At 38.4% G+C, this 131,955-nt stretch overlaps 3 protein-coding genes across 11 annotated transcripts; 2 read left to right on the plus strand and 1 right to left on the minus strand.

The window, feature by feature from the left end:
- The first annotated feature begins 751 nt into the window (after positions 1-751).
- Positions 752-67,132, plus strand: LOC132516874 (general transcription factor IIH subunit 2). 4 transcript variants are annotated; one of them, XM_060143081.1, is made up of 29 exons: positions 752-803; positions 3,395-3,482; positions 4,107-4,184; positions 4,508-4,544; positions 4,769-4,855; positions 5,888-5,938; positions 6,256-6,310; positions 9,926-10,031; positions 11,266-11,356; positions 11,522-11,609; positions 12,114-12,221; positions 13,998-14,061; positions 15,763-15,866; positions 16,435-16,537; positions 18,726-18,765; positions 33,140-33,713; positions 35,450-35,549; positions 39,888-39,969; positions 41,072-41,123; positions 42,898-43,017; positions 44,866-44,965; positions 51,126-51,207; positions 52,410-52,464; positions 52,763-54,871; positions 59,085-59,252; positions 60,397-60,549; positions 60,901-60,987; positions 62,471-62,635; positions 64,598-67,132. In XM_060143081.1, the coding sequence occupies exons 2-29, from the start codon at positions 3,427-3,429 to the stop codon at positions 64,960-64,962; spliced, it is 5,280 nt and encodes a 1,759-aa protein (XP_059999064.1). In that variant the 5' UTR covers positions 752-803; positions 3,395-3,426; the 3' UTR covers positions 64,963-67,132. The 4 variants fall into 4 exon arrangements, with proteins under 4 accessions (XP_059999064.1, XP_059999065.1, XP_059999066.1 ...); XM_060143082.1 differs by lacking the exons at positions 59,085-59,252; positions 60,397-60,549; positions 60,901-60,987; positions 62,471-62,635; XM_060143083.1 differs by lacking the exons at positions 35,450-35,549; positions 39,888-39,969; positions 41,072-41,123; ... (8 more) ...; positions 62,471-62,635; positions 64,598-67,132 and adding an exon at positions 34,334-34,486.
- A 3,250-nt stretch (positions 67,133-70,382) lies between these two features.
- On the minus strand, positions 70,383-116,087 carry LOC132516875 (survival motor neuron protein). 6 transcript variants are annotated; one of them, XR_009539492.1, is made up of 11 exons: positions 115,965-116,087; positions 101,854-101,925; positions 100,032-100,151; positions 98,977-99,177; positions 98,672-98,827; positions 97,111-97,188; positions 95,916-96,026; positions 84,142-84,192; positions 80,889-80,932; positions 76,325-76,350; positions 70,383-70,729 (listed from the first exon to the last, which is right to left on the minus strand). XR_009539492.1 is itself a non-coding variant. In XM_060143086.1 (10 exons), exons 1-8 carry the CDS (start codon positions 116,049-116,051, stop codon positions 84,145-84,147), a joined length of 873 nt encoding a protein of 290 aa, XP_059999069.1. In that variant the 5' UTR covers positions 116,052-116,087; the 3' UTR covers positions 70,383-70,729; positions 76,325-76,350; positions 84,142-84,144. The 6 variants fall into 6 exon arrangements, 4 of the variants coding, with proteins under 4 accessions (XP_059999069.1, XP_059999072.1, XP_059999071.1 ...); XR_009539491.1 differs by lacking the exon at positions 76,325-76,350 and having other exon boundaries at positions 70,383-70,751; positions 80,885-80,932; XM_060143086.1 differs by lacking the exon at positions 80,889-80,932.
- A 6,547-nt stretch (positions 116,088-122,634) lies between these two features.
- LOC132518101 (high mobility group protein B2-like) lies at positions 122,635-123,069 on the plus strand. Its single transcript, XM_060146113.1, has one exon. The coding sequence runs from the start codon at positions 122,644-122,646 to the stop codon at positions 123,067-123,069; it is 426 nt and encodes a 141-aa protein (XP_060002096.1). The 5' UTR covers positions 122,635-122,643.
- The last annotated feature ends 8,886 nt before the right edge of the window (positions 123,070-131,955 follow it).

Raw genomic sequence — 131,955 nt, forward strand, 5'->3', positions numbered from 1 at the left:
TGTGCTTCCACCCCAGGGGCCTTTGTACTTGCAGCTCCCTTTCCCTGGAGAAATCTTTCCCTAAGTATCAGCACGGTTAACTCCCTCCCTCATTCTGGTCATGGTTCGACTGTCTTCTTGGCATGCGGGATCTTATTTCCCCCACCAGGGGTCGAACCTGTGAACCCTGCAGTGAAAGTCTTAACCACCGGACCACCAGGGAAGTCCCCTGACCACCTATTTTAAACCACACACTTTCCCCCTTCCATGCTTAATTTTTCTCTATGGCACAATCACCATTTGATACAGTATGTTTTTCTTCATAACTGTCATGAGGGCAAGGATTTTTGTCAGTTTTTCATCTCTATTTCCTCAGTGCTTAGAAATGTACCAGGCCCCAAATAGGTGCTCAATAAATATTTGTGTCATTTAGCAGGAGCAGCAGAGCAGTCCGGGAAAACCGCTGCACAGCAAGCTGGCTCAGCTGAGGCTACTGATGTGGTCAGAGTCCTTCACGCTAACCTTTTGTAAATAATAAAATCAATTCTCAGATGCCGGATGGACGGCTACCAGGCCTCCAACTTTTCAAGAGCGAATGGCCACCACTCTTCCCGCCTCCTTGCGAAGAACTGGAAGGAAGCAGGACGTCCCTCCCCGCGAAGTCAACAAGGTTGCTCCGGCCTGCGAGCGCCGCGCTCCGGCCACCACCGCTCCCAGCAGCCGGAACGTTTGCGCGTCGCCACCGTGCGCGGCGGAAGGACTTCGGCGGCGCCCTCAGAGCAAATTGTGCAGAGCTTCCGGCAGAGCGGCCCTCAGCAGGACAGGTGAGGCCGCGGTAAAGGTTTGCATGGAGCCGAGGCGTGGATCCGAGGCCTGGGAAGTGTGGCAGCGGGAGGGGCTGCGCGGCTGGAAGCGGGGATTGAATGGCCCAGAACCGCCTCGCAGGGAATGAGGATGTGTGGGAGGGGGAGGAGGGCGAATTCCGTCTAGGGAGCTGCATAGAAGCATCTGGGGCAGCAGTGTGGAGAGTGGCTCTCCTGCCCTAAGGCAGGGCGCGAGTTTGGGGACTTGTGGTCCTGGGTTCTAGCTCGTCACCAGCCTCCAGCTGTGTGGCCTCAATAGAGTTACCAGCCTCTGACCCTTGAGTTCCACACCTGAAAAGCAGGACAGTTATCACCCTTGCCTGTCGCACAGCGCTTGGCAGGGTTAGGTGTGAGGGAAAGCTTCATAAATTGCGATGTGTGGTGCAGATCTCATTTGTTTACGTGTAGCTTTCTGAGCTCATGTGAAGGAATCATACCACCAGGCTTCCCCAGGGGGAAGTGGCTTTCCTGGGGTTGGATTCCCAGCGATATTTGTAAGAAGATGGAATATTGGGCAGTCATAGGCAGTTGGAGATGCTGACCTAAGAGGTTACCAAGTACATTTTCCTCCAGGTTGCATAAATCCCTTCTCTATTAACTGCATGCATTGTAAACATCCAGCTTCCCTTTGAACATCTGCAGTTATGGGGATCTTAATATCTCTGTCCTATCCCTGTAATTTCCCATTGCAGACAGTTCGAATTCAGAAGTCCTTGTATGCAGTGAGCCAGAGGTGGTCCTGCTTGCAGCTTCTGCTCAAGAGAGAATTAAAAGTAATAAAATAAAAATAAAATACAGTTTAAATATTGATGTGATGGATGGCAGTAGCCACCTCTTTAAGAATTTAAGCTTTTGATTTTTGACATTCATGATAAATACAAAAACACCTCCATGGAAGATCAAAATGTTCAATTTAGTCACTGTATGCTGTGTTACTACACTCATCATTAAACCTACAAGGCACCAACATGGTGTGTTGAAATAACACTCATGTCAGAATTAATGCCCTTCTTGTTATTTCAGGATACTAAAGTGGATCACCTGATATCCTGAAACAAATGAATCTCTTCCAGCGCCAGGGAGTGGCTTGTTAATTCAGTGAGAGACACACAGAACTTTAGCAAATAATATGATTGTAGCAGGTGCCAGAGAAAGCGGTGATGCCATAAAAGCAGTCTTAAACTTGTCAATAGGTTTTAATTCCAGAAGTCCATTTATAAAAATCGATATATATTTAGATTTTTAAGTATATTTTTCTATAGGAAAAATGAAATAAATGAGGTTGAGGTCTTGGTTATTGTCCTCATCACAAAAATTAATCTTTGCCCCTGCCAATGATGGGATTTGTTTTGTCCTTAATGTCTTGGCACTTAGGATTCCTTTGATCTTTCATCTATGGTAGAAGGAAGTTGAAAGTGAGACTGTAGAATGGGGAGGGAGATTCCATTGGGGAGGGTGGAGGTGTGGATGTGACGGGGGTGTTTATTACTTGGTTATGGTTAATAGAGTACTCCCAACACCAATTTTATTCCTGATTATTATTTTTTCAAATCCTATGATCTTTTTTTCTAAAATAACATGTGAAATCCAGACAAAACAAAATGCAAATGTTTTACATTTTTAACTTTGAAATAATTTTAGATTTACAGAAAAGTTGCAAAAACAGAAAAGTACAGAGTTTCCATTATAGCCTCCCTCTTGAGACAGCCTGAGCTAATGTATAAAGTTCCTTTCCAAACGCTTACCAAAATTATTTAAATAATAATGAAATTATTAAATAATTAAATAAAATTTAAAATAAATTAGTTGAGATCAAAATCAAGGTGGGGTATCCCTGATTATTAAAGAAATACATGTTCATATTGAAAATATGAAAATACAGAAAAGAATAAAGAAGCAAAAAACCAATCATCCTTAATCGTAACATCCATCAAAACCATTTGTCCTATTTATTGAATTACTAAATATTTCCTTTTTCTTTTAATAGTTGGGGTTATAGTGTAGGTTTAATATTGTATTTTTTTAAAAAATTATGAGCCATAAGCATTTATCATTTATGAATAATAATAAATTTCATTTAAAAACTTGATTATGAGAAAATTCACACAAACCCAAAGGTAGAAGGGTAGTACAGTGAATCGCCATGTATTCAGCACTCAGCTATAATAAGCAGCAGTTGTGGCTCATGTTTCATCTACACCTGTACCCACTTCTCATAATTCTATGGTTCTGTCCTATGACACATCTTTAATACATTTTTGGTTTTTTTTTAATTGTAAAGAGATGCTTATTTGTGGTGGTGCCAAATTTGTGCATAATTATTCGTATTCTTTCTTGGAGATGGGAAAAGAGTTCCATGAAGATTTCAAAGTATTTTTCAGTCAGCTACAATTATTGAATAAATTGCAAAAAATAAGATGATTTTGCATTCTGAGTTTTTTTTTTTACTTTGTATGTTTACTTCCCGCTCTTTACTTTTCAGATTTAATTGTTTGCATTTGGTGACAAACATCTTTAATCAATTCAGAATCTAATGATTTTTTTTTTTACAGAATATTGAATAATACAATACAGTAAGAAAAAAATGGATGAAGAGCCTGAAAGAACTAAGCGATGGGAAGGAGGCTATGAAAGAACATGGTAAGTAGGGCATTATTACTTTCCCTTCCCTTTTAGATGTTGTTTTGGGTTTTGTCTTTGTTTTTACAACTTTTTTGAAGTATATTTTACACATGTTAACATTCACCTGTTTCTTATGTATAATTCAATGATTTTTAGAAAATTTACTGGATTGTGCAATCATCAACATAAATCAGTTTTAGAACATTTTTACCACCCCAGTAATATCCCTCATGTCCATTTACAATTAATTCCATGTCCACCTCCAGTCCTAGGCAACTACTGTGTGCTTTCTGTTTCTCTAGATTTGCCCTTTCTGGACAATGTAATCATATAATATGTGGTCAGTTGTGTCTGACTTCTTTAACTGAACATACTGTTTTCAAGTTCATCCATGTTGTTGCATGAATCAGTAATTCATTCCTTTTTATTGCTGAATAGTATTCTGTTAATATGTTTATGCCATGTTTTTATTCATCCTTTCACCATTTGATGGACATTTAGATTGTTTATAATTTTTGGCTGTTATGAATAATGCAGCTGTGAACATTCAGGTGCAAATCTTCGTGTGGACATATGTTTTCATTTCTCTTGGGTTGATAAAATTTTAGCTTATCTTTTAAAACAAGTAATTATTGCTTACAGGGAGATTCTTAAAGAAGATGAATCAGGATCACTTAAAGCTACAATAGAAGACATTCTCTTCAAAGCAAAGAGAAAAAGGTAGGTAAACTTTGTGTGTGTTACAAAAGGTAAAATATATTCCTTTAGGTGTTTCTGTCCACTTATGGCCACTCCTTGGTACTTCATTTGAGCTGTGTTTCAGGGAAACTGACTTGTAGCCTTCTAAATAGGGGGAAGGAGCCAGCAACCTAGAGTCTCATCAGGGAAATTGATCTTCAGGGACTGTTCAAAATGCCCATAATTATATGCATCCATAAGTTAATAATTTATTTCACTAAAAAAATGCAGGTTAGTTGAAAAGTTGTAATGATTTTTCAGGTAGTAGATGGTATTCCATTAAAATGTTTGCATAATTTTAACAGGGTATTTGAGCACCATGGACAAGTTCGACTTGGAATGGTATGTTATTCTTTTTTCCTTTTCTGGTACAGGACTAGTTTGAGTTAGAGAAACATTCTGGCTTAATAGAATAAACAACAGTAAAACAAATTTTTAAGGGAATATATTAAAAATATATGTGTAGGATATGTGAATACTAAATGACATTTTTAGTTCTTGATTAAAAATGTATTTGAAAATTGTTCTTATTTGTGTGTTTTGTTTTGGGGGATTTTTTTTGGTAGATGCGCCATCTTTATGTGGTAGTAGATGGATCAAGAACAATGGAAGACCAGGATTTAAAGCCAAATAGACTGACATGTACTTTAAAGGTATACTAAAATTATTCTGATTTATACTACATGTGAGGAAGGATGCTGAATTCTGTAAAAGAAATGGTTTTAAAGAAAGCAATTTTTTTTTTTGAGCTAATACAAACTATAGCTAAGTAGAAGTGCTACCCGATCATTTACAGAAATGGTATACCAAAATAGCTAATTATTTATGCCCTTAATTCCACTCCGTGTTAGGATCTTGCTTTGTCAGTTATCCCTTTCTTTATTGAATCTTCATTCTCCTTTGACTTACTTGAATCAATCTTCTCAGCTTATAAACACATTCAGATTATTCCTAATTTATTAAAACCCATGCTCAATTTTGCTCATTCTCCTGTTTGTCTTTATTGGATCTTTTCCTTGTTTAGATTGTTTCTGTCTTATATGTCCAAATGGTTCCATCTTTTAAGGCCTAGCTCAAACCTATCTCATCACTTACCGTTTCAAATTCAGGTTTATTTAATATTTTAATTTTTATTTATTTAATATTTCAAAAGTTATTATTTTTTATTTATTTAATATTTTTACTTCTGAACATTTTTTGAAAATCTATAAACTTAAAAATCATTAGAAACAATGCTTCATAAATAGATTTCACAGGGACTTCCCTGGTGGTGCAGTGGTTAAGAATCCACCTGCCAATGCAGGGGACACAGGTTCAGTCCCTGGTCCAGGAAGATCCCACATGCTGTGGAGCAACAAAATTTGTGCGCCACAACTACTGAAGCCTGCACTCTAGAGCCTGCGAGCCACAACTACTGAAGCTCGCGTGCCACAACTACTGAAGCCCACGTGCCTAGCGCCTGTGCTCCACAACAAGAGAAGCCATCACAGTGAGAAGCCTGTGCACCGCAACAAAGAGTAGCCCCTGCTCGCTGCAACTAGAGAAACCCCACGTGCAGCAATGAAGACCCAACGCAGCCAAAAACAAATAAATTAATTAAAAAAAAAAAAGATTGCACAAAACCTGTTTTCTGTGGTTGTTGTTTTGCCCTTATCTAGTATTTCCTTTTTGTTTTCTTTGAACAGTTGTTGGAATACTTCGTAGAGGAATATTTTGATCAAAATCCTATTAGTCAGGTATGTAGATAAGTGATATAATTCAGAATTAGCATCCTGATATTATTGCCAAATATAATTTATTTTTTAAAACATTGTACATATATTCTGTTGGTGATTAAGTGCTTCAGATCGTGTATAAGTTTCTGGGACACTTAGCAATGAAAAGCAAGATAACTCTAGAAGTTAATGTACAGTGAACACATAGCTCAGTTTATATCAGAAGTTTCTCATGTTACTTATTCCTTTTGTAATTAGTCATTTATTTTAGTTACGTACATTCTTATCAAGAAGAAATAATTTGTTAAATTAATAATCATTTTTGTTTTTATTTTGAGATTGGAATAATTGTAACAAAGAGTAAAAGAGCTGAAAAACTGACTGAACTCTCAGGTATGCATAAAATTACCTTTATAGCACTCAAGGACTTGGCTTTATTTACCCAACCTTGTAACACTGTTTGTAAGGTTGCCTAATAAGTAAAATGAAACCTTTCTGCAGGCTCTTTAGGTAAAACACTTAAAAAACCCTCTATTAAACTCTTGGTCTCTAAAATGACCTGTTTTTTTGTTTTGTTTTGTTTTGTTGCCCACGCGGCATGAGGGATCTTAGTTCCCCAACCAGGGATCAAACCCGTGTCCCCTGCAATGGACACACAGTCCAGTCTTAACCACTGGACTGCCAGGGAAGTCCCTAAAATGACCTGTTTTAAATTCAATTCTGTTTTTTCATTTTTTTTTTTTAATTGAGTTCTGCACAGTCGTGAATAGTATTATAATGAATGTAAATGTGTTTATTCTTATCCTGAAAGCATTAAGATAAAATTATTTTAACCATTCAGAATTAATCTTAAAATTAATTTTTTAAAGGTAAACCTCTAAAGAACAAAGAGTATAAAAATTGAATTGTAGTCGTTAGTGATTAGATTTTCTGCTTGCATGACATGCCTAACTGAATTTTATTCTCTTAAGAGATAATAATGGCAGATTTTATTTGCTTTGGTATATGTGCCATTGCAAACTTACATCACTAATTCTATTTTATTTTCTGTAAAATACACTGTCCCTTAAATGTGGTTCTCAACCTTTCATCCTCACCAATACACATAAAATTGACACACTTCCATCATTAGTAATTTTTCATTATGGCAGTAAGTAGTAAAGTGTATGTTAGCCTGGGGTCATCCAGGAAACTCAGTTGGAAGTAATCCAGAAAATCACAAACTAGCTTAAGGGCAGAGGGGAAATTACTGGCTCATGTTGAAAGGTGGGCTGACTTCACATATAGTTGTTTCTGTCTGGCTTCATTCTCTGATAGGTTTTCTGAGAGGTGAAAAGATGTCTATTAATAGCCCAAGTCTACATGACCCTCCTAGTCCGTAGCCTCAGCACAGGTTCCAAAGAGGACTCTTATTGACTCTGATTATGATCTGCACATCCATGAGCCGTCAAAGTAGCCAAGGGAATGAAGTATTTTGTTGGTAGGCCTGGATTACATGTCTGTGTCTGGAGTAGGTTAGAAGCAGGGTAAGTTCCATTTGAACCACGTAGTCTAAACTGGATTCTTATACAGTGAAGGAAGGATGGTTCCCCTAAGAAAAGGATGTAGGGCCGACCCTCTTGCATGCCCCCTACCCCAAGTTAATAGTAATATTCTATGGGTACACAGAGATGAAAAATCCTCTGGTGATTCTTATAGGCCTCTTGAAAGTACCCTCTCTTCCTCTGAACAGAATCACTGCTATAAACCACACTGATAGTAACGTAAGTATGCTTTTTTCTATACTCATAACACAGTAGGAGATAAAAAATTTTTTTGTATGTTATGGTAGAAAGAAAAGTGGATAGAGAGCCAGAAGATTTTGAGTGTTGGTCCTGCCACTGGGTAGGCATATGTCTTTGGGCAAATCACTTAACTTATTAGATTTGTTTCTTAGTTATGAAATGAAGGAATTAGACTTAGGTACTTTTCATTTCTAAAATTTTATGATTCCAAGAATAAATACTTGCAGTATATAGCTGACCCTTGAACAACTTGAGAATTAGGAATGCTGACCCTCTGCACAGTTGAAAATCTGCATATAACTTTACAGTCGGTGCTCTGTTTCAGTGGTTCCACCTCCGTGAGTTCAACCAACTGCAGATCATGTAGTACTGTAGCACATACTTAGTGAAAAAAAATCTGCATATAAGTAGACCCACATAATTCAAACACTTACTGTTCAAGGGTCCACTGTATATTAACTATGGCAAATGGTTAATATTTTAAAGCTTATTCAAATAAATAAGAACACCAAGAAGCTCCAAGTAGATGTATGGGCAAAGAAGATAAACAGTGCATGCCAGAAAAAAAGAGGAATTAAATAACTATTAAAAAAGAAAGTTTAGCCAAACTAGTGTTAAAAAAAAAAAAAAGCCCACTCAACAACATTTTACATATTTTAAATGACCAAAATGAAGTTTCAAAAGCAATATATGGCTTGCTGAACCATGGAGAAACTGGTACTTATAATGCTGATAGTCTGGTTAATTTGTTTAACATTTTCTGGAAAAGAGCCATAAAAATGTTCCTTGGAGGACTTCCTTGGTGGTCCTGTGGTTAGGACTCCGCACTTTCATTGCTGAGGGCACGGGTTCAATCCCTGGTCAGGGAACTAAGATCCCGCAAGCCGTGTGGCACGGCCAAGAGGGAAAAAAAAAGGTATTAAAAAAAATATTCCTTGGAGTATACTTAGGAAATGTTATGAAAGAAGAAAAAGCCTCACTCTACAAATATACTGTCTGCAGTGGTATGTGTTGGGTTGGCCAGAAAGTTCGTTCGGGGTTTTCCGATGATGTTACAGAAAAACCTGAACGAACTCTGGCCAACTCACTGTAATAGTGACAAATTGGAAATTAAATGTTCAGTGGTATGAAGGGAGTTTGCTATATGATAAACTCGATGTTTCATTGTTGTTAATTAATATGAAGACAATGTTGAAATAGGAGGAAATGTCTGAAGAATACCATATTTTATTGAATCTCAGATTCTGTCATTTGTAAGATCCCTTTATTTTATGAGCCATCAAGAAGGAAACACTCTAGCAATTAACCTTTGATACAATGTCAAATGATATGTGAATTGTTCATACCAGCTTCTTGGTGGTTTGACATGCCTGTCAAGTATTCTAAAGAATTTGGCAGTTTTTCTTCCCTTCATTTGTATTGCTTAGCATGAGACAGACAGTCTTTTCAGATGTTATTTCAATAACAACGTAACACAGTTTTGTCTCTTTGTGGAAATCCTCTTTCTTGGGTCTTATAAAGTGCTTGTTTTTTACCCCTGAAGAAAAAAATGGAATTGCAGGCATTCTTCTATCAATGAGTTTTTGCTTCACCAATAACAAATTTACACCTCACTGTTCTGTTCCATGCCTTTCTACATAAAAATATAACCGTCTGTATTAGCCTTTCTAAAAACACTTTAAATCGCAGTTAAACTCAACGTGAACAACACAAACAATGCACATGATACAGTTGAAGCAGCAACACATCAACAGCATTCATAGGTTCGCACATGAGCAGGCAGTGACAGCTGTGTCACAAACGCTGCCTGGCTGCCAGTGATTGTAAGACACATCGTGATTTCAGAGATGTTAAAATGTGAACATATATTAGTATTGAAAATGATGAAATAGGAAATATTAAGAGTAAAAATATATGCACTCTAGGTTAATATTATTAAAATGTGTGCTAATAGACAGATTATTTGTATTCTGTTTTTTCAGTACGAGTGAGACTATGTAACAAAACATTTCTGATGAAAGTGCAACTTGCTGATAAGAACCTGCTATATAAAAAATAAATAAAGTAAAATTCAAAAATTCAAAAAAAATTGCAACTTGCTAAAAATGTAAATCAAAGGGATTCTGTTGTTTAACATCATAGATATGTAAATTTGGGAGAAAGGTAAATTTATGTATATATAGATTATTTTTATTAAAAGTAGATTATTCCATTTCTATTTTAGGAAACTCAAGGAAACACATAATATCTTTGAAGAAAGCTGTAGATATGACTTGCCATGGAGAGCCATCTCTTTATAACTCCTTAAGCATGGCTATGCAGACTCTAAAGTTAGTATTTTACACTTATTGTTTATAATTTATTTCAAAGTTTTTTGAATGAGTTAAGTTGAAATGATAATATGTTAATATGCGTCTCCATAAACCCAGCTGTAATGAAATCATTATTGAAAGAAATATGTAATGTCATTTATAATGTTTAGTATGGTGTTGGTAAGTAATTTTTATTTTACATTTTAGTTGCTGAGGTATATCCTTAAAGGTTTTAGAAAAATATAATTAAAGCTGTAGTAATATTAGTAGTACAAAAGAAATATAAAAAATATTTTATTGAAAATTGATTGTATGTGGAATTTAATGTGGTATAATAACTGAGTTTGTTGTACATTGTTTTTTATTAACTTATTTTGTAATACATCTATAAATTAATAGCACTTTTCTAGCAAGTTTAACTATGTGGAATATAGTTAAAGCCCCAAAGAAAGTATTCAATATATTTAAAGCTTATATATTTTATCCCTGGATAGTCTGTCCTGACTCAGATTTTTATACCTTTATATGATACTTTTTTAGTTTTGAAGTAGATGAGAAGGAGGTAACACACATAGTGAAGGTAGGCACAACAGCAGCATCCACAAGTGAAAGCTGAGCCTAACAATGAAAATATAAGCAGGAAAGCTATAAATAATTGATAAAGTTGCTCCAAAAAGCATAGAAATTTCTATTTGGTATAGAGGAGAACAGTTCATCACATCTTAAAATCCCATAAACCATCATTGAATTAAATGGTACACAAACATTACTGTTTATGAATATTATGACTGAATCAACATGAGATTAAATTGTCTTTAAAAAAGAAGTATGTTACTATTTTCAAGCCACACATATGCACCTTAAAGTTGATTCCTATGGTATTGTCACACTTTCCAATGTACACTTTAGACTTTGTATGAAACAAATCTATTAGAATGTAAGCTTCATGATGTCAGGAACCTTGTTGGTCTTGTTTATCACTTTATCCCCAGAACTTAAAAGAGTATTCAAGAAATGTTTATTGAATGAATAAGTGAATCAATGAATTTTTTTTAAGTGTGTAGCTAATTTTAGAAAAATTGGCATTAAGGTTTTTAGAGTATACTCACAATTCATTCCTTTGTAATGTTGAAATAAATGGGGTTATTCTGCAGTCTAAGTGTGTAAACCATGGGTACTATTGTTTCTGAGTTAAGTTTTTTATTAGTGTAATTTGTTATACCTAATTGGAGTGGTTTTTATCTTTCTTTAGACACATGCCCGGACATACAAGTAGAGAAGTCCTAATCATCTTTAGCAGTCTCACAACCTGTGATCCATCTAATATCTATGATCTAATCAAGGTAGAACCAATAATTTCTTCATAATCAAAATCAAAGTTACAACTCTAAAGAGAATTCTATAGTGAATTTATTACTAGTTTTCAGAACATTCTATTTTTCAAACACATTAATTATTCAATTTTTTTTCTTCCCTCAAAACTCACCATTTACTTGGATTTTACGAAGACCCTAAAGGCAGCTAAAATTAGAGTGTCTGTTATTGGATTGTCTGCAGAGGTTCGGGTTTGCACTGTGCTTGCTCGTGAAACTGGTGGTATATATCTAGAATCTTCAGTATTTACTCATAATTACTATGTAAAGTAACAATCTATTAATTAGGATGTTTTTATATGTTTTTTTAAGCTGTTAAACTTAAATCAGTTCATGTGCTGAAGTCCAAAATATGGGTAGTTACATTAAATATATTACCAATTCTATAAGATATCATCTCAGAATGCGAGGAATTTTCAGTAGTTATGTCAGTGTTCAGAGGAAGCATTATAACTCTTGAAAAGCTAGAAATTTTACTATATTAATACTTAGTGAAGAACTTGTAACTTGGCTTTAATTAAATTGTAATTACAGTTATTCCTAGAGAAGTCAATTTAGAGATGTTATTTAAATAAAGTTTTTGAAAAATGATAATTTAACTTAAGAACTTACTTTGAAAATGAACATTTTCAGATGGTAAAACTTTTACAGAATTATATAGAAATTACAGTTCATTCTTATGTCTGGAAAGCTGTTGTTTCTTCTCTTTTACTTCTCGTCTTGTTAGGCACATACCATGTTATTTTAGATGAAAGCCATTACAAAGAATTGCTGACACATCATGTTAGTCCTCCTCCTGCTAGCTCAAGCTCTGAATGCTCACTTATTCGTATGGGTAAGTATTTATTTTGTGTTATTTAATTAATTAATTTTTATTTTTAATTTTCTTTTTGGCCACACCACTTGCAGGATCTTAAATAGTTCCCCAACCTGGGGTTGAACCCGGGCCACTGCAGTGAAAGTGCCAAGTCCTAACCACTGGACCGCCAGGGAATTCCCTGTTTTGTGTTATTTTAAAATAGACATTTAAAAAAATATATTTTGACTCAAGCTAGACTTTCTATCTCATTTGTACAAGTTATTTTAACGTTTAAGAATTTCTTGTATTTAACTTAAATGTTTTATAATTAGAGAAAATTATGCTGTTGAAGCAATTTTGGGAAATACAGAGAAGTAAAAAGAAAATTAAACTCACTTGTAGTCCTGTCACTCAGGGAACACTACTGTTTTTTTTTTTTAATTGTTAAGGTTAGAAAGGTATAAAGACACTGTGTTTATAGAGAAATTCTTGTATTAAGAAATCAAAAAAGCTATAAAATCTGCTGTACTGTTTTATCAAAGCTGTGTTATACAATTATTATTTTATAGTAAACATTTATTTGTAAATTGAAATTGAAAAAGCCCAACTATTTTGTAATTTGTAATTGAAAAAGCCCAGCTTTTTCAATACAAAAAGAGACTCCTGGGGCTTCCTTGGTGGTGCAGTGGTTGAGAGTCCGCCTGCCGATGCACGGGACACGGGTTCGTGCCCCGATCCGGGAAGATCTCACATGCCGCGGAGCGGCTGGGCCCGTGAGCCATGGCTGCTGGGCCTGCGCGTCCCGAGCCTGTGCTCCGCAGCGGGAGAGGCCACAGCAGTGAGAGGCCCGCGTACCAGGAAAAAAAAAAAAAAAAAAAAAAAGAGACTCCTTGTTTAATATGCATTTTTAAACTGTCAGTGAGATGGAATGCTTTTCTGCCTTGTTTTTGGCTATTTATAGTACTGTTCAACCTCTCTTTCCTGTTTCCTCATCTCACGTGATATTAGTATCTGTTTCATTGTGTGTTGCAAGGATTGAGTTAATACAGACCAAGTATTTAGAGTAATGCTTGATATAAACACTCAGTACATTTTAGATATTATGTTGGCTAATCTTTTCGATTTACTGATACATTTCCTTAGCCTATCTTAAAGTTATTTTTAAATTTATAATAATTCTCCAAATTGATTTATTAGAACCATTTAGGAATATCAACCCATTTTCAGTCACCTGATGCAAATGTTTTTTCAGTTGGTCATTTTCCTTTACTTTTATTTGTTTTGAAATGTAGATAGGTTTAAAATTTTTATATAGAATGAAATTTCTTTTTTTATGGTTTCTGCTTTTCTTAGACTTGTTTTCAGAATTTAAAAATATATATGGAAAATAGACTGCATGGATTTGGACATTCCAAAATTTTAAACTAGAAGTATGTTCTTATATAAAATGAAAGTAGACTATATTATAGACCCCTCTGTTATATCAGAAAGTATTTAAAAATTACACACATTTTCTTTTTAAAAAGCAGTGTGTGTTAAGCGTTGTTAAATTAGAAAATATGGATATGAACTTTAGAATCTGAGGCCATATGTATGGACAGATCTTTCCCCCATTTCCTCTACTATTAATTCTTTTTTAAACTGGGAATTACTGTCAGCTTGACCGTGCTATAATAAACATATCTAAAAGGCAGGAAAGAGAACTTTTGCACAACTTAGTGGGCTTTCTGGTAGGAACATTTTTAGGTTTCTATTACTAGAATTTTTCTGTTTCCTTGAGGAAAAAAAAGTAATACATTTTCTTCTGTGAAGGATTTCCTCAGCATACCATTGCTTCTCTGTCTGATCAGGATGCAAAACCCTCTTTCAGTATGGCGTAAGTAAAAACCTTGAAATTGTCCGTGATAATGTTTTTACATTGTTAAGTCCTTCCTGTAAGTTATAAATTTAAAAGATGGACTTGAAATGTAATGGCTTTTGTAGAAGATTACTTTCTATGTATCTGTAAAAAGGAGTGAAAACTATATATACTCCTGTAATATTACTAAGTAAAACAGTAAGGTAGAGAAAAGTGTATAGTGTGCTACCGATCATCTAAGAAGAGGGTGGAGGTTTGAGTAGATACACATACTTGTTTATATTAATAATAAAAATAGTAATGAAACCAAAAAGTAAAAGCTAAAAAAATGTTTACTAATGCAATGTGTGGAGAAAGGCAAAGAGATAGATCCTAGACTTTTCTGCATATAACTTGTTTTAACTTTGGAGCTTTACATTTTACATAATTATAAAATAAAAGTAAATTTAAGAAAGTAATTCTTAAAACTCATAAATAAGACTACTGTCTTTAGCTATAAAAGTGTAATAGGGACTAGATTTACACTTCTGTCTCCTTGCAGAAAACCAAACAAAATATACAAAACTGTGTTTTTCGTACATTGGACAACAGGCAGTGCAGATAATGATCCCTGCAAGACGAGAAACAAATGAGGTGGGCCCTATGATTGCAGCTTACTGCCTAGAGAGGATTTCCAGGCTGCTGTGCAGGGAGGGAAGACCCACACAGAACCAGGAGGTTTTGCTCCGTTCAGAAACAAAGTTCAGAGTTTGGGGGGCGGGGGGTGGAAGCAGCTACCATTTTGCAGGGCAGAGTACTCGAGAGTAAAGAGCTGCACAGAGAGCTCTGGAGAGCTTCCTCTGAAGCTCCCCGTGAGTCATTAAATGAGTGTTGATCTGTACATTCCTGCCGGGAATCTCCTGGAGGCCAGGGAAAGAACTGGAGAGGAGCAGCAGAACAATCCCTAGAGCTCACATGGGGCAGGGAGTAGTTCATGTTACCACCAGTCAGTGTGGAAAGGCCTCTTAACACCGCAGGCATTGAATAGAGTCCACAGTAATGAAACCAAGTTAACTCTAGACTAGCAGCTGTTCTGGACAGCCTAACAAACTTAAAAGCAAGTCTTGGCATCATACTATTTCACAGTTACTTAAGTATATTCCAGAAAAAGCCACAGTGTATTTAAGGCAATGCAAAAAAAAATCCAGCACCCAAAACAGAGCAAAATTCACAATATCTGGCAACCAATCAAAAATTGCCAGTCATGCAAAGAAGTAGGAAAGTATGACCCATAACAAGGAGAAAAATCGTAGAATGGAAACATATCCAGAAATAACACAGTTGATAGAAGTAATAGGTTTGGTGTTAAAATAATTATTGTAAATATACTTCATATGCTCAGGAAAGTTGAGGAGTACATGAGTATGATAGGAGATATGGAAGATAGAAAAAGGACCCCAATCAAATTTCTAGAGATGAAGAATACAGTGTTTTAGATGAAAAATAAGATGGATTAGGATTAACAGCAGATTAGTCACTGAAGAAGAGAAGGTGAGTGAATTCAAAGACATTAATGGAAACTATTCAAAACAAAATGCAGAGAGGAAAAAAAAGACAAAAATGAACAGAGTGTAAGTGAGCAGTGAAACAACTTGAAGGTTTTAAAATCAGAGTGGCTTTTGCTCTAACGGCTCACATCTTTATATATCACTTTTTAAAAAGTAATGTTTCCCCCCACAGGCATCTGGATAGCAACACTGAGCCAGGACTTACATTAGGAGGCTATTTCTGCCCACAGTGTCGGGCAAAATACTGTGAGCTTCCTGTTGAATGTAAAATCTGTGGTAAGAAACCAACTGTTCATGATCCAGTAAATTAATCTTGACTAATTTCTTACCTATATTGCTATTAAAATAAATATAAATATTAAGCTCTGCCTATGTTTCTGGATTTAATCTGTGAAAAAAGACATAGATTACTTTTTTTCATTGTGTGCTTAGTACTCCATTTTTAAAAATAAACATGGCATTCTAAAAGAGTTTCCTAATTCTCTTTCTGAAAAAAATTATGTTCTTTAAAGGCAGTGCAGTAGATCTAGTAGATGTTTTTGCAGCTCTTCATAAAATAAATATATATAAGGAGAATGAGAAGTTAAAGTAACAGAATTGTAGAATTTTATTTAATTTATAAGTAAGGAAATATGCCAAGAGAGGTCACATACTTAGTGACAGAACTAAGACTCCATCCTGGAGTCTCCTTTTATGGCCACAGGTAAACTAAAGAAATGAATGCCTGCAATCCTAAAAAAAAAGAACTTGAAAATATTTAGTCTAAGTTATATCATTTGACATGTCAGCCATCATCTTTATGAGGTTTGGGTTATTAAATATGTCTTTCTGCTTTATGTGTTAGGTCTTACTTTGGTGTCTGCTCCCCACTTGGCACGGTCTTACCATCACTTATTTCCTTTGGATGCTTTTCAAGATATTCCCCTGGAAGAACATAATGGAGAAAGGTATATGAGTTTTGAGTAATTTGTATCTGTTACAAGTGGTAATGTTTGAATATATTGTTACTACATTAAAAAGAGTCATATTCACTTGGTCACGATTACTGCTAATATAGAAAATGAGATGTAGAATGCCTTGTTTATGACTGAAATGATTCTTTAAACAGATCTGGATCTCCGGAGATCTGTTAATTTCCCTAAACCCATCTATGTGTAGTAAGAGTGGTGGTATGTTGGTAAATCAGCTCTCCAAAAAGAAAAAAAAAAAAGCCCCGATTTGTAGCATTTGCTGATTTCCATGGTGTAAAACTGGAAGATTTATCCAGAAGGCCTAATATCAAAATAATATAAAAAATAAAGAAAAGATCAAATGAAGAGTATGAAAGAAATATTCAAGGATATTTTCTGCTGTCGGAGGAAAAAAATTTCTAGATAGAAAGGGACTGTCAAGTGCCTGACATATTGAAGGCAGACCTGCACTAAAGTGTATCATTGTGAAATTTCAGAATACACAGCAAAATACTAACCCTAAACATTTCTGGAGAGGGAGAATTGGGTCACATGACCTGGAATTAAAATTGTTTGGCTTCTTGTGAGCAACACTGGATGCTGACAGGGAGCAATTTCCTTCAAAATTTGGAATGAGAATTATTACCAACCTGAATTATATACCTAGCCAAGGTATTTAAATGTAGGTAGAATAGGAACTTCCCTGGCAGTCCAGTGGTTAAGACTCCGTGCTTCCAATGCAGGGGGTGTGGGTTTGATCTCTGGTCAGGGAACTAAGTTCCTACATGACGCGCAGTGCAGCCAAAAAAAAATATGCAGGTACAATAAAGATATTTTCAGACTTGTAAGGTCTCAAGAGACTTTCTTGGGAAGCTGTGGAAGAGATGATTCAAAAGAATTGAGAAAGAGAATGAATGAAAGAGAATAGGAATATTTACCTAATTCAAAAGTGGCTAAAGAAAGCTGTAGGATGACGTCCTAGAATGACACTTGTATGTCAGATATGGAGAACAGTCAGTCTAGTTTGGAGAAGGTCAGAATGCTCCAGGAGAGATGTCACCAGAGGATGGAAACTATAGAATTCCTGATGTAGCTGAACATAACAAGAGGATATTCAGACTTCTCAGGGATCGGTTGGGGCTGAGTTAGTGGTAATTAGAAAAGTTAAGCTTATGAATAACAATACAGTTATTAACTCCAGGAGAAAGTGTTTTACAGAGAGGAAAATTTGTATGGCATGGCTCAGATGAATATGTCTATGTAGTCATAATAAACTAAACATTTAATATTGTTCTATCCAAAATGACTTAACAAATGTCATTCTCAATTCTTTCTATGTAGTTATGTGTACCCATTGCTATTGGTTCAAGATAGTTGAAAGAGAATTAAAATCTCATCTTCTGTAGTGGCAGGATCATAGCCAATGGCCTATGGAAAAAAACCAAGAGGTAGCACTATGAGCATTTGCTCTGGAAATGAAGTGGGAGTGGGTAGGGACAGAACTGCTCTCTTTTGTAATAAATTTTGAGAACTTTTAATTCTTTAAACCATTCCTTGAAAATTAAGCCCTTAGGCATCCATTTTTATGATAAATTAACTTCTATCCATCTAGACTTGTACCAGCTGTCTGCTGTCTTTGGGAAAGTTGAAAAATAATCATGCAAATCATTTTCTGTAGGTCTTAATTCCCTTGCAGAATACAAGCTGAGAAATCATACTCATATTTAACCTTGATGAAAATAAAATAAAATTTGTTTAAGGAAGATTTTAAGCTGTCAGATGACCTTGGGATTTACTGTGGAATTTTCTTAAATTACTGGGATTCTTAATTCTTTCTCCTAAAAATCATATGTAAAGATAATTACAGTTGACCCTTGAACAACACGGATTTGAACTGCAAGGGTCCACATACTTGTAGATTTTTTCCATAAATACATACTACAGTACATGATCCACAGTTGGTTGAATCCTCGGATGTGGAACTGCTGATATGGAGGGTCAGAGAGCCAGAGGGCCAACTGTAAAGTTATACTCAGATTTTTGACCTCGGGGATTGGTACCCCTAGCCTGCGTGTTGTTCAAGGGTCAACTGTACTTATTAATAAGAGAATTCTTGTTGAAATTTTCCTGAGCTATTTTAATGAGTGAGTCCTTAACAAAATGATTCTTAAACTTTCTTTTTCAGATTTTGTTATGCCTGTCAGGGGGAATTGAAAGACCAACATGTAAGTTCATGTGCTTTGTAAATATTAAGTATTGTACAATAAATATTGAGGAAATAGTATTATAAGTTTTCAATAGATTGTTATAGACCAGGCTCATATCAGGTTATTCCTTAGAAGTATAACAGTAGGTAGAGATAAAATGGGAGCTATTACAAACAGTTGTTTTGTAATTCTGCATTCTAATTTTGCTATAAAGATATTTTAGTACTTTTTTTCAGTTTGTAAGCTAAACTGAAATACTGAAATATTAGTTTGGAAATACTAAAAGTTTTTTTCTCCATGTTGTACTTTAGGCACTCCTAACTTATTTTGAAGTTACCATTTAAGGTGACCGCAGACCAAAGGTTATTCCCCCATGTGCCACTGAGAAAATATTTTTAAAAATTTCGATGGGGCCAATTGGAACATATAAACTTATATAAAGTTGCAAATAAGATAGATCACTGTCTAGTTTTAATTTTTTGTTAATTTAGTTACATGTCCATATTTAAAACTATACTTTATAAACTATATAAAATATTAGTTGAAAGGATGGCTTGTTTTATTCTACTCTCACATTTCATAAAACAGTTGTATCGGAGTTTCCTGGTGGTCTAGTGATTAGGATTCGGTGCTTTCACTGCCGTGGCCCAGGTTCAATCCCTGGTTGGGGAACTGAGATCCCACAAGCCTTGAGGCATGCCAAAAAAACCCCCCAAAAAACCCAAATATATATATAAAAAAACAATTAAAAAAACAATTTTATTAAGTTTTACATGCCTCTTTGACATCAGTAGCTGCATCCTCACTAGAACCACTATTTGACTCATTTGAAAGTTTTTAAGAAGACACCATCTATTTTAAATAAATTTATCTTATTTTTATTTATTTTTGGCTGCATTGGGTCTTTGCTGCTGTGCGTGGGCTTTCTCTAGTTGTGATGAGTGGGGGCTGTTCTTTGTTGCAGTGCGAGGGCTTCTCATTGCGGTGTCTTCTCTTGTTGTAGAGCACGGGCTCTAGGCGTGCGGACTTCAGTCGTTGTGGTGCACGGGCTCAGTAGTTGTGGTTCGCGGGCTCTAGAGCGCAGGCTCAGTGGTTGTGGCACACGGGCTTAGTTGCTCTGCGGCATGTGGGATCTTCCCAGACCAGGGCTTGAACCAGTGTCCCCTGCACTGGCAGGCAGATTCTTAACCACTGCGCCACCAGGGAAGTCCCCAGGGGACTTTAAGGACTCAAAAACGAAGTTATTCCCTCATTTCTTTTTTTTTCTTTTATAAATTTATTTATCTCATTTATTTATTTTTGGCTGCATTGGGTCTTTGTTGCTGTGTGCAGGCTTTCTCTAGTTGCAACGAGCAGGGGCTACTCTTCGTTGCGGTGCACGGGCTTCTCATTGCGGTGTCTTCTCTTGTTGCAGAGCACGGGTTCTAGGCGCATGGGCTTCAGTAGTTGTGTCTCGTGGGCTCCAGAGTGCAGGCTCAGTAACTGTGGCACACGGGCTTAGTTGCTCGCAGCATGTGGGATCTTCCATGGACCAGGGATTGAACCCATGCCCCCTGCATTGGCAGGCGGATTCTTAACCACTGAGCCACCAGAGAAGCCCCTTCCCTCATTTCTAAGGAGTACTTTTTTGGAAGAAATTAATTGCCTTCTATTTGAGAATATATAGTACATTGGAACTAATAAAGTTGGTAGGTGAGTAGGGAAAAAGTGATAGAGATATAAAAGAGCAAAGCAACTTGAATGTCTTCTAACTATGCTGTACCTAACTTTTGGAAACTACTTTTTAAATTTAGTTTTCTTCTTTTCACTGCAGGTCTATGTTTGCACTGTGTGCCAAAATGTTTTTTGTGTGGACTGTGATATTTTTGTTCATGACTCTCTCCATTGTTGTCCTGGCTGTATTCATAAGATTCCAGCTCCTTCAGCTATTTGATTCCAGCATATAATACACATTGAATGTGTTAAAAAGACATTTGCGACTGTAAATAAAATGATTCTTTAGAAGAAACTCCAGTGAAGAACAGTTCGAAAGGAAAGTCTAAGAAACCTATTACTTTAAAGCTTCCTCTGTAATGATTGGTAAAGTATTTACTTAATGGTGTATATCTAATACCACCATTTTGGTGGTTTGTTATCTGAGACTGGCTTACCTTTTATAGTTCAGGTTAATGAACTATCCTTGTTAGCCTCACTCGGGTTCATACCCAGGGACTGTTTAACTTAATCCCCCTCAACTTTCCTACCCTGGGTCATCAGAAAAATGTAGGTGAGAATGTATGATGAGGTCCATGTTTCAGGTTCAATGAAGATATACTGTTATAGGCAGGACTCTCTCTAGGATATACCCTTCTGAGAGTGAATCAGGTTTCCATAGCAAAGGTATGTTTATTTTAAATCTATGAACTTTAGTCACTCTAGATTGAGTTTAACTATGATATTCATGATTTTATAAATAACAATTCTTAGTGAAGAATGTTATCAGTAAAGAAAATGTAATCCCACCCTGGAGAGTCTATTCAATAAATCTTGGAGGAAGCCCAGGAATATGCATTATTTTCAGTTATATATATATATATATATATATATATATATATATATATATATATATACATATTCTTTTTCAGATTATTTTCCCTTATAGGTTATTAGAAAGAATTATGTATTTTTAGCAACACATGTGTGCACACACACACTAAGACATAATTTGACCAAAGTACAGATCTTTCTCCCAAGAGTCATACTCTTTGCGCCTAGACCCAAATGGTTCTTTACAAGTAAACAGACTTCGGCTCTAGGTAACCAAATTAACTGCTGTCTTCTTTCCTTTTGCTCTGTCCACAAGAGGTATCAGTGGCTTGAAGGGGATGCCTTTAACATAATCAGAATATTTTATCTCCCCCTACTTGAAGTAAAAGAAAGGCCATGAGTAGGCACCTCTTGAAGAGTTACTTAGAAATATATTAGACACACACTCACTGTATACTGTATATAAAAGGGACATTGAGTGCCTTTTTGGGGGCTGCTTTATCTCTTTCTACAATTTTGGGGTTTATTTGTATACTTGATAAGGTTAAGGTGAATATTTTAGTTAGACATAAGGAGGAATTTCTAGTCTCAAAATTATAGAGAGGGCTTCTCTGGTGGCACAGTAGTTAAGAATCTGCCTGCCAATGCAGGGGACACAGGTTTGAGCCCTGGTCCGGGAAGATCCCACATGCCGCGGAGCAACTAAGCCTGTGAACCACAGCTACTGAGCCTGCGCTCTAGAACCCACGAGCCACAACTGCTGAGTCCGTGTGCCGCAACTACTGAAACCCATATGCCTAGGGCCTGTGCTCCGCAACAAGAGAAGCCACCACAATGAGAAGCCGGCACACTGCAACAAAGAGTAGCCCCCCACCACCACCACAACTAGAGAAAACCCGCGTGCAGCAACGAAGACCCAATGAAGCCAAAAATAAATTAATTAATTAAAAAAAATTATAGAGAAAATCCTGGTTTGTTTTAGATTATAGAAATAAAAATGGTGATCTAATAATACTGTAAGTTCTGGCCTTAGTTTCCCTCATGGAACTCCACAGTATACTACAATAATGAAGGAAACTTTTTAACATTAGGAACCTTTCTGAATAGTATGTCTTTCTGAGTTCTGTTTGATTAGAAAACTCCTTAAAGCTTAAAATTCATTATGAAAATTAGATTCATTTTAAATACTTTTGAATGTATACATTTCACTTCATATTCTTTTTTATTTTCCTGAAAGTCGTTTTGTTTTAACTGAAGCATTTAGTCCATTTATATTTAATGTGCCTACTGATACATTTTGGTTTAAATCTACCATCTTACTTTGTGCTATTTGTTTCAACTACTCCATCTTCATTTTTCTCTTCTTTCTTGCCTTATTTTTTTTTTTTTTAATTTATTTTATTTATTTTGGGCTGCGTTGGGTCTTGGTTGCTGCGTGTGGGCTTTCTCTAGTTGCGGTAAGTGGGGGCTAGTCTTTATTGCGGTGCGCAGGCTTCTCATTGCGGTTGCTTCTCGTTGTGGAGCATGGGCTCGAGGCGCATAGACTTCAGTAGTTGTGGCACACGGGCTCTAGAGTGCAGGCTTAGTAGTTGTGGCACACGGGCTTAGTTGCTCTGTGGCATGTGGAATCTTCCTGGACCAGGGATCAAACCTGTGTCCCCTGCATTGGCAGGAGGATTCTTAACCACTGTGCCACCAGGGAAGTCCCTCTTGCCCTTTTTTGGATTGCTTGTTTCCCACCATTCTTTGTTTTCCTAAACTAGTCTGGAAATTTTATACTCTATTTTTATTCTTTTAGAGGTTATTCTAGAAATTACAGTACACGTAATTCCGTAACTTGGGTCCTCTAGAAAGTAGAACCTCAGGCAAAGGTGAAAGTATTGTTGCTTTATTTGGGAGATGCAGATCTAGGGAAGTATGGTTAAGGAAAAAAAGGGAAAGTGAGACAAGGAGAAACAATATGTTATCACAGTGGCCAGGCTTGATAACAAACTGTGAAGAGTCATAGGAGTCTCCCAGCAAGTGTGTTCACTTAGAGTTTGGGACTTCTCCAGAAGGTTTATAAAGAGAAGCTGCCCCTCTGCACAGTCTGTCGAAGGGAGGAGGGGAGGGTAATGCAATTTCCTAACTTCTTCCATTTCCCACTAGCCAAGGCTTGCCACACAGGGCTGTGTCATCTGGTCCTTTGGTAACTGCTAAGGGAGCCAGCTGTCAGGCTCAGTGGTGTGGCGTTGCAGCCAACTCTGGAAGGTCAGATAGGCTTGGTGTAGTTCAGTTTGGACTCCAGCCCGCTCAGGAAGCTGGGCAAAGGCAGCAGCAGTGCAGAGGAGGAGGCGGGCAGCATCTTGGAAAGAAGGGCGTGGCCAAGAGAATCTGAGGAAGCGCTGCTTCCAGTACTCCTTCATAACATCAAAACCTAAAGTTAACTTGTACCTTTACCCTCCCCACGGATAACACATTTAACCTCACTTTCCTCCTTCCTCACTTATTTATTATTATTGTTGTACATTTAATTCTTTTGGTGTTTCACTAGACATTTATATTTGTTTTAATCAGTTAGTATTTATTAAGATTTAATCACATATTTACCACTTTCATGGCTCTTGATTTATTCTTACATCTCAGATCTGTTGAGGATCATTTTCCTTCAACCTGAAGTACATTCTTCAGAATATACTAGTGTTCAGAATATATAGTATGCTACCTGTTATGTAAGGAAGAAGGAAAAATAAGAATATATATTTGTCTTAGCAAAAAGAAACAGTGGAAAACAATAGAGAAAGTCTGTGAAACCAGAAGTTGGTTCAACCAATTGACAAATATTTTGCTAAGTTGACCAAGAGAAAAAAAAAGAAGACTCAAATTACTAAGATCGAGTGGAAGAGGAGACATCACTATGGACCTTACAAAAATAAAGATTGTAGGGGAATACTACAAACAGCTGGGGAAAAGAGTGAATTTTAATGGGTATAGAGTTTCTTCTTCGAGTGATGAAAATGTTCTAAGATTGATTGTGGTGATGGCTGTTCAACTCTGTGAACATACTAAAAACCACTGAATTATGCACTTTGAATAAGTTACGTTACATGTACGTGAAGTATATCTCAAGAAAGCTGTCTTTTAAAAAAATGAGGGAATTCTCTAGCGGTCCAGTGGTTAAAACTCTGCGCTTCCATTGCAGGGGGTACGGGTTCGATCCCTGGTCGGGGAACTAAGATCCCACAAGCCGCACCACGTGGCTGAAAAAAAAAATTTTTTTTTTAAATAAAAAGAAACACTGGAAGAATACATAGGGAACTAATAAAAATGGTTGCCTGGGGTGGTGGTGTAGCACAGCGGAGAGTAAGAATTATTTTTAAATATTTTTATATAGTTAACAATTTTAAGCCCTGTAAATGAATTAAGTATTCAAAAATAATAAAACTTATGGAATCCTGGGAAGTTGTGGTGAGGGAGATGAAAGTAAGGTAACTAAATGTTAGCTGTTAGTTGAGGGCCTGAAAGCAATCATGTTCATCAAATAAGGTAATAGGTATGGAACTGGAGGTTGGAGGGGAACTGTAATAAAATTTCTTTTTCATTTATTTGGGTCATAGTGCAAACAATACATTTCCACCTATATGTGGCAATATGTGCACTGTTTCTGTTTGTTGTGACCTTGTTTGCCCTTGAGAATAATTGCAAGGTGAAGATTGCAGTAGTATTTGGAGGCTGAAGAAGAGAGATAAGTAGATTAAAAGCATGTAAGTCCTGTATTTAAGAAGCACCGGTAACCCACTGTATATCTGAGTACATGCCATAATCAAACACTAACGTATGGTGAAACAGTGCGGGAACAACAGGGCTTCTGCTGCTCGGAATGGCAGTAGGGAAGAACTGTAAACATTTTGTAAGATTTCTCAATACTTTGTGAAATTCCTCATGTTTGTGGTCCTGTGTTCAGCTGTCTGTATCTCTGTAGTGATCGGCAAATTTATAACATGAAATAATTTCTTGAGTGGTGAGAAGGAAAGGGTACAACCAGCCCTTGGGAAGTGGGGTGGTGGAATCCCATGATCTTTAGTAGGTGATAGAGTTTAGGTGAAAGGGCAAGAAGTTTGAGTCCCTGAGGCCTATAGTAAGGAAGAAAAGGGCACAGGAGATTGTCATGTTTCTGGGAAGTAGCCTCGGGAGTGTCCTAATACCCCTTTTGGGTCCAGTTCTGCGGAGCACAGGCTCCGGACGCGCAGGTTCAGCGGCCATGGCTCACGGGCCCAGCCGCTCCGCGGCATGTGGGATCTTACCGGACCAGGGCATGAACCCGTGTCCCCTGCATCGGCAGGCGGACTCTCAACCACTGCGCTACCAGGGAAGCCCTCTTTCCACATTTTGTAATTCTCTTCTTGGGAGACTGATGGGGTTCTTATGGGATTTAAATTCTTGATTTCATGTGACTAAATTGTTATTTGAGTCACACCTCAGGCCAGAGCCCTGGAAGTAATGCACAGTTTGTTCATTTATTCATTAATTCACTCAACAAGCCTTGTACACCTGCTGTCTGTCTGATGAGACCCTAGCCGTCAGGATATAGACACCAAGAAGAAGACACAAACCCTAACCTGTGGCTCTGTGACCCTCCCAGTCTAAGAGGCAGACCTTTAAAGACGTCAGCGTGGGGACTTCCCTGGCAGTCCAGTGGTTAAGACTCTGCACTTCCACTGCAGGGGCCATGGGTTCGATTCCTGGTTGGGGCACTAAGATCCCACATGCCGCGTGGCGTGGCTAAAAAATAAAAATAAAAAATTAATTAATTAAAAACAAGTGTGAAAGTGCTAATGCTAAACCAAGTGCCTGGGAATGCAGAAGAGGGGCTGTAAAATGGGCTCAGAAGCAAATTCAGGTGCCTGAGGGGACCAGGCACATAATGCAAATATTTGAAAAGGGGCCAGGTAAATGCAAAGTGGTAGCATCTGGAAAGCACTGGTTCCATGTAAAGGAGGCAGCCTCTAGATGCTGGGCTCGGGTAGAAGAGAGATGTCGATTTCACCGTACACCTTTCTTTGTACCTTTTGAATTTTATACATGTGCATTTGTGTACATGTGCACATGTGCATTTGTTACCTAGTCCAAAAGAAAAACGTTTTTTTCAAAGGAGGTAACTATTACTCAGCCACAGCCTATTTTTTCTTTCTGGGAATGTAGTTTCCCTCGGGCAGTATATTTTGATATTTAAACAGAAACTGAAAAACTGGATTTTTAAGTGAATTCTCCTAAGTTTTAAATGTTGACGTCTAATTTTTTAAAACCACACGGGCTAAATAAAACTTGCTTGCAGGCCGCCAGTTAACGCACTTTGGCCTGGCCAGTCTCTTCTCTGTCCCTTATTAGGGCAGAATCTTTTAACTTTTAGGTGTCAGGCTTTTCTGGGATATACCCGTTTTAGGGGATAATTCAATTTGGATTTTAGGTATTTAGAATCGAGTCTTTAGAGGAAGAGGGAACTTTTAAGGATCTCTGGAATCGGTGATTCTAAGGGTGGTGTCTGGATCAGTAGCAGCAGCAGCAGCATCGGGAACCTCTTAGAAATGCATATTCTTGGGCCCCATCACAGGCCTATTGAATCAGAGACTCTGGGAGTAGGCTTAGCAATCTGTGTTTTAACAAGTCCTCCAGGTGACTGTAATAAATGCTAAAGTAGGAGAAGCACTGCCTCTAATCATATTACAGAGGTACATAGATAACTTAAAAAACAGGTTCCTGGTCATAGAATTCTTCTGAACTTAAAAAAAAAATTAACTCAGGTAGCTTTACAGAAACCAAATCCCAAACCTGGAATTGATTTTTCATTTCTTTAGATTCTCCTTAAGAAGTTATTTGTATTAGAATTTTCTTTTTATTTTTATTTTTTCAGTACGCGGGCCTCTCACTGTTGTGGCCTCTCCCGTTGCGGAGCACAGGCTCCGGACGCGCAGGCTCAGCGGCCATGGCTCACGGGCCCAGCCGCTCCGCGGCATGTGGGATCCTCCCGGACCGGGGCACGAACCCGTGTCCCCTGCATCGGCAGGCAGACTCGCAACCACTGCGCCACCAGGGAAGCCCCTCAAAATATTCAGATAATATAAATATCTACTTAGAAAATTCAAGAGGATTTACAATCATATATTAAAAGTAGACCAGGGACTTCCCTGGTGGTGCAGTGATTGAGAATCCCCTGCCAATGTAGGGGACACGGGTTTGAGCCCTGCCAGGAGGATCCCACGTGCCGCACAGCAACTGAGCCCACGCACCACAACTACTGAGCCCGCGTGCCTAGAGCCTGTGCTCTGCAACAACAGAAGCCACCGCAATGAGAAGCACGTGCACCACAACACAGAGTAGGAGCTGCTCGTCACAACTAGAGAAAGCCCGTATGCAGCAACGAAGACACAATGCAGCCAAAAATAAATAAAATACATTTATATTTTAAAAAGTAGATCAGAAAGAGTCCTATACATCATCAATAAACATTTAGAAAATAGAATAGTAAAAAAAAAAAATTTCACAACGGCAACAAAATCTACAGGGTGCTACAGTAACTGTAATGTGCATTGGACACAGATGTACATAACATTATAGATGAAAAGTAAGGTTGATTGGGCAAAATTTTACAGGCAGAACAATCAGCAGTGCAGAGAGGTTCCCTTGACCTCTAAACTTCCTGTAAAAAGAATTGCTGGTCTAGGAGCAGCTGGATGTACCGGGGAAAGTATTTCAAAAAAACACTGTCCTTGTTATATGTGTTAATACAAAAGTTAGGAAGGGTCAGCTATTTAACAATGGTTGCTTCTTGGCTGGGTAAAAGGCCCTGTTGGACCAGAGCTTGGCTAGAGGAGTTCACATGCCGATGAGGCTGGTAACAGCTTGAAGACTTGGTAACTCAGCAATTGGCTAAACTACCAAAATGGAGAGAGCATGAGCTTTCTGGGACACCTGGGTTTGCCTTTCCTTAATATCTAGCTTTTATAGCAGCCAAACACAGTGGTTAAAAGTGCAGACTCTGTTGCCAGACTGTCTGGTTAATCTGAACCCCTTTGTGCCTGGGTTTTCTCATCTGTAAATTGTAGGTAATAAAAATAGCTACTTCATTTGGACTGTTAAAGGGATTAAATGGACATATCTAAGGTTTTTAGAACTGTGCCTGGCAAGTAGTAGGCTCTAAGCAAATTTTAGTTATTATTGGTAATAATTACACAATATTATTGAAATGATTTTTAAAACTATAAACCCAGAAAAATTAAGAAAGCAGGAGGGGACCATCAGCATACAGAATATTTTAACAAATTTTTGGAAGGTGGAAACTCAAATGGAATGGTAGTAACCAGTGAAACAGACCAAAGGAGCCCACAGCCTGAATACACATGTAACCCCTGGGAGACTCTGTACCTTGTACAGAACCCTGGAGCAGCTGGGGGCCCAGAATGCCAGGTTGAAGGCGGACAGGAATGATGGGAAGGGCTGAAAATCAAGAGACTAAATTAAAGTCTCTGCATGAGACAGTTGACTCCATCCACCCCACCATCAGACTATTTAATATGCAGGTGTTATTAACACTGAGGCAAAAAATTAGTGGACTCTTCTCTTCTAAAAAAATGGAATAAACTGTTTCAGCTGACTTAGAGGAGCTAGGGTGGGCCCTGGGCATCCCAAAATGAAGAATACTTCAAGAACTGGCCATTCTGTGCTCAAGGAACACACCAAGTGAGCTTTCAGCTACTAGCTCTGACTTTACAGCTAACTTGAAATCATTTTCTGAGGTGTTTCTCTGACATTGAGGGCTTCTCCAGGGTAAATCTTGGCTCCCCAATCTGTTCTCCATAAAGTAAAGGGCTTAGGTTCAGGTCACACTCATGTGGCTTTTCATCAGAATTTTTGGCCATAATTTTGATCAGTCAGCCTTGAAATCGCCTAATTTTCAAACATGAATTGAAAACCAAGGATCAGTATACATTTGAGGAAAGCTGGTAATGTGAAAAATGAACAAAAAGGTAAATGGTAATTAGCCTTGGAGGAAACAGATCATTCAGGAGGCAGGTGAACTTTATTTGTATTAGTACTGATAAAGATAATTTGTATATCCGGACCCACAAAATGGGGGCTGCCTCAGTGGCCCAACCCAAGTCACAAATCTAAACCCAAGTCAGCCTGCACTTAGAGGAAACACCTGTCAAGGAAACCTAATATAAACCAATCTCAATCCCCCAACTCAGCTTTACCTAGTTTGCCTGACCTGCTAGACGTATAATGAATCCCTGACCTCTTAGCCAATCATGCCTCTTCTCTATAAAACCCACTCTTTCCCCCCATCCCTCTGGAGCAGCACTGTGAGACACTGTGCTCCCCCCAGTCTATGGATTGCTTTCCCTTGACTGAAGGACAACAAACTCATTATTAAGTTGTTTTAATTTTGTCATTTGACAGCATAGGAGAGGTTCATAAAAGATTGCATTGGCTAAAAAAATCAGATTGTGTGAAAATAAGAAACAGACAACAAGAAAGAGCTGTGGGAAATTGAAAATATAATTGCCGAACTTAATAATTACTGTTGGTGGGACTTCCCTGGTGGTCCGGTAGTTAAGACTCCGCGCTCCCAATGCAGGGTGTCCAGGTTCCATCCATGGTCAGGAAACTAGATCCTGCATGCCGCAACTAAGATCCCACGTGCCCCAATGGAAAGATCCCGCGTGCCGCAACTAAGACCCGGTGCAGCCAAATAAATAAATATTAAAAAAAGAATTTTGATTGTAAAGTTGGAAGATAATGAAGAGGAAACCTCCCAGAAAGTAAAGCCAAAGCACGAAAGAATATGTGAGCAAAAAAAAAAAGATACGAACTTCAGTGATAAATTCCCATCTGAATAATGGGAATACCAGAAAGAGGGAAAAGAGGATAGTAGGCAGTAGGGAATTACCAAAGAAATTATAGAAGATAATTTCCCAGGGCTGATGGGAGGCCCACACGTTCAGCTTGAAACAAGTCCACTGGGTCCAATGAATGTAGAAAGACCCACACTGAGGCACAATAACTTTGAAATTTTATAACCCACAGATAAAAGAGAAAACCCTAAAAGATACCAGAAAGATGGAAACTGCCGTCAAAGAAATAAGACTTATACTAGCACCAGAAACGTTAACCAATCTTAAATTATTTAGAATAAAACACTTCCGCTGTGGGACTTGGTAGGTTTTGTGAGACCTTTTGGTTCCTGACTAAGCCCTGCTGACTCACCACCCTAGACCATTTACTGGTGATTTCTCAGAAAACTGCAACTTGTTTTGAGTTTCAGTTCCTCAAATATGTTCTCACTGCTTCCCACTAAAAGACAAAGACAGCCTTCGTATTTACACTATGCATTCTCCTTCCATTTGACCGGGGCTCTGGATAAACCTCTAGGTAAGTAAATTACCATCTCTGGCAAAAGTGCTTTTCTTCCACACCTAAACTTATGACCCTCTTATTTCTCTTACTCTTGTTTCTCTCTTTGGAGGCAAGAGGACAGGCACTGGAGTCATACAGGTGTGGATTTAAATCCTTTGCACGACACAGCAGCATCACTGGCACTCATAGCACTTGTAATTAATGAGCATGAAACCTGGAGAGGGCATTGGAGATCTTCTCTCCTCCTGGAAATGGCCTGGATACCAGCAAAACTGACCACTGAACTTTGCTGTAGAAGTGCAGGATTGATTCCAGCTGGTTTGTTGCCACCCTGTGCTTATTTACCTCCAGGGAGGCCTGGAGCCATGGTGTTGTCTGTTGGCCAAACCTAAATGAAACATACTAACTAGCGATGAATGTAGCCCTGTGCTAGGATCTGAGAGACCGGGGGCAGCCCGTACCAGCTTGTTTGAGACTGGTCAGGCAGCCTACTTCGGGCCACGTGACTGGAGTGGCATAAAAGACCCCTCCTCAGGTGACAGTGTGGTTTCCCTGAGACCAAGGTACCTTGCACATATCTAGGTGGTTCATTACCTAAAATGAAGCATGTCCTGAACAACGGAGAAAGGGTCCTAGAAACTGGGGCTGGAGTCTGAGACCTCTCTGATGTTTGCCTGTATTTTTGTACCTTATCCTCTACCTTTATTAAATTCTGAAGTAAGTATACTGTGTAGGGGCTTGTGAGTTTTTTCAGTTATCTGACCCTGTGTACTTGCTGAAGTTGGCAGTGTGAATGGGATAATGGGAACAATTTTTTTTAATTTATTTATTATTTATTTACTTATTTTGGCTGTACCGGGTCTTAGTTGCAGCATGCGGGATCCTTTTTTTTTTTTTTTTAGTTGTGGCATGCGGACTTAGTTGGAGCATGCATGAGGGATCTAGTTCCCCGAACAGGGATGGAACCTGGGCCCCCTGCATTGGGAGCGTGGAGTCTCACCCACTGGACTACCAGGGAAGTCCTGGGAACAGTTTTTGACTTAATTTAAATGCTGGCTCCGGCTTTGTTTAGGAGAAAAAAAGATGAAAAGTGGGAGAAAGACGTAGAACCACTGATGCCAGGTTGGCTGCTGAGGCCATCCTGGTTTGAATTTGCCCTAGTACTATAATTATTCATGGGAAGAAAAGCACAGCAATGGAATATTTTTTTTTGCTATTTTTTAAAAATTTATTGAAGTATAGTTGATTCACAATGTTTCAGGTGTACAGCACAGTGATTCACTTATATATATATATATCTTTTTTTAAGATCCTTTCCTATTATAGGTTATTACAAGATATTGAATATAGTTTCCTGTGCTATATAGTAGATCCTTGTTGTTTATCTATTTTATATGTAGTAATGGGTATCTGTTAATCCCAAATTCCCAATTTATCCCTCCCCCGCCCCCAGCAATGGAATTTAAAGGTGATAGACCCAGAGCCAGAAGAACCAGCTAAATAGGTTGAAACAGAAATAAGGACAGAGGGAAAGTCAGCCAAGAATAGTGAGGCAAATAAGGAAGGCCTCAGCAGCCAGCCTGGCATCCCTGGTTCTAAATCTCTTTCCCACTTTTCATGGTTTGGGCTGTTTTGGCAAAAATGAAAGTACTAAGAAAGAGCCCTAGGCTGCCAAGTCCACCAAGCTTTGGCCAGTTCCTTCTGTAAAGGGAAGGAACATGATACCAGAGGGAGAATTGGGCAGATATTTCTTTTGTTTGGAATGTGACCCTCATCTGATATCCACTAAAGGGACTCTATGGGAGAGGGCATGAAGAGACAACTGAAATGAAGGAGCTCTTCAGTCAAAAAGCCAAGTAACCTTGTGGACCGATAGAGCTTCCTGAGGAACCATTGCTGAAATGTACTGAACATATTAGTGACAAAGGAGCTCTTTTCCTTGCATTAGGTACTGCCAAATGAAGGGCATGCTTGGGCTTAATCAAGATCTTCAATTAGCTGCAACTGTTGCAGAAATGTGGGTAGATGGGCAAATTCTAAATCAGCTGAGCTGGATTAAGGCCGGGCACATAGAGCAAAGCTGGTAGAGTGGAAATATTCAACTCCACCTATAGGTATTAAGTGGAATACCTTGTTGATTCTTGAAATGTTGAGAATGCAAGCACACATCTTTGAAGTTGTTATATGATGATATGGGTATCCCCTATTTTATGCCTTTAACTTAAGTGACAATTGAGGCTCTGATAAGGGGGCCTCCAACTGTTTGGACTCCATAGGTGACCTTACTGTTGAGGGCAGGATAAAGGTCTGCTGTCACAGACCTACTTGCATATTTGCTCTGAATTGGGCTAAATGATGAGCAGAAGATCAGTGTTATTCAGAAGAAAAAACAGAAAGAATAAAGGGTTGAAACAAACCTCAGGACTAGTAAACCAGGTGGCGATGTTCACGAACATTTTCTTCCCCTTTTCAGAAAATGGCCGCCCAGGAGAAAGCCCCTGACGAGAGGATTTCCCAGTTTGATTATGCTTTGCTCCCGGAGCTGTCTGGTCTTCTAGGCATAGATATGCTTCAATATGTAAAGGAAATAGAAAAAGAGGAGCAGAAAGAACGAGAAAAAATGCAAAAAGGCTTTAATTCTCAAATGCGTAGTGAAGCAAAAAGGTTAAAGACTTTTGTGACCTATGACGACTACAGTGCATGGACACCCCAGGAGATGGCAGCGGCTGGGTTTTATTTCACTGACATAAAATCTGGGGTTCAGTGCTTCTGCTGTAGCTTAATCCTCTTTGGTACCAGCCTCCAGAGACTCCCCATGGAAGACCATAAGAAGTTCCATCCAGATTGTGAGTTCCTTTTGGGCAAAGATGTTGGTAACATTGCCAAATATGATATAAGAGTAAAGAATCCAGAGAACAAGTTGAGGAGGGATGACAAAGCAAGATACCAAGAAGAGAAGGCCAGACTCAAGTCCTACCAGAAATGGCCATTTTATGCCCAAGGGACAGCCCCAAGGGAGCTCTCAGCTGCTGGCTTTGTCTTTACAGGTAGTTTGAAGTCATTTTCTGAAATATTTTGCTGGAATTAAGTTTAGGTTCCATGTTTCAGTTGCAATATTGTAAATCTTTCCTCACTTGGTCAATGTGTTATATTAGGTATAAGGTCTCTTTTATTAAAATTCAACTTCAGTAATTTGACTTTAGCTTTATTTTATGTGTAGTACATGTCAATTTACCAAAAATATATAAAAAATAAGATAGTGACTTTTACTAAAACTTTGGACCTTAGACAATACTTGACTGGATTTCTAAGGCCCTGAAAATAAGCTGTGAGGTCAGCCTGACCCCAGTCTCCTTCTCACCCATCCTCCTTTTGCTGCTCTGAAATGATCTTTCTTTGATTCTTTTAATTGCAGCAGTATTGTAGGGTTTTTGTTTTTGTTTTTGTTTTAACCTTAAAGCTAACTCTAACATATAGGGCAAGTTGCATTTCAGAAAATGATACTTTGTTTGAATTATCCTAGCCATGCCATAAATGTTATGACGGCTCTGAGTGAGAATTGTGATAACAAAAACAGCTATCATTTACTGAGTACCTACTTGATGCTAGGCATGGATTAAGCAATAATACTAATCTGACAAACTTGCCCTTTCCCCCCATTTCACAGTTGACTTCATTGAGGCTCAAAGAGTTTAAGAAATGTGCCTAAGGATAACCAACATGGACCTACTGTATAGCACAGGGAACTCTGCTCAATGTTATGTGGCAGGCTGGATGGGAGGGGAGTTTGGGGGACAAAGGATACATGCATATGTATGGCTGAGTAGCTTTACTGTGCACCTGAAACTATCAAACATTGTTAATCGGCTGTACTCCAATATAAAATAAAAAGTTAAAAAAAAAAGAGACAAAATATTTCAATTCATCTCAGGTACACTGCATAGTGCTTGGCACACAGTGTATGTTGGATATATCAAATGTTAATTGTTACTCTTGTTAATTAATTAATAGCAGAAGCTGAAGAAATTCACCTTGATGGTGTTACCCAAGTTGGACCCAAGAAGAAAATTTAAGAGATTTCTGGTATAGAATTCCCCAGATGTCACAGTGTGCTTATCACTTATTTCTTCAAGATGTTACAGTTAATGTCCTAATTGACATAGAGACTGAAGCAGAGTAAAAAGCAGAAAAAACGGATCTTTCTGTCATGTTCAAAAAAGTTGGAGTCTGTAGTTTGATTGTAATTTGCCTACCAGTTTGTGTACCATTTACATCTCAAAATGCCTTAAACCTCAAGTAAGTTTTCTTCTTAGTTTTGAAAGCTAGTGTGTTGATCCCTTTGTAGTTCCCCTAAAAACAGTTGTCAGAAAAGAAAAATATACTTGTCAAATACAAATGTCAAATGTGAAGAAAAAAAAAGAAATGTGCCTAAGTTTCCACTGAAATTTCATAGCAAAGCTACAGTTTAGGTCTTCTAACCGCGCTTTACTTAATGAGTGCGGGGGATTCCTCTGCTTCCCCACTACTTCAGTGAGCATACTGAGTCCAACAGCTTAGAGTTCTGTGTGTGCCTCATCTGAGAGGTGGGGTCCGAGGCTTCGGAAATGGTCACTTAGGGCAGTGGGGCTGTGGATGAGGATTCAGCCAGGTGAGAGTGTGAGTGGGCAGATGGGATGGAGCGTGTCTCATTCATGCACAGAGCAGTCAACTTCTGGAGACACCCCTTCTGGACCATTTCATGGTGCTGTTGCCGGGCAATCTAAGTGTCTTCCTTCATATGCAGGTAAACGTGACACTGTACAGTGCTTTTCCTGTGGTGGCTGTTTAGGAAATTGGGAAGATGATGATGACCCCTGGAAGGAACATGCCAAGTGGTTCCCCAAGTAAGTAGATAAATATTTTTTGCTTGTAATTTTTTTTTAAGACAAAACAAAACTAAAGGCAAGAGTCACCTTCCCAGAGTAGAACCTTCAGTTTTGATCTTTCTCTCTCCTAAATTGGAACACTCCAAGATTTATTCAAGCAAGAAAGCCCTGATGATATCGTGAAAATTTTTAATTATATAATTTCAAAATAGTTTCTTACTGTTTTATTATCCAAAATACTAAGATATGTTTTGCCAAGTATAAGTTTCAGGATCTGCCTTAATAAACAGGAATAATTTGCATAGGGATGATGTAAAATGGTACATAAAGGAAGTTGGAAAGTAAGACAGTGTTTAAAACATTATTACAAATGGTTTCATGCACTGCTGAATATATACCAAATGAAAACATTGTATTTCAAAAACTCAGTAAGAGTTTTGATTATTACAATGGTCTTGAGTTCTCTGCTTAGAAAATGAAGTGCTTTTAAAAATTATTTCTAATGTTGTGTTTACTAGTATTTTCTACATGGCTCTGTATCTACCAAATACAGATTCATTCCCTTAACAATTTTTAAAACTTTCATCTTGGAAAATTTCATATACAAGTAGAGAGAACACTTATCGACACATGGCCAAATCATATGTTATCCATCTCTCACCCACTCCTTCCCCAGAAATAAAAATAACCAAATTATTTTAAAGCAAATCCCAGACATCATATAATGTCACTTGTTGGTATTTTAGTATATAACTCTAAAATATAAAAATATTTTAAAGAAACATAACCACAGTATCATTCTGTCTTCTAAAGAGGATTAACAGTAATTCCTCAATAACATCAAATATCTGAGACAGTGTTCAAATGTCCACATCCCCCCACCTCACTTTCTCTTTGCCATTGGTTGATTTGAATCAGGATCCAAACAAGGTCCATACATTACATTTAGTTGATATATCTCAAGATTTTTAATTTACAGATTTCCTCCTCCCTGACTTTTTCTTGTCACTTACTCATGAAAGGAGCCCCATAGTCTGTCCTGTAAAATTGCCTACACTCTGTGTTTGGCTGAATGTTTCTGTGGTGTCATTTAACATGTTTCTCTACTTCCTGTATTTCCTATAATCTAATAATTGGATCTAGCAGTGTGCTTCGGCTCATAGTTTATTTCTTTAACATATTTGTCATACACCTACCACATGCAAAGAAGTTTCTGGTTGGATCGTAGGTCCAACCAGACCTACAATAAGTCATCTTTCACATGGACAGCCATGCTCACAAAAATGGAAGTATGTCTGATAAGTGAAAAAAGCAGTATGCAAAATAATGTGTAGTATAAGCCTTTAAAACCATTCAGCCTATATATGGACTTGTTTGAAATATATATAGAAAAAGTTAAGAAAATATACAGACCAAACAATCGAACTCTTGAGGTTCGGGTTTGTCAGGAGATGAGGTGGAGAGGGATTTTCATATTTTACTTTGTTCACTTCTATCTTGTTTAAATTCTGGGAAACAAATGTGTATTTCTTTTATGGTTGAAAAGAAAGTGAGGGGGTGGGAGGGAGGAAGGGAACAAAGGAGAGAAGGAAGAGGGGAAGAGAGGGAGATGGAGAGGGAGATTGGAAAGGGAGGGGAGCTCTTCCTGACAAGCAGATGAGACAGTTATAGGGATACAGGAAGCCAGATGGTTAAATACTTTGAATGTCATTCTGGTTCCTTGACCAGTCAAGAATAGACACCCAGCCAATCATACTGAGTGTTGGCAGTGAACCACATGGGTGTGTACCGAGTGAATATCAGCCCTGGCTCTTGGGCACCTGTCGTAGCTGTAGCCTCAGCCAATGCTTCACTTAGTCTCGTGGCCACAATGCTTAGTGTCACTGGGTTATACACTGGACAACTCCCAGCAGCACCATTCACATCAACCATCATGTGATGGTCTAACACCAACAAGAGTTGCACATCCTGTCTTGGGTGGCCCTGGTCCACCTTCTCTGACGTAGGACTGAGGGAAAGGTGAGAAGCATAGGGAGAAGATGTGAGTCCAGCACTCAGCTCCAGAGGTGGAAGGAGCTAAGGTCTGCTGCTATCAATACAAAGGGCAGGGCAGAGTGCAGAGGCTCGCAGGTACACAGAGCCGGCCACTTGTGACCCCCATTACTGACCCTCTGAGTCTCGTGTGTAAAAATGAAAATGATAATCCACAGCTTGTAGGGTTGTTACAAGGGTGATGAGTAAAGTATATGGCGCAAATGCCTTGTAAAAACTCCTGTGTATTCCATGACCATTTGACCTTCCACCTATTTGTCGTCATGAGCATATGCTTAACCACTACATTTCAGAGCTGGAATTAGAACTAAGAATTCCCCAGTTTCTTGTTGGTTGTGCTCTAACCTTAGCAGTTTGGGCATCAATTTTGGCTTTGTTTGCTGCTTTTATAAACTACGGACACAATGTCTGAGTCTACTCCTACTCATTAAAACGTAGTACTCAGTGTACTAAATAATTGTAAATCAATAAAATAAGCTGATCTTTATTGTATTTTTTTAAACATTATATATATATTTGTAATTTATTTGTTATTTATTTTATTTTTGGCTGTGTTGGGTCTTTGTTGTGGTGCACGGGCTTCTCATTGCAGTGACTTCTCTTGCTGCGGAGCACGGGCTCTAGAGCACAGACTCATTAGTTGTAGCTCGCGGGCTCTAGAGCACAGGCTTTAGTAGTTGTGGCACATGGGCTCAGTAGTCGTGGCTTCCGGGCTTAGTTGCTCCACGGCATGTGGGATCTTCGCGGATCAGGGCTCGAACCCGTGTCCCCTGCATTGGTAGGCGGATTCTTAACCACTGCGCCACCAGGGAAGCCCTTTGTTGTCTTTTTTTAAAGAAGTAGTGTCTATCGAGCACCTTCTCAATCCACACTAAGCATGTGGGGAGGGCCCTGTCCGTCATGTGCTATGTGGATTGTGTACAAATTTGGGTTGCGTACAGGTTTGGGGCACTCCTCGGAAAGATCTGTACATCTAAAACCTGGGGACCTTAGCTACCCGGAGTGGTGGCCCTAAAACAATATATGACTCACCTAGTGGAGTTCACTTTCTCATGTCTGTATAAGAGAACAGTGGCAAGATTGATCACTTCCCGTTAGTGGCAGAACTGGGACTAACATTCTGGCCTCCTGACTCTCAGCCCTCATGTTACTATAAAATCACTAGAAAGGAACCTTAAATTTGAATGAGAGAGATTTTTTTAAAGTTAACTTAAAAATTGCTTCTGGGGCTTCCCTGGTGGTGCAGTGGTTGAGAATCTGCCTGCCGATGCAGGGGACACGGGTTCGTGTCCTGGTCCAGGAAGATCCCACATGCTGCGGAGCGGCTGGGCCTGTGAGCCATGGCCACTGAGCCTGCGCCTCCGGAGCCTGTGCTCGGCAACGGGAGAGGCCACAACAGTGAGAGGCCCGCGTACCGCAAAAAAAAAAAAAAAAAAAAAAAATTGCTTCTGTTTTGTGGAAAGGAATGTTTTATTTTGTTTTTTTAAATTTATTTATTTATTTTTGCCGTGTTGGGTCTTCGTTTCTGTGCGAGGGCTTTCTCTAGTTGTGGCAAGCCGGGGCCACTCTTCATCGCGGTGCGCAGGCCTCTCACTATCGCAGGCTCTCTTGTTGCGGAGCACATGCTCCAGACACGCAGGCTCAGTAGTTGTGGCTCACGGGCCTAGTTGCTCCGTGGCATGTGGGATCCTCCCAGACCAGGGCTCGAACCTGTGTCCCCTGCTCCCCTGCATTAGCAGGCAGATTCTCAACCACTGCACCACCAGGGAAGCCCAGGAATGTGTTTTCAAAATGTATTCCATATACTCTTTTTAAAAAATTCAATTTATTAATTTCCATTGTATTTTTTTTACAGAGTAGTGATATGTTTTTCAGTGGATGAAATTTATTGTTGTTTGTTATCCTTGCTGCCAGTAACTTTTATTTAACCACAGGAACTAGATATAGTCACCATAGTTTAATTTAACAAAGAAAACCCCCTCCAGTCTATATATTACTGTAAATCTGTCTCTTTGATTGAATTATATTTTGTTTCAAGAGAGAAGATAATCTGAAGATTTAGTTTTAAATTATCACACATGTTGTTAATGGAAATAATAATTATATGAGAATAATGATAATTGTCATAAGTTTTGGGGTAAATTTTTTGACAGTTTTATCAAAGTAAAATAAAATTGAGCAATTTAAAGCACACAATGCAGTAAGTTTTAACAAATGTCCATTGTGTCACTGCAGTTATATAAAGATACAGGACATCTCTATTACAGTATCAGGGTAAATTTTAATTCTGTTTATTAATTATAGATGTGAATTTCTTCAAAGTAAGAAATCCTCAGAGGAAATTACCCGGTACATTCAAAGCTACAAGGGATTTGTTGGCGTCACGGTAATTTACAACAGCACATTTTTTCTCAAGTTGGCTTTTGAGTACCTATTATCTGAATGAGAAGGGGGCGGCATCACTCTTTTGTCATGGGCTCTCCTTCTTTCTTCCCTTATTTCATTCTCCTACCTCCCATTGGGCAGATTGAAGAAAAGCATGTTCACTTGGTCAACTAGAGCCCTTAGAATTTTTTTTCAGGGCTGCCTTTTGATTGGTCTGTCTGCCTTCCTGGTAGTCTTACCCTCGTTGACTGAGGTCACCTCCCCTAGCTTCCCTTGGCCACCCCCATCTGAGTGCCCGCATAAGACATTCAGACCACTGCACACTACCCACAGTGGGCCTCAGAGCTGGTTACTTTATGCTCTATCGTGAAGGCTTCCCTAGTGACAGGTGATGGGAAAACCCAGCTTAAATTGCTTATGCAAAAAGAGCGAATTTATTGGCTAACACGACTCAGATGAGAACCCTGCAGAAAACATGGCCTGAAAGTGGGGGAGGAGAGTTTCTTCAGTTAGCAATCTGGGTGCAGTTTTCAGAGAAGAATCAGTTACTCAATACCTAACCACCCTTCTGAATCCAGTTTCCTTCCTATATCTCATACTTCTCATTAGTCAAAGGACCTCTGTGATATCTTGTTGTAACTTAGCTTTTGAGTTGGATCTCTGGAAAAACCGACCCGGAGACGGGTCCTGTTGAGTATAAATAAACATTCACAGTATTTTTTTCTTCCCTTTACACTGCATAAAAAATTACAACATTAATAGAAATACTAATTAAAGGAATAATTCTCTAACAACACTGACACTCAATCCAATGAAACTTCATTTGGGGGCAGGGTTGGAGGAGGGAGTTCTTTTAATTTTTATTCATAGATAGTTGTATGCTCCAAGTCGATAACTTGAATTTTTTAAAATTGAGGTATTGATGCACGATATATTTGTTTCAGGTGTACAACACAATGATTCACAATTTTTAAAGGTTATACTCCATTTATAATTACTATAAAATATTGAATATGTTCCCTGTGCTGTACATTAGATACTTGTAGCTTATTTGTTTTATACATAGTCGTTTGTAGGATAACTTGAGTTTTAATTTTCTCCAGGGAGAACATTTTGTGAATTCGTGGGTCAGGAGAGATTTACCTATGGCTTCAGGTAAAGATTCAGACGTATTTCAAAAAGCTTTGCTTGTTTATTTCTTCTTTTGCTTTTTCTTTTTCAGCCTAATTTTTTTTTTTTTAACCCCTCCATTTTCCTCCTCATTTTATGGTGCCATAGTAATTTTTTAAAACATTTCATTAGAGTTTCTGGTCTCCTGGATTGACTTAGTTTTTTAACATAAATGAGCATAGGGAAATATGTCAGGGTTGGGTCCTTGATTGAATTTCCTTTAAAACAATTAAGGTTTCTGGATAAAATGGTTTTGAAAACATTCTTAAATGGATCAGTGTCTGTTAAGAAATTAAATGTGAAATAATGGAAAATAAATATTGGTCTCTGCCCCTAGTTCCTGGCAGAGAGCTCCTAAAATCCATGTAATTTCCTAAGTGATAACATCACGAGGTGCATCTCTTGTTCTAATATTGGATCTTTGACGCTGTCCCTGACACAGGGCTCCTAAAACCTTGTAAACTCCTACGTGATAAGAACACTGGGAGCGTCTTTGGTTTCCAATGAGGTGATTCTGGGTGAGCTCCTGGATGGCTTCTGGATGGGAGCTGGTCACTGGAAAGAGCAAGCCATGATTAGAAGTTTGAATTTTCAGCCCCACCCCCTATTCTTCAGAGCAGGAAGAGGGGTATAAATGGAGTTAATGATCGATCATGCCTGTGTGAGGAAGCCTCCATAAAAATCCCAGTAGTACAGGTTTCCAGGAGCCTTCAGGTATGTGAACACATCCACACTGGGAATGTGACACATTCCAACTCCATGAGGATAGAAGCTCCCAGATCTCACTCTACTAGCCAGTTCATCTGGCTGTTCATCTGTACCCTTGATTATATCCTTTACTAAACAAACATAAGTGTTTCTCTGAGTTCTGTGATCCACTCTAACAAATGAAATGGGGTAGGAGCAGTGTTATGGGATTGAGCCTTTAACCTGTAGGATCTGACACTACTAAGTAGACAGTGTTGGAACAGAGTTAAATTGTAGGACACCCGGCTGGTGTTGCAGAGAATTGTTTACTGGAAGAAAACCCCCATACACCTTGTATCAAAAGTATCGTGAATGTGATGGTAGTGTGAGAGTAAAGGAGACACACAGGAGGAAAAGACTGAGGTTTTTCCAGTACATTAAGTCATATTCCAGTTAACACTCAAGTGACAGCAGGAATCCTGCGGCTAAGTGGAATAATGAAGCAAGCTTTCATCTTAAGGGATTTTGCAGTATCTAATTTTATTAACATATTTAATAAACATAAGTTGGTTTTCAGATCTTCAAAGGGTGCAGAAGACAGGAACCAAACCCCAGGGCCAGCCCAGTGTGGAAAGTCTAATAGAAACCACTGCATAGAGTGGATACCCAAAGGGCAAGAAACAAATGTGCCTGCTCTTAAGGGAGCTGCAAGGAAAATTTGCCTTTCTCAAATCTGATACTAACTTGGGGTGGAAGGGAAGCTCCTCTAGCTTTTTCTTGCTTTATCCTGATGCTATATGGTGAAAAGATAATTAGAAAATATTTTATTATAAAAAAATTTAAATCTATATAGAAATAAGACAATAGTAAATCCCCACCATGCATCTACCACTCTGCTTCAACATGTGGTCAGTCTGGCCTTGCCTGTTTCTTCTTTTTTAATCCCCTCCTTCAATTATATTGAAGCAAATGCCAAACATATTATTCTGTCTGTAAATATGAAAGGATAATTCAAACACTGATACTTGCAATATCAAAGCTTGCTGGTCTCACCATACGCTTTTTATTCAAGTGTGTTGCAATGGCAGCATCTTTGCTAATGAAGAACTCCGACTGGACTCTTTCAAGAACTGGCCCCAGGCATCCCCTGTGGGAGCTGCAGCTCTGGCCAAAGCAGGTTTTTTCTACATGGGTGAGTCAGCAGTTTGCCCCAGGCTCTTGCCTTGCTGCCCATTTAAACCCCACATACACTTCATGATCCTGGGCTCGTATTTAACTAAGCTCAACAATCCCTACTTCTTTTCATTATTCCTTTTTCTTTTAAAAAAAATATTTATTTATTTATTTAGGCTGTGCCGGGTCTTAGTTGCAGCGCATGGGATCTTCATTGTGGTGTGCGGGATCTTTCTTTTTAGTTACAGCAGGTGGGCTCCTAGTTGCGGCATGTGGACTTCTTAGTTGTGGCATGTGAACTCTTAGTTGTGGCATGCGTGTGGGATCTAGTTCCCGTACCAGGGATTGAACCCGGGCCCCCTGCATTGGGAGCGCCGAGTCTTACCCACTGGACCACCAGGGAATTCCCTCATTATTCCTTATATATTCCTTTTCCTTTCTGTGTCAGATGGCCATACCTACCTATAAGAGGAGCTGGGACGTTTAATTTTTTTCTGGGTAGCAATGTGCCCAGCTGAAAATTGGGGTTTCTGTTACTATGGAAGAATGAGAGATAACTAGGAGTGTGGATAGCAGTTTTTGCCACACACTCCTTGGAAGAGAAAGTAAGGAAATTGCTTTTAATGATTCCTAAGCATGTAGAATCTTCCATCGGTTCATAGTATTCTCTCTTGAGCTGCTGGTCATCAGGGAGTTCCACTCTGTAATGCACAAAGAGCAGGCAGGTTCCCCTCAGCTAAACCTCTGCCTGAAGTACAATAAGGTGAAAGGATATTGTGTCCTTCCTGGGAACCTTGCTGGCCTTCTTCAGACCAAACACACATGCTAAGTTACAGTGAAGGTCCATGTGGACCTTTTACAGAGGGGTCAAGTCAAGAATACCACAGAGCAGTACAGAGTAGAGGAATGTAGTGTTCACTCGAACTGACATGTTCCACTGGTACAAAAAATCTTAATGCCTCACAGGCTTAAGCATTTGGAAAGGCGGTGTTCCACCCTTTCTTCCTGCTCTCTCCATTCTGTCTTCCTCTTGCCAGCCTTCCTCTAGGACCCTCTGTCCAGTGTCCTCACCCTCTTCCTTTTGAACCTCCTCCTCTCCCCACAAATCCTAGGCATCTCACCCTTTTGGGGTCTTGCAAGCTCTAGGACCTCCTATTTTTATCTAGACACAAAGGGAGGTTTTCCTCTGCTCTGGCTTTACGATGCCTACAGGAGTCCAAGAAGAGAAGGAAGATGATGGATGCTCCATTTCTAGTTCAATCTTTTGGTAGATCCAAATGCTAATTGCCTTCCAAAGAAATAGAGTCTCACATGAAGACTTGATCCTACTTCTAGTGGAATAAACCTAGCAATAATGTAGTAAGAGGCATTTGCTTCTTCACGAACTTACTTACATGAGAGTTGCTATATTTGATCATATATATTTTCCTGAGCTCCAAATATTTTCTTTCTGATTTATTCATTAAATAAATAACTTACTGAGTGCCTAGTAAGTCCTAGGCACTCTTCTAGGACCATGAGATTCATTAGGGAGCAAAACAGGAAAAAATCTCTTCCTTCATGGAACTTCAATTCCACATTCTGATTTGCAAATCTCTTGCTCCATAGAATGAGGAGGGGACAGGGAGAGGGTGTTAATCAGTGCATGGTACATAGGAACATTGAATGTTACTTGTTCATGACCCCATTGGTGAGAGAAGAGCCCTAAATAGAATATTTCCTCACTGGTGACCCGATTTGTGACTTTGTCACAAAATCTGAATGAAAGTGCAAGTAGGGTTTTGCTAATAAAGGCCTGGTAGTTATTATGTGTGTCACTCAACAAATACACTGGCCAGTGGCACTGATCAAATTTCCTTACTTCTAGGTAAAAGCGACTTCGTCCAGTGTTTTTCCTGTGGAGGATATTTGTATAAGTTTGAGGAAGGTGATGACCCATTAGAAGGACACACCAAATATTTTCCCAAGTGAGTAGAATGAATGTTTAGTGTCTATGAATCTGGATGTATTGATACTTTAGCAATTTTCCCCTCATTTTATATTCTGATTAAGTCTTTGCCCACCTCTCTGATTCTTACGATGAAGGATGAGTCTTTCTCTCTTTCATGCCCTTGCTTTCATGACCCCTTTCCCATCTAGCCTTCCTCTCACTATAGTCACAGCACAGTTTTGGTTCAATCATTATTTTCACATTACATGTTTACATTAGCATGACTTCATAAAGGCAGAGCCTAGTAATAAATAATTTACCTTCCCTCCCTGTACCACTTCCAATTTTTGTAGTAAGTAACAATTGTCTTATTAGTATGTTTGCTTAGTTTTTTGGTTTTTGAGGTGAAATTCACACATAAACTATTTTAAAGTGTACAGTCCAGTGGCATTTAGTACATGCACAATGTTATGCAACCACCCCCTGCTGTCTAATTCCAAAACATTTTCATTATCCCAAAAGAGAACTCTGTACCCATTAAGCAGTCATTCCCTATCTCCCCAGTGCACCCTAGCTCCTTAGAGCTACCAGTCAGCTTTCTGTCTCTATAGACTTACTGTTCTGGGTACTTCATGTAAATGGAAGCATGTAATATGATCTTTTGTATTTGACTTCACTTAGCACCATGTTTTGAGGTTCATCCATCTTGTAGAATGTATCAGTACTTCATTCTTTTTTATGGCTGAGATATATGTGTATATGGATATATATGCATGTATTTCAGTTTCTCCATCTCCTCGCCAACACTTGTTATTTTCCTTTTTAAAAAATATACCCATTTTCTTATTTTTAAAATGTATTCAGTACCAGTTCATCTTCAAATTCTCCCAAATGTTTAAAACTTGCTGTCCAGTCATTCAAACTTGTAAGATAGCGTACCATTTTCATTTTCTTAAAGGAGTCTATTGTGAAGTCTCTGACCTGCTTCAATATGAACTATTTGTCCTGTAGTCACCCTAGGATCCTGAGATCGTTCTTCACGGTCATCCTAGGGATTCCTATTGCCTTTCTCCTGTGTTGTAGCTCCTGTTTCCTGGATCTACTGTCACCTTCTTCTTGGTTTATTCACTCACTGTGTTGTTGTTTTGTTTTGTTTAATTGTGGAATTGGATTATGTCTTTTTATTTTTTTAATTAATTTTTATCAGAGTATAGTTGCTTTACAATATTGTGTTAGTTTCTGCTGTACAGCAAAATGAATCAGCTATATATATATATATATGTGTATATATATATATATATATATATATATATATATATATATATCTCCCCTTTTTTGGATTTCCTTCCCATTTAGGTCACCACAGTGCATTAGATAGAGTTCCTTGTGCTACACAGTATGTTCTCATTAGTTACCTATTTTATACATAGTGTCAATAGTGTATGTGTGTCAATCCCAATCTCCCAATTCCTCCCACCACCCCCATTCGCCCTTGGTATCCATACATTTGTTCTCTATGTCTTTTTCTGCTTTGCAAATAAAATCATCTATACCATTTTTCTGGATTCCACATATATGTGTTAATACATGATACTTGTTTTTCTCTTTCTGACTTACTTCACTCTATTCATTCACTTTGGAACACTCCTCCACAGTTCCCTGGGAAAGATTGCAGAAGCGATACGTGTTTTTAGCTTCCATTTAATGCGTATATCTGAATATTTGTATATATTTTCTCACACTCATTTGGTAGTTTAGCTAGGTGTAGAGTTCCAGGTTGGAAGTCATTCTAAGTTGAACAGGCATTGCTATATTTTCTAATAGCTTCCAATACTGCTGTTGAAATTCCATGTCTTTCTGATTCTTAATCCTTTCATTGCAAACTACTTTTTCCATCCTGGATGCATTTAGAATTTTCTGTTTGTTTCCAGTGTTCTAAAATTTCATGAATAAATGGCTACTTTTTAATATTTATTTTCTGTAGCTCTTTAACCTTTTTTTTTTTTTGGCTTATTTTTCTCTCACCAAACTCTTCAAAAATGTTCAACTGTAAGAGAACATTTTTTTGTTTTCACTTTGTAATTAGTAAGTGCTCTTCCAGAAATAAATATTAATATAAACAGGTCTTAAATACTTCCATCTAATTCTAAGATTCTAAAGAGGATACAGTTTTGAAGGTGTTTTGACAGAAGTAGTTGTGTTTTTTTCTTTATTTGGATTTAATATTTTGTAAATTTTTAAACAGTGGGGATATTCTTCTTAATTCTTGGAAAAATAAGCTAGGATGCAGTCTAATTTTATTTAGAACCTCTCCTGGACTCTATCAACTCCCTTTTTGTGTGGCATTTTTATTTTTCCTCTGCCTTTTTTGTTTGTTTGTTTTGTTTGTTTTGTGGTTTTTGTTGTTGTTGTTTTTGTTTTTTGGTGCTCCATGTGAGGCACAAATCTTCTGCCTCTTTTTTTTTTTTTTTTTGCTGTACGCGGGCCTCTCACTGTTGTGGCCTCTCCCGTTGCGGACCACAGGCTCCGGATACACAGGCTCAGCGGCCATGGCTCACGGTCCCAGCCGCTCCGCGGCATGTGGGATCCTCCTGGACCGGGGCACGAACCCATGTCCCCTGCATCGGCAGGCGGACTCCCAACCACTGTGCCACCAGGGAAGCCCCTTCTGCCTCTTTTTTTTTTTTTTTTTTGCGGTATGCAGGCCTCTCACTGTTGTGGCCTCTCCCGTTGCGGAGCAGAGGCTCCGGACACACAGGCTCAGTAGCCATGGCTCACGGGCCCAGCCGACCCGCGCCATGTGGAATCTTCCCGGACTGGGGCACGAACCCGCGTCCCCTGCATCAGCAGGCGGACTCTCAACCACTGCGCCACCAGGGAAGCCCCTGCCTCTTTTTTAAAATCACAAACTAGGATGCATTTAAAGGAGTACCTAAAATGTTTATGTATGATTTAAAGGACAATTAACAAAGAAACAAATGAACCCAGCACTAAAGTTAAGAAATTGAATATTATCAAGTCCTTAGAATGCTACTGTGTGCCCTCCTTCCCAATTCTGATTATATCCTTGTCCCTCCAATTCAGAGGTAAACATGATCCTGAAATTTGGGTTAATTGTTCCTTCTTCTCCTAATGGTTTCACCAACTACATGTGTATTATTAAACACATTTAACTTTGCTTATTCTTGAAGTTCAAATCAATGGAAGCATACTGCATGGTTCTTCTGTGATGACTGACTTATTTTACTCAAACTTTACACAAAGTTTGAGACTCATTCATAATTATGTATAGAGTTGTAGTTCACTTGTTCTCATTGCTATATAGCATATTGTTTTATGAATATGTAATTTATCCATTCTATTCTAGATTCAACATCTGGGTTGTTTTACAGAGTATTGCAATTCAAATAATGCCACTATGAACCCTCTTGTACATAATTCCCAGTGCTCACATGTGTTTCTCCAGGATGCATAACCAACCATGGAATTGCAGAGTAATAGGGTTTGCACATACTCAACTTTATTAGATTATGCAAAACTTTTTTTGAAGTGGTTGTACTGATTTATATTCTCACTAGCATAGATGTTTCCATTCTGTCTGCTTCCTCACTAATTTAGTATTGCCCAAATTTTAATTTTTGTCAATCTAATTACTAATAATATTGAGCATATTTTCATATTTTCCCATACAGTTTCCTTGTTCTTTTTCTTCAGGACCATATCTTGGCTATTCTTTGCCCTTTCCTCTTTCATATTCAGAGAGTATATGAAATGTCTCTCTTTATCTCTCATAGTACTCCTTATTCTTAAGTCTTTATCTGATATTAATATATGTAGCCACTCCAGCTTTTGTATAGTTTTTACATGATACTACCTTTTTTGAAATCATTCTACTTTTTTTTTTTGGCCACGCTGCGTGGCTTGAGGGATCTTAGTTCCCCAACCAGGGATTGAACCCAGAGAGCATCAAGTCCTAACCACTGGACTACCATGGAATTCCCGAAATCATTTTACTTTTAATCTATGACTTTATATTTAAAGTGAGTTTCTTGTAGGCAACATAGTTGGGTCTTGCTTTTTTTTAACAGTCTGACAATATCTGCTTTCTCTTTTGTTGTTGTTGTTTGTTTGTTTGAGTTTTTTTGGCCATATTGTCAGCTCGTGGGATCTTAGTTCCCTGACCAGGGATCTAACCTGGGCCCCTGGCCGTGAGAGCTCAGAGTCCTAACCACTGGACCCCCAACAAATTCCCTAATATCTGCTTTCTAATGGGAGTGTTTAGAACATTTACATTTAATATAATTATTAATATGGTTGGATTTAAATCTACTATTTTGCTATTTGTTTCTATTTATCCCATCTGCTCTTTGTTTCTTCTTCTTTTCCTGACTTGCATTTGAGTATTTTTTAGTGTTCCATTTTATCTAATCTAATCATACTAATCTCTATTGTTGGCTTTTTAGATGTACATCTTTATCTTTTTAGTACCTGCTCTAGAATCTACATAATGCATGTTTAACATATCACAGTCATGTTCAAATAATATTATCACAGTTGACATATAATGTATGAACCATATAACAGTATACTTCTATTTTCCCCCTCCTATTGTTTGCGATTTTGTTTTCATACATTTTTACATCATATATATTCTAAATCTCACAATATAGTATTATATCTTTGCTCTAAAATTTATCTTTTAAATACATTTTAAAAAGAGAAAAAATGTATTTCTTGTTTACCCATTGAGTTACCATCCCTGGCACACTTCATTCCTTTGGGTAGAACCAAGTTTGCATCTGTTATCATTTTCCTTTTAACTGAAGAACTTCCTTTAACTTTTCTTGTAGTGCTGGTCTGCTTGGCTTTACTTGTATGAAAATGCTTGTATGTTACCTTCCTTCAGAGTCCTTTTCCTTGATGGGTCTATCTGCATAGTGACCTTGGACAGAAGCATTTGAAGTCCTACTAGCTATCTTCCTGTAGCTACCCTTCTATTCCTGAGCTCATCTTCAAGTAGGAAAATAAAAATGATGTGTCCTCTTGCTTTATCTCCTGCTTTCCTGTAATTCAGCAGCATAAAAATAAACCAAGATAATTGTTTCTAGTTTTATCATTTACCTACTGACATTTATAGTTCTCATCTATCCAAGTTAATGATTGTGGGTAGAGCTCTTTAGAATTTTCTTCCTTGGTTCTTCAGGCAGACATCATAACCTGAATTTAGATGGTATTTTATGTTCCAGTTTCATGATGTCTGGCAAATTGTTTTTAGAGAGTATGTTTGTGGCCATTCTTTAGTCTTCATATTGATGGAGTTTTTTTCTAAAATAAACCTTTTATTTGGAAAAAATTTTCGACTTAGAGAAAAGGTGAAAAGATAATACAGAGAGTTCCTATATTCCCACACCCAGTTTCCTCTAATACTAACACCTTATATTATCCTGGTACATTTATTAAAATTTAAAAACCAACACTGGTACATTGCTATCAACTCCAGATGTTATACATATTTCACCATTTTTTCTACTAATGTCCTTTTTGTTGTCATTATTCCAGAATCCATAGATAGAGTTGTCTTCTCTATTTTTTTTTCCTTTAGGTTCATTTTAGTTGGTCTCATGGATGAGTGTTAAATATGCTCCCATTCCACCAAATTGGCTGGTTATCCCCACCACTACTTTATGAACCATTTATATCTCTACTGCTGAGATTTATAGTCTACATGTCTTGTTTGATAAAGACACTGACAGAATCACTGGAAATGTTAATTTTATACTTAATTTTTGCCAGTAAAACTCTCACAGTGTTTTTGAAAACCTAATGCAAATGCTTAATTGCATACAACTATTTTTAAAAATTAATTAATTATTTATTTTTGGCTGCGTTGGATCTTCGTTGCTGCGTGCAGGCTTCTCATTGCGGTGGCTTCTCTTGTTGCGGAGCACGGGCTTTAGGTGCACGGGTTTCAGTAGTTGTGGCATGTGGGCTCAGTAGTTGTGGCTCATGGGTTCTAGGGCTCACAGGCTCAGTAGTGAGCTTGTGGGGCATGGGCTTAGTTGCTCCTCAGCATGTGGGATCTTCCCGGACCAGGGCTCAAACCCGTGTCCCCTGCATCGGCAGGCAGATTCTTAAACACTGCGCCACCAGGGAAGTCCCATACAATTATTTTTATAACTTTTAACTTTTGTGCTTAGTTGTCAGTTTCTCCACAATATGAAGTGCTCTGCAGAAGTGATTCCAGACCTTCAGAGCCATGGTGAACTTTCTGACTTAACGGTATGAACACCGCCTTGTTTATTTTCAGAGTGTGTGATCATGTGATTAAAAACTGTTTTTGAACAGGAACTGCTCATCATAAAAAAAATAAATAAATGAATTCTACAAATATCTGTTAAGCACCGATCATGCGCCAGTTGCAGATGGGGATGCTACAATAAACAAAACATAATACCTAGTTTCATGAAATGTAGAGTCAATCCCTTCTACTGTGAGGCCCAGACTCGTTTGGACCTAAAAGTTGATTAGCATCCAGGCTACCTGGATTCCATCTGTGATCATCATTTGGAGGACAGTAAGGTCTGACTTGGTAGTTGGCTTTTCTCAAAGCTGGGAAGATATGTTTCTTTTACAACAGCAACCAACCAACCAAATCAAAAATACAGATTAATAGGTTGACCCCTTTTTAAACTGAGAAATTCTACATAGTTCTCTAGGAGATTAGCCACTGCCAATTTAATACACACACACCCCTTATTTGAGGCTGTATGTTAGGTGTATTATGTTCGTCATCCCCCAAAAAGAAAACAAGGTAATTTGTCGTTCACTTGATTCATCTTTGCTCATCCCCCCACCTCCCTTAACTAGCTTATTTTTAAAAAATATTTATTTATTTTTTATTTATTATGTCTGTGCCGGATCTTAGTTGTGGCCTGTGGGATCTTTTAGTTGTGGCATGGAGGCTCATAGTTGTGGCATGTGGACTCTTAGTTGCAGCATGCATACAGGATCTAGTTCCCCGACCAGGGATGGAACCTGGGCCCCCTGCACCGGAAGCTGGAGTCTTACCCACTGGACCACCAGGGGAACCCCTTAAATAGCTTATTTTTAAAGGAAGAAACATAACCTTCCTATATCCCAGGTATGTAATATTTAAAAAACTGTTGATAACTAAGATCAGAAGTTGCACCTAATGATTTCTGGAGGGTCCATCTTGCTCTAGACACTGTGATTCTAATCATCTGGACAGTAATCACAGCTCAAGTCACCCATGGAATGCACTGTTTGGATATCACCCAGGAGCACACGCTTGCGTGTGTTTGCAGATCACTTATTGTTTCATATTTGTAGCACTCCTCCCTGCAACTGGCGTAAATACTTGAGGATGGGTTGGGTTTAGAAAATGTCTGGTCCCTAATTGTAACTCAAAGCCCCACCCTCTTATGCAAATGCTGATTTAATAGAGGATTTTCTTTTCAAAGGAAACTACAAGTGAAAGCAATCTTGAAGAGTCAGCAGTGAGTTCTGTAGTGCCAGGTAAGGATCTGGAAGTAGCACATGGGATTAGATGAATGTGTACATATATTTCTACATAGGGGATTTTTATTTATTTATTTTTTTTTATTTATTTATTTATTTTTTTAACATCTTTATTGGGGTGTAATTACTTTACAATGGTGTGTTAGTTTCTGCTTTATAACAAAGTGAATCAGTTATACATATACATATGTTCCCATATCTCTTCCCTCTTGTGTCTCCCTCCCTCCCACCCTCCCTATACATAGGGGATTTTTAAAAAGTATTTATAACTGTGCCTCCTTGCTTTTCTCCACAGAGGTGGCCCATGGTGAAGCCCAGTGGCTTCAGGAGGCAAAAAGTCTGAGTGAGCGCCTGAGAAAAGCCTACACCAGTGCCCCTTTCTGCCACATGTCTTTGCTTGAGGTCTCTTCCTGTCTAGCCACCGATCAGCTGCTGAATTGTGATCTGTCCCTTGCTTCAAAACACATCACCAATACTGTGCAGGAGCCTATGGTGTTGCCTGAGGTCTTTGCTAACTTGAACTCCGTCATGTGTGTGGAGGGTGAAGCTGGTAGTGGAAAGACGGTCCTCCTGAAGACAGTAGCTCTTCTATGGGCATCAGGATGCTGTCCCTTGTTACACAGGTTCCAGTTGGTTTTCTATGTCTCTCTTAGCTCTACCAGACTGGACCAGGGGCTGGCCAATGTCATTTGTGACCAACTCCTAGAGACAGAAGGATCTGTTACTGAAACGGGCCTGTGGAACATCATCCAGCAGTTAAAGAACCAGGTGTTATTCCTTTTGGATGACTACAAAGAGATGTGCTCAATCCCTCAAAGCATAGAGAGGATGATTCAAAGAAACCATTTGTCAAGGACCTGCTTATTGATTGCTGTCCATACAAACAGGGCTAAGGACATCCGCCGACACCTAGATACAATTCTAGAGATCAAAGCGTTTCCCTTCTGTAATACCCTCTATATATTACGGAAGCTCTTTCCAGATGATTTGACCCGTCTGCGAAAGTTTATGGTTGACTTTAGAATTAATGAAACATGGCTGGGAATTCAGAAAACTCCCTTCTTCGTAGCAGCAGTCTGTGCTAATTGGCTTCGGTATCCTTTTTGTCAGTCCTTTGATGATGTGGCTGTTTTCAAGTCCTATATAGAATGCCTTTTCTTAAGGCACAAAACTGCAGCTGACCTTCTCAAAGCAACTGTGTCCTCCTGTGGTGAGCTGGCCTTGAAAGGTTTTTTTTCATCTTGCTTTGAGTTTAGTGATGATGATCTCCTAGAAGTAGGGATTGGTGAAGATGAAGATCTAGCCATGTACCTGATGAGCAAATTCACAGCCCAGAGACTGAGGCCAGTCTATCAGTTTTTGAATGCTTCATTCCAAGAATTTCTTGCTGGGATGAGGCTGACTGAACTCCTGGATTCAGATAGGCAAGAGGATCAAGATTCGGGACTTCATTATTTGAAACAAATTAACTCAGCCATGATGGCTGTAGGTCCCTATGCAAATTTTTTGAACTATGTCTCTTGCCATTCTTCAACAAAGGCAGGGCCAACAATTGTATCCCAATTGCTTCTTTTGGTGGATAATCAAGAGACACTGGAGAATATATCTGAAAATGATGACTACCTGAAGCATCATCCAGAGATTTCAGAGAAAATGCAGTGTCTCCGGTTGTTGTGGCAATACTCTCCAGAAAATTACCTTTCACTGGTTTCAAGACATTTACTGGCTCTGGCTGTAAAAACTGCTTATCGAAGCAACAGTGTTGCTGCCTGTTCTCCATTCATTTTGCAGTTCCTTCAAGGGAGAACCCTGTCTTTGAGTGTACTTAAGTTACAGTATTTTTTTGACCACCCAGAAAGCCTGTTATTGTTGGGGAGAGTCCAGGTCTCCATAGGAGGAAATAGGTTACGCAAAACAGATTTTTCATTACTGGAAAAAATTTTCGACAAATCCCAGGCACCAACCATAGATCAGGACTATGCTTCTGCCTTTGAACTTGAGAGTGAATGGAAGCAGAATTTAGTTGAAAAAGAGGAAACCGTGAACAGTTTTCTGAACATGCAACTCAAGGCACCAGCAGATATCAGCACTGGCTATTGGAACCTTTCTCCAAAGCAGTACAAGATTCCCCTTCTGGAAGTTCATGTGACTGGTGCTGATGCTGTGGATCAGGAGATGCTACGGTTTCTAACGAAAGTTTTCTCAGCTTCACAGCACATTGAACTCCACTTGACCAGGAGCACGGGTTTTATTGAAAGCATCAGCCCAGCTCTTGAGCAGTATAAGGCCTCGTTCACCAAGTGCTCCGTAAGCCAATCTGAGCTGAGTGCAGTAGCACAGGAATTGCTTCTCACTCTGCCTTCCCTAGAATCTCTTGAAGTCTCAAAGACAACCCATCTACAAGGTAAACCTGCATCTGTTTTAGATGACTGTTAGGATGTGTACTCTTATCTTCTCACTCTTAGTTTTAGGTGGATGAAAACTTTTGAAAGTGTGAGACCATAAATCCTTGCTGATTGAACAGATATAAAATAAATCTTTACTAACTTATTTCTGTCAGTAATATGAATTAGTGAAAGGCTTCCAAATAACAGAATGGCTATCAAACTCTGATAAAAATAATACAATGACTAATGAGGTCTCTTAATAAACAAATGACTTGTTATTAGTCAAAGAATGATCTATATGTAAATGATGCTTGAGAATTACCCTCACCCCACCTGCTTCATGGAAGAAAGGGCTTGTACTCTGGGAAATAAACAAGTGGGAAGTAGTGTCTCCCAGTTATTTGTGTCTCTTTTCACTTGTCTAAGCAGTGTTTGAGAGTTTTCAGTATAGACTTTATCATCTTTCATTAAATTTATTCCTAGGTACTTGTATTTTTTGATACTCCTGTAAATGGTATTTAAATTTTTTCATTTTCGGATTGTTGCTAGTATGGGTTTGATTTTCAGCAGTTTGTTAAATGCCTAGGTGTGCTTTGCTTTGTATCTATCTTACTTGAGGGTCACTGAACATTTTTTTTGGATCTGTGGGTTGATATTTATCATCAAATTTAGAAAAATTTTGTTTTTTCAAATATTTATCATGGTAAAACATACATGAAACCTTAAAATCATTTTTCAGTATACAATTCAGTGGCATTAAGTACAATTACAGTGTTGTGCAACCATCACCACTATCCACTTCCAGAACCTTTCCATCATCCCAAACTCTGTACCTATTAAACAATACCTCCTTCTTCTCCCCAGATGCTGATGTCTCTATGAATTTGTCTATTCTATTTCACATAAGTGAATCCATACAATATTTTGTCCTTTCGTGTCTGGCTTCTTTCACGTTTTTAAGGTTCATCCATGTTGTGGTATGCGTCAGAACTTCACTACTTTTATAGCTGAATAATATTTCATTGTATGTATATATCACATTTTATTAATCAATTCATCTGTTGATGGACACTTGCACTGTTTATTCTGGCTAAAGTTGCCATGAACATGGGTGCACAAATATTACTTGGAGACCCTATTTTCAATTCTTTTGGATATATACCCGGAAGTGGAATTATTGGCTATTAATGATAGTAATTCTATTTTAATTTTCAAGGAAACTCCAAACTGTTTTCCACGCTGGCTGCAGCATTTTACATTCCTACAAGCAATGTACAAGGGCTCCAGTTTCTTCACATCCTCAATGCTTTTTTGTTTTTTTTAAATCAGAGACATCCTAATAGGTGTGAAATTGTATCTCACGTTGGTTTTGATTTGCATTTTCATAATGACTAATGCTGTTGAGCATCTTTTCATGTGCTTATTGGCTGTTAGTGTGTCTTTTTTGGAGACAGTCTATTAAATCCTTTTGCCCATTTAAAAAAATTGAAGTGTAGTTTATTTACAATTTTGTGTTAGTTTCTGGTATACAGCAAAGTGATTCAGATTGTGTGTGTGTGTGTGTATATAAACTTTTTCAGATTCTTTTCCATTATAGATCATTACGAGATATTGAATATAGTTCCCTGTGCTATACTGTGGGTCCTTGTTTATTTTATACATAGTAGTCTGTATCTGTTAATCTCACTTCTAATTTATCCCTCCCTCCCTCCCCTTTCCCCTTTGGTAACCATAAGTTTTTTTTCTATGTCTGTGAGTCTATTTCTGTTTTGTAAATAAGTTCATCTGTATCACTTTTTTAGATTCCACATAGAAGTGATATCATATGATATTTGTCTTTCTGTCTGACTTACTTCATTTAGTATGATAATCTCTAGGTCCATCCATGTAGCTGCAAATGGCATTATTTCATTCTTTTTTATGGCTAATATTCCGTTGTGTGTGTGCATCACATCCTCTTTATCTAGTCATCTGTTGATGGACATTTAGGTTGCTTCCATGTCTTGGCTATTGTAAATAGTACTGCTGTGAACACTGTGGTGCATGTACCCTTTCAAACCATGGTTTTCTACTGATACATGCCCAGGAATGGGATCGCTGGATTATATGGTAACTCTATTTTTAGTTTAGTTTTTTTTTTTTTGGCTGCGTTGGGTCTTCATTGCTGTGTGCAGCCTTTCTCTAGTTGCAGTATGCGGGCCTCTCATTGTGGTGGCTTCTCTTGTGGAGCATGGAATCTAGGAGCGCGGGCTTCAGTAGTTGTGGCATGTGGGCTCAGTAGTTGTGGCTCACGGGCTCTAGAGTGCAGGCTCAGTAGTTGTGGTGCATGGGCTTAGTTGCTCCACGGCATGTGGGATCTTCCTGGACCAGGGATTGAACCCGTGCCCCCTGCATTGACAGGCGGATTCTTAACCACTGCGCCACCAGGGAAGTCCCTATTTTTAGTTTTTTTAAAGAACCTCTTTACCGTTTTCCATAGTGGCTGCACCAGTTTACATTTCCACCAACAGTGTAGTAGGGTTTCCCTTTTCCACATACTCTCCACCATTTATTTTTGGAGACTTGTAAAAAATTTTATTTATTTATTTATTTTTGGCTGCGTTGGGTCTTCATTGCTGCGCGCAGGCTGCTCTTCATTGCGGTGCGTGGTCTTCTCGTTGCAGTGGCTTCTCTTGTTGCAGGGCACAGGCTCTAGGTGTGTGGGCTTCAGTAGTTCTGGCTCGCAGGTTCAGTAGTTGTGGCTCGTGGGCTCTAGAGCACAGGCTCAGTAGTTGTGGTGCACGGGCTTAGTTGCTCTGTGGCATGTGGGATCTTCCTGGACCAAGGCTCGAACCCGTGTCCCCTGCATTGGCAGGCGGAGTCTTAACCATTGCGCCACCAGGGAAGTCCCTATTTGTAGACTTTTTGATGATAGCCATTTTGACCATTGTCAGGTGATACCTCGTAGTTTTGATTTGCATTTCTCTAATAATTAGCAATGTTGAGCATCTTATGTGCTTGTTAGCCATCTGTATGTCTTCTTTGGAGAAATGTCCCTTTAGGTCTCCTGCCCATTTTGTGATTGGGTTGTTTGTTCCTTTGTCCATTTTTAAAATTGTGTTGTCTTTTTGTTTTGAGTTATAGGAGTTCTTTGTGTAATTAAATCTTTATTGGACACTTGGTTTTAAAATATTTTCTCCGATAGATTCCCCTTTTCACTGTCTCAATAATGTACTTCAATTTGTAAAGTTTCAAATTTCAGTGAAGTCCAATTTGTCTGTTTTTCTTTTGTGCTAGTGCTCTTGGTAGCATATCTAAGAATCTATTCTCAAATCCAAGGTTATGAAGATTTATTTCTGTTTTCTTCTAAGAGTTGTATGGTTTTAGCTCTTATATTTAGGTTGTTGATTCATTTTGAGCCAATTCTGTATATGGTGGTGGGAGGTAAGGGTCCAACTTCTTTGCATGGAGAAATTCAGTTGTCCCAGCCCCATTTGCTGAGATGTCTTTGTGAATCCAGAGTGTAGTACAGGGCTTCTCATATAGTAGATGAGAAGTAAAATATTGCCTGCCATATCAGTAAACAAAGGATGTTGTAGCTATCAGCAATTGCAGCCACCCCTGATAGTGAGCCCGGAGGAAACTCAGGAAGGAAACAAAGAATACCTGCCATCTAGCAGTCATCAGACTGCAGCCACCCCAAAGGGTGCAGCTTGAAGAAACTCAGGATGTGAAAACACAGGATACTGGCCCCAGATAGCTGAGGTGCATATCAAAAGAATGATTTTAGTGACCCCAGACTCTTGCATCTTCCCATACATAGAAAAGTGCTAAATTCCTTAACCTGAGATATCTAGTTTTCTTTTATTAACAGTAATCTTTTGTTCTGACTACCTGCCTTTGTTGCAAAACTCCTATATATCCTAGCTCCCCGCCTCACCTCCTTGGAGCAGTTTTCTCAGGATTACTTGAGATGCTGCCTCCCGGACTTGAAGTCCTAAGAATGTCCACTGAATAAAACATAACTCAAAACTTTTAGGTTGTGCATATATTTTTTTTAGTTGACATAATCAGTAAATGCTGCAGAAAGCATTATCTTCATATATGTGCTTTCTAAAAAAGGAAGTCTTATGGTATGTGAAAGGTTTTCATTTGAAATATGAAAATAGTTTGATGAATCAAATGACAGTTTGAAGTTTTGCATTTGGAACTCTTTAGATTAATAATGGGAAACTGTGTGCTACTTTCTAGATCAACTCTTTCTTAGTTTGGACAAGTTCTTGTGCTTGAAAGAACTGTCTGTGAATCTGGATGATAAACGAGATGTTTTTTCAGTCATTCCTGAAGAATTCCTAAATCTCCACCATATGGAGAAATTATTGATCCAAATTTTAGGTGAATACGGTCCTTCCAAACTAGGTAAGTGTGGCACTTTGATTTACTTGTTTTTGTATCACTTGGAAAACCTACTTGGCCAATAATTTAAGTTAAAGCTTCTGTGGATCTGAGGGTGTAGCCTGTATCCAAGGTAAATTGTTGGAATAGCACTTGTTGTCATTAAAAAATGACAGCTATTTGTAATTATTGAGCTGTTACTACATGGTAGGAATTGTTCTAAGCACTTTATAAATCTTAACTCATTTAACCTTCATACCCATTCTACAAGGTAAATACTATTATATTCTAATTTTTACAGTTGGGGAAATGGAGTTATAGAGGTTAAGTATTGATAATTTGCTCAAGGTCACCCAGATAAGGAAATAGTAAATTTGCAATTAAACACAGGAATTCTGACTTTTAAGTCTGAGCTCTTAACCAGTGGAATGTACTGCCTCTCCAAAAATAGTTTGTAGAGTTCTTTTATTTTGTTTTTGTTTAAGTTGCTCTTACCGTTGCAACTTAAGAGATCTGCCAGATAAGAAGGAAGGAAATCTGATGACTGGTAGTAATCAGAAGCCTTTCCCTGTTTCTCATCAGCCGTTATAAATATATTTCATCAACCATTCTCATGGTTGATGAACAACCTGTACAGCTATCTTTCTTAAATATATCATTTAGCAAAATGACTTAGGTATCATCAATTCTTTAGTTTAGTAAAGACTAAAGACTAAAAAAAGGTAAATCTCTACTGAACTGACATGCAGAGCTGCGTGCAAAAAAAATTGTAGCTGAAGCTGGAAGTAGTAGTTTTCTTATATTGTTCAGCAATTTTTTCAAATTTAAGTTTTGCTTCAGAGTTGTCACTGCCTTTATGTTTCTTTGCATAGTGTTTCTATAGTGTAAACATCATGTGCAAACTTAGAGACATTAGGATGTTAAAGCTGAATGTTTTAGCTGAGTCAATGCCATTACTGTATAGAGGAGAAAACTGATTCCCCAGAGAGGGTCAGTAACGACGGTTCACGTAGCTCATCAGTTAGTCACAGACCCTGAACCTAAGCCCAATTCATTACATCATGATGCTTTATTTTAATTCACTATTGTTGAAACAAGTTAATAAATTAAATGACTAATTCTGATAGAAATTTCCAATCTCTGATGCCTTAAATTTGATATTTTACAGTCAAATTAATTCAGAATTCTCCAAACCTTCGTGTTTTCCATCTGCAATGTAATTTCTTTTCGGATCTTGAGTCTCTCATGACTGTACTTGCTTCCTGCAAGAAACTTGAAGAAATTAAGCTTACTGGACCATTTTTTAAAGCCGCCCCATTTGGTAAGAGCTAAAATTGTAAAATTTTGGTTTAAGATGCTTCTGTGGACAGTCATTTTTTAACAGCCAGATTTTAAAAATGCAATTGATGTCAAAGAACAAAACTATTACAATAAATATCTGATCTTAAATGAATTTTCAAGTAAGGTATATTTGTTTCTAGATGTTTAAACATTTCTAGTTATGAGAATTGTTTCCTGAGCAAAGATTTGTGTTATCTACTTGTCATACTAATTAATTCAATCTGAATTATTATATTAATTTCTATCACTTTTAAAATACTCTTTAAACTCATTATTTTTTGGTATAAGAAATGTAGCTGACATAACTAAATTTTTCTTTTCCCTTTTATAGTCATTGTTTTACCAAATTTCATTTCTCTGAAGATATTAAATCTTGAGCACCAATATATTCCTGATAAGGAAACAGCTGAAAAATTTGGTATGTTTATAAAACAGTGCCTAAAGCTTGCTCTTTATTCTTTCCCCCATAAAATCCTCCTGTTTTGCATTAGCTATAACAAATGACAACATGTATTAGCTGCCCTTGCTCATTAGGAGGGACAGTGCTGCTCAGCTTTTACCCTCCAAATGCCTTGATCTCACATGATGTCTTTCAAAGAAATGTTCTCAGAGTGACTCATTTCTTTGAATACAGATTTGTTTGTTACAGCACTATGCAATTTCTTATTTATTTATTTATTTGTCTGCACTGGGTCTTAGTTATGGCATGCGGGATCTTCGTTGCCACGTGCGGGATTGGATCTTTTAGTTGCAGCATGCGGGATCTTTAGTTGCGGCATTGGGATCTAGTTCCCTGACCAGGGATCGAACCTGGGTGCCCTGCATTGGGAGCACAGAGTCTTAGCCACTGGGTCACCAGAGAAGTCCCAGCACCATGCAATTTCATTGCCAGGTATCCATTCCAGACAAGTTAAATACCTGTTGTTTCAAAGGTTTCTAGAATATAGGTGAAACTATCTTTTAAGGTTATGAAAACTCAGTATATGAAAACCTAGATTTAACAAAATGATAACTATAGAGATTACTTTTTCAACTTATTTTTTTATGATTACAAAAGCAATGTATGCTCTGGAAAAAAATTCTAACAGGTCTTAAAAGATAAACTGAAGCATATTAAAAATTAAGAATTTATTTGAACAAAAATGGGGACTTCCCTGGTGGCGCAGTGCTTAAGAATCTGCCTGCCAATTCAGGGGACACAGGTTCGAGCCCTGGTCCGGGAAGATCCCACATGCCGCGGAGCAACTAAGCCCGTGCACCACAACTACTGAGCCTGTGCTCTAGAGCCCGCGAGCCACAACTACTGAAGCCCGTGCTACAAGAGCCCATGCTCTGCAACAAGCGAAGCCATGCTAAGGAGGGATCAAAGTGAAAAGTTAAGTTATGAGAGTGGTGGATTGTGAGCATTTAGTTCTAGGAGGAAGAGGCAGAACTCACTAAGGATGATACCAGGACAGAAAGGAAGGGGGCTGAAGGCATTGAGGAGCTAGGAAGAGTTTCCTGGAGCCAGTAGAAGCTTCAGTCTAAATAAAAGAGGAAATGGATGGGAATTCCCTGGTGGTCCAGTGGTTAGGACTCCACTCTTTCACAGCCGCAGGCCCAGGTTCAATCCCAGGTTGGGGAACTGCAAGCTGTGTGGTGCAGCCAACAAAAAAGGAAATGGAGATGTGATAGGCCTTTTGGACTTCAGTACAGGAGAGACTGGTTGGGGAAGGGTGGAGGAATGGTTGTCTAGAGGTAGCAATGAAGGTCAAGGTGTAGGCTGACCCCTTTCTTGGAGAGAAAGAGGAATAGCCTCTATGCTACATGGGGACTCATAGAATGTGCATGATTTTGAGACTTTCAATTACAATTGTTTGGGAACACAGTACAGAGAATAGCTTTTTAATATCTTCTGATAGCCTACACTTTAGGTTCTCTAAATAACCTGGAAGAATTGATCCTTCCTACTGGGGATGGGATTCATCAAGTGGCCAAACTGATCATCCAGCAATGTCAGCATCTTCAATGTCTCCGCATTCTCTCATTTTTCCAGACTTTGGATGATGACAGCGTGGTGGAAATTGGTGAGATACCCTCAGATAAACTCTTTCAGCTCACATGAAAGCCAGTGGTATTACTCAAGCTTTCTGCTGCAAAATGTCTACAAAAACATTCGTCCCCCTAAAAATGTTCAACCCACTTCCTCATTTTTGCTATCATATTGTTCCCTCTAATGTTCTATGGATTTTGGTTCATTCTGGTCAGATTTAGAAGTAAAAGATAGCCTCCCACTTGAGACTACACAAGCCCTCAAGTCCATTCTTAACACCTAGTGTCTCAGACACCTGGCCACATACCCACCATGTACTCCTTTTTATAGTACTTTTTTTAAAATAGAAAATTAATACACGTAAAGAAAAGTACAAAATCGTTAAGTGTATAGCTCAATGAGTTTTCAAGTGAACATACTTAAATCTTGTTACTCATACTTGTGTAACAATTACTCATTAGGTTACAATATAGAATATTACATCCCAGAAGCCTCCTTTGTGTCCCTTCTGACACTGCATTCCCCTCCTTCCCAAAGGTGACCACCATACTGCTTTCTTTCACCATAGTTTTACCCGTTTTAAAAATATATGTCATGGAATCCTCCACAGTATGTACTATTGTGCCTGCCTCTTCGGGCTCAACATACTTGTGATACTGATTCATACTGATACGTGTGACTATATATAGAGTTCACTGATTTTCATTGCTGTATATTGTCCCATGTATGACTATACATACGCCAATTTATTTATCCATTCAACTGGATATGAGTTGGCTACTATGAATAATGCTGCTATGAACATTTTGTACATGACTGTTGATGCATATATGGAGGTATTTCTAGGGCGGACTTTGCGTCATTTGGTAAATATTCTGTTTTCCATAGTTGTACCAACTTACATTCCTACCAGCAGTTGTTTCACATTCTGGCTACTGCTTGGTATTGTCAGACCTTTAAACTTTAGCCATTCTGATGAATCTGTTGCGATACCTCATTGTGGGTTTTCTATTGGTATACGTTTGTGTTATCATTGGTGCAGTTTGGGCAAGTTACATTTTTCTAAGGATTTAAAAACTTTTCTAAAGTTGCTCATAATATTTATAATTTTAAAAATATCTGTATGACCTATGGTGATAGTCCCCTTTTCATTCCTGATATATTCAATACTTTTTTTTTTACCTGGTTGGTTTTTCAATTTTATTAAATTTTTTTTTCTCTACATGTTTTTCATTTATTCTGCTTTTACCTCTATTATCCCCTGCTACTTTCTTTGGATATAATTTGCTTTTCTTGTCCTTCTTTTTTTTTTTTTTTTTTTGATATCCTAATTTTCTGAGATGGATAGTTAGAGCACTAACTTTGGCTTTAGCTCCCTCTCACAAGTTTTAGTGTCATATTTTTATTCTCATTCAGTTCAAAATATTTTCTAATTTCAGTTGTCATTTTTTTGCCACACCAGTTATTTAGAGATGTATCCCTTTTACTTTCTCCTTTTTTTCCCCTTTTACTTTTAATCTTTCTATGTCCTTATATTTAAAGTGTGTCTGTTGTAAAAATATAGTTTTTTGTTTTTTGTGGTACGCGGGCCTCTCACTGTTGTGGCTTCTCCTGCTGCGGAGCACAGGCTCCGGACGCGCAGGCCCAGCGGCCACGGCTCACGGGCCCAGCCACTCCACGGCATGTGGGATCTTCCTGGACCAGGGCACGAACCCGTGTCCCCTGCATTGGCAGGCGGACTCTCAACCACTGCGCCACCAGGGAAGCCCCAGTTTGGTTTTTTTAAATGTAATTTATTAATCTTTAATACTCCAATTAGAAGTAAATCTATCTAATATACTTATTGTTAAATTTATATATCTTTATTAAAATTGGGCATTTTCTACTTTAAGTGATGGTGGTAGAAGAGGTTGGTTCAAATAACCTAGTCTACCAGTATTGAAATAGAAGTCCTTATGATTCTGTTTTCATAAATATTTTGCTTTTATATTTATAGCCAAGGTAGCAATCAATGGAGGTTTCCAGAAACTCAAGAATCTTAATCTTTCAATCAACCACAAGATTACAGAGGAAGGATACAGAAACTTCTTTCAAACACTGGACAACATGCCCAACTTGCAAGAGTTAACAATTTCCAGGCATTTCAAAGAATGTATCAAAGCTCAGGCCATAACAGTCAAGTCTTTGAGTCAATGTGTGTTACGACTGCCAAGACTCACTAGACTTAACATGTTAAGTTGGCTCCTGGATGCAGAAGACATCACACTGCTTAATGCCGTGATAGAAAGGCATCCTCTATCTAAACACTTCACCCTTCACTGGAAATGGGTACTGCCATTCTCTCCAATCATTCAGAAATAGAAGATTTAGCTAAAAACTGCTAAATCAAGAAAATTTTTGTCAACAATTTAAAAAACCTAATTATCCAAAAACTTGTTATTAAATACTGCATACAAAAGAATAAAATGCATGGCATGTAATAAAAAAACCAAACACCTGCTTACCCATTACTGAGCTTAAGAAACAGATTATGACCAGTAACTTTGATGTCCCTAATGATCCTCCCCAACCGAAGATCAGACCTTTAATCAAGTTTACGCATCTAACTCTTCATTACCCAGGGTCAGCGTCAGGCTTTCAGGCTAACTATGGTAAACAGTAACAAAGCCACAGAGAAGGGGGTAGGGAGAGGTGTACCAATCTATCTTAAAGCCACAATATGAAAGGAGTATTCAAGTTATTAGAAAATGGCTAACTTAAGGACTGAATCACTTTCACACATAGGTGAAACAAGAGATATTCCTTAATCCTTGTAGGGTCTGTTTTGTACATTTAATTAACTTTGGTATAGTAAGGTTTACTTATACCTTCCCTTTACCAACTGTGTTGGATATGAAGAAATAGGATTTAGGGAAAATGCTTGTATTCTAGAGGCTTTTGATTCAATGCTTATTGTAACAGCAAAAAAGTGTAGAATAGAATTTAGCATTATTGGAAATTAGCTAAATCTGTGTTTTCAAGAATCTTGAGTATCAGTGTTTTTTTAGATAACCACATGTTTAAGAGTCCAACATATGCATTTATAATGGCCTTAAAATTTTCTTATGAATCCACTTTGCTGAGGGAGAACATATTTTGTCAGTGACTTCATAATGTTCAAGGTATTACAGTTGATGTGAATGTCTACATCTGTGCCTGTGTCCAAAATTTCATTCCTACCAGTTAATCAACAGAGTTTCCTGAATGGTTAGAAGGCCAATCCAAATTCATAATGCTAGTATAAGTTGGAAAACAACCATTCTTTTACCTTAATTTTCATTTTTACCATGAAACACAGGGATGGTATATATGGTATGATTCCATTTGTTTAAAAACTATACTCTCATGTTTCTAGATGCATTAAGAATTTCTGGAAGAATACACAAGGAAATGTTAACAGTGGTAACTATTTTAAGTGGGTAGAAAGGGGACAGGAAGGTATTATTTTTTACTTTCGTCCTTTTTGTACTGCTTTCTGTTTTACAAGTAGCTGTTTTTATTTTTATATTTAAAATAAAGCATAAAACTAGTTTAGCATTACAACATTAATAGTTGCTCTGGAGGGTGAGATTACTAGAAAGTAATCTAGGAGATGGATTATCTTCTTGTCTGATTTTGTATCTAATGCTTTTCTAATCAGAAAGGTTTTACGTTTTGTATCAGAGTCCAATCAGGAGATAGAAACCACACAGTAATTTGGGGAAAGTTTACTATAAAGAGTTATTCACTGTAACAGGAAACTGGAGTAATGAGGATTGATTATGAAACTGAGAACTCTAAGCAGGTACAGGAAAGAGCTTATGGCTCTTCATGCTAGGCTGAGAGACAGCACCCAAAGAAAGTACCCCAGGGCTGAGATCTAGACTTTGACAGAGAAGGCACAGCCATGGACAACAGAGAGGTTGGCTTAATTAAAGAGGTGCAGCCCAAGAAGGTATAAGCTTGGAGCACTTTGCTTAGAAAGTGTTTTGGGGGTGCCAGGGAAAGCCATCCACGTGGGGCTGCTGAGTGCTGCTGGCCACTGTTGAAGGCAGGCACTGCACAAGGCTGCAGAAACCATGTGCTGCAGGTGTCTGCTAGAGAGGCACACTGGACACAAGCAAAGTAGTCCCTTGCCCCTCCTGTGTCTCACCAGCGCCCTCTACTGACGAAGCTTTACACTGTACCTGCTGACAAGGGAAGGGTAGTTACGGGGTCCAGATTCATTACTGCAGAGTAGGCAGTGAAGGCTGGATTTGGATATGAAGGCAATAACGTCATAAGTGGTACAAGTATTACATTTCATAGTTCAAACCTCAAGGAAAATGAATCTAGTTAAATTTAAGATTGACTGAGAGCATATATGTACATGCATGTTCATACATAGAAAACTTCTTAACTAAGAAACTGTAAATGATGATAGATTCCAGGGAGGGGAGCAGGATAGCTAGTGGACACGGTAGGGAGGTTTACTTTATCCTGCATATAATCATCTGAATTCTGTACCGTATACATGTACTATTAAAAATACTTAAAAAAATAACAGAACTCCATGCAAATTATTTGTCCAGAGCTTCTCCCAAGGGCTTCTAGTATAAAGCAGGGGGCAGTGGGAATTCCCTGGTGGTCCAGAGTTTAGGTCTCTGCACTTTCACTGCTGAGGGCCTGGGTTCAATCCCTGGTCTGGGAACTAAGATCCCATAAGCCATGTGGCATGCCCCCCCCCAAAAAAAAAGCAGGGGGCAGCAAAGTATGACCACAGCCTATAAGCTAAGCATGTTTTTTTTTTACATTTTTAGAGGCCCACAAAGCTGAACTAATTTACCCTGGCCCTTTACAGAGAATGGATTATTTCTGGATCATAAGGTCACTATGCCCTTTATTCCAGTATACATCAATTTCCACAGGACTCCTAGGTCATCCCTCATTGCCCTGACACTCATCCTTATGTTTCAAAACTTCTCTCTTTCTGATCACATATCCCAACCTTCTCCAACTCCCTAAATCCTTCCCCTGTGCTCACATGAGTAACATCTCCCATATCCTTTACCTCTTTTCTAAACATTCTCTTCACCTTCTTGTTCTAATCCCATATTTTTTAAACCCTTTTTTCACCGTGACCCACAGTAAGAAATCTTACATTAAAAAATTTACACACATACACATAAACACAACCAAGATTCACAAAAAATTCTAAAGTTATGTCAAATATAATTTCACTAATACCCAAATATAACAAAAATTCAGCAATACAAAGATTCTTGAAAGAGTTGTTTACATGTGCTGTCTTCATCTGTTCTTTTCCATTCTCTACCACCTCCTCCATTGCACCAAAACAGCCCTTATGAGGGTCACTGCTAAATTCAACAAATAGTTCTTTGTCCTCATCCTATGTGACTTGCTAGCAGCATCTGACCTATTGGTAGCTCTGATATGGCCCATCACTCCTCGAAACACTTTCTCCATTTGGCTTCCAGGGCATCACTCTGGGTTTCCTCCTAATTGAGAGCTCCACCTCAGTGTCTTTTACTGCTTCTCGCATCAGATCTCTAAACATTGGGAGCACCCCAGAGTTCTCCTCTAACATCTCTATTTATATGCACTTCCTCGGCTATCTCATCCTGATGAACGGCTTTAAATTCTAGGTCTATGCTAACTTCTAAAATTTCATCTTTATCCCAGGTCTCTCCTTTGAACACTTTACTCATATCCAACTCCTCAGACTACACAGGTCCAAACCCAACTCCTCCTTCCTTTCTACACAAGTACTCTTTATGCAGACTTCTCCATCTCATTACTTTATATAAGCATATTTATTTTTGGCTGTGTTGGGTCTTCACTGCAGTGTGTGGGCTTCTCGTGGTGGTGGCCTCTCTTGTTGCGGAGCACAGGCTCTAGGCATGCAGGCTTAGTAGTTGTGGCTCACGGGCTTAGTGGCTCCATGGCATGTGGGATCTTCCCGGACCAGGGCTCGAACCTGTGTCCCCTGCATTGGCAGGTGGATTCTTAACTACTGCGCCACCAGGGAAGTCCCCATCTCATTACCTTATTCTCCCACTTGCTCAGGCCAAAAACCTTGGGGGTCATTCTTGACTCCTTTCTTTCATACTCCACATGGAACCTACTGGCAAATCCTGAGCTCCACTTGGAAAATACACTCAGATCCAAGCCCTACTCGGCCTGCTCTCTCTCCCTTGAAACTTATGGTTTATTTTCAACAAAGCAGTCAGAAGCCTCTTTTTTGTTTAAATTATTTTGGGGGGCCACGCTGCTCGGCATGTGGGATCTTAGTTCCCCGACTAGGGATCAAACCCGTGCTCCCTGCAGTGGAAGCCCAGAGTCCTAACCACTGGACCCCCAGGGAATTCCCCCCAGAAGCCTCTTTTTATGCATCCGATCATGCAACACCTTTGGTTCAAAACCTTCCAATGGATTCCCAAGAAACGCTGAAGACCTTGCAATGGCCTACATATGACCTTAATCTCTCCTCCTTGCTCACTTCCATTCCAGCCAAGCTGGTTTCTTTGCTGTTCCCTGAACATGCTAAACACACTCTTGTCTTAGGACCTTTGCACCTGTCATTTTCTTTGCTTGGGAGGTTCTTCACTTATGTGAATGGCTCTCATTTTCTGCAGATCTCTGCTCAAATGTCACCTCAATTAGGAGTTCCCTGTTCTTTTTTTAAAAAGCATCCCTGCTTCCAATCCCACTCTGCCAGCTCCCTTTCCTGTTTCCCTTTTCTCTGCGACATGAATCACTACCATCAATGCCACCTTATAAATTTCACTTGTTTACTAGCTAGTTCCCACCACTCTAGGCAGGAACTTTCATCTGTTTTGTTCCCAAGCACCTAGAAAGTGCCTAACACAAAGGTGAATAAATATTTGCTGAAATGAATGACTTTCCTGAACCTACAACTACTCTCCAACTGTATTAGGTAAAATATTAAGGGAGGTAACATCCAAAAACCTTAGAAAGCAAATAAGCTACCTTCATAACTAAATTTAACCTGGCATATTTTAGGCAATTAATATAAAATATTAGTTAATTGTCATGAAAAATGATAAAACTCTACTTACCTGTACAAAAAAGCTTAATCCATAGAACATTCCATTCTGCGAAGCTTACTTACCAGGCACTTGAATATTCACTTATTTACTCAAAAAATACTGGGCAGCTACTAATATGCTAGGCACATGCAGTTTACCCAAGCAAAACCTCTGAAAGAAATAACACTTACATATTAGCATCTTCTCCCACAGCTAAATGGACTAGGGAGACTCTCAGGCATGTGAACACCAATCCTTTAGACTAAACTAAAACAGTACTATGTTCTACCTCTCCAGAGAATCTGAACCAAGAGACACAGATATAGTCAAATGGATGGTAGATGGAACTGCAAGGTAATGATGAAGAGAGAATGGCCTGGGCAATCCTGTTAGGCAGTGTGCATGAGGAGGGTGTGGAGGAGGCTAGAAGAGAGGCAGACAGATAAGAAAAGGTGCAGGAGGAGAATGACAATATGACATCCAAGCAACAGAACACAGCCTTGGTTCCTGACTGGCCAGGTCCAGTCCTCTGACATTCAGCTTCAGCTAGGCTTTGTTCCCTAACCTTGGATCACCAGCAACATTGTTTTACAATTGGTTGTATCTTTACAATATTACCCTTTACCCGAATAAGCCTGAGTAGTTTTCTCTACATCTTTAGACAGACTCCAACCTACCATATATATTCCAAAGAAAAATATTCAGATAGTCAAGTTTAAAAAAAAAAAGTTATTTATTTTTAAAGGCATTGATAAAAATCTTAACATACTTACTAAGAAAGTTACAATATACAAATGGGTTCAGTTGTGATTTTGACAGATTGACTTTCTGCACTGTGTGTGACCTTGAATTTCTTTTAATCACTCATATTTCCATTGTTCAGTTATTCAAACTGATTATTGCCTCAAAATAGCTAACTGGTTATTTAAGCATGAGTCACATGCAACAAGGGGAAATGATGACATGCACCTATCCAAGTGTTCATGAAGAAAATGATGAAACTTCTGTTCACATCGACCAGGGCACATCAATATACCATCCTCCTTGGGAGAGAGCTGCACCTGCATCCAGAAGATAAAAAGTCTACATACAATTTTGAAATTTAAAAATCTATTTTCTTATAAAATCATAAAGAAGAAAACATAAAGCAACACATGCATCATGGTAAATAAAATTAGAATAAAAATATGCTAGTGTAAAAAACAATACTAATTTCAATCTTTATGGGATAGTTAGATATTTAGACAAATTAATTGTGAAATTCATTTGAAGGAATAAATGGGCAAGAGTATTTTTTAAAAAAATTCTTAAGGAGCACTGGTATTTGATCTGTCCTAACAGAATTTAAAACATATTAAAAACAATGATCAAAATTATGTGTTTAAAAAATAGTAATTAGAACAATACAAAACAACATTCTATAACTACAATACAATAAAACTAGAAATTAAACCTAACTGAAAGTAAAATTAACCTAAAAATTAACTAACTGAAATTAATTGAAATTAACCTGAAATTAAAACATTTCTAGAGTTAAAAACAAAATTTTGAAATTTGGAATATCTAGAAAATAAGAATTCTACAGAATACAACTAAATTGTCAGAGAAAAATTTATGGTCCTGAAATATCCATTTTAATAAACAACAGATAGGAAGAAAATTTTTAAAAACTTCTAAGGAAAGCAGAAAGTGGAAATTAATCCCAAGTATATCATCTGGGCCCAATGAACCCAATTTTAATTTTTGAGTTTTTTTTTTTTTTTTTTTTTGGATCTTAGTTCCCCAACCAGGGATTGAACCTGGGCCATGGAAGTGAAAGCACCGAGTCCTAACCACTGGACCACCAGGGAATTCCCAATTTTTGAGTTTCTTATTCGATCAGTTCTAACTATTTGTCCTTACATTCAGGACTCACTCTTAGAGGTCTGCCAAAGAACAAAGAGAAAATTTATTTATTAAAAAAAATAAAACTCCTATCTTGCAATTATGCTGTAACTCTACTGGACTCTTATAAATCTACAATATAGAATCTTAGTGATTTTGCTATCACTTACTTTTACTATCACTTTACTTTTACTTATCTTGAAACATTTTGTTATTCTTCATCCCAGGATATATTTTATTTTAACTCATTATGGTAGCCAGTCTTCAGGATGGTCCCCAGTGATTCCTGCCCTTGTCTAATCCCCTCCAGTTGGCCGTGGGTTGCACTTAACGTCAAAAGGATAGAAAAAGGTGGAAGTGATAGTGTGTGATTCAGAGACTAAGTTATAAAAGTACGTGTGGTATTGCTCATTCTGTACTGGATCGCCCACTTTGGAGAAGCCAGCTATCAGTTTGTGAGGACTCTCAGGCTGCCTATGGAGAACGCCAGGTAGCAAGAGGGCCTCTTAACAACCATCTGGGTGAGCCTGAAGCAGATCCTCCAGCCCCAGTAGAACTGTGAGATGACTATTGCCTTGAGACTGACGACCTGATTTGCAGCCTTAGAAGAACCACCCACCTCAGCTGCCCCGCATTCCTGACCCACAGAAACTAAAGATAAATAAATATTTGCTGTTTTAGGGTGCTAAATTTTAGGGTAATTTGTTACGTAGCAGTAGATAATACATTCACCAGAGACCTCTAGCTATGCATAAGAAAAAAAAACTAAAATAAGGACGTGAAAGGATGGAATCACCTAAAATGATGATGAAATAAATCATTAGTAGTGAAATAAAGCATCACTATTACACCATCCTTCAGTTTTCTTATTCTGTTGTCCAAAGTACTGGATTATCTTTCAAGAAGTTTTAATGGAAGTATGGAGATACAATCCTTGTAGTCTTTTTTTTTTTTAAAGCTTTCCCTGAACACAGTTGAGAATTCAGACTTTTTCATTTTCTGTCCATAATAGCAAAGAGAACAAAATTGACAGAGAAAGTCATTGCAAAATTATTAAAGCAATTAGAAGATGAATGTAAAGGGATAGAGAGTAACATCTAGGCCAGCGGCTGGAAAACTATGGCCTAACATATTTACTATCTAACCCTTTAAGAAAAAAATTTTGATCTTTATTCTGGACTAATAATGGTGAAATTGTTCATATAAGTAAAGTCTCAGATGATGAGTCTTCAGATGACATATTCTACTTAGGTGAATTTTCCCAAACTCAAGAAATGAGATACTTCTTTTTTTTTAAACTTTTAATTTTATATTGGAGTATAGTTGATTAATAATGTTGTGATAGTTTCAGGTGTACAGCAAAGTGACTCAGTTATACATATACATGTATCTACTCTTTTTCAAATTCTTTTCCCATCTAGGTTGTTACATAATACTGAGCAGAGTTCCCTATGCTACACAGTAAGTCCTTGTTGGTTATCTATTTTAAATACAGCAGTGTGTACATGTCAATCCCAAGCTCCCTAACTATCTGTTTCCCCCACCCTCCCCACCTGGTAACCATAAGTTCATTCTCTAAGTCTGTGAGTCTGTTTCTGTTTTGTAAATAAAGGAACTGATATATTTCTCAGGACAAAAAAGAAAATATGGTAGTATCATTTAGTTAGTCCTTCAACAGGAAGGACTTCATTATATAATATTTTATGATTAAAAACCTGAACCATCCCATTTTGCTAAAAGGACATGTGACAATATTCTTTCAACTTTTATAATGCTTGTACACGAAAATTTACTTACAGTTTGTGGACAGATATGGAAGACAGATGTGTATACAAAGTAATTGGAAGGTAATAAATATGTAGAAATGAAAAACAGTAAGATAATTCTAACTGGTATCTATAAAAAAAAAGAAATGTTTTGCTATTAGGCAACACAGAGGATAGCTATCATCTGTCTATCCAACAAATAGAAGCTTTCAGAAGTACTGTTTTGACGAACCAAGTGCATGAAGAATCAAGGTAATAAGCTAGAACATAGCAGAGGTGCATTTAAAATTCAGAGTCAGTCGTGGATGGATGTAGAGACTGTCATATAGAATGAAGTAAGTCAGAAAGAGAAAAACAAATATCGTATATTAACGCATATATATGGAACCTAGAAAAATGGTACAGATGAACCAGTTTGCAGGGCAGAAATAGAGACACAGATGTAGAGAACAAACGTATGGACACCATGGGGGAAAAGCCACGGGGGTGGTGGTGGTGGTGTGATGAATTGGGCGATTGGGACATGTATACACTGATGTGTATAAAATGGATGACTAATAAGAAGCTGCTGTATAAAAAATAAATAAAATAAAATTCAAAATTTCAAAAAAAAAATTTATCAGAGTCAGTATTTATAAGATAAATATATTTCAGGTTCATGCATAACAGCCAATGAACAGTTAGTTGCATTCAAAGAATATTATCTGATTTGGAGATATATATAAACATTCAATACTAGGAAAATACATAATAAAAATTGGGGTTTCTTTATTCCCATCTTACCCCTAGGTTCTTCATGACATTTTTTTTTTTCCTTAGAGACCTACTAGAGAATGGACTTGAGGATATGGGGAGGGGGAAGGGTAAGCTGTGACAAAGTGAGAGAGTGGTATGGACATTTACACACTACCAAACGTAAAATAGATAGCTAGTGGGAAACATCCGCATAGCACAGGGAGATCAGTTCGATGCTTTGTGACCACCTAGAGGGGTTGGGATAGGGAGGGTGGGAGGGAGGGAGACACAAGAGGGAAGAGATAGGGGAACATATGTATATGTATAACTGATTCACTTTGTTATAAAGCAGAAACTAACACACCATTGTAAAGCAATTATTCTCCAATAAAGATGTTAAAAAAAAATTGGGGTTTGCTGTATTTAAATTCTCATTGAAATTGCTAACAAAGTTATTTTCACTATCTCTTTACTCTGTAAACTGTAAAATGACTTGAAATTACATAGAGTCAATTCTCATTATTCATGGCAGTTATGTTTTTAAAAGTCACTACAAACAATGAATTTGTGAATACTGAGCCATTACTCCTAGAAGAAACACAGGGCTAGGTTCCTGCAAACCTCTGGTCACATTACCAGCTGATCAGTACATAACCTTATGCGTGTTTCTGTTGCAAGACACACTATTTCATATATATTGTTGATTCAACAACACTTAACTCATGGCCAACAGCACTACAACTCATGCCTAAACACATCTAACACATGTATTCTCCTTGTAAGGCACATCACAGCCTTCTTGCACTTGGGAACATTAGATATCACTACAGCACAATACTTGGGGCTATTTTAAAGAGTGAAGTCAAAAGGCGCAAAAGACAGAAAAATGTAGAACTAAATAGATTGTGAAAATGACCTTTGTTTATAGTACGAAAGCTGAAAAAAGAAAACAGAGCACTACATTTTCAGCTTTATCTCAGCTGAAAATGTCTGTCAGGTGACTCAAATTTTTCACCCTCTGCATGTGTCCATGAATGATGGTGAAGGCTCCACAAATAATGACTTCGGGATTACAGATAAATTTTAGCAAGCTAGCAAATTTGCAAATATAGAATCTATGAATAATGAGGACATCTGTAGATAAAATTTTATAAGCAAAAGTTGAAAAGAGAAAGTAAGCACAAATATCTAAAATGATAATGGAAAAATTACCATATAGATACAGGAAAACAATTAAACAGTAGAAGCATTAGAAGAAAAGCCTGAAAAGGCAGGATGATTCTGACTATATGAAAATTAAACACTATGACTACATAAAAAGCAAATATTTCTGTCAAAATGACAACAACCACTACAACCATAAGCAAGGTCAAAAGAAATGACAAGCTAGGAAAAAAGTATTTGTAACTCATAGCACAAAGAATTCTTGCAAATCAAAAAGGAAAAGCACACATCCCAGCTGAAAAGTAGGCAACGGTGATGTTTCTAAAGTTTTCAGATAAGAAAAGATACACAGTTCTCTTAAACACAAGAAAAGGTGCTGAACTTCACAATAATAAGATAAATAAATTATAAATACAATGAGATAATCATTTCCAACTACTAGACTGAGAAATATCCAAAGGTCTGATAAATTATTGGCTAGGGCTTCCCTGGTGGCGCAGTGGTTGAGAGTCCGCCTGCCGATGCAGGGGACATGGGTTCGTGCCCCGGTCCGGGAAGATCCCACATGCCGCAGAGCGGCTAGGCCCCTGAGCCATGGCCGCTGAGCCTGCGCGTCCGGAGCCTGTGCTCCGCAACGGGAGAGGCCACAACAGTGAGAGGCCCGCGTACCGCAAAAAAAAAAAAAAAAAAAAATTATTGGCTACACTGTGGGAAACAGAGACTCTCATACAATGTTGGTGGAAATGGAAATTAATACAATCTCTACTGAGAGCAATTTGGCAAAAATCTTTTAAAATTATAAATGTGTATCTTCTTCAATCCAGGAGTTCTAATTCTATAATCTAATTCTTGATTCTAATGCAATCTATTTAGATAATCTTAAGGATGTATTCAGACATCTACAAAAAGAATTATGTAAAACAACACTTACTATAGTATTAAATAGCAAACAACTGGAAGCAACCTAAACTTCCATCCGTAAGAGCTCAATCAAATAAGTATGGTACACATCTGTATATAAGAATATCTTGCATATGTTTAAAACAAGACAGTTTTACATACTGATATGAAGCGTTCTCCAAGAAATACTGAGGAAAGAGTACTTACCTATTATAAAACACTATATGAATTACCTATAAAAATGGAAAAATAAAAAAGTTTAAAGGAGTTAGATGATATAGCTTACCAAGTGTACCTTCACTACATATTATTTATTTTTTATCGTCAGTAAATGTACACAGCACAAAAATAGAATACAAAAGGGTATACCGTGAAGTTCATAATTCAAAAAGATACGTGTACCCCTATGCTCACAGCAGCACTATTCACAATAGCCAAGACATGGAAACAACCTAAATGTCCATTGACAGATGAATGGATAAAGATGATGTGGTACACATATACAATGGAATATTACTCAGCCATTAAAAAGAATGAAATCATGCCATTTGCAGCAACATGTAAGGAGCTAGAGAGTACCATACTGAGTGAAGTAAGTCAGACAGAGAAAGACAAATACCATATGATATCACTTATATGTGGAATCTAAAATACAGTAAGCCCCCTGCATAACAAATGAGCTCTGTTCCAAGAGCACGTTCGTAAGTCCAATTTGTTTGTAAGTCCAACAAAGTTAGCCTAGGTACCCAACTAACACAATTGGCTACATAGTACTGTACTGTAATAGGTTTATAATACTTTTCACATAAATTATACATAAAAAACAAACAAGAACAAAAAATAAAACTTAAAAAAATATTTTTATGTATGTATGTATGTATGGCTGTGTTGGGTCTTCGTTGCTGCACGCGGGCTTTCTCTAGTTGCAGCAAGCGGGGGCTACTCTTCATTGTGGTGTGCGGGCTTCTCATTGCGGTGGCTTCTCTTGTTGTGGAGCACAGGCTCTAGGCACACAGGCTTAGTAGTTGTGGCTCGCAGGCTCTAGAGCACAGGCTCAGTAGTTGTGGCACATGGGCTTAGTTGCTCCGCGGCATGTGGGATCTTCCTGGACCAGGGCTAGAACCCATGTCCCCTGCATTGGCAGGCAGGTGCTTAACCACTGCGCCACCAGGGAAGTCCCCCCAAATAAAACATTTTTAATCTTAGAGTATAGTACCTTGAAAAGCACAGTAGTACAGTACAGCAGCTGGCATAGAGGGGCACATTCACATCTTTGAAAGTTTGCAACTTGAAGGTTCATATGTAGGGGACTTACTGTATGACACAAATGAACCTATCTATGAAACAGAAACAGAATCACGGATATAGAAACAGACTGGTGGTTGCCAAGGGGGAAAGGGCTGGGGGAGGGATGGAGTGGGAGGTTGGGGTTAACAGATGTAAGCTTTTATATATAGAATGGATACACAACAAGGTCCTACTGTATAGCACAGGGAACTATATTCAGTATCCTATGATAGACCATAATGGAAAATAAAAAGACTGTATGTATATGTATAACTTTGCTGTATAGCAGAAATTAACACAACACTGCAAATCAACTATACTTCAATAAAAAAAATTAAGAAAAAAATTTTAAGGAGTAAGATGATATATCAATCTTACCAAGTTTAACTTAATTACATATTTATTTTTTTACTGTCAGTAAATGTACACAGCACAAAAGTAGAAAAAATACAAAAAGGTATACTGTGAAGTTTCCCTCACATCCCTGTGTCTTCTAGTCCCTCTTCGGTAGTAACTAGACTATTGCCATGAGATGATAATCAATGCACACACATGCATATATGTAAATGTATATTTACACAAATGGCAGGAAGCAAAATACACACAGTTCTGCATCTTACTTTTTCATTTAAATATATTTTCCTATCAGATTGCTATACATAACAAACAACAATGTAGTTTAAGAAAAACACACACAAAAAAAGAATTAAAAGAATAAACTGAATAATGTTCAAAAACTGATTCAAACTATTTTAGAACTTTTATTTTATAACATGAATAACAATGGAGAAAGAAATAATTTAAATAAACTATAACAAGTAGATACTCTAATTACGATAAGTGTAAAGGACGAGGGCTTTAGTAACTATTTATTCTTTTGGGGAAGCAATATGACAACACATGATGATCTACAGCACTAATTAGATTCTGAGGCCCAATACATGAAACTAACCAACAATTCACAAAAATAATTCTATGGAACTACAGTTTAACAAAAAAAGCCCAAAATAGACCTACTACTGTCATAGAGAAGTATATATATATATATACACACACACACACACACACACACACACACACACACACACACACACACACACACACACACACACACATACCAATAACCCCAAATCTGACATATGAACCTTATGTACTTGAGAGATAGAGTGTAATATCATTGTTTAGCACATTTTGTTTTAACCATCACAACAGATTAATCTTTCAGAAATCATCCAACAACTGAAAATTAATTGCTCCAAAATGAAAAGGTGATGCAATGAATTGTGCCATCCAACCAAGTATTCAAAAAAATGATAAAATGTCTGTTTAAAAATAGGAGGAATAGTTGGTAGTGTACTTGTTTTCCTGTGATAGGTTATAAAACTGGGCACAATTTATGATGCAACTGTTTCCAGGCATTGGGCAACAGAGAGCACAGGGTGAGATTCTTGAGAAAGGGAAACAGGTGAGCTTTGCATTCACCCTCTTTGGCTGGACACAATTTCCAAACTGCAGCATGAAAGGTGGAGCCTGAGTAGAGAGTACTGTTCTTCCTGGGTGGGGGGAAGAAACAGGGATTGGAGTCTAGGCTCTGGAATAAGGCAGATGGAATTTGAGGAGGTAAGGTCTAGAGAGGAGGGACTTAAAGAGAAGGAGCCCCCAAAATCTGTGTAGGATTCCCACTTAGGTCCTTGCCCAAATCCTAAATTATGCACGTGTAGGACAAGACTCCACAGAGCCGGGCAGAAGCAGTTGCTGGGGGGCTGAGAGCTGGAGAGAGTTCTGAAGTCACAGAGTTCTACCACTTACTATGTGGTCCAAAGCAAGTCATTTGGGAATAATAATAGTAACTAACTTGAGAGTGCTATTAAGATTCAATGAGGGACTGCCCTGGTGGTGCAGTGGTTAAGAATCCGCCTGTCAATTCAGGGGACATGGGCTTGATCCCTGACCCGGGAAGATCCTACATGCCGCGGGGTGACTGAGTCCACGTGCCACAACTACTGAAGCCTGCACACCTAGAGCCCGTGCTCTGCAACAAGAGAAGCCACTGAAATGAGAAGCCCACGCACTGCAACGAAGAGTGGCCCCTGCTCTCTGCAACTAGAGAAAGTCCGTGAGCAGCAACAAAGACCCAACACAGCCATAAATAAATAAATAAATTTATTTAAAAAAAAAAAGATTCAATGAAATAACAATGTCTAGCAACACACAGTAATCATTCAAAAAATATAGCTATTATTACTTGTAAGGGAAGAAAAATATGATGTGACAGTTTCTAGTTTCCTTTACAATAAAAACCCAACTAACACAGAGCTAAGAGTCTACTGAAACCAGGTTCTATAAAGTAAGATTTTTTTTTACAAATTTAATTTAAATGTTTATTATAAATTTTACAGTAAAAGTAAAATGAACCATATCCTAGAAGTCAAAATTCTACCTACAGGTAATGGCAAGAGTAGGGAAACTACAGAGTCCAAATTTTACCAAACAATGTACAACTTTCCAGATCAGCAGCTTAACTGGAAAAAACATGAAGTTTGTAAGCAAACAAATTTCAAATCAAATCCCTGCTCCCCTAACTAACAACTGACTGCTATCAAACAAGGTAGCTATGCTATCTTTTATATATATATATATATATATATATATATATATATATAAAAAATAAGATTAACCGGAAGTATTTATCTAAACACAAAGACTCATTAATATTCAGGTACACTGCTTCACATCTTTCTTCTTCTGCCTAGAAACCAAGTTTTATTTAAAGTAGAATGCAGCTCAACCCTAAATTATATGCCATTTTAAAATATAAAAGGTCAATTTATGTGTCACAATAACTAGTAATGAAAGGATCAGAACTTCGAAGCTCAGAAAATTACTTTCTCCTACAGTATGGAGGTTCCTTAAAAAACTAAAAATAGAGCTACCATATGATCCAGTAATCCCACTCCTGGGCATATATCTAGAGAAAACTCTAATTTGAAAAGATACATGCACCCCAATGTTCATAGCAGCACTATTTACAATAGCCAAGACATGGAAGCAACCTAAATGTCTATTGAAAGATGAATGGATAGAGAAGATGTGGTATATACATATACAATGGAATATTACTCAGGCATTAAAAAGAATGAAGTGATGCCATTTGCAGCAACATGGGTGGACCTAGAGATTATCATACTGAGTGAAGTAAGTCAGACAGAGAAAGACAAACATCATATGATATCACTTAGATGTGGAATCTAAAAAAATGAACTTATTTACAAAATAGAAATAGACTCACATAGAAAACAAACATGGTTACCAAAAAGGGAAGGGGAAACAGGGATAAGTTTGGAATTTGGGATTAACAGATACACACTATTACATATAAAATAGATAAACAACAAGGACCTACTGTATAGCACTGGGAACTATATTCAATATCTTATAATAATATATAATGGAAAAGAATCTGAAAAAGAATGGGTATACATACATGTATATGTATAACTGAAATCACTTTGCTGTACACCTAACACACTGTAAATCCAACTATACTTCCATTAAAAAAAATTAAAAAAAAAGAAAGAAAGAAAAGAAATTAGTTTCTCCAAAAGCTTCTCCAACTATATTACTTGGTGTCTTCAAAATATGTTACATATATAATCTCACGACAATAGCTGAACCCACAAGTAATAAGAATTTAAAACAATCCTGTGCAAAAGAGAACATACTGTATGATTGCAGTTCTAAACTAAGTAAAACTAATCTTTGTTCATAGAGGTCAGAATGGTGATTGCCAGGATAGGTAACTATGGTGAATGACTAGAAAGGGGTACAAAGGAACTTCTGGACTGAGGGAAATGTTCTTTTATCTTGATGTAGTAACAATGGTATACCTTCTCAAAACTGATCAAACTCTTCACTTAAAATCTGTGCATTTTTAAAAAAAGTTTATTTATTTAATTTTTGGCTGCATTGGGTCTTCATTGCTGCGTGCAGGCTTTTCTCTAGTTGAGGTGAGCTGGGGCTACTCTTCGTTGCGGTGCGTAGGCTTCTCATTGCGGTGTCTTCTCTTGTGGAGCACGGGCTCTAGGAGCGCGGGCTTCAGTAGTTGTGGCATGCGGGCTCTAGAGTGCAGGCTCAGTAGTTGTGGTGCACGGGCTTAGCTGCTCCGCAGTATGTGGGATCTTCCCCAACCAGGGCTTGAACCCGTGTCCCCTGCATTGGCTGGCAGATTCTTAACCACTGCGCCACCAGGGAAGTCCCAATCTGTGCATTTTACTGTATATAGATTAACCTCAAAAAAAGTATTTGGGAAAAAAAATGAGAGCGATGTAAAAATGTTCTTGAATCCTCTTGCAAGGCCACAATTCATACACAAAAATGATAAAACACCAAGTATTTTGTGAAATACCTGAATACTGAATGTCTTCTACTGATTGCTGTATATAAACATGGATTTCTGCAGAAGCAGGAGTTGCTCTGGTTAAACTTAAACTTTCAGAATTTTATTTCTGAATTGAATTCATAGTTTTCCACTCACCAAGAGCTTCAAACAACACATAACTTACGTTCATAACCATTAACCCTGTAGTTTATTTCTGTTAATGGCAACCATACAGAAAAGCTAAACTTACAACATGACTCAGATAAAGTAATCTCTGGCTGATCCCTTAATGAAGGTACTCTTCAATTATGGCATCTCACCTTCTATTTGCCTATCTTCTGAATATAGGTACAGACCATGGAATTTTCCATCTAGGATTCTTCATAACCACAAGGACAATTACTATAGTGAAAGCCAGAAAACAAGCTGTTTTGACTTCATTTTCTCTCTTCTTTGACATTCCCTCCAATCTGTGCTCTAAGCCCATTCTAGACTTCAAAAAACCATGCCAGATACTGTAGACATGATGAAAAATGAGATGTAGTGCCTTGCCTCTAATGACAGAGGAAAGACAGATATATAAACAATAAAGATATTATACTGTGAAAAGCTATGTAATAGAAATAAGCAGAGAACAGATGCAAAGAGGGGAACTTACATGGATGGAGAACGGTTAACAGTGGTATGACATTTGGGCCAGCCTTAGGCCTTGAAACACACTGCCCTAATGCTTCTAGCTTGTGCATTCTCTGCCTGGAATACTTCAGCCCACTTCATCCCCTGCCTAGTTTTCCTATTCATCTCTTTAGACTTAGCTGAATAACCTAGCTGAAGAACTTCAATTGAATAAAACTGACTTTAATCGAAGAATGAAATACAGGTAACTATACTTTTAAATGTGAGGATTTATATAATTTAAAAAATGTCCCTCCCAGGAATGCATAGATTTTGAAAAGATGTTTTTCGAAATTTGCTTTTCAAGGCAACATGGAAACATCCACTAAGAATCATAATGTCCACAACCTTTTATTAAATAGTCACAACACAGAAAGTTACCCTAACGCTGTGACAGAATAGAACCGAGTACTACATATAAGAAGGTAGTTACTAATGTTATTGAGAATGCCAAAAGCTACTGAACTAAAGGAAGAGCGGCATAACATACAGGCAAACAAGCTGATAGAAAGAATACGTAAAAACATTAAAAATGTGATATTAAGTGGGGATATATATACACACACACACACATGCACAAAATACTGATGACAAACATCAAAATATGGATGAATATGGACCAAAAGTGTAAAATAATATGTAAAAAGGGAATACAATAGACACATAGATTTTACTAATTTAGTTAAAAATACTGAACACTTTTCTTATGTACTTTTCAAACACACAGAAAATAGAAAAAAATAGTACAATGAACATCCATATGAACACCACTGAGATTCAATAACAGCCATATATGCTTCATGCACACACATATATACATTTTGCTAAATCATTTAGAAATGTATTACAAACACCGTAACACTTCACTTCTAAATACTTCAGTATGCAAATTTAAAGACCTTCTTCCAGAAACTACAACACCCTTATCACAGCTCATAAAATTAGCAATAGTTATCTAATATCATTTAAAATCCAGTCTATATTCAAATTTCCTCAACCCCCAAGTCTCTTACAAATAGCTTTTCAAAACCAGGGTCTAATGAATAATGAAGGATGCCACATTGTATTTGGCTGTTATATCTCAAGTCACTTTTAATCTGGAATAGTTACCTACTCCATGTCATTTTTTCTTTCATGACACTGAATTTTTGAAGAAAGGAGGCCAGTTATCTTCTACAACATGCCACGTTCTGGACCTGTCTGATCATTTCTTTTGTGGTGTCATTTAACTTGCTGCTCTATCCCCAGTATTTCTGATAAATGGGAAAGTAGATCCTAAAGGTTTGTTTAAATTCCACTTAAACTTTTTTGACCATAACACTTCATAGGTAATACAGTGTATTTCATACTGCATCTCAAATGAAAAAGCAAGTCTGACTGTCTGATTACAGTGACGCAAAATTTCATCTCTGATTCTAAGGATCTCTTTATTATAATGGTATGTTTTCCTTTCAATACAACCAACCAACAAGTATTTGCTGAGATGATACTTTGACATCATAAGAATTCTAGAGGGGATTTAGATCAATCTTTTATCAAATAGTTTTTGCATCAAAATGTCTTTAATATTGTTTTACATTAACTTTTCTACTTTTCAATATTTTAATTTTTAAACATATATTTTCTACAAACTACAAAATTTATAAAAAAGTAACATTCTCTTTTATAATGATGGTAGACTTACTCCTTAATTGAAATGTGAGTGCCTTCTTTCTTTATGACTTTGTTTGAAACCCTGGAAGGAAAATAAAGGCATTTAGAAGCATAGAACACGGGAGAAAATATTTGCAAATGAAGCAACTGACAAAGGATTAATCTCCAAAATATACAAGCAGCTCATGCAGCTCAATATCAAAAAAACAAACAACCCAATCCAAAAATGGGCAGAAGCTCTAAATAGACATTTCTCCAAAAAAGATATACAGATTGCCAATAAACACATGAAAGGATGTTCAACATCACTAATCATTAGAGAAATGCAAATCAAAACTACAATGAGGTATCACCTCACATAGGTCAGAATGTCCATCATCAAAAAATCTACAAACAGTAAATGCTGGAGAGGGTGTGGAGAAAAGGGAACCTCTTGCAGTGTTGGTGGGAATGTAAATTGATACAGCCACTATGGAGAACAGTATGGAGGTTCCTTAAAAAACTAAAAATAGAATTACCATATGACCCAGCAATCCCACCCTGAGAAAACCATAATTCAAAAAGAGTCATGTACCACAATGTTCATTGCAGCACTATTTACAATAGCCAGGACATGGAAGCAACCCAAGTGTCCATCGACAGATGAATGGATAAAGAAGATGTGGCACATATATACAGTGTAATATTACTCAGCCATAAAAAGAAATTGAGTTATTTGTAGTGAGGTGGATGGACCCAGAGTCTGTCATACAGAGTGAAGTAAGTCAGAAAGAGAAAAACAAATACCGTATGCTAACTTAAGGGCAGGACAGGAATAAAGACGCAGACACAGAGAATGCACTTGAAGACACGGGGAGGGGGAAGGGTAAGCTGGGACAAAGTGAGAGAGTAGCATTGACATATATACACTACCAAGTGTAAAACAGCTAGCTAGTGGGAAGCAGCTGCATCTCACAGGAAGATCAGCTTGGTGCTTTGTGACAACCTAAGGGATAGGGAGGGTGGGAGGGAGACGCAAGAGGGAGGTGATATGGGGATACATTATACATATAGCTGATTCACTTTGTTATACAGCAGAAACTAACACAACATTGTAAAGCAATTATATTCCAATAAAGATGTTTAAAAAAAAAGAACACACATTTTATACAGAAGTGAACATTTTGTTTCACATAAGACATTTCATTAATTCTCTTTAACAAAATATCATCAGAAAATAAGTTTACAGCCTTCAAATGTACTTTAAAAGTGACTCCAAAGTAAACAATTATTAGGCTGCAATTAAGAAAGTTTTCTTCTTTCACTAAGTCTGAAGATGTTCCTGAGCCAACTTATATCTTATTTTCTGTCAAATAAAATATATAATGTGTCACACTCATTTATTAAAATAAAACCATTAAAAACCAGTACTCACTAGACAAAAATATTTTAGAAGTTCAAAAAAAAAATCAAGACTCAAATATTTACTGTTTTTCCTGGTCACACTTAGCACAAATGTCCTACTCCTCTCTTCTCCCTTCTGGCCTCAATACTTTCTATCTTTCCCTACATATATACTAGCTTTCGACTTCACCATTAATCTATATCTTTGAGGCCACAAGATATATTAAAGGGGATTTGTTACTAATAAGTACCAAAGTTAGAGCCTGTGCTATGTTATTTCAATAACATTACTCTCATTCATCTGCATTCTGTTAGGATTTCTAGAAAAAGAAAAATGTATAGGTTAAGAGCTAGACCCAAATCCTGTCTGGCTGCTCTTATGGGAACAGGTTAGTAATGGAAAAGTTGTCAATCATGTATGCTTCTGTGGAGCAATGGCTAAGAATCGCTACCTGAAGGCAACGCTCTCTAAAACCCACATAAGCTATTGGAAAACATGACAATGAACAGTAGCTGCTTCTTTTTAATGGTAAAAATTTCCAAGAGACAAAAATGCAAGATCTAGGAAATGGCAATTTGTTTACACTTCTGAATATGAACATAGGTTTATATTTTAATTTATGCAGATATACAAATAATACTGCAAAAAGTAAAGATCATTTCTCTGGAACAAGTTAATCATAGCTTAGCCCTGAATTTGTGGCATATATACTGGACAAGGCTGCTTTCCTAGGAACTGGTGCTTGAACTCACAAAAGAAACAGAAACATCTGCATTTTGTTGGTTAGGACCAGAGTTCAAAGTCTGTTGAAAATCTGCTAGGTTTTAATAACAGTACAATCAAGTATGTGAAGTATGAATGTTTATGAGTACAATTAACCAACTTTAATTTTCATCCAGGTCATCCTTCAAATCAAATATATTCTGACACGTTAGAACATTCATATTTTTTAACTGCTGCTAGAGTTATCAAAGAAGAAAGCAATAAGGTGTATAACTATTTAAGGCTGTGGTAAAACAAACATTTTCAAGTTGCGCCAGTGGCAATACACATGGAAAGAATTGTGGAAAGGCAGTCAACAGTATCAAAAGCTACTAAAATGTTTAAAAACTATACTAAAATAAAATGTTTATACTTTTTGACCCAATAATGATACTTCCAGATGTCATAAGGAAATAATCTGCAAGAAGCTTTATATATAAGAATGGTTATCTAATTACCAGAGGAAAAACTTGCTAATGTTCAACATTTAGCAAATGATGAACTTATTCTGAACCAGACTTACTATGAACCAGGCACTATTCCAGATGCTAAAGATCCAAGGTTATAAGACAGACAAGGTCCCTGCTCCCGTGGAGCTCAACATTCTACTGGAAGGAGACAGATAAACAGGTAAAGAAAATCATACCAAGAACGATAAATGCCACACAGAGAATCTAAGTGGGGTGATATAATAGAGAATGAGGGCGGATCACTTCTAGTTTAATCAGGAAGATGAAATTTCAGTTGAGATCTGAGCAACAAGCCAGACAAGTGAAATACAGGGTAACAGCTTTCCAGACTAAAGAATAATGAGTGCAAAGGCCCAGAAGAAGGTATAAATCTGGACATGAGCAAGAAAAGAGGCCAGTGTTGCAGGAGTGTACTGAGTAAGAAGAGTGTGGAGGAACTTCCCTGGTGGTCCAGTGTGTAAGACTCTATGCACCCAATGCCCGGGTTCGATCCCTGGTCGGGGAACTAGATCCTGCATGCATGCTGCAATTAAGAGTCCACATGCCACAACTAAGAAGTCTGCATGGTGCAACTAAAGATCTCGCATGGTGCAACTAAGACCCCATGCAAATAAATAAATAAATATTTGAAAAAATAAAATATCACTCTAGCTGCTGTATTCAGAATGGATTTGGCAGGATGGGACATGAAATTTCATAAGCAAAAAGAATACTTGGGATCTGCTGCAGTAAGGTAAGAGATAATGATGTCTTATCCAGAATACATAAAGAGCTATTACAACTCATCAACAAAAAGACAAACAACCTATTTAAAAAATAGGCAAAGGATGTGAATAGACAGTTCTCCAAAAAAAGATATATAAATGGCCAACAAGCACATGAAAAGATGCTCAACATTGTTTAGTCATTAGGGAAATGCAAATCAAAATCATTATAACGTTATCACTTCATACCCACTAGGATGGCTATAATCAAACAAGAAGACAATAGTAAGTGTTGGTGACGATGTGGAGAAATAGGAACCCTCACACATCGCTGGTGGTTATAATAAAATGGTGCAGTCACTTTATTTATTTACTTATTTATTCTTTAAAGACTTTTTTTTTATGTGTACCATTTTTTAAAAGTCTTTATTGAATTTGTTACAATATCGCTTCTGTTTTATGTTTTGTTTTTTTAGCCGAGAGGCATGTGGGATCTTAGCTCCCTGACCATGGTTCCGCTACAGCGATCTTTTGAACCAGCAATTCTACACCTAAATATATATCCAAGAAAACTGAAAATATACATCCATACAAAATTTTATACACAAATGGTGATAACAGAATTATTCATTGTAGCCAAAAAGATGAGACAACCCAAATGTCGATCAACTGATGAATGGATAAGCACAATGTGGTACATCCATGCAATTAAAAGAAATGGGGACCTGAACGAACTTTTAGCCAATATATCTCGGTTAAAAAAAGAGATGATAGTATCTTGAATGGGTATTAGTGGAGAGAAATCAAAGTGCATTGATTCAGGATCTGTATGGAAATAGTCAACAGAACTTTCTTACAAATTGGTTATAAAAAGTGAAGGAATAGATTCAATGCAATCCCTATCAAACTACCACTGGCATTTGTCACAGAACTGGAACAAAAAATTTCCCAATTTGTATGGAAACACAAAAGACCCCGAATAGCCAAAGCAATCTTGAGAACGAAAAACGGGAGTGGGAGGAATCAGGCTCCCTGACTTCACACTATACTACAAAGCTACAGTAATCAAGACAGTATGGTACTGGCACAAAAACAGAAAGATAGATCAATGGAACAGGATAGAAAGCCCAGAGGTAAACCCACGCACATATGGTCACCTTATCTTTGATAAAGGTGGCAGGAATGTACAGTGGAGAAAGGACAGCCTCTTCAATAAGTGGTGCTGGGAAAACTGGACAGATACATGTAAAAGTATGAGATTAGATCACTCCCTAACACCATACACAAAAATAAGCTCAAAATGGATTAAAGACCTAAATGTAAGGCCAGAAACTATCAAACTCTTAGAGGAAAACATAGGCAGAACACTCTATGACATAAATCACAGCAAGATCCTTTCTGACCCAACTCCTAGAGAAATGGAAATAAAAACAAAAATAAACAAATGGGACCTAATGAAACTTCAAAGCTTTTGCACAGCAAAGGAAACCATAAACAAGACCAAAAGACAACCCTCAGAATGGGAGAAAATATTTGCAAATGAAGCAACTGACAAAGGATTAATCTCCAAAATTTACAAGCAGCTCATGCAGCTCAATAACAAAAAAACAAACAACCCAATCCAAAAATGGGCAGAAGACCTAAATAGACATTTCTCCAAAGAAGATATACAGACTGCCAGCAAACACATGAAAGGATGCTCAACATCACTAATCATTAGAGAAATGCAAATCAAAACTACAATGAGATATCATCTCACACCAGTCAGAATGGCCATCATCAAAAAATCTAGAAATAATAAATGCTGGAGAGGGTGTGGAGAAAAGGGAACACTCTTGCACTGCTGGTGGGAATGTGAATTGGTTCCGCCACTATGGAGAACAGTATGGAGGTTCCTTAAAAAACTACAGATAGAACTACCATATGACCCAACAATCCCACTACTGGGCATATACCCTGAGAAAACCAAAATTCAAAGAGTCATGTACCAAAATGTTCATTGCAGCTCTATTCACAACAGCCAGGAGATGGAAACAACCTAAGTGCCCATCATCAGATGAATGGATAAAGAAGATGTGGCACATATATACAATGGAATATTACTCAGCCATAAAAAGAAACGAAATTGAGCTATTTGTAATGAGGTGGATAGACCTAGAGTCTGTCATACAGAGTGAAGTAAGTCAGAAAGAAAAAGACAAATACCGTATGTTAACACATATATATGGAATTTAAGAAAAAAAAATGTCATGAAGAACCTAGGGGTAAGACAGGAATAAAGACACAGACCTACTGGAGAACGGACTTGAGGATATGGGGAGGGGGAAGGGTGAGCTGTGATAGGGCGAGAGAGAGTCATGGACATATACACACTAACAAACGTAAGGTAGATAGCTAGTGGGAAGCAGCCGCATGGCACAGGGATATCGGCTCGGTACTTTGTGACCGCCTGGAGGGGTGGGATAGGGAGGGTGGGAGGGAGGGAGACGCAAGAGGGAAGAGATATGGGAACATATGTATATGTATAACTGATTCACTTTGTTATAAAGCAGAAACTAACACACCACTGTAAAGCAATTATACCCCAATAAAGATGTTAAAAAAAAAAAAGTGAAGGAAAGTGAGGAATCAATCAACGCTAACTCCACATTTGTGGCTTGAGAAACTGGTGTTGCTAGTGCATCAATGTTACTGCTTACTGAGATGGAAAGGCTGTGGGAATAGAGGTGTATGAAATAACACTAACAGTTCAGTTTTGGCTATATTTGGTTTGAGATGTACCTAACAGACATCCATGTGGTGAGGGAAAATAGGCAGTTGGATAAACAAGTCTCAAATTCAGAGCTAGATATCTGAGAACTTCCAGTACAGACATGCCATTTTAAGTCCTAGAGCAGATGAGGTCACCTAGTGAGAGTTTATAGTTAGAGAAGAGAAGGGGGCTATGGGTTGCGCATAAGAAATCCACAAAGATATTGGGTAGAGGAGGAAAAGCTGTTAAAGAAGTCTAAAAGGAGCAGCCAAGGAAGAAGGTAATGACTAGTAGATTAAAACGTGTTACCAAAGGCAGGAGAAAAAAGTCTTTCAAAAGTGTAGTCAAATATATTAAAATGTTGCTGAGAGGTAAGAGACATAAAGCAGAGAAGTGACTGCAGAGTCGGCAATCTGGAGGTAAAATCTCAATACAGGGCTTCCCTGGTGGCACAGTGGTTAAGAATCCACCTGCCAGTGCAGGGGACATGGGTTCGAGCCCTGGTCTGGGAAGATCCCACATGCTGTGGAGCAACTAAGCCCACCCACCACAACTACTGAAGCCCGCGTGCCTAGAGCCTGGGCTCCGCAACAAGAGAAGCCACCACAATGGGAAGCCACGCACCACAACGAAGAGTAGACCCCGCTCACTGCAACTAGAGAAAGCCCAGACGTAGCAACGAAGACCCAACATAGCCCAAAATAAATTCATTAATTAATTAAAAACAATCTTTAAAAACAAAAAAATCTCAATACAGTAGGAAAGACAGAAGTCTACCTGACAGGCCTGAAGAGAATGTGAGATAAGGAAGTAAAGAGGACAACTAGAGATAATTTTTTTTTTTTTGGTGGTACGCGGGCCTCTCACTGTTGTGGCCTCTCCCGTTGTGGAGCACAGGCTCCGGACGCACAGGCTCAACAGCCATGGCTCACGGGCCTAGCCGCTCTGCGGCATGTGGGATCTTCCCGGACTGGGGCACGAACCCGTGTCCCCTGCATCGGCAGGCAGACTCCCAACCACTGTGCTATCAGGGAAGCCCCTAGAGATAATTTTTTGAAGAAGTTCATCTATGAAGCGGAGGAGAGAAATGATGTGATCACCAGGGAAGTTAGAAAGAATATATTTGAAGTAAATGGTCAGTAAATTTAGTGAAATTGGTCACCAACAGAATGACGAGTAAGAAAAGCCAACTTCTTTTTTTTTTTTTTTTTGGCTGCACAACGTGGCATGCGGGATCTTAGTTCCCCAACCAGGGATCGAACCTGTGCTCCCTGCAATGGAAGCACGGAGTCCTAACCACTGGACTGCCAGGGAAATCCTGAACTAAACTCTTACAGAATGTCTTTATATATAGAAAGATGAACATAAAAACAATACATTTCTTATGAGCACTCATATATACCTGAACACAGAGAAAGAGATTTTGATAGGGTATACGGCAAACTAATATCAGTGGTGACCTCTGGAGAAGGGTAGAAACTGGGCCTGGCTTTTTTTTTTTTTAATTAATTTTTATTGGAGTACAGTTGATTTACAATGTTGTGTTAGTTTCTGCTCTAGAGCAAAGTGAATCAGTTATACATATATCCACTCTTTTTTAGATTCTATTCCTATATAGGTCATTACAGAGTATTGAATAAGAGTTCCCTGTGCTGTATAGTAGGTTCTTATTAGTTATCTATTTTATATATAGTAGTGTGCATATGTCAATCTCAGTCTCCCAATTTACGGGCATGGCTTTGATCACCAACAGAATTTTTGTCTCATCTTTAATTTTTGAAAATTTTACAAGGTTTTACATTTATCACGTGTAATTAACAAATATATATTTTTAAAGGATACAAAACAATGTAAATGGTATGAGGACACAAAACTATATTTAAAAAGTCAGTCACATAAGACTAAAGAGATATGACAACAAAAGGTAACACGTGGCCCTGGACTGAATTCTAGATTAAAAAACAACTTTCTTTTGTTGTAAAGGACACTCATAAGACAACTGGCAAAATTTGAATAAGGCCAGTAGATAAGATCATAGTATCAGTATTAATTGATTTAAGTTCCTGATTTGATAACTATATGGTGATTATACAAAAGAATGTTCTTCCTTTCAGGAAATACATAGTGTATTTAAATGCTAGGGGCACTGTATCTGCAACTGATTCTGAATAGCTTCGGGGGGAAAAATATAGATAGATACAGAGAAAGAGAGAGGAGAGAGAAGGAAAAATGAAATGACTGAGAAACCTAAAGGGGTAAAAAGTTGACATTTGGGGAACCTACACATGGAAATTCTTGTACTACTTTTGCAACTTTTCTGTAAGTCTGAAATTATTAAAACAACAACACCACACTTGTATTCTGGTTTGGTTACCTACCAAAGCTGAACCTTCACATACCATGTGATCCAGCAATTCCACTCCTAGGTATATACCCAAGAGAAATGAAAACGTACATCCTCACAAAAACTTGTACACGAATGTACATAGCAGCATTATACATTACAGCCAAAAAGTGGAAACAACCCAAATGGATAAAATGTGATATACACAACGGAGTATTATTCGGCAATAAAAAATGAAGTACTGATACATGCTACAACACAGATGGATCTAGAAAACATTAGGCTGAGTGAAAAAGGATACACACAAAAGATCACATACAGTATGATTCTATTTATTCAAAATGCCCAGAATAGGCAAATCCAAAAGAAGACAGAAAGTAGTTTAGTCATTGCCTACTGCTGGGAGGTTGGGGAAAATGAGGGTATGTGATTTTCTTGGGGTTGGGGGGTAGATAATGAAATTATTCTAAAATTGATTGTAGGGACTTCCCTGGCGGTCCAGTGGTTAAGACTCTGTACTTCCAATGCAGGGGGCGCAGGTTCAATCCCTGGTCAGGGAACTAAGATCCCACATGCTGTGCAGTGTGACCAAAAACAAATAAAATGAAATGAAACAAAATGAAATGAAATAAAATTGATTATAGTGATGGCTACATAATTGTGAATATAATAAAAACTAAAACCACTGACCTGTGCACTTTAAATGGGTGACCTGTATACCATGTAAATTGTATCTTAATAAAGCTTAATTATTAAAAATATTTAATAGCCCCAAATTGGAAACAAACCAAATGTCCGTCAACGGTTAAAATGAATAAATAGATTATGGTATATGTATACAATGGAATGAAATACAGCTACAACCACACACAACAATGTAGATTAATCTCACAAAGTGTTGAGCAAAATAAGCCAGCCATAAAGGAGTATATGTGTGATTCTATTCACAAAATTAAAAAATTTGATGACATTATAAGTCAGGAAAAGGGTTACCCTTAGGAAAGGGATTGGTAATGACTAGAAGGGGATAAAAGGAAACTTTAGGATTGTGGTTTTTTTCTTGATATTAGCGCTGATTACACAAATGTGATCACTTTGTGAAAATTCATCAATCTGTGGACTTCTGATATGTGTACTCTTCTGCCTGCATATTTCAATAAAAAGTTTACACTAACAACAACAACCAAACAAAGCCATGAACCTTTGCATGATATGAACCTGAAAACAAGGCAAAATATGGTACATCTGGGTACTAGAACTATGGAAGAATTTTGCCCCCTCTACCTTTCCTGTCTAAAAAATTTTAAAGTAAACATAACTTGGGCTTCCCTGGTGGCGCAGTGGTTGAGACTCCGCCTGCCGATGCAGGGGACACGGGTTCGTGCCCTGGTCCGGGAAGATCCCACATGCCGTGGAGCAGCTACGCCCGTGAGCCATGGCCGCTGGGCCTGCGCGTCCGGAGCCTGTGCTCCGCAACGGGAGAGGCCACAGCAGTGAGAGGCCCGCGTACCACAAAAATAAATAAATAAACATAACTTATGCCAATACTTTATATATAATTATTTTTCAAAATACAGTTGGCCTTCTGTATCCACAGATTCCACATCTGTGGATTCAACCAACTGCAGATCAAAAATATTAGAAAAAAGGAATTCCAGAAAGTTCCAAAAAGCAAAACTTTAATTTGCTACATACCAGCAACTACCTACATATCATTTACATTGTATTAGGTATTATAAGTAATCTAAAGATGATTCAAAGTACACAGGAGGATGTGTGTAGGTTATATGCAAGTAGTATGCCATTTTCTATAAGGGACGTGAGCATCCCTGAATTTTGGTACCTGCAGGGATCCTGGAGCCAATCGCCTGCAGATACCGAGAAACAACTATATTTCATAATTTACAGAAAACATGCAGAGAAATTTGAAGTGCAGAAGGGGGAAGCTTCGAAAGTTATCAGATGACTGGTCTCAAAACACAGTACGAACTATTAATTTAGTTTCCATTATCATTTCGGTCATTAAAAGTGCAACTTCATCATACCGTACAAATATATCAGGGTTATATAACAGCTGAAGAGTAGCTTTAAAGTAAGAATATTGGTGGAGGAATGTACAGATGATATACTTATAAAATTACATCTTCAAGTCAGTTGTTTAGTTTCTTCTATATATTAGTTAACTAAAAATTCAAGTATCACGTCATAATCTTAGCATGCCATATTAGTTTCATTTTTTAAAAACTTTAAAATTTCCTGCTAAACTACAATAGAACATGTCTGCAACAGATAGATGCATAAAACGAGAAGTTTAGAGCCTCAGTCCCTAAGGTCCAGTTTGGCATTTATCACACCAGACTTTCACTGTGCACAAAAATAACTTATTTTTTTGTCTTTCTTTTCCTTTTACTTGGAGGTGGGGTGGGGGAGTTGGGGGTATTATCCTTCCTTTTTCCCTCTCCTACAACCCATTTTATTTCAAATCAAAATAGAAAGACTAATGAGATTAGAAAATAATTTAGAAAAAGTTTCACTAAATTAGAAAATGTACACATTCATCCCTTGATAGCCATGGGGGGGGAATGAGTTCCAGGATACACCCCCATCCTGCCCTGCCACTGAACACCAAAATCTGCGGATGCTCCAGTCCCTTATATAAAATGGCATAGTACTTGCATGTAACCTATGCACATCCTCTCATATACTTTAAATCATCTCTAGGTTACTTATAATATCTAATGCTATGTAAATAGTTGTCAGCATGCAGTAAATTCAAGTTTTGCTTTTTTGGAACTTTCTGGAATTTTTTTTCTTCGACCATTCACAGTTGGTTGAATGCATGGATGCGGAACCCGTGGATACAGAGGGCCAACTGTAATAAAAATAACCTAATAATATGAAAGATTTTTAAATGCACTACAACTATACTTAGTGGGGACAATACAACAGTAATTTTAGCCTTAGATAGCTGTATTGTTTAAAACTGTAAGGTACAGACATACCTTGCTTTATTGTACTTTGCAGATACTGTATTCTGCACAAATTGAAGGCTGGGGCAACCGTGTTGTCAGACAGTAGCTAGCTTTTCTCGGCAATAAAATATTTTAAAATTAAGGTATGTACACTGCTTTTAAGACATAATGCTATTACATACGTACTAGAATACAGTATAGTGTAAACATAACATTTATACGTACTAGGAAACCAAAAAATTCATGACTCGCTTAATTGTGATGCTCACTTCATTGCAGTGGTCTGGAACTGAACCTGCCTATAGTTTTCAACTCTTAGGATCTACCTAACATAAGAAACCACTTTTTAGTCACAAACGAAACAAAGTCACAAAACCACAAAGTGACTGTCAGGAAAGATGCTGAGTGATCACTTACCATATAGTAACCAGTATGATAACCACTCATGTACCAAGAGATTAACATACTTCCCAAAGCATCAGCATCATCCAGAGAATCTGGACACATAGGAGGTGGTGGGGGAATTATCTGGAAACGGAGAAAGATACACTTTAAAATCAGTAGACAAAAACATAAGGTCTGGAAACCTATTTTACGTACAGAATGCTGGATGTTAGTTGTATCTTTCCCTACATTCCATGTCATCTCCTAGTTAAAATTTTTTTAAAAATCTGGGATTTGGAGAAAGCCAACCAGTAACAACAACAAGAGACCAATAAAATTAAATTGAATAAGAATCAAAAGGCAACAGGTCACATAAAATATTTAAACATTTTGCTTTCATTAGACCTATTTTTCTGTTCCATTATGAAGCTATAGGTAAAAGACAAAGGATAAATACTTCTATGGTTTTCCTCAAAAAACACCCACACAGCGTTTTCATGTAAAAGTTCTGGCTAGAACATCTGCACGGCCCCCACCCCAATGCAGTCTGCCAAAAAGTGTCTTTGTATTTTGCCTATTGTTGATATCTGGACAGTCTACGTGATCAGACCATGCCTGGAAGGGTAAAACATTAATCCTAAGGTATGGTGTAAATAAATCCTTTTGGATAGGCGCTATCTCCCTTAGAATGAGACACTGCTGCTGGGAAGGAAGCATGAATAATATGGGCTATAAGAGAACTGAGTCTGGGTAGCAGAAGGTCATTAAAAACAAAAACCCTGGGACTTCCCTGGTGGCGCAGTAGTTAAGAATCCGCCTGCCAATGCAGGGGACATGGGTTGAAGCCCTGGTCGGGGAAGATCCCACAAGCCGCAGAGCAACTAAGCCCGTGTGCCACAACTGCTCCTGCGCTCTAGAGCCCGCGAGCCACAACTACTGAGCCCGCGTGCCTAGAGCCCGTGCTCCGCAACAAGAGAAGCCACCGCAGTGAGAAACCTGGGCACCGCAATGAAGAGTAGCCCCCGCTCACCACAACTAGAGAAAGCCGCGCACAACAACGAAGACCCAACGCAGCCAAAAATAAAAAACAAAAACAAAAAAACCCTGAAGTTTAGTCCGAATTTTTACCCATCAGAACCTGGCTGTGACATTTCTGAACTACCTATGTTCTGCTAAATCCCAAACTGTGTATGAAAGCAAAGTTTAATCTGAATTCTTTTGCACTTACTGGTGGTCCAGAAGGAAATGGAGGCAGCCAGGATGACGGGAAGGGTGGCGGCGGCGGGCCACTGAATTTTAGACCTGGCTGTAAAGAACATTTCAAAGAAAGACCAATTTAACAGTTTCAATATGTGAAGAGCAAAAAAGAATTCAATGTCAAAAGAATCGAAATAATTGTCCAGAATAATATCTATATTATTCATATCAAAACGGTTAAATAGAATTTCACGTACCAAATGCTGAAGTCATATATACTCATAAATTTAGGTTTTTCTCATTTCCTTTCTATGTAGACATTCAGGCAGTAAAGCCAAAGTAAGAAAAATTTAAAATTACCTAATAAATCAGAGACTGTATACTCAGCAAGACATTTCCATCATAAAAGACCAAAAGACCATATCTCCCACAATTTCATTAATTAAATTGCATAATCTATTGGATGTCCTTTCAATTACATATGCTAATTTAGAGCATATATTATAAAAATTAGTGTCTCTCACTTAACAAGAAAAATCAGCCCCCTGAGACCAATGAAGCATGTTTATTATGTATATAAATTAAGAGGTCTGACCATTCTGAAAAATGTAATAGAATATAAACCTCAATAAGGAAGCTCTCAACAGGGAATCCTAAGGAAAAGTTTTAATGTCATGCTTGATTTTAAAAATCTTTATTATTATCACTGCCTGAAGAAATCAATGCTTTATACAAAACTACTGGACGGGGACTTTGATTCCATGATATAACCTAAAGTAAAAATACTTTTTGTTTAAGTTGATTTGCTACTGATAACCAAAAGAACCATGAATAAAAACAGCATTTACATTTTGCTCTACAAAACAGTCTGGGAGCTTCTTTGGATTTCACCTGTATCAGATGTAAATACTGTGTTCTCTTCCAATTTTTATATACCTTATACAAGTGACACAGAGAACTACAGCACAACATCCAGCTGATGATAAAATATTATACTTTCAAACTTAAGTTTGCTAAACTATTTTTTTTATTAATTTTTATTGGAGAATAGTTGCTTTACAATGTTGTGTTAGTTTCTGCTGTACAGCAAAGTGAATCAGTTATACATATATACATATATCCCCTCTTTTTTCGATTTCCTTCCCATTTAGGTCACCACAGAGCATTGAGTAGGGTTCCCTGTGCTATACAGTAGGTTCTTATTAGTTATCTATTTTACACACAGTAGAGTATATATATCAATCTCCAAAAGTTTGCTATTACTCTAATATACCTAATACTCTATTAAAATTGTTAGGAAAGGCTTTCATTATAAACTATTCTGCTTTACTATCTTATTTCCTTTACAAAGAATTCTCAGGTATGTATTTACAACATCTATGGAAAGCTACTAAAGTTTCATGAGGGAAATCCCTAGCAGTCCAGGTGGCCCGGGTTCAATCCCTGGTCCGGGAACTAAGATCCTGCAAGCTGCAGGGCGCAGCCAAAAAAAAAAAGTTTCGTGAGAAAAGCTACGAGTCACTTCATGGATGGGCTGAATGTTCCAATACTATATGAACTATTTCCTGGAAAACCTTTTCTGGGTAGTTTACCTTTCCTGGTCCCAGACCTGGTCCTGGCATATGGGGTGGTGGAGGGAGAAAAGAGTTCCATGGAGCAGCTTTTGACTTGATGTTATTTGGTTTATTTACAGGAGACCTGGAGGAGTTCTCACTTTCATCTGTTGAAATTTGACTTTCATTTTCATTCTTTTAAGAGAAAGAAATACATGTACTTTTGTTATAAAGGCATCATTAAGAAAAATATAATGCTTCAGGGGATCAAACTGACAACCAGTTATACTGCTTAATTTCTCATCTAGTTTCTGCTTCCAAGAATTCCATTTTTTTATCCTTACCTCCTGAGCATTCTGTTCTATATTATTAGCTACTTCAGAGGTTGTGGAAAGTAGATCAGACAGATTTTGCTCCTCTCTATTTCCATATCCAGTGTAAATGACAACACAGGTTTCTCTCTTAAAGTCAATCGAAGCAATGGTAGCTGGGTAAACACAGCCATCTTCTGACCAAATGGCAGCACATTTGTCACCAACTTTCCACTATAAGAGAAACCAAAGATAGACACATGCACATTTCTTTAAAAGAGGGTAAACTATAATCTTGTTTGGGTGGAGCGGGGTTGCGGGTGGAGGGGACAGTCTCTGGTTAACTGTTCTGGGAGGCAGAGTGTTATAGTGAAAAAACTTGGGGCCAAAACCACAGAAATCTGAATTCTAATATAAATATAACATGACATAGTCCTGCCATTTATATAATCATGGACCAGTTTCTTAATCTCCTTGAGTCTTATTTTCCTCATCTGTTAAGTGAGTGTAGTATAATCTGCCTCACATATTTGTTGTGAAGAACAGAAAAGAGGGGAAGCATGTAAAGTGTCCAGTACGCTAGCCCAACACATAGCACGTGCTTATCAAACATCAGCTCTCTTCCCCCCTGGTAATGATGAAACTAAAGCAACTAATGAGACACCAAAATAATTAGCTTCTATGTGGACTGTTTTAAATAGCAGAAATGACTCTACCCAGAGTATCTGGTCCCCAGGTATTAACAGTTTTAGGATTTTTGAAGGAAAAAAAAAGGATACCTCTCTCAGATTTAGAAAAGTCAAACACTGTCAATTCAGTTTAAGCCTTCAGGTACTTCTTCCAAGTTGCACTGCCTTCCTCCCCTCTACCTCCAACATAAACACTGTCCTGAATTTAGTATTTATCATTTCCTCCTAATTCTTTATATTAACATGCATGTTCCTAAACAACAGAAAGTTTAATAGGTGCTTTAGAAATTTTATGTCAATAGAAAACACTGTCCTAATAATTTAAAGGTACTTTATACTATTTAATAAGGACAGTAACAAGAAATTCTTTGAAGTTAAATCTCAAGGTTTTAAAATAACCTGCTTCAAGGGAGTTGTGGTATTCTTTCTTTGGCTTTTATTCTTCTTAGCAGGTTTTCTTTTAGGTGCGCCTTTTGGTTTTTCTGAAACTTCGGGAATGTCACCGTTCTTTAGAGCGTGCTATGAAAACATGAATAGAAACGTACATGTTACAGGGTGATATATTAAGAAAGTCACAATATAACTCAGTCACTATAAACTGGTCTCCAGGCCCCACCGTCTCAGATAGCTTCTATTTCCTCTCTTCACCATCCCACATGCTAAGAAACTGCTCTTGAAGGTATCATATATCTGATAATCAGCTCTAAGGACCCTTATAAGCAAGTCTCCTCACTCTCAACCTTTCCATAACATTAGACTCTGTCAATCATTTTTCTTTTTGATAGTCACAACATTTTTGATGACATAGCAATGTTGGGCCCTAATTCTTTTATTATTTCTCTGATCAAGTCTAAAATTTGGGCATTCCCAACAAGAACTGGCCATCCTTCTTTACCAGCTTATGATCACCTATTCCTATTACTTCAATTATACTTTCTATGCAAACAAACTTCCAAAGCTATTATCCAGCTCTGACTTTTCTCCTTAGTTCAACATTTCCAATTACCAATTTCATATCTTCACATTTACCTCAAATGCAACACAATTAAAAGTAAACTATCTCTTGCCCAAATCAGTTCTTTTTCTCTGCTCAGTCTACCTCCCCGCGCAATATCACCAACCCCGTCCCACATTGAGCCCCGTCTGCGTTTTATAGAACTCTCTTGGTAACTCTGCATTAGTGTTATTTCTAGTCTAAATGTATGTTGGAAAGCATGTTATTGACAAATTCAGAGTTCAGCTTCAAGGATGACATACAGATCTGACCTTTACCTCATGCTACAGGAGGGACTAGGGATGGAAGTGGACTCCATGCTTGGTGCTCTGTATGACTGTATGCTCTGTGCCTGGACTACTAATGGCCCACGTATGATGCTCAATAAGACTAAGCACCTTAGACAGTGGGGAAAATGATGATATTGGACAACTGTGTAAATGTCTTGTTTGAGCCACAAAAAAATAGACTTCGCCCTACAAAAGAAATGTATATTCCCTGACATTCATCACCATCAGGAACACTTGACTTGATACCTCATAGGATCTGGGGAGGATTACATTAATTTAATGTATGTAAAGCACATGGAACAGTGCCTAGAACACTGTAAACACTCTGTAAGTATTCATTACTGCACTAGGCTATTTATCCTCAATATTATTTCAATAAAGGCTTGTTAAATGCTTCAAAAGTATAATTCAGATTGTCCTTCCACTAATCTGAATTAGAAGACTTTGATAGTTTGATACAGTCTAAACACATTAAAAATTATAAATGTTTAAAACTCTGCTTAAATTGCCTCTGTTAAAGGGATGACATATAGACTGGTTACTAACTTCTAAAGGAAGATAACTAATTTATCTAACCTGTTATCTTTTTTTTTTTTTTTTTTCTGCAGTACGCGGGCCTCTCACTGTTGTGGCCTCTCCCGTTGCGGAGCACAGGCTCCGGATGTGCAGGCTCAGCGGCCATGGCTCATGGGCCCAGCTGCTCCGCGGTATGTGGGATCCTCCCGGACCGGGGCACGAACCCGTGTCCCCTGAATCGGCAGGCGGACTCTCAACCACTGCGCCACCAGGGAAGCCCTAACCTGTTATCTTTTAATCTTCAAAATTAGACTGAATAATATGTACTTCAACACTTTACTGTAAGTATTCTATCATCTTTTTCCCTGAATGAGTATTACACATGAGGAAATAAGGAAAAGAATAAATAAGCATTTCATACCTTAAATGAAGCCACAGCTTTATCATAAGCTTTTATCAATGCTGTATCATCCCAAATGTCAGAATCATCACTCTGGGAAGGGTAAAGAATAAAAACAATTCATGTTTGGTTGGATTTCATCAAAAATGTGTTAGTAACAAGTAATAAGAGCTATCTTAATTCAGACATAATGAAATTACATTAAAAATGGGTATTTTAAATCCTAAATAAACCACAAGAAGCCTACCTGCTTAGAGATTATGGGACATTACCCCCAAAACTAGACATACGTAAATGTTCTAAGAGTGCCATGAAGTAAACACTCCACAATTTAATCCCTATCCACCAACCATAAGTGGATCTGCTCAAGGGTAATCCATGTTTCAGTCTTTTCTAAGAGCAGATAAAGGGTTTAGTTTGGCAGAGCGGGAAAACAACCAGCCACCAGGGATTTAAGACATACTGTCACACAAAAGAATAATATAAAATGAATATGATAAAATATTAAAACATGAAGTACAAACAAAAAGTACAAATTCAGAAGTGGGAAGGAGAGGCTGAGAAACACTCTTGCCATAAACCCCTCTCCCGGTGTGGAGACCCACAGTCAGGAGTGAACTCACAACCTGGAGCTTTTCCCTGAGGAGCAACGGGTCTGAACTCCAAATTGGGCACCCTAGGTTTTAAGAGCAGCACCTGAGAGATGAGTCCCCAAAACATCTAACTTTAAAAACCAAGGGGATTCACGTCCGCGAAACCCACGAGGGAACAGGAACTGAAAGGGTTCCCATGCTTGGAACCACTCCTCCCCTCCAACGACCCAGCGCAGAAGCAGCTGATTGAGAGGCACCCAGACTTTCTGTCAAAGAGGCTCACTTATCGTAAAGTGCTGACCTGCAGAGTAGGCATTTAATTTAACATACATCTAGGGACCTGCTGGGACACTAAGGACGGAGGCTAGCAGCACCATCTTTATGCCATCTGCCTCACTCCAGCCAGCAAGGGCCATCTTTGCCCTCTGCTGCTCTCCACAGCAGCAGTAACTCCCAGAGGGGAGCTTTTATGCACATCTGATGTCCCAGTTTTTATGTCTGGTGTCCTGGTTTTTACAGCTGCAGCCCAGGGTGGGGCTTACTGTGTTCTTGGGTCCCCTGGGACTGTTAACAATCAAAGACACAGTCCCAGTTTTTATGTCTGGTGGCTTGGTTTTTACAGCTGCAGCCCAGGGTGGGGCTTACTGTGTTCTTGGGTCCCATGGGGCTGTAACAACCAAAGAGACAGTCCTTGGCAGGCTACCACCCCCAGGAAACTGCACAGACAGCAGACTGAAACACACACCATTCTTTCTGCGAAAAAGGCCTATTTGCTTATAAAGGAAATTAGTCTTGAGGAGGAGGCTTCTAGTTTGGTGCATAGCTAGGGATCTACAAAGATGCTCAGAGGCTACTGGATGCAACATCTGCACTCTCTCTCTGCCTGGCTCAAGCTCACTGTATCTCCCAGAAAGGCGCTTAATGTAAAATGTGACATCAAAGACAAAATGTGGAGGGGAGTAAAAATGTAGAGTTTTAGAATGAGTTCAAATTTAACTTATTATCAACTTAAAATAGATGGCAATAAATATAAGTTTTTATATGTAAAAGACTCATGGTAACCACAAGGCAAAAATCTATTGGAAATACACAAAAGATAAAGAGAAAAATATCTAAGCATACCATTAGAGAAAATGATCAAACCACAAACGAAGAGAGAGGAAAGAAGGAAACAGAAGAACTACAAAACCTCCAGAAGAAATTTAACAAAATGGCAATAAGTACATACCTATCAATAATTACTTAAAATATAAATGGACTAAATTTAAATTCTCCAATCAAAAGACACAGAGTGGTTGAATGGATAACAAACTAAAACTCACCTATATGCTGCCTACCGGAGACTCACTTCAGATGTAAGAACACACATAGACTCAAAGTGAAGAGGTGGAAAAAGATGTTCCATGCAAACGGAAATGAAAAGAAGGCTGGGGTAGCAATACTCGTAAGACAAGTACACTTTAAAACAAAGACTGTAATAAAAGGTAAAGAAGAGCACTACATAGTAATAAAGGTGTCAATCCATGAAAAGGATACAACATTCAAACATACTAATGCACCCAACACAGGTGCCCCTAAATATATAAAGCAAATATTAACAGACCTAAAGGGAGAGACAGACAATACAATAATGGTAGGGAACTTTAACACCCCAGCAACAGATATATCATTCAGATAAAAAAATCAATAAGGAACGGGCTTCCCTGGTGGCGCAGTGGTTGAGGGTCCACCTGCCAACGCAGGGGACGCGGGCTCGTGCCCCAGTCTGGGAAGATCCCACATGCCGCAGAGCGGCTGGGCCTGTGAGCCATGGCCGCTGAGCCTGCGCGTCCAGAGCCTGTGCTCCGCAATGGGAGAGGCCACAACAGTGAGAGGCCCATGTACCGCCAAAAAAAAATTAAAAAATCAATAAGGAACCATCTGCCTTGAAAGATATGTCAAATCAGATTAACTTAATGGAAAAATACAGAGCAACAGAAATACACATTCTTCTCAGGTGTGAAAGAACATTCTCCAGGATAGATCACATGTCAGGACAGAAGTCTTAATAAATTTAAGAAAATGGAAATCATATCAAGCATCTTGTCTGACCACAATGTATGAAAGCAGAAACCAATTATAAGAAAAAAACTGGAAAATTCACAAATACATGGAGATTAAACAACATGCTACTGAACAACCAACAGGTTAAAGAAGGAATCAAAAGAGAAATAAAAAATACCTGATACAAATGAAAATAGAAATATAACGTACCAAACTTAGCAAAAGCAGTTCTAAGCAGCAAGTTCATAGATAAATGCCAATATCAAGAAACAAGAGGACTTCCCTGGCGGCACAGTGGTTAAGAATCCGCCTGCCAACAGGTTCAAGCTCTGGTCCGGGAAGATCCCACATGCCGTGGAGCAACTAAGCCCGTGCGCCACAACTACTGAGCCTGTGTTCTGGAGCCCTTGAGCCACCAAATACTGAGCCCATGTGCCACAACTAGGGAAGTCCGTGTGCCTAGAGCCTGTGCTCCACAACAAGAGAAGGCACTGCAATGAGAAGGCTGTGCACAACAAAGAGAAGCCACCGCAATGAGAAGGCTGTGCACAACAAAGAGTAGCCCCTGCTCGTTGCAACTAGAGAAAGCCTGCGTGCAACAATGACGACCCAACACAGCCAAAAAGAAAGAAGAAAAAAATCTCAAACAACCTAAGTTTCACCTAAGTATTAGGAAAAGAGGAACCCAATGAAACTCAAAGTTGGTAAAAGGAATGAATTAACAAAGATCAAAGTGAAAAGAAATGAAACAGAAACTAAAAGACAGTAAAAAAGATCAATGAAACTAACAGTAGTTTCTTTAAAAAGATAAAATTGACAAACCTCTAGATGGACTCACAAAGAAAAAAACATAGGACTCAAATAAATATAATCGGAAATGGAAGTGGAGACATTACAACTGATACCACAGAAAATACAAAGGATCTTAAGTAACTACAGTCATCCCTCAATATCTGCAGGGCACTGGTTCCAGGACCCACCACGGATACCAAAATTGACACTTGCTCAAGTCCTTTATATAAAATGGCATAGTATTTGCATACAATCCTGCATACTTTATTGTTAGTAACACCTAATATAATGTAAATGCTATGTAAATAGTTGCTGGCATGCAGCAAATTCAAGTTTTGTTTTTTGGAACCTTCTGGAAATATTTTTTTTTACCCAAATATGATTGATCTGAAGTTGGTTGAATGTGCAAATGTGGAACCTTAGGATATGAAAGGCTGACTGTACTATGAACAATTATATGCCAACAAATCTGACAGCCTAGAAGAAATGGACAAAATTCAAAGAAACATACACCTTACCAAGAGTGAATCATGAAGAAACAGAAAATCTCAATAGACCAATTACTAGTAAGATTGTTAGAGGCTTTTGACTATTAATTCAAACAAAAGCTCAAGACCAGAGAGCTTCACAGGTCAATTCTTTCAAACATTCAAATAAGAATTAATACTAATCCTTCTCAAACTTTTCCAAAAAAAATAGAAGAGGAAGGAACACTTCCAAACTCATTTCATGAGGTCAACATTGCCCTAATATCAAAACCAAACAAGGACAACACAAAAAAAGAAAACTACAGGCCAACATCCCTGATTAACACAGATGTAAAAATCCTCAACAAAATATTAGCAATCCGAATTCAACAACACATTTAAAAGAATCTTATACCGTGATCAAGTGGGATTTATCACAGGGATGCAAGGACGGTTCAACATTCACAAATTAATCTACGTGATACATCACGTTAACAAAAAGAAGGAAGAAAATCATATGATCATCTCAATAGATGCAGAAAAAGCATTTGACAAAATTCAATATCCATTTATGATAAAAACTCTCAACAAAGTGGGTATAGAGGGAACATACCTCAACATCATAAAGGCTATACATGACAAACAGCTAACATCATCCTAAATGATGAAAAGCTGAAAGCTTTTCCTCTAACATCAGGCACAAGATGTCCACTCTTACCACTTTTATTCAACAAAGCATTAGAAATCCTAGCCAGAGCAATTAGGCAAGAGAAATAAATTAAAGGCATCCAATTTGTAAAGGAAGAAATAAAAATGTCACTATTTGCAGATAACTCAACACTATACATAGAAAGCCTTAAAGACCCCACCAAAACACTGTTAGAATAAACAAATTTAGTAAAGTTGCAGGACACAAAATCAATATATAAAAAGTGTTGAATTTCTATACCATAAAAACAAACTATCAGAAAGAGAAATTAATACAATCTCATTTACAACTGCATCAAAAAGAATAAAATACCTAGGAATAAACCTAATCAAGGAAAACAAAGACTTGTACACTGATAACTATAAGATATTATTAAAGTAACTGAAGAAAACAGAAATAAATGGAAGGATTTTCTGTACTCATGGACTGGAAATATTAATATTGTTAAAATGTCCATATTACCTAAAGCAACCTACAGATTCAATGCAACCCCTAGCAAAATCCCAAAATTTGTATGGAACCACAAAAGACCCCAAATAGCCAAAGCAATCTTGAGAAAGAACAACAAAGCTGGAGGCACCATGCTCCCTGATTTCAAACTATATTACAAAGCCACAGTAATCAAAATAGTATGGTACTGGTATAAAGACAGACAAATCAGTGGTACAGAATAGAGTGCCCAGAAATAAAGCCACGCATATATGGTCAATTAATATATGACAAAAGAACCAATATATAATGGGGAAAAGATAGTCTCTTCAATAAATGATGCCAAAAAAAAAAAAAAACCTGGAGCCACATGCAAAAGAATGAAACTGGGCCATTGTCTTATACCACATATAAGAATTAACTCAAAACGCTACTGTAAAGGACAGGAAACTATTCAATATGCTGTGATAAAACACAATGGAAAAGAATATGAAAAAGAATGTATATATATATATGTATAACTGAATCACTTTGTTGTACAGTATATATCAATACAACATTGTAAACCAATTATATTTCAATAAAATAAATAAAAAAAAGAATTAACTAAAAATGGATTAAAAACTTAAACGTAAGGCCTAAAATCATAAAACTCCTAGAAGAAAACATAGGCAGTAAGCTCCTCGATATCAGTCTCGGCAATGATTTTTTTGGATTTGACACCAAAGCAAAAGCAACAGAAGCAAAAACTAACAAGTGGGAATACACCAAACTTAAAAGCTTCTGCATAGCAATAAATAAATAAATAAACAAAATGAAAAGGCAAAAAACTCAATGGGAGAAAATATTTGCAAATCATTTATCTGATAAGGGGTTAATATCTAAGATATGTAAAGAACTCATGCAACTCGAGCAAAACCCCAAACAATTCAGCTAAAAATAGGCAAAAGGGACTTCCCTGGTGGCGCAGTGGTTAAGAATGTGCCGACACGGTTCAATCCCTGGTCCAGAAGATCCCACATGCTGTGGACCAACTAAGACTGTGCACCACAACTACTGAAGCCCACGTGCCACAAATACTGAAGACCGTGCACCTAGAGCCCGTGCTCTGCTACAAGAGAAACCATCAGAATGAGAAGCACGTGCACCACAATGAAGAGTAGCCCCCACTCGCCACAACTAGAGAAAGCCCACGTGCAGCAAAGAAGACCCAACACAGCCAAAAATAAATAAAATAAAATAAATTTATTTTAGAAAAAGGACAGAAGATCTGAATAGACATTTTTCCAAAGAAGACATACAGATGGCTAACAGGTACGTGAAAAGATGCTCAACGTCACCAATCATTAGGGAAATGCAAATTAAAACCACAGTGATGTATCACCTCACACCTGTTAGAATGGCTATTATCAAAAAGACAATAACAAGTGTTGATGAGGATGTAGAGAAAAGGGACACTAGTACGCTACTGGTAGGAATGTAAACTGGTGCAGCCACTATGGAAAATAGTATGAAGCTTCCTCAAAAAATTAAAAATTTTACAACAGATAAGATATGGAAACAACGTAAGTGTCCAACAATGGGTGAATGGATAAAGAAAATGTATACAGGGACTTCCCTGGCCATCCAGTGGTAAAGAATCCGCCTTACAATGCAGGGGACGCGGGTTCAATCCCTGGTCAGGGAACTAAGATCCCACATGTCCAGGCAACTAGGCCCATGTGCCACAACTAGAGAAGAGAAACCCGCACGTCACAACCAGAGAGAAGCCTGTGTGCAGCAATGCCTCAACGAAGATCCTGCGTGCCACAACTAAGACCCTACACAGCTGAAAATAAATTAATTAAATAAATAAATGTTTAAAAAAGAAAATGTATACAGGTTTTCCCCACTATATGAAAGTAGAGTGTTCCTATGAAAGCTTTTGTAAATGGAAATGGAGTAAAGCAAAGAATCAATTATGTGAGAACACAACTTGCTAATGGATAAACAGAATAAATCAGGATAAAGTACAGATGCTCACAGGCACAGTTCAAAGCTATGGTGGCTTGATGCTGAGATGTTGAGTGTAGCTCCTGGGGAAGGAGCTTGGTGGTGCCACTCTCACTGCTTGGGTTGCCTGCTGCCTCTATAATGGCTTGCTGCAAAACAAAACACTGAATGTTATTTTTGCTTTTCACCTTTTTTTTTTTTTTCATAAAAGCAAAAATCCTCTTTGGATTTCCTTCAGTTAGTGAAAATAGTTACTAATGTAGGTGTTTTATAAAAGTGAAGTGGTATAAAGCAAACTTTTAAAAAGCAGGGGATAACTGTTCATATACAATAGACTATTATTCAGCCATAAAAAAGAAATCTTGTCATTTGAGACAACATGAATGGATCTTGAGGTCATTACACTAAGTGAAGTAAGACAGAGAGACGAATACCATGTGATCTTACTTATCTGTGGAATTTAAGAACAAAAAACAGAACAAACAAACAAAAAAAGCCCAACCTCATAAATACAAAGAACAGATTGGTGGTTTCCAGAGGTGGGGGTAGAGGGGATGGGGGAGGGGACTGAAACAGGCAAAGGGGGTCAAAAAGTACCAACTTCCAGTTATCAGGTAAATAAGTCACGGGAATGTAATGTGCAACACAGTGCCTATAGTTAGTAACACTGTATTGCATATCTGAAAGTTGCAAAGACATAAAATTCTCAACACAAGGAAAAAAATATTATAACTATGTATGGTGGCAGATATTAACTAGACTTACTGTGATCATTTTGCAATATGTATAAATAGCAAATCATTATGTCGTACAACTAAAATTAATGTAATGTTATATGTCAATTATACCTCAATAAAAAAAAGGAAAAAATAAGGGAAAGGAATGTATGGTGGATGATCATGGAGGAAACAGGCTAGGAAATAAAAACTAAAAGGATCTGGATAGATAGAAAAGAAAATTGAAAGCACTCCAAGGACAACCATGAGCCAAAAAGAGCATGTAAGCAAAAATAAACACACTGACTGTATGATTCCACCCATATGAGGCTCCTAAGTAGTCAAATTCACAGCAACAAAGTAGAACAGCAGTTAGCAGGGGCTGTGGGAGAGCAGGAAATAGGGAACTGCTCAATGGGTAGAGTTTTGGTTTTGCAAGGTTAAAAAGTCCTGGATATCTATTGTACAACAGTGTGAATATACTTAACACTACTGAAGTGTACACTTAAAAGTGGTTAAGATGATAAATTTCATGGGTTTTTTTTTTTGTATTTGACAGATCAGCGAAGCAACAAGTCCAACTAGACTCATTCTCACTCTATAGAGTAGTTGAAGGTAAGTTTGGATACATAATGTTGGTGATGGGAAGACAGGTTATAAGACACCATCAGTTAGTATGTTGGAGTTTGTACAATATTAGTCAATCAATGAGCTCCGAAGAAGTTTGCTATAAAACTCATTTAGTTGTAAAGTGAATTTTTGTCATTTTCTTGTTAATATCTATTATACATAGAGAAATATGTTCTGATATAAAACTATTAATCTTGCTATATGATAAAAAGTACTTAAAAATCATTAAGTCATTTTGCAGATAAGGAAAGTAATCACAAACAGGTAATTGACTTGTTCAAGGTTATGCTGCCCCTTGGAATAGGAGATGTTTCTAAAAGCAGAAGATATATCAATTCTGCAAATGGAAAAGGTACTACTAATAAAGGAAAGTGTACTCCACTGTATCAACAGAATCACTGATGGGCACTCTTAAAAGTAAGATACAAATACATAGGAACCCAAACTCATCACATTACAACTGTTATAAGACATTTCAACATGAACAGCAAACAAAGACATCCATACAAAGCTATTATGAGAAGAAACATTTTAGGTGATAAAATTTCTCAATTGACAATCACAAACAGAAGAAAATACAATAACCATCAGAAATTAAATTGTCTTAAACTAGCATTCGCAATATGGAAAAAAACACCTTGAATCAAAATTTCTAAAAATTCAGATGAGAAAAGAAGGCAAAAGGGTAACAGTCAAATGAGGAGTTAAACAAAATCAAGAAGGAAATGGAAGAAAAAGTAGTACTGACTGCAAGGTATGCAAAGAAGAATACAGTTGACTGAAAATCTAATGGGTACCAAGGAAAAGTCATGAAAAAAGAAAAAGAAAATAAGTGAAGTGGGGACTGGCAAAGAATATTTAACATATGTATAAATGGGGTCCCTGAAGAATAAAAGCTAAACAAATAAACAAAAGTCTCTAAAAGGAATTCTCAGAGCCTCTAAGCAAAAAGATCAAGTCATTTACAAAATACAGAAAACTAGTTAGTATTAGACTTCCTCATAGAAATTTATGGGAAAAAAGTATGAGCCAAGGATTTTATATACACCCTAGCTGTCCTTCTAGGAGCAGCAAGACTTAGTTGTTGTGTTTCTTTTTTTTGGCTGCACTGCACGGCTTATGGGATCTCAGTTGCCTGACCAGGGATTGAACCCGGGCCCTTGGCAGTGAGAGCGTGGAGTCTTACCCACTGGACTGCCAGGGAATTCTCAAAAAGATACTGTTAAGAGAATGAAAAAATGAATGAACTCACAAACTGGGAGAAAATATTTGCAAATTACCTATCTGATAAAGGTTTTGTATCTAGCATACACAAAAAACTCTCAAATCTCAACAAAAAATAAGTCAATCTAAAAATAGGCAAAAGATTTGAACAGACACTTTGCCAAAGAAGATACATGGATGGCAAATAAGCACATGAAATGACAATCAACATCATCAGTCATTAGGGAAATGCTAATTAAAACCACCACCACAACAAGACACCACTACACATTAGAATGTCTAAAATTAACAAGACTGACCATATCAAGTGTTAGCAAGGATGTGGAACAAACGGAACTTTTCATACATTGCTGGTTGAAACGTAAAATGGTGCAATCACTTTGAAGAAAAGTTTGGCAGCTTCTTAAAGAATCAAAATAGTGGACTTCCCTGGTGGTGCAGTGGCTAAGAATGTGCCTGCCAATGCAGGGGACAGGGGTTCGATCCCTGGTCCAGTAAGATCCCACATGCCTCGGAGTAACTAAGCCCGTGAGCCTGCGCCACAACTACTGAGCCTGCCCTCTAGAGCCCGCGAGCCACAACTACTGACCCCACAGGCCACCGCAACTACTGAAGCCCGCACACTCTAGGGCCCGTGTGCCACAACTACTGAGCCTGCATGCTGCAACTGCTGAAGCCCACGCACCTAGAGCCTGTGCTCCGCAACAAAGGAAGCTACCGCAATGAGAAACCCGCGCACTGCAACGAAGAGTAGCCCCCACTCACCACAACTAGAAAAAGCCCGTGTGCAGCAACGAAGACCCAACACAGCCAAAAATAAATAAATAAATAAAATAAATAAAATTCAACTTAAAAAAAAAACCAGAAGAATTAAAATAGGGAGTTCCCTGGTGGTCCAGTGGTTAGGACTCTGTGCTCTCACTGCTGTGGGCCTGGGTTCACTCTCTGGTCAGGGAACTAAGATCCCACAAGGCATGGGAAAAAAAGAAAAAAGAAAAAAAATTAAAATATATCTACTCCATGACCTAGGTGTTTGCCAAAGAGGAATGAAAGCATATGCCCATACAAAGTCTTCTGCACTAATACTCATGGTGGTTCTATTTGTAACAGCCCCAAACTGAAAGCAACCCAAATGTTCATGAACAAGTGAATGGATGAACAAATTGTAGTATATTCGTGCAACAGGATCCTACAGCAATGAAAAGGAATGAATGACTGATATACACAAGAAAATGGATGAAACTCAAAATAACTATGCTGAGTAAAAGAAGCCAGATTAAAAAAGACTCCGTATTTGTAAAATTCTAGAAAATGCAGACTAATCGATGGTGACAGAAAATGGATCAGCAGTTGTCTGGGGACAGGAGATTAGGAGGGATGAAAGGGAAGGATTACAAAGGGGTATAAGGAAATCAAACCATCCCACACACCGGGACCACATGGAGAAGCCGAGACAACATGAAGAAAAGAGATGGCCCGTCAATCCCTAGCGGCTCAGTCCCCAGCTATTGTAGCTCCGATTACTACATGGATGCAACTACACGAAATGTCTGAAGGAGAACTGCCCACCAAGGCCTTCACAAATTCCTGACCCACAGAAACTATGAGAGAGAATAAAACATGATTATTGTTTCAAGCCACTAAGTTTTGGGTGATTTGTTACACAGCAACAGCAAAGAGAACAGACCATCAGGACTGCCTTTATATCTGTTTCTCAGTCACCAAGAGAAGCCCACCTCTTTCCTTGCAGGCATTTAAAAATGAAATGTTTTCTTCCCCATATCCCTCAAATTACTGTACCAGAGGTGGGGAAGTAATCTTCCTTTTTCCTCACTTCCACTTCCAGATTATTCTTCCTCCCTAAAAACTCCCAGGTTTGAAAATCCCGTCACCAAACTCCCCTGTCCACTATCCCTCCTCATTGCAATCATCTATATCTTCCTGGGTCACTCTTCCTCATTCCTTGAGGTTTATATCCCAGTACTCCCTCCAACACTAATCCTGTCATAATTTTTGGTTATTTAAAAACCCATGTACAGGGACTTCCCTGGCGGCGCAGTGGTGAAGAATCCGCCTGCTAATGCAGGATACATGGGTTCGAGCCCTGGTGTGAGAAGATCCTATATGCCGTGGAGCAACTAAGCCCATGCACCACTACTGAGCCTGAGTTCTAGAGCCTGTGAGCCACAACTACTGAGGCTGTGCGCCACAACTACTGAAGCCCGCGCACCTACAGCCCGTGCTCTGCAACAAGACAAGCCACCGCAATGAGAAGCCCTCGCACCACAACGAAGAGTAGCCCCCACTCGTTGCAACTAGAGAAAGCCCGTGCACAGCAACAAAGACCCAATGCAGGCAAAAAAATAATTAAATAAATAACGATAAAAAAGTATTACTCAAAAATAAACCAAATAAAGTAAGAAATAATTAAAAAAAAACCCACGTCCGCGATCCTTCCAATACCCTACCCTTGCTACATATTTTTCTTTTTTTGTGGTATGCGGGCCTCTCACTGTTGTGGCCTCTCCCGTTGCGGAGCACAGGCTCCGGACACGCAGGTTCAGCGGCCATGGCTCACGGGCCCAGCCGCTCCGCGGCATGTGGGATCTTCCCAGACCGGGGCACGAACCCGTGTCCCCCGCATTGGCAGGCGGACTCTTAACCACTACGCCACCAGGGAAGCCCTGCTACATCTTTAAATGCTTCGCTACCAATGACCTTTTATAGTACCCAAGCTCAGCTACTCACTTCTATGGTCTTTATTATAACCATTATATATAACCTCTCCAAAAACTCAACTGCAAGAATCCTACTCTCCAACTACCACCTTCTAGGCTCTGCAACTTATTCCTTCTAGTAGGTTGATGATGACAGTCATTCCACTTCACTGGGACTGGTAAAACAATGATCCTCACACTTTTTAAACTGCTTCTCACCATGGTAATGTCCTCACTTCCTTTCTTAGCCAGCTTTAATTGCACCATCGATCATTAAGACAACTCCCTGTACTGCGCCCTTCTCACTTCATACTAGGTAAAACTACAACCCTATTAATTTCAACTATTCATTTACTTTGTGTCTGCCCTCACACACCTGAATTTGAATTTAGCTAGCAAAAAATACAATCATGCTGCCTAGTCTCCTTTTCTTTTTAAAATAAATTTATTTATTTATTTATTTCTGTCTGCGTTGGGTCTTCGTTGCTGTGCACGGGTCTTCTCTAGCTGTGGCGAGCAGGGGCTACTCTTCGTTGTGGTGCGAGGGCTTCTCATGGTGGTGGCTTCTCTTGTTGCAGAGCACAGGCTCTAGGCATGCAGCCTCAGCAGTTGTGGAGCACAGGCTTAGTTGCTCCACGGCGTGTGGGAATCTTCCTGGACCAGGGCTCGAACCCGTGTCCCCTGCATTGGCAGCGGATTCTTAACCACTGTGCCACCAGGGAAGTCCTAACTAGTCTTCTTTAAACTCATAACCACAAATCTGAAGTAGGCCTTTAATGTTGCCTAGATTTCCCTAATGCAACACTCATCCACTCTCCTAGACGTTTACTTCCTACCTTCTCTCTTCTCTAACCTCCAACACCTGCCCCCTGCCCCTCCTCACCAGTAGGCTGATGACCTTGCTTCTTTTACTGAGAGAACAGCAACAATCAAAACAGAATTTTCATAATCTCCTGCCACTATATCTGCCCATCCACACAAATCTGTACCCATATAACTGTCACCACATGAACTGTCAATATTTCTAACAAAGACCAAATCCATTCCCTCTTACTACGCTAGAATGTTCTTGCGCAATTCTCTTCTCTCCTGCAATGTCAATTATACCGTCCTTACTGGATCTTTCCTATCAGCCCTGAAACATTTCTCCCATCTTAAAAACAAAAACACAATTAAGAATCCTCTTCATCTCACTTCCTTCTCCATCCATTGGTCAATTTCTCTATCTTCCAGTATCCACAATAAAACTTGAAATATTTGCTCACATATGTTGCCTTGAATTTCTCCTCTCCGACTCTCGAACTCGCTCCAATCACATTTCACCCAAGAATGAGTTCTAATCTTACCCCCTTATAAACCTGCCTTACTTGCAGTCTTCCCCATCTCAGGAAAAGGCAACTTCATCTTTTCAGCTGTTCAGAGCAATCTTGGAATTATCCTTGACTTTCCTCTCTCAAGCCTCTATTATCGTATACCCGTGCACAACCTGTTGCCTCTGATTTCAAACTATATCCAGAAGCCAAGTAACCGGCTGTCCACTGCTAACAGCGGGATTATTCCAATAGACTCCTAACTGGTTTCCCTGCTTCGCCCTGGCCTGACCCCGCACACCTCACAGTCGGAGAGAGAGGTGGACGACCAAGGCACAATCGAGTAGCAGTAGGGCCTAGGCTCAAAGTCATCGGGAGCCCAAACTGGGCGAGGAACGAGCTTGCGGCTGAGGCTCCCAAGTGGGGATGTACAAACATGCGGACCTCGCACTGAGCCGACTGGCCGGGGAAAGAGCGCAGGGTCGGGGACAGCGCCGGCTGCGACCTCACCTGGCCTGTGCCACGCCGGAACAGCACCGTGTCTTCCGGCTCTGGGACGGCGCTGCTACTGCCGCCACCGCCGCCGCCCATCGCCATGGCTAACCTGCTGCCGGGTACGCGGCGTGGGCTAGGTCCCTCGGCGAGTGACGACTTCCGCCGCCCGGCCTCCGGGAGCGGAAGAGCATGGCGGCCTCAGGGCCGCCGGCCGGCGGGGAGGAGTCCCCGCGCTTTCTGCCCTCAGGCGCCGCCTACGCCTGTCGGCCGCATAGGTGTTTCTTCTCCGTATCCTCTCAATTCTTTGATTTCACTTTTTCGTCTGTTCCGAGAGTGATTCGACCAGAGTTTTTGTTTGTTTTAAACAATAAATCCTCTTAGGAAAATAGCGTTCGTTGCAGGTCACTTAGAAAATAAACAAGAAGTAAAATAAAAAGCAGTCCCTTGGTAACCAATAAAAATATAGGTACCATTTTTAAAAAGTGCTTTTAAGAGTTTTATATACTTATTTTAATTTTATTTTCACAACTCTATGAATTAGGGGCTATTTTCTCATTTAAAGATGGGAAACTGAGGCACAGAGCGTTTACACAAATGCCTGGAATCCAGCATGTCTGTAACATTACCCAGCCTTAGCATTTAGTTTAATATCTCTTCTCCCAAATCTTCTCTAGTAACTTTTTGAATTTAAGAACATGAGATGAATTGTTGTATTCTGTTTAAGAATGTGCTTTCTGTTTGCTCGTTTTTTCACGTTTGTCTTTACATGGGTCAAGGGGGCTTTTAGTTCTTAGTAGGAGCTTACCCTCTATTTTCCAGTAGTCTTTATTAAACATTTAGGATTGCTAAATGGCTTCCAAGTACCTATTGTCATTTGTTCTTTTTTTTTAAAGGTCACCCAGGGAACTTTGATGGCTTCCTTTGGCTTCTGTAGATACCAGAAATAGATGTATTTTTTAAAAGCTCACTTAGATTTCTTCAATCATAATTCTCACAATGGCATATGATGCAGAAATTTAAACAATTTGGAACCAGGTTTCTTTTTATTTATTTATTTTTTAGATGGAATTTACATACCATAAATTCATCATTTTAAAGCATGCAGTTTAGTGGGTTTTGGTATGGCCACAAGATTGTGCAGCTACCGCCACTATCTAACTCCAAAACATTCTCATCACCCCCAAAAGAAACCTTGTATCCATTAGAAGTAACTCCACAGTCTCCTCCTTCCAGCCTCTCACAACCACTGTCTCTATAGATTTAGTTGCTCTGGATATTTCATAGAAATGGAGTCATATAACGTGACCTTTTGTGTCTTTTTTCACTTAGTATAATGTTTTCAAGGAGGAATTAGCCTTAATGAATTGTCAGCTGTTTTAAATGGCAAGCTCTTTGTTGGAAAAGTATTTCTACTTATCAGGAAGTAGATAAGTCGATTTCCACCTACCTTGTTCCTCAACAAAAATGAACCTATGGCATTTTTGTCCTCAAAGAAAACATGTTCTTTTTTTCTTGACGGTGACATCCAGATTTGAATCACCATACGTATTTTACAGTTATTCCTTATGATAGACAAAGCACTCAAAGCATAATGTAGAGGATTTCCAAAGGAAGCCGTTTCATCAGATTTGAAGGCACTTACGTAAACATTAAATTTAACTGTATGATCATGGGGGGTTGCCAATCTGAGTACCATGCCTGGCACCTGGCAGGTCCCCCATACACATGGCTGAATGTGTAAGTCCCCCAGCTGCAGGAACAGCTCCATTTTCTGAGGGCTCCCCCCCCGCAGGATTCTCTTACAGGCTAGTCCTTATGGTTCTGCCTTGTACACACAACACTTTATTTTCGTATTCTGTTTTCCCTGCTAGCAGCCCCTGTGACCAGGCGTCTTCATGTTGTTATCTCTGTACCTCCTACAAGGCCAGACCAGAGTAAGTGGTGCCAGAAAAGTTTGGTAAATCAATGAATTGTGGGAACCCAACCCAGCTCTAGCACTTTTGTCTGCAGGCTAGTCTACCAGATTCAAAAAGAGGAAGGTTATTCACAAGTGCATAAATTGCAATTGCATAAATTGCACTTGCATAAGAAAGAATCTCATTAAGTAGACCTCCATAAAGTTCAAATTTTGATGATCTGGGCATATCCGAGGTGAAGCTTACCCAGCTTTATAATGAATTTGCTGGAAAGTCACGTAGATAGTCCAGAATATTTTTTAGAAAGCACTTATCTGCCCCCAGGTGAGCAGGAAAGGAAGCTGGGAGGTACAAGAGAGGCCCCAAAGAGGGTCTGTTGGGCCATTTCTTAGCATCTGATCCAATTGGTGAGGAAAGTGACAGCAGTCCAAAGAAGACTCAAAGAAACAGAAGTTTTGGGTTTCCCTGGTGGAGCAGTGGTTGGGAGTCCGCCTGCCGATGCAAGGGACGTGGGTTCGTGACCCGGTCCGAGAAAATCCCACGTGCCGCGGAGCGGCCGGGCCGTGAGCCATGGCAGCTGAGCCTGCGCGTCCGGAGCCTGTGCTCCGCAACGGGAGAGGCCACAACAGTGAGAGGCCCGCGTACCGCAAAAAAAAAAAAAAAGAAAGAAACAGAACTCTCTGCTGGCAATAGCTCTTTTGCCTAAAGTAGCCTTCCCACTGTCACATGGTGCAGTTTTAAAGTTATGGTGAAATGCTAACAGGCAGTTTGGATTAAAGTTAACAGCAAATCATGGCTTCACAGATTAATTGCTGCACAAATAAATTGATGTATAAGTATTTGCTTTTAAATCTTACATGGCAAGAAGTAAATTAGAAGTCAAACCATTTTTTTCTCCGAAGACTAAAAGGACAGAATGTCTTTGATGACCTTGAGAACAGCATACTGGTTTCAAGGCAGACTGTTGTTGTGTAATCTAACCAACAATGATGTAGAACGTTTTAAAATTTTATTTATTTTATTTCTGGATGTGCTGGGTCTTCATTGCGATGTGGAAGCTTCTCAGTGTGGTGGCTTCTCTTGTTAAGCACGGGCTCTAGAGCGCGGGCTTCAGTAGTTGTGGCACACGAGTTTAGTTGCTCTGTGGACTGTGGGATCTTCGCGGACCAGGGCTCGAACCCGTGTCCCCTGTGTTGGCAGGCAGATTCTTAACCACTGTGCCACCCTGTGAAGTCCCTGATGTAGAACTTTTCTTAACACGGTTATAAAATAAATCTTAGAAGAAAAAAAAAATAACTTCATGAACTGGAACCAATCTTTGCGCATATGGAATTCTCATACCAAAAACCTACATTCGGTGACTCTTGGAACTTGCTGATGATAAAGGATTCAAATGACTAGTGATCAAGTTTCCAGTTAGGATAATATATATTGGTATTGTCATGTAGAATAGCGAATAAACAAAAGAGAAGGCCAAAACTAATTAGTTCCTTACCCTTACCTTACCTTCAGAGTCTAGGGTCAGGAGATTAGAGATGTGTCAGTGATTTGTGTACAAGAATGCTCACTGATTGGGATTGACATACATACACTACTGTGTATAAAACAGATAACTAATGAGAACCTACTGTATAGCACAGGGAACTCTACTCGATGCTCTGTGGTGACCTAAATGGGAAGGAAATCCAAAAAAGAGGGGATATACGTAAACGTATAGCTGATTCACTTTGCTGTACAGCAGAGTGAATACAACACAACACTGTAAAGCAGCTATACTCCAAAAAAAAAAAAAAAAGACTGCTCACTGAACTATTACTGCAGCAGAAAGCTGAAAATTCCAAATGATGTTTTGGAAGAATATTTGAATGATATTATGGACAAATGGTAGTATAATTCATAAATGACATAGATCTAATTAGTCATCCAATATGTAAGGCTTGGATTCATTACCCTCACATCATATACCAAAAGACATTCTGGGTGACTTTTATAAACTTGGGATGGAGGAGATTTTAAGATAGAAATAAGAAACTATGCAAGGATTGAAAACTCGAATACATTTTGGGGGTCAGGCAGGTAAAGGAGATGAGTTAAAGAGGAGTAAGCAATAAGGGGTGGTGGGTACTGTAATCAGTTACCTTGAGACTATCCCTCCACACACCCCCCAACTCATTCCACCCACTCCCTGCCCAAAGGCATTCAAGTTCATATTAAAAATTCTGGGGGGAGGGGGGAGGGGGGAGGGATGGAATGGGAGTTTGGGTTTAGCAGAAGCAAGCTATTATATATAGAATGGATAAACAACAAGGTCCTACTGTATAGCACAGGAAACTATATTCAATATATTGTGATAGACCATAATTGAAAAGAATATGTATATATGTATAACTGAATCACTTTGCTGTACAGTAGAAATAAACACAACATTGTAAATCAAGTATACTTCAATTTAAGAAAAAGTGGAAAAAATTTTTTTAACATGTCAGGACAAGTCTGTGGGCTGTCAGTCTGCATCTTCAGTTAATAAAGAAACTAGGCATTTAATTAAAAATTACGATGAGGTATCACCTCACACTGGTCAGAATGGCAATTATCAAAAAGTCTACAAATAATAAATGCTGGAGAGGGTGTGGAAAAAGGGAAACCTCCTACACTGATGGTGGGAATGTAAATTGGTACAGTCATTATGGAGAACAGTATGGAGGTTTCTTAAAAAACTAAAAATAGAGCTACAACATGATCCTGCAATCCCACTCCTCCTGGGCATATATTTGGAGAAAACCATAATTTGAAAAGATACATGCACCCCAAAGTTCATTGCAGCACTATTTACAATAACCAAAACATGGAAGCAACCTAAATGTCCATGGACAGGTGAATGGATAAAGAAGATGTGGTATAGGGCTTCCCTGGTGGCACAGTGGTTGGGAATCCGCCTGCCAATGCAGGGGACACGGGTTCCAGCACTGGTCCGGGAAGATCCCACATGCCGCAGAGCAACTAAGCCCGTGTGCCACAACTATTGAGCCTGCACTCTAGAGCCTGCGAGCCACAACTACTGAGCCCGTGTGCCACAACTACTGGAGCCCGTGCTCCGCAACAAGAGAGGCCACCGCAGTGAGAAGCCTGCGCATGGCAACGAAGAGCAGCGCCCCCCCGGGCCACAACCAGAGAAAAGCCCATGTGCAGCAATGAAGACCTAACACAGCCAAAAATAAAATAAATAAAATTTAAAAAACATAGATGTGGCACATATACACAATGGAATACTACTCAGACATAAAAAAATGAAATAATGTCATTTGCAGCAACATGGATGGACCCAGAGATTAACATACTAAGTGAAGCCAGAGAAAGACAAATATCACACGATATTGCTTATATGTGGAATCTAAAAAAAAAAACCAAACAAATGAACTTACATACAAAACAGAAACAGACCCACAGACATAGAAAACAAACTTATGGTTACCAAAGGGGAAAGGGAGGGGATAAATTAGGAGTTTGGGATTACCATATACAAACTATTATGTATAAAACAGATAACCAACAAGGACCTATTGTATAGCACAGGGAACTATACTCAATATTTTGTAATAACCTATAAGGGAAAAGAATCTGAAAAAGAATAGGTATATATATGTTTAACTGAATCACTTTGCTGTACACCTAACACAATACTGTAAATCAACTATACTTCAATTAAAAAAAAGAAAAAAAAAGAAACTAGGCATTTGATCATGTGAATAAAAATTCTGGCAAAAGCAACATAAATAAAATGAAAGGACAAACAATAGTTTAGAAAATATTTGTAACATAAGAGAAACGAATATTCTTTTATATTAAAGAAAAACTCTGTCAAATAAAAATAACAGCAAAGCAAGCTATTCATAGAAGAAAAAACCAAAAGGGCCAATAAATATGAAGATATGCCCATACTCTGGAAGCTCTGTATTCTGTCTGCTTGGATTTATATCCTTAACCTGCCATTTACTAGCTGGGTGACCTTGGGTAAATTCCTTAACCAAAATCTCAATTTGTATAAAATCTATAAAAATGGACATAACTGTAGTACCTACATGTGAAGACTAAGTGAAACAAAAAGCATAAAGTAGAGAGAAAAAACATAGGTATTTCACAAAAAGGAAAATCCATGGGACTCCCCTGGTGGTGCAGTGGTTAAGAGTCTGCCCCCAATGTGGGGGGCCTGGGTTGGATCCCTGGGCAGGGAACTAGATCCCACATGCATACCACAATTAAGAGTTTGCATGCCACAACTAAGGAGCCCACGTGCCACAACTAAGACCCTGTGCAACCAAATAAATAAATGTTAAAATATACATATATACCCCCCACCCAAAAAAAGGAAAATCCAGGGAATTAATTCCTTGGCAGTCCAGTGGTTAGGACTCAGTGCTTTCACTGCCAGGGCCCAGGTTCAATCCCTGGTCGGGGAACTAAGATTCTGCTAGCCACATGGCCAATCAATCAATCTGATAATAAAAATAAATAAAAATTTAAAAAGAAAGAAAATCCAAATGTCCAATAAATATATGAAAAATGCTCAACCTCTCTGGTCAGAGAATTGCAAATTAAAAACTAAGATACCAGGCGCGGAGAAGTCTGCAAAACAAGAGGTGGAAGATTGGGTTAGCGACGGAACAGTTCGCGCCGGAGCCATGGGCAGCAGTGTCGAGGTCTGACCTGGCCACTGTGCGGTACTCTGAGGAAAAGCTACCGCCAGGTGGACGCGCTGCCGCCGCAGCAGCAGCACCATCATGGGGAAGGGCGACCCCAACAAGCCGCAGGGCAAGATGTCCTCATACGCCTTCTTTGTGCAGACTTGCCGGGAGAAGCACAAGAAGAAACACCCTGACTCCTCGGCCAACTTCACCGAGTTCTCCAAGAAATGTCCTGAGAGATGGAAGATCATGTCTGCCAAGGAAAAATCCAAGTTTGAAGATATAGCAAAAAGTGACAAAGCTCGCTATGACAGGGAGATGAAAAATTATGTTCCTCCCAAAGGTGACAAGAAGGGAAAGAAAAAAGATCCCAATGTGCCTAAAAGGCCTCCATCTGCCTTCTTCCGGTTTTGCTCTGAACATCACCCAAAGATCAAAAGTGAACACCCTGTCTTATCCATTGGAGATACTGCAAAAAAAGTGGGTGAAATGTGGTCTGAGCAGTCAGCCAAAGGTAAATAACCCTATGAACAGAAAGCAGCTAAGCTAAAGGAGAAATATGAAAAGGACATTGCCACATACCGTGCCAAGGGCAAGAGTGAAGTGGGAAAGAACAGGCTCCAAGAAGAATGAACCAGTTCAATGTTCATAGCACCACTATTTACAATAGCCAAGATATGGACACAATCTAAGTGTCCATCAACAGATAAATGGGTAAAGAAAATGTGGTCTGTGTGTATACACACACACAATTAAATACTCAGCCATAAAAAAGAATGAAATGTTGCCATTTGCAACAAGTATGGACTTAGAGGGTATTATGCTGAGTGAAATAACTCAGACAGAGAAAGACAAATACTTATGTTATCACTTATATGTGGAATCTAAAAAATAAAGTAAATTAGTGAATATAACAAAGGAGAAACAGACTCACAAATATAGAGAACAAACTAGTGGTTACCAGTAGGGAGTGGGAAGGAGGGAGGGGCAAGATGGAGGTAGGGGATTAAGAGGTACAAACTACTATGTATAAAAGGAATAAGCTATAAGTATATATCACAGGGGATATAGCCAATAATTTATAGTAACCAGTTTTTTTTGGCTGCACTGCGCAGCATGCAGAGCTTCCCTGACCAGGGATCGAACACTTGCCCCCTGCATTGGAAGCACAGTCTTAACCACTGGACCACCAGGGAAGTTCTATAATAACTATTAATGGAATATAATCTTTAAAAATTGTGAATCACTATGTTGTACACCTCAAATTTATATAATATTGTAAATAAACTATATCGCAATTAAAAAATAAAAACACAAAATGTGGGAGGGGGAGAAAAAATGTAGTGTTTTTAGAATGTGTTCAAACTTAACTACAAACCAAAAACTTAAAATAGATACACAAGCTATAATACTAAAGAAATATAGTTTATATATCATTATATAGGATATATATAACTCTATACAAAATCATCAAACTACAAGGGAACAGACAAGGAGAAAAATAGGGAACAGAGAAGAACTACAAAAACAACCAGAACAATTAACAAAATGGCAATAAGCATGTAACTATCATTTATCACTTTAAATGTAAATGGACTAAAGACACAGGGTGGCTGAATTGATTTAAAAAAAAAAGACCAATCTATATGCTGCCAACAGGAAATTCACTTCAGATTTAAAGACACACTGACTGAAAATGAAGGGATGGGAAAGGATATGCCATGCAAATAGAAACAAAAAGAAATCTGTGGTAGCAATACACATATAAAACAAAACAGACTGTAAATAAAGATTATAATAAGAGACTAAGAAGAGCCTTTCATAATGATAAAGGGGTCAATCCAAGAAGAGGATATAACATTCATAAATACCTATGCACTCAACATAGGAGCACCTAAATACATAAAGCAAATATTGACATAAAGGGAGAAATTGATAGTAATACAATAATAGCAGGGGACTTTCATATCCCACGTGTATCAAATGGATAGATTATCTGGACAAATCAATAAGGAAACACTGGCTTTAAACAACACATTAAACCAGATGTACTTAATACATATATACCGAACATTCCAAAACTGCAGAAGGGGTGGAGTCAAGATGGCGTACTAGGAGGACGCGGAATCTGCGTCTCTGCACAACTAGGGCACCTAGCAGGCACCAGTGGGGGACCACGGACACCAAAGGGGATGGGAGGAACCCCCACGTTGGGCGTGGGGGGAGTGAAAGGGGAGAAGTGGAGGTGGGACAGGACTGGTGCCCCTGAGGGGCGGCTGGGGGAGGGGAAGGGATCCCACGCCTGAAGGGGGAAATTGGGGAACCATTGGGAGGGCAGAGGATCAAACGGGAGCGTGGTCAGGTTTCCCCTGCCCACTTGGACCCCCAGGAACCTGTTCAGATCCTGGGCCTGATCCTCTGACCACCTAGGTCCCGTCCAGCCATGCGGGCCCTGAGGGAGTGGGAGGGAGGGAAGGGGGAGCAAAAGTAAAGGCTGGACCTCCGGGACTGGCACCCCTGAGGGGTGGTTGGGGAGGGAAGGAGTTCCTACAACCAGCAGGACCCACCCATGGTCAGGGGTCCAGCGGCAACGGGGTAGACGCTGGGGGAGAAGGTGGGGGAGGGGCACGAAAGAAAGGAAGGGAACGTGGCCAGTGCTTTCCCTGTCCACTTAGGCACTGGGGAGCCTGTTGGGCCCCTGGGCCTAATCCTCTGTCCTCGGAGTTTCCCTCCTGCCATGCAGAACCCAAGCCTCGCCCCTACACGCCCACCCAGGGCCCTACTTTTACACTTGGAGACCCCCTTCAACGAGCTGGGCCTAAACCCCACCCACACACCCTCACTCAAGGCCCCAAACTCCAGAACTCAACACTCTAGAGACCCTCCTTTAGACATGCTGCCTCTCCCCTTCTGCGCAGGTCCTAAGCAGAGGCACTGCCCCATGCCTGAACGTCACCCTGCCTAGGCCCTGCCGCATGCTCAAACGTCACACCCCTCCTGCCTAGGTCTGTCCCACCCTAAACCCCACCCCTGCCTAAGTTCCACCCCTCGTCTAAACTTCACCAGCAGAGCCAAGGCTTTTTCTTTCTTCCTTTCTTCGATTGGGGTTCTGTTTTGCCTTGTTGATTCACTGCTGTTGATTCTTTCATATTTTTAATTTTCCTAATAAATCTTTTATTTTTCTAATTTTATTTTATTCCTTATACTTTTTTAGTGATCTCTCCTTTTGGCTTGTTCCCACCCCCCCTTTTTTTTTCTTTTCTCTGTTGTGGTTTTATTTTACCTTGTTGCAGTTGTTTCAATTATAATTTTTCCTAATATATTTTTTAACTTTATAATTTTATTTTATTTTTTATTCTTTGATATTGTACCTTTTTTTTTTTTTTTTTAACCCCACCACAAAGCTTGCGTGATCTTGGTTCCCAGGCCAGAGGTCGGGCCCAGGCTCCTTTGGTGGGAGCTCCAAGTCCAAACTGCTGGACTAACGAAGAACCTCAGACCCCAGGGAATATCAATCAGAGTGAGGCCTCCCAGAGGTCCTCATCTCAGCACCAAGACCCAGCTCTATCCAACTGCCTGCAAACTCCAGTGCTGGACATCTCAGGCCAAACAACCAGTAAGACAGCAATACAGCACCACCCATCAAAAAAAAAAAAAAAAGAAATGACAAAAAAATATGTTACAGATGAAGAAGCAAGGTAAAAACCTACAAGACCGAATAAATGAAGATGAAATAGACAACCTACCTGAAAAAGAATTCAGAGTAATCATAGTAAAGATGATCCAAAATCTCGGAAAAAGATTGGAGAAAATACAAGAAACATTTAACAAGGATCTAGAAGAAATAAAGAGCAAACAAACTGATGAACAACACAATTACTGAAATTAAAAATACTTTAGAAGGAATCAATAACAGAATAACTGAGGCAGAAGAACGGATAAGTGAGCTGGAAGATAAAATGGTGGAAATAACTGCCAGGGAGAAGAATAAAGAGAAAAGAATGAAAAGTATTAAGGACAGTCACAGAGACCCCTGGGACAATATGAAACACACTAACATTTGAATTATAGGGGTCCCAGAAGAAGAAGAGAAAAAGAAAGGGTCTGAGAAAATATTTGAAGAGATTATAGTCGAAAACTTCCCTAACATGGGAAGGGAAATAGTCAATCAAGTCCAGGAAGCACAGAGAGTACAATACAGAATAAACCCAAAGAGAAACACGCTGAGACACTTATTAATCAAACTATCAAAAATTAAATACAAAGAAAAAATATTGAAAGCAGCAAGGGAAAAGCAACAAATAACATACAAGAGAATCCCCATAAGGTTAACAGCTGATCTTTCAGCAGAGACTCTGCAAGCCAGAAGGGAGTGGAAAGACATATTTAAACTGATGAAAGGAAAAAACCTACAACCAAGATCACTCTACCCAGCAAGGATCTCATTCAGATTCAATGGAGAAATTAAAACCTTTACAGATAAGCAAAAGTTAATAGAATTCAGCACCACCAAACCAGCTTTACAACAAACGCTAATGGAACTTCTCTAGGTAGGAAACACAAGAGAAGGAAATGACTTACAAAAACAAACCCAAAACAATTAAGAAAATGGTAATAGGAACATACATATCAATAATTACCTTAAATGTAAATGGATTAAATGCTCCAACCAAAAGACACAGACTGGCTGGACAGATACAAAAACAAGACCCGTACATATGCTGTCCACAAGAGACCCACTTCAGACCTAGGGACACATACAGACTGAAAGTGAGGGAATGGAAAAAGATATTCCATGCAAATGGAAATCAAAAGAAAGCTGGAGTAGCAATTCTCATATCAGACAAAATAGACTTTAAAATTAAGACTATTACAATAGACAAAGAAGGACACTACATAATGATAAAGGGATCAATCCAAGAAGAAGATATAACAATTGTAAATACTTATGCACCCAACACAGGAGCACCTCAATACAATACACCTCAATACATAAGCCCATACATAAGGCAAATACTAACAGCCATAAAAGGGGAAATAGACAGTAATACATCAGAGTAGGGGACTTTAACACCCCACTTTCACCAATCGACAGATCATCCAAAATGAAAATAAATAGGAAACACAAGCTTTAAAGGATACATTAAACAAGATGGACTTAATTGATATTTATAGGACATTCCCTCCAAAAACAACAGAATACACTTTCTTCTCAAGTGCTCATGGAACATTCTCCAGAATAGACCATATCTTGGGTCACGAATTGAGCCTTGGTAAATTTAAGAAAATTGAAATTGTATCAAGTATCTTTTCAGACCACAATGCTATGAGACTACATATCAATTAGAGGAAAAAATCTGTAAAAAATACAAACACATGGAGGCTAAACAATACACTACTAAATAACCAAGAGATCACTGAAGAAATCAAAGAAGAAATTTAAAAATACATAGAAACAAATGACAATGAAAACACAGCAACCCAAAACCTATGGGATGCAGCAAAAGCAGTTCTAAGAGGGAAGTTTATAGCAGTTCAATCTCAACTCAAGAAACAAGAAAAATATCAAACAAAAAATCTAACCCTATACTTAAAACAACTAGAGAAAGAATAACAAAGAAAACCCAAAGTCAGTTGAAGGAAAGAAATCATAAAGATCAGAGCGGAAATAAATGAAATAGAAACGAGAAACAATAGCAAAGGTCAATAAAACTAAAAGCTGGTTCTTTGAGAAGATAAACAAAATCCATAAACCATTAGCCAGAGTCATCAAGAAAAAAGGGAAGAGACTCAAATCAACAGAATTAGAAATGAAAAAGGAGAAGTAACAACTGACACTGCAGAAATACAAGGATCATGAGAGATTACTATAAGCAACTATATGCCAATAAAATGGACAACCTGGAAGAAATGGACACATTCTTAGAAAAGCACAACCTTCTGAGACTGAACCAGGAAGAAACAGAAAATATAAATAGACCAATCATAAGCAGTGAAATTGAGACTGTGATTAAAAATCTTTCAACAAACAAAAGCCCAGGACCAGATGGCTTCACAGGCAAATTCTATCAGACATTGAGAGAAGGGCCAACACCAATCCTTCTCAAATTCTTCCAATATATTTCAGTGCGAAGAACACTCCCAAACTCATTCTATGAGGCCACCATCACCCTGATACCAAAACCAGACAAAGATGTCACAAAGAAAGAAAACTACAGGCCAATATCTCTGATGAACATAGATGCAAAAATCCTCAACAAAATACTAGCAAACAGAATCCAATGGCACATTAGAAGGATCATACACCATGATCAAGTGGGGTTTATCCCAGGAATGTAAAGATTCTTCAATATATGCAAATCAATCAATATGATACACCATATTAACAAATTGAAGGTGAAAAACCATATGATAATCTCAGTAGATGCAGAAAAAGCTTTTGACAAAATTCAATACCCATTTATGATAAAAACTCTCCAGAAAGTAGGCATAGAGGGAACCTACCTCAACATAATAAAGGCCATATATGACAAACCCACAGCCAACATCATTCTCAATGGTGAAAAACTGAAACCATTTCCTCTAAGATCAGGAACAAGACAAGGTTGCCCACTCTCACCACTCTTTTTTTTAAATTCTTATTCTTCTTCTCTCTCCCCACTATTATTCAACATAGTTTTGGAAGTTTTAGAAACAGCAATCAGAGAAGAAAAAGAAATAAAAGGAATCCAAATCGGAAAAGAAGAAGTAAAACTGTCACTGTTTGCAGATGACATGATTCTATACATAGAGAACCCTAAATATGCTACCTGAAAACTACTAGAGCTAATCAATGAATTTGGTAGAGTAGCAGGATACAAAAGTAATGCACAGAAATCTCTTGCATTCATATACACTAATGATGAAAAATCTGAAAAAGAAATTAAGAAAAAACTCCCATTTACTACTACAACAAAAAGAATAAAATACCTAGGAATAAACCTACCTAAGGAGACAAAAGACCTGTATGAAGAAAACTATAAGATACTGATGAAAGAAATTAAAGATGATACAAACAGATGAAGAGATATACTATGTTCTTGGAGAGGAAGAATCAACATTGTGAAAATGACTCTACTACCCAAAGCAATCTACAGATTCAATGCAATCCCTATCAAACTACCACTGGCATTTTTCACAGAACTAGAACAAAAAATTTCACAATTTGTATGGAAACACAAAAGACCCCGAATAGCCAGAGCAATCTTGAGAAAGAAAAACGGAGTTGGAGCAATCAGGCTCCTGGACTTCAGACTATACTACAAAGCTACAGTAATCAAGACAGTATGGTACTGGCACATAAACAGAAATATAGATCAGTGGAACAGGATAGAAAGCCCAGAGATAAACCCACACACATATGGTCACCTTATTTTTGATAAAGGAGGCAAGAATATACAATGGAGAAAAGACAGCCTCTACAATAAGTGGTGCTGGGAAAACTGGACAGCTGCATGTAAAAGAATGAAATTAGAACACTCCCTAACACCAAACTCCCTAACACCAAACACCAAATAAACTCAAAATGGATTACAGACCTAAATGTATGGCCAGACACTATAAAACTCTTAGAGGAAAACACAGGCAGACACTCTATGACATAAATCACAGCAAGATCCTTTTTGACTCACCTCCTAGAGAAATGGAAATAAAAAGAAAAATAAACAAATGGGACCTAATGAAACTTAAAATCTTTTGCACAGCAAAGGAAACCATAAACAAGACAAAAAGACAACCATCAGAATGCGAGAAAATATTTGCAAATGAAGCAACTGACAAAGGATTAATCTCCAAAATATACAAGAAGCTCATGCAGCTCAATATCAAAAAAATAAACAACCCAATCCAAAAACGGGCAAAAGGCCTAGACATTTCTCCAAAAAAGATATACAGATTGCCAACAAACACATGAAAGGATGCTCAACATCACTAATCATTAGAGAAATGCAAATCGAAACTACCAGACAGAGTGGCCACTGACAAAAAATCTACAAACAATAAATGCTGGAGAGGGTGTGGAGAAAAGGGAACCCTGTTGCACTGTTGCTGGGAATGTAAATTGATACAGCCACTATGGAGAACAGTATGGAGGTTCCTTAAAAAACTAAAAATAGAACTACCATATGACCCAAAAATCCCACTATTGGGCATATACCCTGAGAAAACCATAATTCAAAAGGAGTCATGTACCACTATGTTCATTGCAGCACTATTTACAATAGCCAGGACATGGAAGCAACCTAAGTGTCCATCGACAGATGAATGGATAAAGAAGATGTGGCACATATATACAATGGAATATTACTCAGCCATAAAAAGAAATGAAATTCAGTTATTTGTAGTGAGGTGGATGGACCTAGAGTCTGTCATACAGAGTGAAGTAAGTCAGAAAGAGAGAAACAAATACTGTATGCTAACACATATAGATGGAATATAAAAAAAAATGGTTCTGATGAACCTAGGGGCAGGACAGGAATAAAGACACAGACATAGAGAATGGACTTGAAGACATGGGGAGGGGGAAGGGTAAGCTAGGACGAAGTGAGAGTAGCACTGACATATATACACTACCGAATGTAAAATAGATAGCTAGTAGGAAGCAGCTGCATGGCACAGGGAGATAAGCTTGGTGCTCTGAGACCACCTAGAGGGGTGGGATAAGGAGGGTCGGAGGGAGATGCAAGAGGGAGGGGATATGGGGATATACGTATACATATAGTTGATTCATTTTGTTATACAGCAGAAACTAACAACAACACTGTAAAGCAATTACACTCCAATAACAATGTTAAGAAAAAAAACAAAAAAAAAAACCCCAAAACTGCAGGGCATGCATTCTTTTCAAGTGCACATGAAACACTGTCTAGGAGAGATCACGTTAGGCCACAAAACAAGTCTCAATAAATATAAGGAGACTGAAATCATATCACGCATCTTTTCCACCCACAACAGTATGAAACCAGTAATCAGTTGTAAGAAGAAAACTGGAAAACACACAACATGTGGCGACTAAACAACTTTTCAGTAAACCACCAATGGTTTAATGAAGAAATGAAAAAGGAAATAAAAAAATACCTTTAGACAAATGAAAATGGAAACACAATTTTCCAAAATCTATGGGACACAGCAATAGCAATTCTAATTGGGTAGTTCATAGCAATACAGGCCTGCCTCAAGAAAAAGAAAAATCTCAAATAAACAATTTAACTTTCCATCTAAAGGAATTAGGAAAAGAAGAACAAAGCCCAAAGTTAGTAGAAGTCAGGAAATAATAGATTAGAGCAGAAATAAATGAAATAGAGGCTAAAAAAATCAATTAAAAAGATCCGTGAAACTAAGAGCTGGTTCTTTGAAAAGATAAACAAAATT

The sequence above is a fragment of the Lagenorhynchus albirostris genome, chromosome 3 (genome assembly GCF_949774975.1).
Source record: "Lagenorhynchus albirostris chromosome 3, mLagAlb1.1, whole genome shotgun sequence".
NCBI lineage: Eukaryota > Metazoa > Chordata > Mammalia > Artiodactyla > Delphinidae > Lagenorhynchus > Lagenorhynchus albirostris.

What these genes read in the sequence shown, in the direction of transcription:
- LOC132516875 (XM_060143088.1), bottom strand. Translation starts at nt 116,051, where the DNA reads ATGGCGATGGGCGGCGGCGGTGGCGGCAGTAGCAGCGCCGTCCCAGAG. An exon ending in AAGCTGTGGCTTCATTTAAG is followed by an intron (nt 100,152 to 101,853) that starts GTATGAAATGCT and finishes ATGTTTTCATAG; the next exon opens with CACGCTCTAAAGAACGGTGA. An exon ending in CAGGTCTGGGACCAGGAAAG is followed by an intron (nt 97,189 to 98,671) that starts GTAAACTACCCA and finishes TGTTCTTTACAG; the next exon opens with CCAGGTCTAAAATTCAGTGG.
- LOC132518101 (XM_060146113.1), top strand. Translation starts at nt 122,644, where the DNA reads ATGGGGAAGGGCGACCCCAACAAGCCGCAGGGCAAGATGTCCTCATAC.
- LOC132516874 (XM_060143081.1), top strand. Translation starts at nt 3,427, where the DNA reads ATGGATGAAGAGCCTGAAAGAACTAAGCGATGGGAAGGAGGCTATGAA. An exon ending in GACAAGTTCGACTTGGAATG is followed by an intron (nt 4,545 to 4,768) that starts GTATGTTATTCT and finishes TTTTTTTGGTAG; the next exon opens with ATGCGCCATCTTTATGTGGT. An exon ending in TGTTGAATGTAAAATCTGTG is followed by an intron (nt 15,867 to 16,434) that starts GTAAGAAACCAA and finishes TTTATGTGTTAG; the next exon opens with GTCTTACTTTGGTGTCTGCT.